The sequence below is a fragment of the Rhinatrema bivittatum genome, chromosome 3 (assembly GCF_901001135.1).
Source record: "Rhinatrema bivittatum chromosome 3, aRhiBiv1.1, whole genome shotgun sequence".
NCBI classification, from domain to species: Eukaryota; Metazoa; Chordata; class Amphibia; order Gymnophiona; family Rhinatrematidae; genus Rhinatrema; species Rhinatrema bivittatum.
The window spans coordinates 61876099-62020277 of NC_042617.1; positions in this window are offsets into that span (position 1 = coordinate 61876099).

Genomic DNA, 144179 nt, shown 5'->3' on the forward strand with positions numbered 1-144179 from the left:
TGATCTTTTCAATTTTCTGGGCTGGTGGCTCAAGTTACATAACTGCATTGTCTTCTCTTTTTTTTCTGCTACAGTTCACTTAAATGGTAGCATGCTCAAACCTTCTGTCTCCCTTTGGGAGGGGGGTTCACTCTCCCCCACTTAAATTTCTTGTTGTCCTCAATGATACACCACTTTCTTGCATGTACTTCCCCTTTAGACCAAAGTCTCAATGTATTCCTTCATTACTTTTGGATGATAGGCAGTCACCTGTTTGTGTGCTACTGTCAGGGGCACATTCACTGGATTTCCAGGGCTATCATAAGTCAACCTTATTGTGGGTTTCACAGTCCTACCTGTCTTTCTGGGCTCTCGGGGTGACAGTGGAACCAATTCCTCAGCCTATGTAATTTCTGATTCTTTCTGGGGTGAATCTCATCTGTGGCACCTCTTTCCCTCTCTTGTTCCAGGTTGTCCATCTCTCTCTTGCCATCTGTTCCACCCTCAGTCCTATCACTACTCTTGGGGGCATTTTGGATTTCCTTCTCCTGGGTCAGGTATGGTCCTGGAATTTAGTACCGTTGTGGGGGTTAGGAGCTTGGCCTTCAGGCAGTTGGCAGGCCACATCAGAGGGCAAAAATCTATCACCACGTCTAACTGTCTTTTCCTTGGGCCTACGCTTAGTGCAGAGAAAATGTCATGCTCCGACCGCAGCGGGCTTAGCAAATAAACAGCCTTCCTATCACCAGCTAACAGGAAATCAGTCTGCAGTAAACATATCTAGTGCAAGCTTTTGCAACCCCCAGAACAGCTCATGGCCTACTTGCCTTTCACACCTAGATAGTTCAGTACAACTGCCTCATGACCAGCTAATGACCTCCCCCCTCCTTGCCTGCAGACTGACCGCTTGCACCTACTGCCCACTTGCGCCTACTTAGTAAAAGGTCAGCACAAACATTTATGGTGGAAAACATTGTAGCAGCAAAACATGTGACGTATGTATCCTATGATATGATATGAAATCATTTACAATAAAAGGAGAGGCTTCTCAGAAGCCAGAGGAGCACGCTTCACCATGAATGCTGTCTGAGGTGTCTTCATTGCTGTTGCTACATACCGTCTCATCGTTTTTCCTAACAACCTCAACGGGGGAGGCATAAGGACTATGTGCTTCAGTGATAATCCCTGCCTGCCTGAGTTCCTCCAGATGTTTTCTCACATCAGCTATGTCACCTGGGGCTATTCTCCTTGATCTTTCCTGGAATTGGGTGTCATCTGTAAGATGTATGCAATGTTCTACACCCTTTGCGCACCCCACATCCTACTCAGACCAAGAGAACACGCTAGCACGTTGTGCTAATTTTTGCTGTAATCTAATTGTTCAAGATGGGGGAATGGGGGAGTCCCCAAACTGGAAAACATTTGAGTCAATAGCTTGGGTACCCTTACCTTTAGGTTCTACTCTCTGCACAGCCTCCTCTTGGCTCACTCTGGCCACTCTGATCCCTGGGGGTAACTGGACAGGGTGGTTAGAATCATTCTTCAGCCTAACAAACACTTCTTGTGTCCATCCTCCTTCTATAATTAGTACACCATTTTGCACCAGTAACCCTGTAGGCAATCAGTCCTCTGCTGGGGTCTCAATAATCACTGTGCTGTGTACAAACTTGGCATCGACTGTCAAGTGATTATTTAACTCCTTCACACTTCCTGGGGGTATTTCAATAGTGATTTTGCTCCTTTGCGGTTTCTTCCTCACTAAATCCAACACGTCATTTCTGAGCTATTCCCCTACAAAGTACACTTGTAACAGCATTACATCTGGGGAGGGATGCCAGTCTCGGCTGCCCATGGCCTCCTGGCATGCCTGTGCCAATCAGCCAAACAGGGGCGAATTGGTACCTAATAGTAGAGATGTGAATCGTGTCCTCGATCGTCTTAACGATCGATTTCGGCTGGGAGGGGGAGGGAATCGTATTGTTGCCGTTTGGGTTTTAAAAATATTGTGAAAAATCGTTAAAATCATGAGCCAACCCCCTAAAACCCACCCCCGACCCTTTAAATTAAATCCCCCACCCTCCCGAACCCCCCCCCCAAATGCTTTAAATTACCTGGTGGTCCAGAACGGCGGCGGTCCGGAACGGCCCCCTCAATTGAATCCTTTTGTCTTCAGCTGGCGCCATTTTGCAAAATGGCCGCCGCAAAATGGCAGCGGCCATAGACAAAAACAATTCGACGCAGGAGGTCATTCCGGACCCCCGCTGGACTTTTGGCAAGTCTTGTGGGGGTCAGGAGGCCCCCCCCAAGCTGGCCAAAAGTTTCTGGGAGTCCAGCGGGGTTCAGGAAGCGATTTCTTGCCGCGAATCGTTTTCCGTACGGAAAATGGCGCCGGCAGGAGATCGACTGCAGGAGGTCGTTCAGCGGCGGACCGGAACCCCCGCTGAATGACCTCCTGCAGTCGATCTCCTGCCGGCGCCATTTTCCGTACGGAAAACGATTCGCGGCAAGAAATCGCTTCCTGAACCCCGCTGGACTCCCAGAAACTTTTGGCCAGTTTGGGGGGGCCTCCTGACCCCCACAAGACTTGCCAAAAGTCCAGCGGGGGTCCGGAACGACCTCCTGCGTCGAATCGTTTTTGTCTATGGCCGCCGCCATTTTGCGGCGGCCATTTTGCAAAATGGCGCCGGCTGAAGACAAAAGGATTCAATTGAGGGGGCCGTTCCGGACCGCCGCCGTTCTGGACCACCGCTGGATCCCCAGGTAATTTAAAGCATTTGGGGGGGGGGTTCGGGAGGGTGGGGGATTTAATTTAAAGGGTCGGGGGTGGGTTTTAGGGGGTTTTAGTGTGCCGGTTTTCCTGCCCTCCCCCTTCCCCCGATTTACGATTTTTTAACGATAAATCGGGGGAATTGGTATTGTATCGTGGCCCTAACGATTTTTGACGATTTAAAATATATCGGACAATATTTTAAATCATCAAAAAACGATTCACATCCCTACCTAATAGTATAGGGATGTGGGTTCCAAAATGGGAATCTGGACACACCAGCATTAAAGCTTCTAGCTACTGTGCTCCCTCAGTAAGATGTTGGGGAAATTCCACTGTCACCACTATGTTGCCTTCATATAGACAACTATGGTTATTTATGCCCATCAGCTCCAGTCTCTGCAATGGTTGGAGCGGGATGTGTGACAACCTGGCAATCTTAGAAGCTCCAGTATACAAGAGAGACTTGGGACCCACTATCCAATAAGGCCTGGGTGGCCACACCTTCAATTCGGATTGGGACAGTTGTTTTGGGCCTCACTAACCCTTCTGACATAGGATCTCCTGCCCAATTGGATGAGTTCTGGTGTGACTGAGCACTATCAACATATATGACCCCTGGATGCTCTCCCTCTCTGGATCCTCCATGGCTCCTCTGATTTTGGAAGATCCCCCACCCTTCTCTGTGTAGCCTGGGGGAACCTACATTCTCTCTTATAGTGTCCTGGCTTCCCCCACCTGTCACACACACACCAGAATGTTTCTTCCTGATGCCAGCACATTGTTTCTGGATTGTGCTCCTTTGCTCATGTGGATTCTGAACCATAGCAGGGGATTTTGGATGATCCTGGTTGGTCTTAAACTCTGGTACTATTCTCCCTTTCATTTTGAGGTGGGGGTCTCTCTCTGTTGGGGTGACTTAGAGAGCTCCTCATAGCCTCTCAATCTTCCTATTTCCTGATCCCCCTCATTACAAAAGCAAAGGGAGGAGGGTCCCTCCTCTTTTCTACTAACCCAATTTTCATCACAGTCACATTTAGACAGAAGTGAGGGAAACTGAGCAATAGTTTCCCTTCTCAGGAGAGAGCTCCTGCTGCCTTCAGCAATACCAATGATATTTCCTATTTCATTTCATTTCAGAATAAAAGAAACAATAGGAAAAAACAAAATTTTGTGTTGTTTTTTTCCTATCTTTATTTAAATTGAAAAAAGCAAAAAAACAAAAAACAAAAACCAAAAACCAAAACAAACACCAAACCCAGCCAAATCTTTCCCTTTTAACATAATATTACCCACACACACACACACACAAATACTCACACACACAGATGAACACCGTAGCTCACCCTCCTGACCCCACCAGGATTCACCAATAGCCCTAATGGCATAGTGGGAGCGGGGGGCCTGGGAGTGACTTCCCGCTCACAGACCTGTACCTGTCATTACTCAAAATGATATCGGCATCCCCAGTGACAAGATAAGGTCAAAGGGCAGCCGATGCCATTTTGAGTAATGGCAGCCGCCGGCCCAAGAGTGAGAGGTCGCTCCTGCCCCCCCCCCCCCCCCCCCCGTTATACCACCATAGCTATTGGTGAATCCGGGGCAGTCAGGAAGGTGGGCTAGGGTGTTCAGCTGTGTGGGGGTGAGGAGGTTAGTATTATTATAAAAGGGAAGAGTTGGGTTAGGTTTGGGTTTGTTTTTTTAATAAGGAAAACAAACAAACAAAAAAAGATCCTGGGGTGGACCTGAAATGAAAAAAAAACAAAAAACCCCATAACAAATTTATTTAGGGCTACCACCCCTAATAGTTACCAGTTGTTTTTGTTTCTCAGGTGGACAGAGCCACAGACTTCAATACACCATAAAAATGAATGGGAAACATAAAATATTTGTTTCATTTGTAGGACCCATTCATTTGTTTTTGTTTTTGTTTTTTTTTGGGGGGGGGGGGGCACACATGAAATGAATATGGGATCGTTAGTTATGTTTTACCCATTTGTTTCAAAGGAATGCACATCCCTAAAAATGAACCAATATGTAAAAGACTTGCAGATTTCTGCTGCAAATTGGAATTTGATGTAGATGCACCATTCTTAAGGGAAGAAAAAGGGTAAACTTTTTTTGTCATGAATCACAACAAAAGGAAACTAGTATATCATTCAGCTGATTTGTTTCCGTGCTGAGTTTACTCGCACTCACGTTAGCTGGAATGTGAATCTCTGTGCGAAGCTTCGTCCCTTACTGTTGCATGGATTGGTCTTAACAAAATATCCCTGTTCTCACGTTACTCAGGATCCTGGGCACAGCAGCTTGGAGCAGTACTGACTGACTCAGAGTGTAACATTTAAATATCATAAGCATTCCTTGCCTTAATAAAGTAGTTTAGATAGATGACTTAATTGAATCAAGTTGTCAAATTGAAAAAGAAATAAAGAAAGCTTTTAATTTCACTGCTCCCTGGAGAGTTAGGCCTTTCATCCCAGAAACAATAATTAGGCCTTAAAACACTCACTGTTCAGGTGAAAACTAATTTTCATTTAGTGAAAATGCTTCAGAATGGATTCTGCCTTTGTAATTAAACTTCCCAACCTAATTTGAAAATAACTTCCAGCCTCTTTCCAAAAACATCCAGAAGCAGATTGGAAGAAAATGTTTTCTTTCAGAGTGAATATGACAGCATGTGCGCCTAGATTCTATTGTAGTTTCTGTAGTGCCTTTCCAAAATATTCTACAGGTTTTTAAAGCTTTAAAGAAACATAGGGAGGGCAATTTTATGTGCAGCTGGGGGTTAAAGTCTGCATGTAACTTTTGTGCGTAGGCATAACTTTAAGTGAGAAAGGGTAGAATATTTTCAAAGACCCTATTTCCATGCATAAAACGCTGTTATGTACACTGAAATGACTTTACAATTGTCCTTCCAATATCTTTCAAAATAATGAAATTGCTGAAAAAACATTGCATAACTTGATAAGGTTCTAAACCATTGTACTTCAAATTCTAAAGCACACACAATTCTAAGAGGTGCAACCTTGAGAGCAGAAGGAATGAAAAATACAAGAGTATACTGTATTTTTCAATATCACAGTGCAATATCCATTCCAATGCATTGTCATAATGCAGTAAATGATGTAAGAGAATAAAAACAGGAATAACCGGGATGGATCAGCTGGTCTTTTTCTACTGTTAACTACCATATATGTTTTAAGCTTGTGCAGTATTAAATATTTTCCCTATATGTGCACATGGGCTATTGTAGAATAGCAATGAAAAAGCTTGTTGCCCCTGCTCAGTCTAGCTTGGTGGTGCTGAATAGAGAAGATCTTTAGTTCAGCATTGATATAGCGTAAATCTATTATTTGAACAGATTTAACTGGCACTTGGCGATCAATAATGTTCTCTTATTAAGTCCATGGTTATCTGCAGTATACGTGTCACTATACTGGTCTGTTCAGCAGAGAGGCTTTATCTTCATTTAGGGCCAAGTCTTTGCTGGCCTTTAATAAGAGGCAACTTTCTTACTGAGTTATTAAAACAATACGTTTTCAGGCAGACTGAAATCATTCACCACAAATTGTGGTTTAACTTATTCAGGTATTTAATTGAAGTTAGGCTCAAAATGATGCAAATAAAATCAGCTTACAGCAGCCTTTTGACCATTCCCCAAGAACAAATGGCATTACTTGATACATTTTGTGTCAAACTAGGAAGATTAAACATTTTAAATTCTTTCCAAAGCAAAGAATATAATTAAAAATCCTATTAAATAAAACCCTAAAAATTGGGAAGCCTGTCTGAGCAGAGAGCGGCACCGGTAGATGCAGGGCCAGAGGACACGAACCCAGAAGAGAGCCGACAACGAACTTGGCTCCGCCCTTGACGTCATCGGGCAGTCGGCTTGTGCTATTTAAAGCACAGCTTTTGAAAAAGATCTTTGGAAGCCTGTCTGAGCGGAGAGCGGCACCAGTAGGTGCAGGGCCAGAAATGCGAACCCGGAAGGGAGCAGACAACGAACTTGGCTCCGCCCCTGACATCATCGGGGAGTCGGCTTGTGCTATTCAAAGCATAGCACAACCCCTGGGTGAGATTCTGGAAGACAACTTATTATACCGCAACAATATGTGAAAGAAATTTTATGTATTTCAGAAGAATTACTTTTTTCTAATTTGTATTATATATCAAATAGGGATGTGCAGACCAAAAGTTTAAGTTCATAAGTCCATAAGTCGAAAGGGGGTCCCATTTGCGGTCAATATGGACATATGGAGAATTCCATAAGTTGAGTCTATGTCCATATGTGCAAATAAAAATTTAAACCCCTCACCCGCCTTAATCCCGCCCCCCCCCCCCCAAGACTTACCAAAACTCCCTGGTGGTCCAGCGGGGTCAGGACGCCATTCCTGAACTCCTTTGCAAGGAGCACGTGACGTCGGCGTCACGTCGGAGTGACGCGGCGTCACGTGATTCCCCTCGGGTTCGCTCCCGGCCCCCTCGTTGGGCCCAAAAGGACTTTTGGCCAGCTTGGAGGGGCCTCCTGACCCCCCCAAGCTGGCCAAAAGTGCCTTTTGGGCCCAACGAGGGGTCCGGGAGTGAACCCGAGGGGAATCACGTGACGTCGGCGTGATGCGGCGTCACGTGATTCCCCTCGGGTTCGCTCCCGGACCCCTCGTTGGGCCCAAAAGGAACTTTTGGCCAGCTTGGAGGCCCCTCCAAGCTGGCCAAAAGTTCCTTTTGGGCCCAACGAGGGGTCCGGGAGCGAACCCGAGGGGAATCACGTGACGTCGGAGTCACGTCGGAGTGACGCGGCGTCACGTGATTCCCCTCGGGTTCGCTCCGGGACCCCTCGTTGGGCTCAAAAGGAACTTTTGGGCCAAACTCCCCAAGCTGGCCAAAAGTTCCGTGAGGGTCCGGGAGCGAACCCGAGGGGAATCACGTGACGCCGCGTCACGCCAACGTCACGTGATTCCCCTCGGGTTCGCTCCGGGACCCCTCGTTGGGCCCAAAAGGCACTTTTGGCCAGCTTGGGGGGGTCAGGAGGCCCCTCCAAGCTGGCCAAAAGTGCCGTTTGGGTCCAACGAGGGGTCCGGGAGCGGAACCGCGATGGACCACGTGACGTCGGAGTGACGCGGACGTCACGTGATTCCCCACGCGTCTGCTCCCGGACCCTCACGGAACTTTTGGCCAGCTTGGGGAGTTTTGGTAAGTCTTGGGGCGGGGGGGATTAAGGAGGGTGAGGGGTTTAAATTTTTATTTAGATCAACAATCGCGATTTCCAACGTATTCAACATAGCTATGTTGAATAAGTTGGAAATCCGATCGTTTACGCCTCATCATTTTTTTAAGTTAAAAAAAAAAAAAAAGTTGCGTTTTCCATTTAAGTTCAAAACGAATGCACACCCCTAATATCAAATGTAAAGAAAAATGTAGCTAAAAATGAGGGGGATATGGATATTTTAGAACCTGAAAGCACCAATTTAACATCTTTTTTGGAGGCCTCAGTAGATAACATTCAGATGAGATCCACTTTAATAGTGGTATTTACCTCAGAATATCAGAAAAATGTGGTTTTGCAAAAGTATTTTAAGAATAAGAGCTTTAGCTTCTGTGGACAACCAGTGCAGATATTCCCTGATGTATCCAGGAGTACACAACTCAGGAGAAAACAGTGTTTATTGTTGAGGAGAGAGTTCTGGCCCTAGGGGCCACTTTCTTCCTCAAATTTCCCTGTAAATGTTTAATTTCTTTTCAGAAGAATAAGTTTGTTTTCACAGATCCAGGGCATTTGGAAATTTTTCTTCAGGATAAAGGTGGTTAGAGTAGTTGCAGGATCCTTGATGGATAGTTTTTGGCAGTAATAAAATGTTAGGGGTGTGCATTCGTTTTCGCCGTATTGGCGATCCGCAACGTATATTGCACTATTCATAGTATTCGTGGGGAAGCGAAACGTATCGCGATTCCCCCCGAATACACGAATCTTCCCCGAATTATACGGCCACCTAAATAAAAATTTAAACAAACGCCCCACCCTCCTGAAACCCCCCCAAGACTTACCAAAACTCCCTGGTGGTCCAGCGGGGCATCCAGAAGCCATCCCCTGCACTCATACCCTCGGTGTCGGTTTCATCATGGCGCCGATAGCCTTTGTCACAGGGGCTACCGGTGCCATTGGTCAGCCCCTGTCACATGGCCATTGGCGCCATCTTGTGCTCCTACCATGTGACAGGGGCTGACCAATGGCACCGGTAGCCCCTGTGACATAGTATGGGCAAAGGCTATCGGCGCCATTTTGAGTACTGACATCGGACGGCCGGAGTGCAGGAGGTCACTCCGGGACCCTCGTTGGACCCTCAGGAACTTTTGGCCAGCTTGGGGAGGCCTCCCGACCCCCACAAGACTTGCCAAAAGTCCAGCGGGGGTCCGAGAGCGACCTCCTCAGGCCCAGGTGTCATGTCCAGGCCTTCTAGACTGGGCCTTGCATAAGGCCTAGGTTGCAGTTGCAGTGACTTACTGCAGCCTAGGCCTATGCAAGGCTGAGGCTTCTGCCTAGGCCTAGGTGTCATTGTGGATCCTCCCTGGTCTGGGTAAGTACGGGGCCTGGAGTTTCCGGGCCCCAGCATTTTTCCGGGTGGGAGGAATGGGTGGAGGGCATGGGAGGCCTCGGGAAGGCCCTGTTTCTTTGTTTTTTTTTCCATTTTGGGGATTTCTTTTTTTTTTAATATTTATTTCGTTTTTCTAAAACTAATGAAATAAACATTACACGAAGTGAAATTCATGGAGGGAAACATTTCCAAAAATGAAACAAAAAACAAAACAAAATTTTTACTACTTCCCACCCCTAGAGCGCACACATGCATGCATTCGGTCTATTTTATAATGTGCGTGTACCTGCACACAGGATATAAAATTGCAGCACATCTTGTCATGTGCTCATGTATATGGGCACTCGCATGCCCTTTTCAAAATTGCCATCTGAACATGCATTCTAAAACATCACTTAAAAGGCCATGGACTAATTGTTGTTTATATGTCCACTAAAATGGATTCTCTTTAGTATGTTCAAAAAAAGCATGCATGCTAACTCAAGCTCACTTTGCAGTAAGTGGTGAGAGCATTGCTTCCCATTGGAAGAAGATTTGGATTGGCAGCAATAGTAAGTAAAATGAGAGGACTCTAATTTTTATTGGTGAAAGAATCTGGAACAATGTTTTTGTACTCTTAAGACAATATTTTTGTACTCTAAAACGAGATTTTTATATCCAGTCATATTTGTGTTGTTTCCAGACTTGGATTTCCACCCTGAGGCAGCCTATTGGCGAAACAATTGGCCAACAACAGCGGCTTTTGCTGAGATTCTCTGGTCTTTTAGAAAGAACGGTCATTACAAGATAAGTTCTTTGTTTCTCATTTAGAAAAATATAAAAAAATACAAAAAAATGTGGACTTATTAAAAGATCTCTTCATATCCATATATTAAAAATGGCTGGTTGGAGGTTTTTGACCAATGATTAGAAGAATACTGACATTTTTAAGTCGGCTGACATAGTATGCCAGATCTCTGAGGTCTTTTCCTCCACCACATTAGACAAGCAAGAATCCAAGATATTCTCTTCAATATAGTTATTTTAGTGAAAGATTTTCTTGAATCTGGATTGCTATCTTTCACAAACCCATTATGGACTTTTTTTGAGTGAACCCAAAAGGTATAACATGCACACAGTACAAAGCAAATTCCCCATGCTATCCTAAAGTGAAAGTCTATTAGCACAGAGGATTTCTTATCACCCCAAAGTACTACCTATAACAAATTTCCCTTCCTCAACTTCTTGAGACCCAACAGACCCCCCTCCCCATAATCATCTTCAACACTTCCACGCACCATCAGACCACCTCCCCATCACCATCAGAAACCTTCTTTCCTACTGCCCCCTGATCCCCATGCATCTTCAGACCCCCCTCCCCATCACCATCAGAAACCTTCTTTCCTACTGCCCCCTGACCCCCAAGCACCATCAGACCCCCTCCCCCATCACCATCAGAAACCTCATTTCCTACTGCCCCCTGATCCCCATGCATCATCAGACCCCTCCCCCATCACCATCAGAAACCTCATTTCCTACTGCCCCCTGACCCCCAAGCACCATCAGACCCTCTCCCCCATCACCATCAGAAACCTCATTTCCTACTGCCCCCTGATCCCCATGCATCATCAGACCCCCTCCCCCATTACCATCAGAAACCTTTTTCCTACTGACCCCAGATCCACAAGCACCATCAGACCCCTTCCCCCATCACCACCAGAAACCTCGTTTCCTACTGCCCCCTGACCCCCAAGCACCATCAGACCCCTTCCCCCATCACCATCAGAAACCTTGTTTCCTACTGCTCCCTGATCCCCAAGCACCATCAGACCAGAAATTAGCAGAGATTGATCTGATGGTGCTTGATGATGGGGAATCTGATGATGCTCAGGTCATTGGGAGTGGGGGCAGCTTATCACTGGTGGAATTCAGGAGGTATAGAAATCATTTGTGTTACCTGTTCCTTTCACTTTTGGCCAGTCAGCATAGGGGTTTGTGAGACATAAAGGTGAATTTTAAAAGCCCGGTGTGTGCCAAAACTGGGAGATATGCACAGACGTCAGGCCGGTATGCACCAAGTGGATTTCAAAGGCCGCCTGGATACCTGCGCACTTGCCACTAAGCACACAAATGAGAAGTTCAAATAAAGGGGTGGGGTGTGGGCATGGTCTGGGCAGGACATGGGCATTCCTGGATTTTAACTTGAAATTAGCGCATAAATACTCAAGCGCATAGGAACGCACTGGGGTCCCCTGCCATGTAACTTTACTTCTGCTATGGATGACGTGCAAGTTATAAAATAAAGATAAATAGAGAGATTGGCAGGGTTTTAAGTGTGAGGACTAACAGGGGAGAAGGGAGGCTAATAAACTGGGGGGGGGGGGGGGGGGTTGGAAATCCTATTCCTTACCTGGGCAAACTGGGAATGAACTGGAAAAACTGGTAATGAAAGCGTGCGTGTCTTTTAAACTGCCTATATTGGTAAAAGCTCTATGAGTACTTTTTACCCTAGTGTTTGCATCTATAATAAAAAAAATCTATGTGAATAGTTTTGCTTTCATGATTGCCCCTGGAAATAGTATCTATAGAGATTTCTACCTGCTTTTTTTGTGGGTACATTTTCTCACCAAAATTACATAAGTTTCCTCTCCTGAGTAAATCCCCCCACACAATGCTGGTGGCCAATTTTCAAAGAGCCCATTGTCACAGGTAAAAAGCAGTTTTACACATAGAAATGTCTTTACCATGCATAGAAACCTTTAGTACATTGGTCCCTAAACTTACCTGGTGCACTGTGTATGATAATGTCACTTTTCATATAGCTGCAGGAGCCAGGAGAGATCTGCAATTTCAGGAAAATCTGATTTTTTTTTTCGCTCAGATCTGCTGGAGAAATTTGTTGGAATTTTTCTATGATTCTGGGAAAAATTCCATTCATTTCTGCCAAAATGTGACACATTTCAAGGGAACAGAAAAAAATCAGAAGTGATCTGCATCAAGTTTTTATAAAGACCTGGAGTGCACTTCTGAATATTTAATACAAAGGGCCTACGCACTGAATCTTGTGCTAAATATGTTTAACATGCACCCATTAAACATTTTAGAATGCATACTGAAACACCTTGTAATAGGTGCTGAACTAAATTTTGTTGTGCATGCACCCAAAAGTAACCATGGTAGTGCATACACACTATTATTATGCATGCTAACACAAAAAATGTATAGTATCTATATGCATTCAGCATGAGTGCAACATAGCATTACAGTGCTGCATAAAATATCATGATGTGCTAAATAGAGTATGTTCAGTTTCCTTTTTTCACGGCACCACCTCTTTGTTAAAAATGTTTAAAATAAAGAGAAGCAGGCGAGCAATTGGACTCCAGGAGAGGAGGTTGAAGGACAGATGAACATTTGATCAGATAAACAGATGTATGTATGACTTGTCTTGTGTCTTATATTCTTTTTACGGATGTGTATTCATTTGAAATAAATGGGTGAAAAGTGACAAATGAGTCAATTTTAGGTTTGGTTTGTTGTTTCTAAAATGAATGGATGTAATCTCTGAAAATGCCTGAAATTTTTCATTTGCTTTCAGATTAATTATAGTCTTTTAGTTTTTGAAAAAACAGGCATCAAATAGATAAGTCAAGAAACTCTATGTCCTGATCATCATCACATGTCTGAAATGTCCATTTTGGGGTAGATTTTCAGAGCCCTGCTCGCCTAAATCCGCCCAAAACCGGGCGGATTTAGGCGAGCAGGGCCCTGCGCGCCGGGAAGCCTATTTTACATAGGCCTCCCGGCGCGCGCAGAGCCCCGGGACTCGCGTAAGTCCCGGGGTTCTCGGAGGGGGGCGTGTCGGGGGCGTGTCGGGGGGCGGGCCCGGTCGTCGCGGCGTTCCGGGGGCGTGTCGGCGGCGTTTTGGGGGCGGGTACGGGGCGTGGCTACGGCCCGGGGGCGTGGCCGCGCCCTCCGTACCCGCCCCCAGGTCGCGGCCCGGCGCGCAGCAGGCCCGCTGGCGCGCGGGGATTTACGTCTCCCTCCGGGAGGCGTAAATCCCCCGACAAAGGTAAGGGGGGGGTGTAGACAGGGCCGGGCGGGTGGGTTAGGTAGGGGAAGGGAGGGGAAGGTGAGGGGAGGGCAAAGGAAAGTTCCCTCTAAGGCCGCTCCGATTTCGGAGCGGCCTTGGAGGGAACGGGGGGAGGCAGCGCGGCTCGGCGCGCGCAGGCTATACAAAATCGATAGCCTTGCGCGCGCCGATCCAGGATTTTAGCCGATACGCGCGACTACGCGCGTATCTACTAAAATCCAGCGTACTTTTGTTTGCGCCTGGAGCGCAAACAAAAGTAGGCTGTTCGCGCTTGTCTGAAAATCTACCCCTTTATATTTCTTTGTCTTTTTTATATCTCAAAAAGTGAAATCAGCTTTTACAAAATATAAACTTAATAGTCCCAATGTCCGATAAGGAAAACAGCATCAACAATCCACAAATCAAAATGTACTTGTCCTCTGCACAAACTTTTCATCTCAATCAAAATAGATTCAGTATAAAATCCCAACATTGATGTATTAATTTGTTGCTGGGCATTGGTGTTTCGAATGGAGTTCTGTCAGGGGACATGCACATTTTAAAATAGCTGCACATATTCAGCAGCATGACCATGCCATTGAATATATTCTGCTAGTTAGATGGATAAAGTTATCTGGCTAACTATCCAAGCTGCATAGTGGCTGTGTGGGAACGAGCAGTGATTCCCACAGGCCTGGAACCTCTCTTAAAACAGGTTCTTTATTCACAACTTCACACATGCACAATGGTAGACTGTCATCTCCTCAGACAGGATACTCTCTTTATTTACAATATTTTGATTCGTTTCAGCTCAGGGTTTGGACAGTATTGCATACTGGAGTTGCCTTCCTCCTGGAGACCTAGGCCTAGTCTGGTTATCCCCACCTGTATTCCAGCTCTTATTCCTCAGTCTCTGGTCAAGCCCTCTGAGCCTCACCTGTCCGCAGGATCCTGACTATAGAGCATACTTTCCTTAAGTCATTTAAGGTGGACCAGGTGTCTAGACTGGTCCTGAACAGGTAAATAGGGGAACACTAGGACACTACCTCACATAACCCTCCCCTCAGCTTTGACCCATTGGGCCAAGTGTCCCTACTCTTTCCTGGATCCCAACCAGGAAAGTCCAAGACCTCCCAGTCCTCTTCTCTTAGCGTTACCCTTGACTGTGTCATGACCACCACCCAGTGTGCCATTTGTGCAGTGTACATCTACAGTCCTTTAATTAAGTCCTTTGCTGGCTCCAGGTTTGAATTCCACCCTGATGGAGCTATATTGACTGACTGGGGAACTACCAGTGCTGGTTCCTCTCTAACCAGCTATGCCCCCTTCCTGGCATCTGGTATCTCCGATGTAGAGCACTTTTGTGGCTCCTCAGTATCCTCTGTTGCTGGAGTCTCCACAGTGCCATCCCCTGGGCTCTCTGTGGACTCTTCTTCCAGGTTCTCTGCAGTGCCTCCCTCTGGGCTCTCCATAGTTTCCATCTCTGTACACTTTGGCCATTTGCCCACGCCGGTCTCTGGCTACTCCACAGCCCCACTCGCTGGGGACTCCGCAGCACCACCCTCTGGGATTGCCATGGCATCTCTCACTTTCATTTCTGTGACCTCTCAGGGCTTCTCATAGGAGGAATTTCTGGACTCCTGGTAGTGTTTGGATACCCTACAGAGTCTTCATCCGGATCTCCTCTAGCACCAACTTCCAACTCCTTCATACTATCTCCTTCTGGGCTGTCTGTGTCACTCTCACTAGGGCTCTCTGTGACCCCTCTCTCAAAGTTCTTCACAGCCCCCTTCTCTGTGCTTCTCATAGGAGCAGTCTGTTGACTCCTGGTAGTGTTTGGGTACCCTACAGCATCTTCATTGCAAACCATCTGTAGTGCCAATCTCAGACTATTGCCACGACTCAGTCTTCTCACCAGACACTTCTGCCACCCACTCATCCAATTCCTCCATGAGCTATTGGTACTCCTTGTCCAGCACATGCTTCTCTGTAGTGCCCCCCCTCCTGGACACTCTGTGTCGCTACTTCTTGACAAGGCCAAGAAGTTCCACTTCACATAGAAATTGATGACGTTCCAGCGTGCTTCCTGATTCTGTTTTTGCTTCGCCCAGGCCCACTGACTCCTTGCCAGGCGTTCTTGTAATCTATCTCCCTCCTGGAGATTCTGTATCAGGGCCTACCAGCTTCCTTCATGTATGCTCTCCCAGCAGAACTTCTCACTTTAGCCAGTTCAACCCTAAAACTTCCTGGCTGTCCCTGTAACCAGGCCCACACAGTTTCCTCTCTACCTGAAACTTTAAACTTTGGATTTTTTTTTTCTCAGTGCAGCTTCTGCCACACGCTTTCACAAACCACCATGTATTTCTGCACTCCCTGTGCTCTGTACTTAGTTTTAGATCCACTCAGGCCTCCTGAGTTCAGTACAGTGTTTAGAACTATAGGTCGCCTGGTCCTGCTCTGGTAAATAGGGGAACACTAGTGGTGCTGCCTAACAGATGAAAATGGACCCCATTGAAAAAAAAAAAAGAAAAACCTTCACCTCTCTGGAAGCCTTGGGACATTACAGTCTTGTTACTGCTGCCGCCCAACCTGTTTTTATCACTTCTGGTTCATCACTTTGTTGTGTTATTGTACCACTGTTGCTGCCTGGCCTGCTCTTCCTGTCCTGCCCTTCTCTTGGTTATACTGGGGTGTTCTGGCCCCAAAAACAAAAAATTGAAAAAAAAAAAAAAAGAAAATCCTTCTTATCTCATCCCCTCTCCTGGATTTGTGCCTTGCTGTGTGGTTCTGGCACTGCTACCACCTGGCATGGTCCTGCCCCTCTCACAATGCCTTGGGAAGTTCATGTCACTGTTGTTGGTGCCCTTTTCCTCCCTCTTAGTGCCTTGAGACGTTCATGTCACTTTGGTTCCCCTCACCCTCTTTTGGTCCTTGGGATGGTCTTGCCACTGCTGGCTCTGCTTTTCCTCCCTAACAGTGCCTTTGGGTGTTTATGACACTGTTTCTGGTTCAGCTGTGCTCCTCTCACAGTGCTTTGGAGTGTTCTTACCACTGTTTTTGATGCTTTTCCCCTCTCATGGAGCCTTGGGATGGTCATACAGCTGTTGGTTCTGCTTTGACTCTGCCATGGTGCCTTGGGCTATTCATGCCATGCTTGCTGTCACTTTGTCCAAATCTTGGTGTTTTGGAGTGTACTTGAATAGAAAACCCCAATGTTAGAGCTCAAAATAGGATATACTATTGAATATACAGTACCTTTAAAATTAGCGGATACATTTATCCGGTTAACTTTGATTTCCAGACTGTGTCTGAATATGGACCTTTTTATATTATTTCTTGTGCACCCACTAAAGCCTAACTAGCCCCTGACATTCCTTCATTTACATGTACATACATGCTAATTGTATTGTGCAAATGCTAATGCCTTTTGAGACCAACTTAGCATACATTCTAGAGCAGGGGTGGGCAGTTCCGGTCCTCGAGGGCCACAAACCAGTCTGGTTTTCAGGATATCCCTAATGAATATGCATGAGAGAGATTTGCATGCACTCTGCCTCTGTTGTATGCAAATCTATGTCATGCATATTCATTAGGATATCCTAAAACCTCGACAGGTTTGTGGCCCTCGAGGACTGGAATTGCCCACCCCTGTTCTAGAGCCTTAGAGGTCAATATTCAAAGCCATTTGGATGAATACTGAGCCACTTATCCAGCTAGATTTTAGTAAGATGAGTTATTATCCAGTGATGGAAGTGCCAGTGCCAATGTTCTGGTCTGCCCACACTCATCCTCCATGGGCCCCCATCCCCCTGACACAAAAGACCTCTGCTGGGAGCAAGGTAAGCACTTATCCAATCCTGGCACTTCCACCGCGGCTTCAGTCAGAAGCAGTGCTGGAAGCGCAAACAGCAGGTGGCTGAAGTTTGGTGCAAGAGTGTGTTGGAGATCTAGGACAGGAAAGTCAGCCCTGGGACTTCGCTGTAGCCCTTGCATCAGGGACCCTCTGCCAGAGAGGGGGGTGGGGGTGTTTAATTTCCTGATTTGTTTCAAATGAAAACACATTTCTAATGGGCAGAAGTGATACCCAATGCTCAGCACAGATTTCTGAGAACTGTATAAACGCAACTGTGCCTGTGTAACAGTGTGTAAATAACTTTGCCCATAAATAAAATTCAGACCAGCATTGAAACCATATAGTTGGAGTTATCTGCCATTATTTCAGCTCTTGACTAAGAATAGTGTTTCCACAGGGAGGATTTGCTCATCCTTTATTTTGAGTGCTTTCACCTGCAGTCCTAGGCACCGGCTGATTAACCACACCTTAAAAGAATCCAGAGACAGTTCAGAAAGTTCCCCCGATCATGCATAACCATCTGATAGTCAAATACTAAGTACTCATATATCATGTGTTGGAAAATAGACTGGGTTTGTGTGGGCTAAAAAGGAGTCCTGTAGAATATCCTACTGAAATTTGACCTGTCAGCATTTTGAATTATAATGTCAAGTTTGAATAGTGAACTTTCATAATATTCAGGGCCAATACAAGCCTATTTGGTGCCCTAGGCAAACCTTTGCTCATTCATCCCGCCCTCCCCCAGCTTACCTGTTGGTGGCATCTCCATCACAGCGCTCTCTCCTACCCTATGGCGGTGGCTCCAGAGCAGTGCTCCCTTCTTTGGCAGCATTGGCTCTGGTCCAGCAGCAACCCTCTGGACCTCACACTGATGGGATTTGCTGTCCTCTATATCTTGGTACTCTAGGCAATCACCTCGTTTGCCTAGTGAAAGCACTCACCCTGATAATATTAGTTCTAAATGTTTGGTGGGTACATGGTTAGATCTTCATGCAATGATTGTCAGAGACTAGAAGGAAAACAATTAAATGTTAGAGCTAAATATGAAACAATGGATTTTCTCCTACATCAAGGTCATTTTCACAAAATACAGATCTGTATTATGGATCCTAATTAGAATTTCATGCTGTAGTTTTAAAGAAGATTAAATTATTCTCAAGAAATGAAAATTAAGAAATTGCCAAAGAAGATAAATATTTAAGAGATTCATTATCTATAGCCTTTGAAAGAAGCATGACATTATCTAACTAGATTAAATTATCAATGTTTTTCTACTGCAAATAGAGGTCTTCTGCTTCTGAAATAAAATCAATTTATATGTAACACAATGTTTTCCGCCTACAGATAATTGAATCTCTTTTCATAAAAATCCATTAAAAGACATGCTCAATAGACTTTATATTTTCCACTGAAAAGATCTATTAATTATTTTCTGTTCAGAATATTTAAATTTCCATATTGGTTGTTGCATGGTTCTTTAAGTTAGGAGAGGTAATTTGAATAACAAAACTAAGCCATCACAGTTTAATGTGTGTTTTAGTTCCTTCTTTAAAAAAATTTGAGAATCTGCCAAAATGACTTATTTCTTACAGCTTTTTACATTGCATTGTTTGCTGAAAAGCATGAGCTCATTGTTTTATTTATTTGAAAGAGATCATAAGGGAAAAATAAATAATATGAGTATCTTACTGTATTCTCCAGTGTCTTCTATGAAATCCAAGCAAAATGAATGACAAGTACTATGGATCTCATGCACTAAGGAATCAATTTTCAAAGTGTTTAGGTACTTAACTGGATGTTAGGAGCCTAAATTGTCTCTTTTGAAAACTGGTTAGGGCTGAGCACTTAAATTTAGATTCTTAGGGCCTGATTTTCAAAAGTATTTATATGCTTAAAAATGGATTTTACATGTGTAAATGCACTTTATTGTAGCTTTTGAAAATTGCTACAATATATGCCATTGAATTGTTCATAGGATATGAACACCATCAAACCACTTCAGATGGTCCAGAACGCGACAGCCAGAATTCTCACTAACACCAAAAAATGGGATCACATCACCCCTATCCTCCAAAATCTTCACTGGCTGCCTATAAAATTTAGGATACAATTTAAATCCCTCATGATGATTCACAAGGCTCTTCACAACATCTCCCCCCTCAACCTATCCTTCCAACTACAGCAACATATCTCCAATAGACCAATCAGAAGTGCATACCAGAACATGCTTCACACCCAGCCAACAAAAACCTCATTGAGGAAACGAGCTCTGTCTACTGCAGGTCCCCATCTTTGGAACCTGCTCCCACCGGACCTCCGCCAAGAACCATGCCTTCCGACATTCAAAAAGAAGCTAAAGACTTGGCTATTCACTCAAGCTTTTCCTGAGAGTTAACATCTGGTGAAGCGACAGACGATATACCTACCTCTGTACATATGTTCCTGATTTATGGTTCCCAGTTACATTTAATTGAGTTTATGAAAGTTCTCTTTAATAGTTTTCCTGTATACTTGTGTTAATGTATTCTGCCTTGAGGTGACTGTTTTAATGTATTTCCGCCCTGGAGGCGTCTGTTCAGTTCCTTGTAAACCAGTGCGATATGTATTCTTTACAGGAACATCGGTATATAAAAATTAAAAATAAATAAATAAATAAATAAATATGAACTTTGGGGCGGATTTTAAAAGGGTTACGTGCGTAATATACGTGTGTAACCCTTTGAAACCCGCTCTTGCGCTGGCCATCCAGTGCTCCCTCCATGTGACAGGGGCCAGCCAATGGCATGGATACCCTGTCACATGGTAAGGGCAAAGGGGCATTGGCGCCATTTTGATTAGTGGCAGCCGACGGTCCGGGAGCGGGAGATCGCTCCTGGGACCCCCACTGGACCACCAGGTACCTGTAAAATGTTTTTGGGGGGTTCAGGCGGGTGGGGGAAGCTAAGGGATTAGTTTTAAAGGGTCAGGATGGGTTTAGGGGTTATTTTTGTGTGCCATTTTTCCCGCCCTCCCCCAAAACAATGAGAACCCCCACGAACAATTTAGTGGGGTTTTCCTATCGGTTTCGGGGAGCCCCCAATTTCTGACGATTTTGAAAATATTATACGATATTTTCAATTGTCAGAAGCATGATTCACATCCCTACTATTATTCTCTACCAAAAGGGTAGGTCTGTCGTCATCCTTGGCGACTTGAAGCACTGGGTCCCCTAAATGTTACTCTACATCTGATGGGGGGGGGGTGTTCCGACGAGTAGCTGATTTGAGATTCTGTTCTTCGCAGCTTAGGAACTCCTTGGTGCTTAGGTGATTAGGACATGGTTCAAATAGGGTAGAATTTCCATTCTCTAAGACACTCGTGGCGTATGTCTGAACGCTTGGTCCCCTTGTTTGCTTCAAGCCGACCTTGCCGACTATCACCCATCCCAAGGCGAGTCGGTAAGCGTTGGCCCATCACGCATCTCCCATACCTTGGTCAGTGCTGGTGCGTCTCTGGCCAATAGCAGCAGGATTTCTGCTTCCGGATCTAGTGGTGGGAGCTGATGCATTATGGACTTTAGATGAGAATGGTACCGAGTAGCTTCTGGTGTGGGAATCTCATCTCTGTTGTCAGGCATCTGGTTGCACTCGATGAGCGTGGGCAAGTTTAACTTGTTGCTGCCATCTATCGCTTCTATCACATATCTGCCTGCTCTCCTACCTGTCACACAGGTGACCCCTGAGCAGATTTTGAGGTTGTATGGAGAGTAGGGGTGACGGATGCCAAACAAGTCGAAGAATTCCGGCCTTGCCAGGGATCTGTTGCTCTGCTTATCTATGATGACATACATTTTGATTACCTTCTCAGGTGACTCTTTGGGATACACTCTGGCCAAGCATATTTTTGTGCAGGATTTCCCGTTGCTGTTTCTCCCATACACTTGTGTATATTTGGGGATCACTTCAGGTTCTGGCATTTGCTCGTCCTTCTCTTCCCCGCCATAGTTTAGACTGGGGTGTAAGGTTCCCGAAGGGTGAAATCTTGCTTCATCAGGGTGTAGGGAGCTGTCGTATTGGTCACTCCCACACTCTGAACACTTAATGGCTCTTTCACAGTCCTTAGCCATGTGGTTAAATGAAAAACAGCACCAGTAGCAAATTCTGTACTTTTTCAACAGTTCTTTGCGCTCTTTCAAAGGTTTCCCTTTGAATCCTTGGCACTTTCTGAGTGGGTGAGGTTTTTTGTGTATTAGGCACTGCCGGTCTGGGTCCTCTGCCCTATCTGTATCAGGAAGTTGATCTGATGTAGATGTCGCAGGTGACACTTCTGTTTTGTGTACGGAAATGGGCTTCCTGCTGCCGCTGTGCTTCTTGGTTGGCCTTTCGCCCACTTGGTGGCTGATTCTGCGTATCTCATGTGTGCTGAATGAGAAGCTGGGATCGTTCCTGCACCTTGTTAAGTCTTGTATGAACTTTGCGAAGACATGGAAAGGTGGATACTCTTTGTTGTCCTCTTTGTACTGTGCACCATGAGATGCCCATTTATCCTGTATATCACTTGGCAGTTTATTTGTAATGGCGTTCATGCCTCATGATGTGTCCAAAAGGTTGAGACCCAGATAAATTAGTTTAGCCTTCACTGTCTCCACCTCTTGGAGGAGATCTCCCAGTTCTTGTAACTTTCGGTTATCCTTTCTGGATATTTCTGGAAAGTTTTCCATTTCCTCAAACCATGCATTCTCTATGGCAACTGGGTCCCCATAATATCGCTCAAGTCTCTCCCACACCTCTTTTAGTGCTGTAGGAGGATCATCTAGGTGGATGTCTTTTAATCTTATCATGTGTTCAGCCGATTCACGTCCCAACCATTTCGTCATCAAATTCATCTCTTCCTTCGGGGTCAGTCTCAGATCCTTCACAGCATCTTGGAAGTCAGATTTCCATGCCCTGTAACTCTTAGGGCGGTCGTTGAACACTTAGAGCCCTGCGGTTATGAATTATCAGCGGGGCATGTAACTTGCTAAGTCTTCTCTTTCTGAAGACTCATCCTGAAAGGTAGCAGGCCTTGCTGGGCGGATGTCCTGTTGTTGACTATGCATATCACTCCTGTTGTTCATTGGCTCGGGTTGTGGTTGGTCAACTGTCTCCTGTTTAGGCTCAGGGTGTAGCTGAGGTCCTTCCTGAATGTGGCTACCCAGTTTTTTCTCATTCCCGATGCCCACGGAATGTTGGGATTGGTTGCATGGAAGTTTCTGCCTTGGGGCGTGTGCTTGGGCATGGTGCACGAGTTAACTGTCATGTGTCTGTGTGGTTTAGAGCCGATGTATCACTACCATAGTGTTCAGTTTTCGTGGCATTTTGCGGTTCAGGTCTGATTCCTTTGTTCAAGGCAGCTGTCTGTGAGGGGAGGCGTGCTCCCTCCTGGTGCTGGGGTTGCCCTGGGGAAGGTGGCGTTTTGATGCCGGCGTGAGTTGGAGGCTGAGCCATGACATAGTTCTGTGTCTGCTGGGCTGTGTCCTGCTGGGCCATGAAGCTGAGTGGGTCCCCCTCATCGCCGTGGTTCTGGGCCACATCAAATACCTTAATTTGGGCTTCAAGGATCGCTGCTTCTCTTTTCTGCTGCAAGAAGTCCAGGGTGATCTCTCATTCAGCCTTTTGGCGTGCTTCGGCGGCAGCTGTAATGGCAGCAGCTGCCTTCTGCTGTTCCTCTATTCGGAGCTCTTCTCTTTTAAGGGATGCTTCTTCTTCATCGTACTGTATGCGTGCTATAGCTGCTTGGGACTCTGCTCTCTTTTGGAGAATGATAGAGCTGAGTTGAGAGTGGCTCGAATGCCTTGACCCACGTGACTTTGTGGACCTCGATGTACACTTGGAGGTGCGAGAGTGCTGAGAGCAGGTCTCGCTTGTTGGGTCACCTGGTTCTGCACTGTCAATGGCTTCAGTTACCATTCTCTGGCACATTTGGTCTAAACTCAGCTGGCGGCCTTTTTCTTCAAGGCTTTCTGCAGTGTTAGTTTGTAGAGATGTGAATCAGAACCGGAATCGGTTCGGATTCCGGTTCAGATTCACATGTGTTTTTTTTTTTCATTGGGCCCGATCGCGGTTTTGTTTATCGGCTGCGCCCGAGCCGATAAACAAAAAACCCAGCCCGACCCTTTAAAACTAATACCTTAGCTTCCCCCACCCTCCCGACCCCCCCAAAAACCTTTTACAGGTACCTGGTGGTCCAGTGGGGGTCCCTGTAGCGATCTCCCGCTCCAGGGCCATTGGCTGCCACTTATCAAAATGGCCCCGATGGCCCTTTGCCCTTACCATGTAACAGGGTATCCATGCCATTGGCTGGATCCTGTCACATGGTAGGAGCACTGGATGGCCCATGCCATCTTGTGCTCCTGCCATGTGACAGGGGCTGACCAATGGCACCGGTTGCCCCTGTGACATAGTAAGGGCAAAGTCTATCGGCGCCATTTTGATTACTGGCAGCCAATGGCCCGATTGCAGGAGATCACTCCCGGACCCCTGCTGGACCACCAGGGGCTTTTGGCAAGTCCTGGGGGACCCTCCTGACCCCCACAACTTGCCAAAAGTCCAGCTTTTACTTCCAAACCACTGGCGAGCTACAACTGCAACCTCCTGTATGATACAGCATTTTTACTTGCTGTTACCTAATTAGCTTTTTTACTGTGCTGGCTCAATAAGAAATACAAGAATTTCCCTCCTCCAGACAGCTAACTTTTCTTCTTAATCAGTCTTCAGGACAAAGATCTTTTAAGTTTGAAATTATTTATTGTACAGATAATTTTCCATTACTTACAATTATTCGCATTCCAAACGCATATGCCTCTGGCAGAGATCTTTGTAGCTGGAGATAGGCAGGAGAAAGGAGATGGAGTTTCTTGGGATTCAGGATGAGAAGACAAGGGGTTCTGAAGCTGATTTATCTTTAGAATTAAAGTGATAAGACGAAATGTAAAAAAGCTAATTGTATTTCAGAGGTTTCAGGCAAGTCTGGCTTTAAAGCCACCTGTCTTAGACTGACTAACAGTCTTGGAGAGTGATTACAGGAAACATCCCCACAAGCTGGGGCTAGAGGGTGAGATCCAATGGTAGTGAGCCTAGGATCCATGTGACACGGGGGGAACATGAAGGGCAGTTCCTTGAGCCAATATGGCACTTAAGAAGACTCAAGTTAGATTGAGAGGGCATACAGGCTCTTCTCAGACTGAGAAGGCAAAGGGGGAGGGAACTTCTCTTAAGGGCAAGGTTCTCCTTAAAGGCAAAGCTCACAGGCTTTATCATGGGTTACAAATAAGGACCGCACTAGACACAGTTAAACTGCAGTGTATGAACAGATGCCAAAATGTACCCACTGCTGGGGACAGAACACTCCTATACTTTAGAATAAAGACCACCAATCGTTTTAGTGGCCACCTTCTGGCCTGACTTCAGCCAGTTTATATCCTTTTGAAGATATGGTCTCCAGAACTGAACATAGTATTCCAAATGAAGGAAATCATAGCTGTGAGCTGAGACCCTTGTGATAGAAAGCTGGCTGGTGAGCTAGTGAATGCAGAGTAATGGTGAGTATTGGGCCTCTATTAACTTGAACATTCTGTTTAACATCAGGTTTGCTATAGCCACCATGGTGTTTGGCTGGATTAATGGCCAATTTTATTTCTTTTATATTACTAGCATTTGGGAGATAGAGGTAGATGATTAGAACTTGATAAAGACAGCTGCTGTTGAAAAGAGCACATATCTGCACATCTATATGACAGCCTTTCTCTGTTGGAAGGATTCCTATCTGTGAAAGGACCTTGTCTTCACAGGGAGCAGTATCTCCAAATGGGTTTCTTTTGTGCAAACTGATAAAGTTTGTGAATATGTGGAGCCTTGGCCCAAGGTATGAGTTGTTACCACCTGTAGGGAGGAGCCCCACAGGCACACACCGTCTGGAGGCGAGGTCAGGCACAGCAGGGAACTCTGGGTAAGACTGTGGGGAGGTCCCAAGAAGTCAGGAGGAATACCCCAGTAGACAAGCAGGCTGAAGATAATACCTGGACTGAGACCCCCCGAGGGGGAAGGCGCCAGGCAAGCTGCAGACCGGGAAGGCTTGAGACTGGCATGCAGGATGTATACCGGAGAGACACCCCCGAAGAGCGGAGCTACGGAGAGAGGGAGGTGAAGCTATAGTGATGTAGGCCAACCCGCAGAGCAGGGAAGCCCGAGTCAGGTCTCCGATGATGACGTATGTTGAAACCCGAGGAGTGGGGCACACAGACAGTCTCTGTATGATAGAGAAGCACAGCCCTGAGGAGCGGGGACGTGCTGGAAGTCTTAGTAGCGTGTAAGCACGACCCTGAGGAGCGGGGAGGCGTGGACAGTTGTAGAGTTACATGAGAGCACTGCCCCGAGGAGCGGGATGGTGCTGAGAATCTCTTGTACAGGAGGAGTGGGGAAGCACTGACAGTCCAACACAGCACATAGGCACAACCCTGAGGAGCGGGGAAGCACAAGAATAAACTCCCGAGTGGTAAAGGTGCTCCAGGGGGTAGGCCCGAGGAGCGGGGAGTCTTGCAGAGTAGGACTTCAGGAAGTACAGAGCCAGCCGAGGACTGGGGGAGGCCAGGAGACAAGGTCCCCAAAGAGAGCGCCCACTGGCCCCCGAGGAGCAGGTGCCAGACAGAGTCCAAAGTCCAACGGAGTCCAATAGCGTAGCCACAGGAACACGGAGCAGGAGCTAGTAGAGATGTACGGAACTTGTTGCCAAGTTGGCTAGCTGAGGGCGAAGGTGGAGCTTAAGTACCTTGATCCGATGACATCATCAAACAGGGATGCCCCCGAGGTTCCCACTGAAGAGGGTTCAAAGGAAGGCCCGGAGGTGACGTGGGTGGCGGTGGCGTCTCTGACGCCACGAGGAGCCATGGAGAATGTGGCGGTAGAGATTGGCCCATGCCGTGAGCAGAACGGTGCAGGATGTAAGTAAGCAAGGTGGCAGCCATCTGCGACTGATGGGCATAACACATACCTTGACAGAAATGAATCTCATTTATAAGGCAGGGTATATTGGGAATGATCTCAGTCTCTCAATTTTAATTCCAATGCCCTTTTTAATATTTGCATTGTGTCTCCTCATTGTATGATGGGAGTCATGTTGTTGCAACCAAGATATTACCCTCTAAAAGGTAGCTTCACACACATCTCTGGCACTTAGAGGAGGTAAGACCTACGTGGTAACATATAGTTTTGAAGTTTTATGGGCATTATAGCAAGGACATTCAGGGGAGCTTTGACTTGACACTCTAATATTCAAGAGCAAAACTGAGGCTGCTTACAGGATAGGAGAGAGGAAGATGCAGGTTATTGGAATGAGTAGGATGCAGTGCTATATGCAGGTCAATGGATATGTGTGTGTATACAAAAGCTGTCCTTAAAGGGGCTTGACTCTGGGATGACATGGCACCTAGCAGGCAAAAGAATAATCTACATGCACAAATGTAAAATGTTTAAAAAAAAATGATCAAAATAAATAGCTTTAAACAGCGGCACCCACCCATAGCCATGAGAAACTGGACCTCTGGGCTAGGATCAAGAGTTCCTGTCACACACACCGTCTCACTGAATATGCCATCTTGAACTCTCAGTAGTGGGCAATTTTCAAACAACCAAACTTTAGTGCTTTAATTCTGTAGAAATTCTTCTAAACCTGCACATGTTGCATCCTCTGAAGAGAAGGTCTAACACTGTGCAAGTTAATCTGTGCGTGTATTGGGCCATTTACCTGACCATTTTCAAAATGTTGGCTAAAATCTGCAGTTACATGGAGACTTTTGCCATAACTGCACTGTTATAGAATTACCTTGGAGGCAAGTTTATACTGTAACAGGCTGCATACATTTTCAGGCTGTTAGGCTTCCAATTTATAACAGTTTTCAAAATAAATGTGCATGTAAGCTTGCTTCAGGAAATTATCCTTGCAAAACTGCATGCACACAATCACACCTGCTCTGGGGAGCATGGCTTTTGCCAAGAGAACTTAGGCACAGATATTTGGATTTTAAAAAATGTGCTCCTAAGTCCCAACCCCACCTAGGCCCAAGCCCTGGAACACCTCTCCCTGTGCACATAAATGTATGTACATTCAGTTTGTATGTGTGTCATTTTACATGCGGTATTGGTCACAGAATTTTCTAAAAGGACATTTCTGTGCGTAAACACTAATTTACCTGCAGAAGTTCCTTTGAAAATTACCTTCTATTTGTATATCACAGAATCAGAAATTTGAAGCGTTTCAGAATATTGAGTTTTCTAACTTCCTAGGGAAACCGTGTTTCGCAAATGGAGTGTAACCAGTATATTATGGCTGACCCTGGTCTAACACAGTCACACAAATATTATGCTCTGGTAATTAAGACTATTTAACTAGACCTTTGGTGGGGGAAACAATGTTATCGTCTTATCAGTTTATTCAAGTATATGCATGTGTCCAAGATGTTTGCTTTTATTTTGAGGTAGAGAGTGCTATCACCACTATCAGAGTATATGACAGTTCTAGCATTTCAACACTGCCTCTCAGTCAGTCTCAGTTTTGCATATTCATTCCCAGAATCAATAATAATGAGTCTCTGTGTGGAACTAAAGAGTTGCCAGCAGTGTCTGGCCGAGCTAGCTCTGAGGGTTCAGGAAGCTCTGGGAAGATTTAATATAATGCCAAACTGCCGGTATCTTGGACTGCTTTAGTACCGAATCAGTAAGTAGATTCCACTTACGGAATGATTTACCTGACCCAGAGCTGTAAACAAGCATTTTACACTAAGGGCAGACAAGTGTACTTATGGCCCTCCCAGACTTCCCTTCCAGCCTCACTCCTTCCTCCCTCCTCTCCCATCTAGTCATTTTTTTTCCTATTTCCCCTCTTCCCCACATCTTAGATATGACACATTTTTTGGCTTTTTGACCATTACCAGCCCCCATCATTTTTCTGCCCCTCTCCATTCAACCCTTATTATGGCCCTGCTCTGACAACTTATAGTCATGCTAATATGGTATGCAAGTGATCAACCCCATATTCCAGAATGGTGGCCAAGCAGTGATAGGCCTCTGAGTCAACAAATTGGTTTCAAAGGTGAATTCAAGTTCCGGATGCGTGAAATTGGGTAACATCTGACTAGACTTATACTGGCGGCCATAACAAGTACAAAGCTCTAGCAGGTCTATTGGTGCTGGAAAAAATGGGATTCTCTGATGGTCGTGATACCTTTTATTGGACCAATGCAGAAGGCAATTTTCAAAACCACTTACCTGGGCAAAGAGTGATTTTGCCCAACTAAACCAGCTGTCAGAAAACTGCCCTCATTCAATTTGATGAAAAGCACATGCAGGGCTCCACAGCACCTGCACTTTTAACCAGACTGAGGAGTTTTGTTTCCTGGGGCCTGTTTTCACTGGGATCAAAACATAAAACTTGCATATTTTGAAATGAACATGTGTTATTTTCCGTAGGTGCAAAACTCTAAAGGTACTTTGTACCCATGGAAATTTTCAAAGGGAAAGAACATGCAGAGGTTCCCTTTGAAAATTAGTGTAGTTCCCCCTTGAGGCAACTGATGTAATGAAGACTGTCTCTGCTATGGTAGATATATTTCTCCCTTCCTCTCCACTGCCCACCCTTATTTCTCCCTTCCTCTCCACTGCCCACCCTTCCTCTCCTCTGCCCCCTCTTCTGGCCCTCTATCCCCTCACTTCGCCCTTCTCCTACCTTTCTCCCCCCCTCACCTCATACACTTTTTCTCCCCCCCTCACCTCATACCTTTTTCTCCCCCCCTCACCTCGTTCCCTTCCCTCTGCTCGCCACTTCCCCCTCTCCTCCTAGCACCCCTAATCTGCTTATCTCTTAGGGGTAGATTTTAAAAGAAGCGCGATCAGCCTACTTTTGCTTGCGCATCAGACTCAAGCAAAAGTACGCTGGATTTTAGTAGATACGCGCGGAGCCGCGCGTATCCACTAAAATCCTGGATCGGCGAGCGCAAGGCTATCGATTTTGTATAGCCTGCGCGCGCCGAGCCGCGCTGCCTCCCCCCGTTCCCCCCGTTCCCTCCAAGGCCGCTCCGAAATCGGAGCGGCCTCGGAGGAAACTTTCCTTTGCCCTCCCCTCACCTTACCCTCCCTTCCCCTACCTAACCCACCCACCCGGCCCTGTCTACACCCCCCCCTTACCTTTGTCGGGGGATTTACGCCTCCCGGAGGGAGACGTAAATCCCCGCGTGCCAGCGGGCCTGCTGCGCGCCGGGCCGCGACCTGGGGGCGGGTACGGAGGGCGCGGCCACGCCCCCGGGCCGTAGCCACGCCCCGTACCCGCCCCCAAAACGCTGCCGACACGCCCCCGAAACGCCGCGACGACCGGGCCCGCCCCCCGACACGCCCCCGACTCGCCCCCCTCCGAAAACCCCGGGACGTACGCGAGTCCCGGGGTCTGCGCGCGCCGGTAGGCCTATGTAAAATAGGCTTACCGGCGCGCAGGGCCCTGCTCGCCTAAATCCGCCCGGTTTTGGGCGGATTTAGGCGAGCAGGGCTCTGAAAATCTACCCCTTAGTGTCTTCCTTTTGTACATATGTATATATTTACAAACCTCGTTGATTATTTAATGCAAATTTTCCTCTTGTTATTCACACCCTCATTTATTCATTTGTTAACTTGTTTTATTTGTTCAATGTAAAGCGCCATGCCTGGCGTTTGTTTGTGTTACACTGTAAACCGATGTGATATCCTGGATGAATGTCGGTATATAAAAAAAATTTTTTTTTAAATAAATTAAATTAAATAAATACAGTGTTCTGAGTGGTGATGTGGTGGGCTGGTGGTACTGGAGTCAAGATTGCAACCCAGAAGAGTTCTGCATTTTGCCCTTTTCCTAATCAGGTAATGTTGTGTGTTTGGGAAGCCCCACCCAGTCAGTGATGCTCCCAGAGGTTGGGAGAGGAAGCAGGGAGTATAAAATATTTGGATAGCTTTCGCTGGTGAATAACAAGATTTATTGTGTAAAATAAAAGAACATGAGGTTAAACAGAAAGAACAATAAAAATAATTTACCAATAACAATTCCGTCAATACTAATCAGACATGTTTCTAGGTATTGTACAGGTTATATATGAAATCTCAAGATCTTCATGTCTCACAAACAAGAACAGTACAATAAACTCTCTCAGAGAAGTATCTAATATCTATATTATTCAACAAATAACCATCCCTTACAGTTCACTGCAGTATTTGCAATAGGGATGTGCATTTGTTTTCAATGAAATAGAGAATGGCAATGAAACTGTCTATTTCATCATGTTTTGGGAGCGCCCCAAAACGAAAAAAAAAAATTGACAAAATTTCGTATTTTGTGTTAGTGCTCATTAATGGGACTTAGTGCACCCTACATCCTGTTAGTGTGCACTAACTATAGTTTCCTATTTACTGGCTTAGTGAGCACTAACGGGACTTTGGTGTGCACTAACTAGATGTTAATGAGCATTACCTCCATTAGTGCGCACTACCTAGTTTGCTAATTTCAGAGTTAGTACGCCCCAGTTAGCGCACACTAACTCTGAAATTAGGGAAACCCGCAATAAATACCTCCTGAACCATTATAAAAATGAAATTTGACAGATAACGACCCGAAACGAAAATGACATAAAAAAAAATCAGTGCACATCCCTAATTTGCAAGAGTAGTGAAGTATCAAAATATTTTTGTATTTTTCTTCTCAGTTGCCTCCAGACAAAATTAGTATTATCGAGCTTCACCTGTTAAAAAGAAAGTACTCCATGAAATTAGCAAGAAACGGTAAATAATTTGTTCTCTGTCTGGTTTACTTATGTCCTTTGTTTTTCCTTCACCCGCTTATCTGTTATAGACAGAAGTGTGGCCCTTTCCTTCTGGTGACTTGGGGACGCTGCTGGCTAACATTTGAAGCTGATGCTGCTGGAACTCCATTGATGATTTTTTTTTTCTCCATTGCCTCTCGCTTCCTCCAGTGTTTAGTAGCATTGGAGCACACTGTCCTCAGCCCATGTTCCTCTCCTGAAGAAAGAAAATTCTCCCCTACGCTTTGAATAAAATAACAGAGTTTAACTGGCTACACTACCAGTGTAATCTTTTGCAAATTCTAATATCTTGCTCAGTGTGTGTCTTAACCATGGAATTGAACTTGCTTGTTTCTTAGAGAGAAAATAAAAACATAATTGCAGCAAGCCCTATTTACTCGCAGAGGGATCAGCAAACTGGATCAGTGAGGATCTTGGAAAAAACCAATCACAGTCTCTTATTCCTTCAAATCCAGCTCCAATATAATGGACACTACTACGGGGTTTTTAGAGCCAGAGTTGCAGACAGTCAGAAACTCCTCTCTTTCTCTCATTTCTTTTCTTTATTTTATTTTTGTTTGCAGCACTGCTTAAACACTGAATATAGCCTTAAATTCAGAGAACTGGGTAGCAAGGTTTCAGTTCATGCAGTGACCCTGAGGAGAAATGTTACATCTCTTCACTTTATCTGGACTTAATACACAGTCTGGTACCCCCTCACTCATTCACTTGATCCTGGGAATACAGATCAGCAAACTGCTTAAACTCTTTCCGGCAGAGAAATGTCAGACTGACTCTCTCTTCAAACTTTATAGCTTAGAGATAGTCACATTTATTTACATTTTGCTCTTGCTTGGCTATGCTGGGTCTAAAGATCTGCATTTCCAGCAGTTCTTAAACTTTTAACTAGAGATGTGAATCGTGTCCTCGATCGTCTTAACGATCGATTTCGGCTGGGAGGGGGAGGGAATCGTATTGTTGCCGTTTGGGTGTGTAAACTATCGTGAAAAATCGTTAAAATCGTGAGCCGGCACACTAAACCCCCCTAAAACCCACCCCGACCCTTTAAATTAAATCCCCCACCCTCCCGAACCCCCCCCCCCAAATGCTTTAAATTACCTGGGGATCCAGCGGTGGTCCAGAACGGCGGCGGTCCGGAACGGTCCCCTCAATAGAATCGTGTTGTCTTCAGCCGGCGCCATTTTTCAAAATGGCAGCCACAAAATGGCGGCGGCCATAGACAAAAACGATTCGACGGAGGAGGTCGTTCCGGACCCCCGCTGGACTTTTGGCAAGTCTTGTGGGGGTCAGGAGGCCCCCCCAAGCTGGCCAAAAGTTTCCTGGGAGTCCAGCGGGGTTCCGGGAGCGATTTCTTGCCGCGAATCGTTTTCGTACGGAAAATGGCGCCGGCAGGAGATCGACTGCAGGAGGTCGTTCAGCGGGGGTTCCGGACCGCCGCTGAACGACCTCCTGCACTTGATCTCCTGCCGGCGCCATTTTCCGTACGAAAACGATTCGCGGCAAGAAATCGCTCCCGGAACCCCGCTGGACTCCCAGGAAACTTTTGGCCAGCTTGGGGGGGCCTCCTGACCCCCACAAGACTTGCCAAAAGTCCAGCGGGGGTCCGGAACGACCTCCTCCGTCGAATCGTTTTTGTCTATGGCCGCCGCCATTTTGCGGCGGCCATTTTGAAAAATGGCGCCGGCTGAAGACAACACGATTCTATTGAGGGGGCCGTTCCAGACCGCCGCCGTTCTGGACCACTGCCGGATCCCCAGGTAATTTAAAGCATTGGGGGGGGGGGGGTCGGGAGGGGGGGGGATTTAATTTAAAGGGTCGGGGGTGGGTTTTAGGGGGTTTTAGTGTGCCGGTTTTCCTGCCCTCCCCCTTCCCCCGATTTACGATTTTTTAACGATAAATCGGGGGAATTGGTATTGTATCGTGGCCCTAACAATTTTTTGACGATTTAAAATATATCGGACGATATTTTAAATCGTCAAAAAACGATTCACATCCCTACTTTTAACTATCACTCTTCAATGCTTTAACCTTAGGGGTAGATTTTAAAAGGTGTGTACGTGTGTCCATGTGCACGTGGTACCCAGCGGATTATATAACATGCCCACTCTGCGCGCCAAAGTACTTTACATGTGCCAGCCGGTGCGCAGTTCCCCGGGACTGCAGCTAATGACCGCTATCCCAGCTCGCCTTCGTTCCCCACCACCCATACCACGCCCCCCCCCGCCTTCCCTTAGGGCCTGGCACTTGTGCGTGTATTGGTGTCTATGCACATGGCCGGGCCCTTTAGAAAATGCGCGCGGCGCACACAAGGCCCAACCGTGCCCGTAAACATCGAAATTTACGCGCGCCGGGCTTTTAAAATCCGGGCTTTGATTTTCACTTTACCTTGTTCCAAATTTTTAAACATTCTCCTAATCCTCTCACCAAATACATATCAGTGTCCTATAATGATTCCTCTGTGGTTGTAAACTCTACCTGACAAACAACAATAGCCTCAGCTTAACTGAGTCCACAAGGATCTCTCTGTTCAGGATCCCACCTCCCCATACACTTTGTTTTCCAGAGAAATCAATAGACCTCTGACATCATAACAAAAAGTTCCAGAATTAAAACTGTTCATTCTCTCAAATGTTATGACTGTCAAGCTTCCCCATAACATGGCACAGGTGTCAGTCACTTCTATTATATTCACATTGCTCTTTAAAATTATAGTGCTGCCTGGAAATCCCTGGGCTGGTCACTTTACTTCCTTATGGGTTTCTCACCTCCAGAATACCACGAGAAAAGCCCATGCTGCTTGGAAAAGCTGTGACAGAACACAGTGCTTTATAGAGCAAACCAGGGTTGAATCCTTGTCGAATCTGAAGTGAAGTTTCCGTGACTTTCTGCACACCAAAACCATATATAATCACCCTGGCATAGGTTATGCAACATAGGCAGGGCAACCCCATTACCACTCCTGCCTGAAACAAGTAATTTAAAATACTTTTCCAGGAGCTACTCCACTGCAAGGTTTCCATGTCTCCCCCAACAGTCTTCAAGCAGCTTCCTAAGCATTGCTGGGCCATCCCAGAATCCCAGGCATGCCCTAATTCATCCCTGGGAGTTATGGTCAGAAGAGATTTCAACCCAGCAAATGCTGTTCTTAAATGCAAGCAGCCTCATGCTGCTCTGGGATCTTATCTGATCACTCTTCCTACTGACTGCTAATTACTGAAATGCTGGATGCCTGTCTTGCACTGACACCACTCACAAAGCATCAGAGCATAAGAAGTTGCCATACTGGGTCAGACCGTCCCAGGTCAGCATCAAGTTCAACATCCTGTTTCCAACAGTGCCCAATCCCAGTTATAATAAGTACCTGGCAAGTACCCAAACATTAAACAGATCCTGTGTTCCTAATGCCAGTAATAGCGATGGTTTTTCTCTACATCAGCTTGATTTATAACAGTATATGGACTTCTCCTCCAGGAACATATCCACAACTTTTTTAAACCCAGCTACACTAACTGCCCTAACCACATCCTTCCGCAAGGAATTCCAGATCTTAATTGTGCGTTGATTGAAAAAGAATTTTCTTTGAGGTGTTTTTTCAATGTGCTACTTGTTAACTTCATGGAGTGCCCCCTAGTCCTTCTATTATCTGAAAGAGTAAATACCCAATTCACATTTACCCATTCTAGTCCTCTCATGATTTTATAGACCTCTATCATATCCCCCTCAGCTGTCTCTTCTCCAAGCTGAACAGCCCTATTCTCTTCAATCTTTTCTTACAGGGGAGCCATTCCATCTCCTTTATCATTTTTTCTCTTTCTTTTTGTAGACCTAACCACATTAGGTGCTAAGGTCTATACTCAGGGATATTGCAACTAGGTGGGCAGTTTGACAATTGTCCTCCTAAGAATCCAAAGATGACATTGTACTAGAGCTTCCAAAAGCATACTCATCCCTTCTTCAGAAGTGACGGCCTGTAACTAAGAAATGCAATGCTTTTGATGTCATTATTATACAGTGTATAATGAAAGCTCTCCCTGAGAAATCTAAAGTAATTATAGCACATTTTGTAAGCTAGCTGTAGGCTATTTGAATTTTAGATTACTCATTGAAGAGAGATAGCTGCAGAGCTAAACTCCAGTATTTCCAGAAATTGTTAGCCACTTAGAAAGGAGTAGTAGATAAGTGAAAAACCTGAGAGGAGCTCTGAGCTTTCTATTCGTGCTGATTTAATTATTCATGAAAGATTTCCTCCGCCAGGGCAAAGACAATGGAATTTACCTTCTTGTGTATAAAATAAATCCAGGACTTTTCTCTAATATCTCAAGCTTTCACAGGTCATTGCTCAGTGAAGCTGGCAGGAGAAAGCACCACTCAAATGACACTATAATCAATGAAACATAAGCCACTAAATTTATCCAGCTTCCCATCAGTTGCATTTTATATGGATATAAATTTCTTCATACACCAAAAATAAAAAAAATAGAGGTAACTACTTTCATCAGAGTTTGATGACAAAAATTTTTGTATTTTAAGGCAGACTATATTACTTCTGCAATAACAAGAAAACAAAGCTTGCAGAGGCATAACTGTGTACAAAAGGCTAGGACAGTAATGCCATGCCAAACTTTGTGCAGTTTTCAGTAAGACCCAAGACCTCTCTGTAGGGATGAGCTCCAAACTTTGATGCATATTCTCCTACCTAATTTGATATCTTGTTCACTTTGAGAAATCTTTCACCTATTCATGAAACTTCTGTTTTCTCTCAATCGTGAAATGCAATCTTTAAAATAATATCTTCATCTAAACTTGTCAGAGCCCAGTCCAGTGACCCTCAGCTTTTACCCCCACTCTATTGGTTTCTTTTTAGCACTGAGATAAGCAGTGTATTTAGTTCTGCTAGCAGAATAAGAGATGGAAGTGATAAAGCAGTGAAAAACAACCAATGTCTTCCAAACATTTTTCATGTAGGATCCATTTTGCAGACCTCATAACTCATAGGATTTCCAATAAAATCACTTTAAAATTATTCTGAAATTACACAGCTTTGGAGTTTAAGGATGTGCATTTCAAGCAAATTTCAAAAACACAATGGGGGTAATTTTCAAAGGAGTTACGCATGTAAATGTGACATACTATCGTAGCAATTTTCAAAAGCTATTTACTCGAGTAAAGTGCACTTACTTGAGTAAATCCTATGGACAATTCAATGGCATATATTGTAGCAATTTTGAAAAGCCCACTTACTTGAGTAAAGTGTATTTACTCGAGCAAAAACCAGTTTTGCTCGAGTAAATGCTTTTGAAAATCTGGCCCAATGAGTAAGAACTATTTGTTTCATTCGGGGGGCCCCGAACCAAATCAGGGGTGCCCCAAATTAAATGACCCATATTTGTTGTATTTGTTTGAAATGAATGCATTGGGCTTAGGCCTAGGCTAGAATTGGCATAGATCTCTGCCAATGCCCGAGCTTCAGCCAAGACGAAAACAACTACATTTTTTCTTACATGATTCATTGGGTATCCAATGAACAGGCCCAATTCTGAGACCTTTCCCGGAGACCATGTTTTGACACCGGGGCCTATCCTGGAGGCCAGGTCCAGATACCTGAGCCTCAATTTAAGGTCTGGCCCAGGCTCAGAGCCTTGGCCTCGCAGCTCCTTGGGTGATGTTCTCTTCCTCTTCTTTCTTCTGATGCTGTGAGCTAGGATTACGCCAGAGTTAACTCCAGCGCATTCATCCCAGGGGACGGCGCTAGTTTGATGTAAGGTAATTGTACGGTAAAGCCATACATCAAAATTATGCTGTCCATGGGGAAGAATGTGCTGTAGTTAATTAACTCCCACACAACTCCAGTGCAAGGCATCAGAAGAAATATGAAAGAAGAAGAAGAGGAAGAGCTCATTACACGAGGAGATGCAAGGCCTGGGCTCCATGTCTGCATTGACTTGGTCTCCAGGCCAGGCCCTGGAAAGCCCGAGTCAGGGCTGAGGCTCCAGTGTCAAGATCCAGCTTTTAGATTGGGTTCCAGCTTTCAGGCTTGGATCTGGATCGAGGCCCAAGCAATGTCTGAGAGACAGACATTTTTGCACACATTATGAGGGATAGAAACATGATGGCAGAAAAAGGCCATGTGGCCCATCCAGTTTGCCCATCTTTCCAATTAATTTAGCATTATAATTCCTTAGAGATCCCCTATTTTTAGCCCATGTTTTATTGAATTCAGATACTGATTTTCTGTCTCCACCACATCCACAGGGAGGCTGTTCCAAACATCCATCACCTTCCCTGTAAAGAAATATTTCCTAAGATTACTCCTGAGTATACCCCTATAAAGACAGAGACTGAGTTTGTGCCACCACTAGCAAGCTGATGCTAACTCTGTTTCACAAGTTGGCTCTGTGCTTGCTAAGCATTAAAGTGATCTCAGTCTGTGATCTAGGTTGAGTGTGTGTGACAGACACACTCATTCAGTACTAGAGTGATACCAGGAGCTGGTACATTATCAATAAATTCTATTGTGGTATCAAAAACCCCAGTAGGCACTTCAAATTCCATCATGCACTGTGAGGACAGGGCAGAGGAGTGAATGACAGGGATAAAGGATTAGGTGTTGCTGGAGAGCCATCCCAGCCTGTCAGACATACAAGCAGCACTAAAAGTAGTGATAAGAAAGGTAGTCCTGCCCCTAAACTTAAAAGAGACTTTTTATCTACAGAAAGCCAGAAGTGGAAGCCAGATCAAGCTAGAAGAAATTGAATGTGGGAGAGAAAGTGCCACTACCACATGTTACTCTCTTTTCTTATATTGAATTAGCGATAAAAGGTGGGAGAGCCATTGGAGGTTGGCGTTAGTGGGCCAAAGGAAGGACATGGGTAGCAGAAGTGCAATACCCAAATTTTTTGTCTTGAATTCTCTGAATCAGACGCGACTGAAGATTTAGTTGCTGAAAAAAATTTGGAAGGGTTAGTCAGTACCATCTTAGCCTTCAGTGATGTGATGAAGGCAAGAGATGATATTGACAGTACTGAGAGCAAACCCCAGGAAGAGCAAGCAGTGAAAATAAAGAAGTGAGCAATGCCTCTGGCCTTTTTGATTTCAGTCCACCCGCAACTTCAGTGCCAGCATCAGCCCCCAAGGATGCAGAGATCATACAAGACATCTAATTTGCAATCACTTTAAAGTGAGGGAGAATCTTTCCTAAGTGTACTCCCTGCAGTAAGGACTTCAGTCAAGGGAAGGATCTGGGCCATCTGAAAAACATTGGTATGAAGCATCACAGTCCAGTCACTCAAAGCAAAAGCTATAGGATAGGGGTTGAAAAGGGGAAGATTTTTCCCTAAGCAGATTGCTAGGCCCCTTCCAACAGTTAGGTGACAAGCCATTAGCCCCCTGCCATACATCTGCAGCTGCAGCCCACCATAGAAAAATTGGAGTGATGTTCTGTATCACTTTTCTAGAGGAAGAGGAAGGCAGCATTGACAGTAGCAATGAGGTGCATCAGGGAGATGATTGCCCTAGATGAACAGCCCCTGAAAATAATGGAGAACCTAGTCTTTAAGCATTTGATGGACCTGCTAGCCCCCAATTACAAAGTACCATCCAGGACTACATTTAGTAGGCATTTTATTCTCAATCTATACAATCAGTGCCAAAGTCACTTGCAAGCACAGCTCAATAAGGATGAGGGGAGTAATGTGTATTTCACCAGTAACATGTGGACCGGTGCAAACAACACACACTCTTAGCTCTCCCTGATGGGACACTGATGGGAGCTGGCCAAGGCAGGGGGAGGCAGCAGCTCTAGCAGGGACCAAGGATGCAGATGGGTTGTACTGCACATAAAAGTGATGAATAGCCCTCACATCTCATGCAATATACTTTCAGCCATAAGAAAGATGCTGGAGGTTTGGTAGCTAGACTGGAGAAGCAGGAGTCTGCATGCAGGTTTCTTTGTGACAAACAGTAGGAAAAATATGATAAGGGAAATAGATAATGGGGGCTATCGGAGAATTCATTGCTTTATGCAATTACTGCACTTTGCAGTCAGGGATGCTCTGGAGGTGTAGGAAAATAATGGGGCACTTCCATTGAAGCATGAAGTTTGGGTGGGGGAGCTTCTCCATGAGAAGTAAAAAGAATTTGGGATACATAATAAGCATTTTATTCAAGATGTTGACACTTGTTGGAATTTCATCTATATGAGACTGCAAAGGTTATTAAAGTAACAAACACTCTTTCACAACCTGTCTGGAAACAGAGATAGGTAAGGATTGCTCTCTGAGCATCATGACTGGGTAATGATGAAGCATCTGATACAATTTCTTCAAGGATGCCATGGAGGATCTGAGTTCCAGAAACACCACCCTGGTGGAGTCATCCCCATAGTAAGTATTCTGGAGGAAAAGTTAGAAGGTTTCCATGAGCAAGAAGGAATGCATGCAGAGTTGTTGCATTTTGTGGACTCCTTGTAGCAGCTAGTGCAAGTGAGACGGAAACCTCTAACAGAAAACAAAACTTAAATCACTGACACAATTTGCGATCCACAAGTGAAAGGGAGGCTCATCCTGTGGTCCTAGCATCTCACATACATGTAGGAGATACTGGCAGCTAGGGGGCATAAACAGAAATGCCAGAGGCAGAGGCAAAGAAGGGATGTGGCACAAGAAAGAGTGGTCACCCCAGAAAGTAGTGCAGGCATAAGCAGCATCCTGTGAGCTAGTGCTTCTTCCTCCACCTCAATACATGAAAGCCATGTTGCAGCCACAGGTCATAGTTAAAGCATCTGACAAAAGAGAACCTTGGCCCAGCAAAGGAGATCCCAGCAGAAATTTCTGTGGCACGTTATCTAACAGAGCTCAGTGAGAACATGTACAAAGATGTGATGGCATATTGGGCACACAAGCCCATTGTCTGGCCAGACCTGAGTAAGGTGGCTCAGTGTTATCTTTCCTGCCTTCCAACCAGTGAGCATGTCTTCTCAATGGCAGAAGACATTGTGAACTGTCATCATTCAAAGCTGGCTCCAAAGTTGATGGAAAATCTTGACTTTTTGAAAATCAATCTTCCTTTGCTAGGCTTTCCAGAATTTCCATGTGAGTAGCAAGATGACTGAAAGCACTTTGAAGGTCTTGCTGCCACTCTGCCTAGCTGCCATGTTTCAGATGTACTACTTTGGGAATCTTTCTGACATTTTGCCTAGCCTCCATGCCTCAGATCTACCACCTGGGGGGGGGGGGGGGGGGGCTTTCTGATACTATGCCTAACTGCCATGCCCAAGATTAAACCACCTTTGGAGTCTTTCTGCCTAGCCCCCTTGGGGCTGTTGCTGAAACTCTGCTTAGCTGTCATGCCCCAGATCTATCACTTTGGGAGAATGTCTGACAACCTGCCTAGCTGTCATGTCCAGATGTACGACCTTGGGGGTCTTTCTGATACTCTGCTTAGCTGCCATGCTCCAGATGTACAATCTTGGGGGTTTTGATGCTTCCATGTTGTTTGTTGCTTGGATCTAAGTCTACTTATCTTACCTTACTTATTTGTTATACTGGGGTGTTTTGTCCCCAAAATAAAAATGTGAAAAAGGAAAAAATGCAAGTGTTTCCTCCCATTCCATCTTACTGTTTTGTTGTACCCCATTATAATCCTGGCCTAGTTAACCCATCCTGCTTCTTTCTTGGTTATACTGGGGTAATTTGTCCCTCAAGATTACAATGTGCAAAAAGAAAAAAATTCTTTTCTCACCCTTCCTCTTTCTATCTAAGCTTGCCACTATTGCTGCCTAACTTTCTCCTGGCTCTCTTCTGGTGTCTTGATAAAAACCTGATACTTTGGGTACCATTTTTCTGCTTTGCAATACTTTTGGGGATATTCATGCCATTGTTGGTGCTGCCTTTACTGACTTTGCTTGTTCATATAACTATTGTTCGTTCCATTTGCCCCTGCTATGTTTATTTGGGGGTTTTGATGCCTTTGTACTATTAGTGATACCCCACTCTCTACACCTTGGGGGGTTTGATGTCTTTCTGCTAGCAACACCTCACACTCTATACCTTGGGAGTTTTGATGCTTTTGTTCTATTTGCAATTCCCAATATTCTAAGCCTTGGGAGATTGGATATCTTTGTGCTATTTGCAATTTGCCACATTGTACATCTTGGGGGTTTTGATTCTTTTGTACTGTTCACAATTCCCCACATTCTATGCCTTGGAGGGGTTGATGCCCTTTTGCTGTTTGTGATTCCTTATACTCTACATCTTGGGGGCTTTGATGCCATTCTTCCTCCTGCCTCAGCCCTTGTGATACATCTTGGGGCCTTGTTGTTCTTGCTGCCTTGCTATTCTCCTGCTATTTCTGAGTTTATTTGCCAGTGCCCCTGCTTCTCCTAGTACTGCAAGCCACTCTTGCTACTTTAGGATATTTCTTCCTTCTCTGCTTTAGTTGTCTTTGCAAGACTTTCCAAATTCCCTTTCCCTACAGTACTTGCTGGCTCTTGCTTTCTCCCTGGCAATCCAATGCTTTGCACACTTACTGCACCACTCATGGAAGCATGGTCCTTTCATGCCACTCCTTGTTCTGCTTTGCCCCTCTAGGTGCCATAGGCTTTTGATGCCATTCTTTCTCCTGTCTCAGCCCTTGTGGTATATGTTGGGGCCTTGCCATTACTGTTCTTGCTGTGTTGATTTGCTCCTATCATTTCTAATTGTATTCACCAGTGCTACGCCAAGCCACTCTTGGTACCTTATCTCTGCTCTGGCTGTCTTTGATGTTCTTTCCAAATCGTCTTCATTCACTGTACTTGCTGACTTTTGGTCTTGCCTGGCAATCTGATGCTTTTTTTTTTATTGCTTTTACAATAAGACCAAAAAAATAATTATTGTACAGACAAGAAAATGAGTGATTAAGTAACATCAAAAAATGTTGAAAAGAGGAAATAATCAAACCTTAGCCCACAATGGGGGAGGATTCCATAGAATAGAGGGATAAAATTTATACAAAATAGAAAAAAAAGCCCAGGCATCTATCTCAGTGAAATTATGATATTTAGCTATCTGGATACAATGGTAACTAGGAGAGGATGAAACCAATGGGAGAATAATGGTCTGTCTCTGGATTTTAAAATTTGACAATTGTAGGGAATATTTAATCCTATGCAACTTTACCACACACCTTCAGGGGAAATTTAGCCAAAACAACACCCCAAGGTGCAGCACCCCAGGTCTCAACACAGAAACCAATTTTGCAATATTCAGATATATATTAATATATTAACCAAGAAATTAAAAAAAGAATTTAGTCTATTGTGGATAAAGTCACCAAATCCTGATCTGAGTCAACCATCAATGTAGCAGCTAAGGTTGAAGCAGTTATTCCTTCAGAAGTGGAGCTCTCTAGAAAATCTGTTATATTGAGGACATCTAAGGAAGTTTGTAGATCAGAATAGAATGAAGAGTCTTTTTGACTAAAGTCAAATAATAAGCTTTAGCAATAGGTGGTAAAATACTCTCAGGAATTTTCAAAACATCAATAAAATATCTTCTCAACATCTCTGTTTGCGACACAGATTTTTGTCTAGGAAAATTTATCATTCTGATATTTTTAGACCTAACCAGTAACCACATTTTCCTTAATTCAATTTTATATTGCAGAGCCATATGTCCCTTCAATAAAGTCCCAATATTGTTTTGCAAAGAAGAGATCTTGGGCTGGAAATCCTGAAACTGTACCAAAAGATTAGCTAAATCCTTTAGTGATTGCTGAGAGATGACATATTGACCTAGTTGGGAGGAAAGATCAGCAATTGCTTCCCAAATAGATTCCAGAGTTATAGTAGCAGGTTTAGACAGAATAAATTCTTCTATACCTTTAAAGGGTACCTGAGGTGTTGACAAATTCATGTCTAAAATGAGAAGAATAGAGGAAACACCATCTTGCCCCACTCCTCCTCCTTCTACGCCTACAACTCCCTCTGCCATGGGCGATAACAGAGATACTGAAACACCAGACTTAGATCTTTTCATGCCTTCTAGCCACGAATCCACCACAGCACAGTCAGCAGCATGTATCCTGGCAACAGACAGAGGCTGATTGGAGAGAGGACGGCTATCCAGTGATAATGTAATGCTAGCATCTGGGGAGTGCAGGGCTGTACCTACATGCACCACTCTGCCCAAAGTCATCTCTCCGGTAGAGCTGTATCTCCCCTGCCGATGACAAACTTGTTGATAGGGCCAATAACAGTAGATGAGAAAACCTCAGAGAAAGTTTGTGCTTTCCCCTTCCATATGCCCATCCATGTAGATGAAGGAAAATAAAATAATGAGGAAAAAATGTTATAAATAGAACCGGCCTCAGCGTGGGAATCAGTGGCAGTGGCCATCTTGAAACTATCCATTGCTTTAGAAAGGCCTTATCCAGTTATCTTTAAAAGTTTCATGCCCTCTTTGACTTTGTCTTCAAACTCCTTTCCCATACGGTTCTTACAACTATTAATTTAATTTGGTATTTAGCTTTCAATTAATTATACCACAGCAAAATGCAGAGGCAACAGAAGTGTGGCACCTAAAACTAGGAGTGCTCTTCCGTTATTATTGCTTCATAGGTAATATAGGCAGTATTTGCAAAAAAATGATTTAGAAGAAGAATCCTGTCCTGGATTCCCTGAATCACAGCATATTAAACAGTTAGTGGATGAGGAACATTTGGTGCCCTTAGTCAGTAGTATCTCAGTCTCCAAGGAGGAGTTGGAGGAGGCAGATCATAATGACAAGACTAAGAATCATATTATACACAGAAAAGGGGAAGACCAACCCCAAGCCTGAACAGCCAGCTGCTTCACTTAATGATGCCATATGGAAATAAGGGATTTACTCTGGCTTCTTCCTGCCTATGGCTTTGTACCAATTTTGTGGGTGCCCGTTTCTCCTCATTTGGAGCCTGGAGTGTTCTTGCCACTTTGGGTAGCTGCTGTCACCTCTCAAGTTGCTTTGAAATCTTCATGTCACTCTTCATGTTGCTTGTACCCTCTATCACTGATTTTGGGGTTTTCCTACCTTTTTGTGTGCTTTATTCCCCCTTCATGATGCCTTGAGCTATTCATGCCACATTTGATGCCACATTGCCCCTCTTGTGCAGCCTTGGGTAGTTCATGCCACGGTTGTTGGTGCCCTTTGCCACAGTTTTGGAGCCTTGCAGATGTGAGGATCCTGCCTGAAGTATGGCCCTCCTGCCTGCAGGTGGCTCTCAGTGGGACATGCTTTGACTGCAGAGGTATTGCCTTGAAGGCTCTCCATGACTTAGCATTGTCACATCTTTTTAAGCCTGCCTCATCCATTACCTCCTGCCTCATCTTGGAGTTTCCTTGGTCCTCATTCTGGCCCCATATTGTTCCTGCCTTGGATTTTGGCCTTCTCTGTTAAGAGGCCTTCTTGTCCTGTGTTTTCCTGTTATTAGTTATTGTCTTGTTTGTTTCTGTTTGTTTGGCCCTTTGTGGGGCCATCTGGTTTCTTTTGTTTGTTTGTCCAGTGTCTCCTTGTCTTGACTTGATTGTCTGTCTCTTGTGGGCACCTTGTGCTATGTGTATATTCCTGCAGTTAGCCCTGCTCTTGTGAGTGCTCTTAAGTCCCAGCTCTTAGACCATTCAAGTTCTGTCAACCACCAGAACCCAAGGACTTAACCTGACGGGGATGGCCGGTACGAGAAAAGAAAGAGGTGAAGACTCTTTCATGTTCTGTCCTTGCTTCAGCCTATTCTAACCCAGTCTGCCAGCCACTCCTGTCCTGGGGGTTACCTTTAACCAGTCAGTGTGGACCCCACAGGACTGTTCCGGTAATCTTTGCTGCTGCTTTGCTCTTCTGATGGTGACTTGGAGAACTTTTGCCCCTGCAGATATCATTTTACCCCATTGTGGGTCTTTGGGCTCTTCATGCCATTTTTGGTTCCATGTTGACATAGTCTTAAAGCGTTGGCATGTCTTCATCCTTCTTATGATGTCTACCTACCAGTTTCATTAGAAATGATTATAAAATCCAAATTTGAGAACCCAAAATAAGATGCATTGCTTCATCCATTCACAATAATGGGAAACAAATGAACAAATATAACAAACAATTATTTTTTATTTGAAACAAACTAAACAAATGACTGCATCCTATGACATGAGTAAATGAACCAGAATAAAGTGTTTTGCCTCTTCACATGCCTATAATATCAAATATACTTACTGCAGAGAGAATGAAGGTAAAGAAATATGATATTATTTATAAATTGATAGGCCTATTCAAAAATAAAACACCCAAATTGGAAATGTATTGTGGAAACTGTTACACGTGTGTTCTGTTATGTGTGTTCTGTTTGTTCTGTTTCTGTACTCTTAGACCTAGGCGTGGTTGACACAACCTGCAGAGAGGAGCCCTACAAGTCCCCACTATCAGTAGGCAGACCCAGATGAAGCAGAGGCCCAGCTAGAGCTTTGCCTTTACCAGCCCATGTTTCCCTAGGATTGAGCCTTTGGATGCTGGGGCCAGCAGGTCTTAGGTGGGGGCCTTTGCTGATGGTGGAGAGATCCATTGAGGTAGTTGAGTCAGAGTGAGCATAGGTGAGGCATATCCAGTGGCAGACAGAGGTCAGTGGCAGGCAGCAAACAAGAGTGTCCAGGAGTCAGGTAGTAGTCAGTGGCAGGTATCCATCTGAGGGGAAAGCAGGGACGGATAGGCTGGGCAAAAAAGCTAGGAGAAGAACAAGCGGGCAGCAAGGGAGGTGTGGAAGAATGGAAGAACTGAAGACAAGGTCACTGGAACTGAAAAACTGAAGATAAGGACGGTGGAACTGAAGAATTGAAGACAAGGAACACTGAAACTGAAGACTGGATGCTGGAGCAACACACACTACTACTAGAGCAGGGAGACCTGTTGCAGAGGCAAGGACGTGAAGGTCTGGAGGCCTTTTATAGGCTTGGCTGTGTGAGGTCATCAAGTCGAGCCTTGGGCAGGAGTGGTGATACAAGGGGCCCAGGGAAGGCCTGGCTTGTCTAAGCTTAGCCCATCCAGATAAGTTCAGGTCCCACAGCTTTCTTGGAGGATGGGGAGGTTTGGAGAGCTATAGGGAGATTTGTTTGTTTTGGGGGATTTACTATATTACTATGTCATTTTAGTATGCACTTAAAAACTTTTCAGCACTAGCTATTAGAAAAATTTAGTAAAGTACATACATTGTAATAAAATTGAGTAACATGTTTATAAGCATATAACGCATGCAAATATGAAAAAAATAAAACAAACACGCTCTCTCCCTCTATTTACCCATGGAAATAGCATCTTATTGAGCGACATTGCGGAAGGGATAAAAGGTAAAGTTTGTCTATTTGTGGATGATACTAAGATATACAACAGAGTGGACATGCCGGAAGGAGTAGAGAGAATGAGACGTGATTTAAGGAAGCTGGAAGAGTGGTCGAAGATATTGTAGCTGGGATTCAATGCCAAGAAATGCAGAGTCATGCATCTGGGGTGTGATAATCTGAAAGAACTATATGCGTTGGGGGGTGAAGGGCTGATGTGCACGAGCAGGAGAGAGTCCTTGGGGTGATAGTGTCTAACGACCTGAAGTCGACAAAGCAGTGTGACACGGTGATAGCCAAAGCCAGAAGAATGCTGGGCTGCATAGAGAGAGGAATATCTAGTAAGAAAAGGGAAGTGATAATCCCCTTGTACAGGTCCTTGGTGAGGCCTCACCTGGAGTACTGTGTTCAGTTCTGGAGACCGTATCTCTAAGGAGACAGAGATAGGATGGAGGCGGTCCAGAGAAGGGCGACCAAAATGGTGGGTGGTCTCCATCGAATGACTTATGAGGAGAGTTTGAAGAACCTGAAGGAGAACTCTGGAGGAGAGGAGGAACAGGGGTGATATGATACAGACTTTCAGATACCTTTAAGGTTTTAATGATCCATGGTTGTCAACAAACCTTTTCCATTGTAAACAATTTAGTAGAACTAGGGGTCACAATTTGAAACTCTAGAGTGGAAGACTTAGAACCAATATCAGGAAATATTTCTTCACTGAGAGGGTGGTGGATTCCTGGAATGCCCTTCCGGAGGAAGTGGTGAAGACTAAAACTGTGAAGGATTTCAAAGGGGCATGGGATAAACACTGTGGATCCCTAAAAGGCTAGAGTATGGGAATAAATAAAAAAAAGCTTAACTGGCACGGAGCGGCAGTTATTACCCTTAAGAGAAACATGGGGGTAACCTGCACGGAGCGGCAGTTACTACCTTGGGAAGCTTGCTGGGCAGACTAGATGGACCATTTTGGTCTTTTTCTGCCGTCATTACTATGTTGCTATGTTACTATGAAAATTGTCTTCTAAATTTGGACATTTTAGATTTTGCAGATATGCTAAGAAAACCAAAATAAGTATTCTCAGTGCGAGATAAGGTGCATCCAATTAGGAGTTTCCTGACTTTTGGCAGTATTTTTGTGATTTATTTAATAATGGTTAGCTGTGGAGAATATCAAGTAGGATGCACTAAAAGGATGTTGAAAGAAAGAATAAGTAAACACATTATGGATGTTGGTAGATTCTTTTCAGTTACTATCCCTTCCAATGACTTTCATGGGGAACCTGGATGATGATCAGTTTGTAGGAATGGAAAGAGTTTAAAAAAATCCTGGGGGCATGGAGGTGAAAGAGTAAGGACCTGATTCATTAAGACTTTTCTCCCATTCAGAGACAATGATTTTGCAGTATCATTTTAGTGACATGATGCTTGAGATATGTTTTACTTTTGCATTTTTCTGTTTTAATGTATTTTTTGTTTGTCTTTTTTCTTTTTTCCTGCTGCCCATTTTCATGGTTTTAATGGAATTGCAGCATATCAAGTAAAACAAATAAATACATAAATAATAATGATAATAATGGGAAAAGACCCTTATAAATTGGCTCCAACAGATTGATTTTTTAAAGGTTTGTATCAGATTTGCTCCGGTGTAAAAACTGCACCACATTTATTAGAAAATAGGTCCCATTATTTTCAGTGGAAAACAAACACTGGCACAACATTTTAATAAATGAGCTGCTAAGACTGTTTAGTACAGAGGGATTCTTTTTGCGTTCAAACAGTGAATACACAATCACCTTTGGGTTTCCGTGAGGGATGAGATTTTAATCCTTTAATTTGAGTCTCAGTTGATAAATTTTGTAATTATGAGCCTGCTTTCATTCTTTGAATACTGCAGGTTAATTCAATTTAAATATGGCTGTAAAGGCACTAAAAATTAAGTAGTATTTCAGAATTTGTTTATTTAGACTGGTGTTATTTCCAGCTTATTGAATAAGGTCTTCATGTTAACTATGATCAAGATCCACTGAATTGATAGTTAATTATTATTTCTAGTCCAATGGGGATTGTTCATTTTTAATATGGAATACGGGGTTTTAGTAGCTATATTAGTCCCAGAGAAGTCTTCACTGACTGAAGACATTTAGAGTGTGTGGCTTTCGGTATAATCATCACAAATATTAACATATACAGTATGCACATAATTAGCATGTATGTATATATATTTTATAATACACAAGGGTATACACAAACTTGCAGTATCATGTATGAATTTTAACAGGGAAACCAAGGGGCAGCCTAAGGTGTTCTGAGGCGAGGTTCTGAAGTACATGTCCAAGTTGCTATTTTGTAGGAGGTATACATTCATTTATTGCCAAACTTCTCTGCATTCTTCTACATCAGCTAATTGGCTTGCACAATTGAAATTGGACTTGTCTTTGAGTATTGGCTGGGAGGTCTCGGGTTCTGGGTGAAGTGCTAGAGGATCTAGATGAACTGGTGAAGGTCTGGGTGAACTGGTGGAGGTATCAGCGAACTGCTGATTCCAAGTATGAGTGCAACTAAGTATTTTTTAAACAGTGTATGCACATACTTTAAAATACACCTGCCTCTGCGTTTAATTCTGGGTTAGCATGGTTGCTACATGTGAATTGTTACAATTGTGTCACATATAAATTATATGCATGTATTTGTTTTAAATGTGTGGACAAAATATATGTGTTCCAGCATTACAAATATATGCTTCTACCAAAACATACATGTGCATTGAAAGGTTATTGTTTGGCTATGAGTGAGGTGACACTAGAATTTGAATTTTTTATTTTTTGCTTGGTGAGTGTTGGAGATCTGCTCCCCAGAGGGGAGGAGTTAGCAATCTGATGAAGATCTGCTCCTTCAGAGGGGAGGAGTTGGCAATCTGTTATAATTCTGCTGCTCAGAGTTAGCAATCTGTATCGAGCTCCTCCTGTAGAGGGAGGAGTTAGCAATCTGTTATGGATCTCCTCCTGGAGAGGGAGGAGTTAACAATCTGTTATCAATCTCTGCTACTAAGAGTGGCAATCTGCTATAAGTCCGCCAGAGGGTTAGCAATCTGTTATGGATCACCCTGCCAAGGGGAAGAGCTAACAATTGTAATACTCCATAGGCGGAGTTAATGATCTGTGGTGGACTGGCTTCCCACAGAGTGGCAGTTGTATAATACCACTCTAGTAGTGTAAGGGATGACATTGAGATGAATTGTGAATCCCTGGGCCGATGGCAGATGACAGCGCCCTCAGGAGGATATCCTGAGAGGGACCACTGGCTAGGCTGGAGTATGGAGACAAACACAGATAGTTCTTTATTAGACAGGAAGTAGAACCATCAGAGGTGGCAGTAGTGAGCTGATGTGCCCAGCAGGGCTGAAGTCCCTCAGATACTAGAATTGCGATCTCTGGGTTGCTGAGCTGTAGAGAGAGACTATAGGTAGTGAGTAGACAGGGTATGCTGGATACATAACCAGTAGTAGATGATACACTCACAATTGTAGATATCTGTAATGGCTTCCATGCAACAGAGTCTTCACTATATTCAGGAACAGGAGCCGTAGGCGAGTGCTGGTTCCTATATGCAGTCTGAAATGAGAACTCACAGTATCTGTGTATGAGATGGCTTGTAGAATAGAAGAGAGTCCTGGGAGGGTTTTAGGAACATAGGCCCTCGTGGAGTGAGTACCGGTTCCTATCTGCAATCTATATTAGTAATGCACCAGATAAAGGTATACAATAGCTTCTAATATAGAAGAGAGTTGAGAAGAGATTTAGGAACATGGGCCCTCTTGGAGCGAGTACCGGTTCCTATCTGCAATCTACAATAATGACTCACAATCTCCGTACCTGCGATAACGTCTTAGACAGAAGGGAGTCTTCGTAGATTAGGAACATAGGCCCTCGTGGAGCGAGTACCGGTTCCTATCTGTAATAGAACTCACTGTATTCACGTCTGCGATTGCTTCCAGGTAGTAAGGAGTCTTCTGAGCATTCAGGGACGTAGGCCCTTGTGGAGCGAGTACCGGATCCCATCTTAGTAATCTGAAATCAAGAAGAGAGAGAGCGGGGCCCCCGAGGAGCGGGTACCCCTGGGTAAGGTGGTAGAGGCAGAGCAGCGGAGAAAGAATTCCCCTTGTTAACTCGATTCAAAGTAGCAAGCAAAGACCTTTTAAGGTGGAAGTGGATGACATCACTACGGGGGGACGCCCCCGAGGTTCGCGCCCTTGCTGGTACAAACTCTGGAGCGCACGCCCTTACATCATCAGGAACATGGCGGATCCAAAGCGTCAGGCCAGCCCGGGGATTCCAGGAAGTACGGCGAGGAGAAGCCGTGGCAGCATCTGTCCGTCAGACCCGAAGGGAGTCACCACAAAGGAAGAGAGGGTGGAGCGAGGGCAAGAACAGGCACGAACACAACAGTGAGTTTATGAGGACCTGTCTCTTGGAAAGTATATCCCTTTTGAGTACCTTAGCAGGAGTGGTGGGGGATATCTCATCCTATCCCATCCCTCACCTGTTGTGTTCGACAGTCCGCGGGCTAACCCTATGAACCGCCATCCTTACCTCTCAGACGAGGCCTTGGTCGTGGCAAAGCACTTTTGCGGTGGGATGTTGCCCCTCTCCTTGAAAGGCCCCACTCCCCTTCATGGCAACATACTGGCGGCTTGCCTCACGGCTGGAATACGCTGACTTCCTGCTGCCATGCTTCCCCTTAGGCTTACGTGTGGACGACGCTGTGGAATTTAAAGATCCCATGGCGGGAAAAGCCCTGCGGTGTGGATTGATGACCTCAGGCACTTAGACCTATAAAAGGTCTTTTCAGATCCTCACTTCCTTACCTCAGCAATAGGTCTCCCTACTCTTACAGTAGTGTGCGTTGTTCCAGTGTCCTGTCTCCTGTTCCAGCGCTCCTGTGTTCAGTTCTTCAGTTCCAACTAGGGATGTGAATCGTTTTTGAACGATTAAAATTATCGTCAGATAATTTTAAAATCGTCCTAAATCATTAGAGTGCACGATACAATACAAATGCCCCCGATTTATCGTCAGGGGCATTTGTATTGTATCGTTAAATAGGGCACGGGAATTATTTGGGGGAGGGTGGGAAAACCGGCACACCAAAACAACCCCTAAACCCACCCCGACCCTTTTAAACCAATTCCTTACCCTCCCCCACCCTCCCGAACCCCCCCAAAATGTTAAATTACCTGGTGGTCCAGTGGGGGGGAGGGGGGTCCCGGCGCGATCTCCCGCTCTCGGGCCATCGGCACCATTTTGGCTGCCACTAATTAAAATGGTGCCGATGGCCCAATTAAAAAAAAATCCACCCGACCCTTTAAATCGACCCCCCTTAGCCTCCCCCACCCTCCCGACCCTTTTTTTTTTAGGGAGGCCCGCGCCACTAAAAAAAAAACCCCACCCGACCCTTTAAATCGACCCCGCCCTCCCGACCCCCCCAAAACCTTTTAAAATTTACCTGGTGGTCCAGGGGGGCCTCGGGGGGCCTCGGGAAGAGATCCAGGGGGGCCTCGGGGAGAGGAGAGATCCAGGGGGGCCTCGGGGAGAGGAGAGATCCAGGGGGGCCTCGGGAAGAGATTTCCTGTAACCAGGCATCAGCTGTTCTAAATAAAAATGGCGCCGATGCCCCTTTGCCCTTACCATGTGACAGGGTATCCGTGCCATTGGCACTGGATGGCCGGCGCCATCTTTACTCATCAGCCCCTATTATAGAGTATAGTATAATAGGGGCTAATGAGTAAAGATGGCCGGCGCCATCTTTAAAGATGGCGCCGGCCATCCAGTGCTCCTACCATGTGACAGGGGTGGCACGGATACCCTGTCACATGGTAAGGGCAAAGAGGCATCGGCGCCATTTTTTTTTTTAGAACAGGTGATGCCTGGGAATGGGAAATCTCTCCCCGAGGCCCCTCTGGATCTCTCCTCTCCCTGAGGCCCCCCTGGATCTCTCCCCGAGGTCCCCCGAGGCCCCCCTGGACCACCAGGTAAATTTTAAAAGGTTTTGGGGGGGTTGGGAGGGTGGGGTCGATTTAAAGGGTCGGGTGGGGTTTTTTTTAGCAGCGCGGGCCTCCCTTAAAAAAAAATTTGCGATGTGAATTGGAATCGGAAATGATTCCAATTCACATATCTTAACGATCAGATTCCCCCCCCCCCCCAGCCAAATCTGATCTGATTGAAAAGCACCGGTCCAAGTACAGATCCCTGAGGCACTCCACTGTTTACCCTTTTCCACATGCATTATAGTAGGCCTAATACTATAGGGGTTCTAAGTGGTTTTTTTTCCAGGGTTTTCTGTTTGGCACCACAGCAGTGAATGTAAATATAATATGTGTTATTGCATGTGCTATTTTTGCCTCAGTATACTCTACTTTGAATGTTCTTTTTCATGTAAAATCTCTTATTATAAATGCATACTGTTTAATTGTATGTGGGGAGGGCAGAGCTGGGAAGGAGCCAAAAGGCTGTAAGGTTTACCCAGGGCACTTCATACCTATGGAATGGCCCTGTCTATCTCAGATTAGGCTTTAAGAATAAAGTTCTGTACTTGGACCGGTGCTTTTCAATATATATATAAATGATCTGGAAAGGAATACGATGAGTGACGTTATCAAATTTGCGGATGATACAAAATTATTCAGAGTAGTTAAATCACAAGTGGATTGTGATACATTACAGGAGGATCTTGCAAGACTGGAAGATTGGGCATTCAAATGGCAGATGAAATTTAATGTGGACAAGTGCAAGGTGTTGCATATAGGGAAAAATAACCCTTGCTGTAGTTACACAATGTTAGGTTCCATATTAGAAGCTACCACCCAGGAAAAAGATCTAGGCATCATAGTGGATAATACTTTAAAATCGTCAGCTCAGTGTGCTGCAGCAGTCAAAAAAGCAAACAAAATGTTAGGAATTATTAGGAAGGGAATGGTTAATAAAACAGAAAATGTCATAATGCCTCTATATCGCTCCATGGTGAGACCGCACCTGGAATACTGTGTACAATTCTGGTCGCCGCATCTCAAAAAAGATATAGTTGCGATGGAGAAGGTACAGAGAAGGGCAACCAAAACGATAAAGGGGATGGAACAGCTCCCCTATGAGGAAAGGCTGAAGAGATTAGGGCTGTTCAGCTTGGAGAAGAGACGGCTGAGGGGGGATATGATAGAGGTCTTTAAGATCATTAGAGGTTTTGAACGAATAGATGTGAATCAGTTATTTACACTTTCAAATAATAGAAGGGGCATTTCATGAAGTTAGCAAGTAGCACATTTAAGACTAATCGGAGAAAATTCTTTTCAACACACAATAACGCTCTGGAATTTGTTGCCAGAGGATGTGGTTAGTGCTGTTAGTATAGTTGGGTTCAAAAAAGGTTTGGATAAGTTCTTGGAGGAGACGTCCATTAATGGCTATTAATCAAATTTACTTAGGGAACAGCCACTGCTATTAATTGCATCAGTGGCATGGGCTCTTCTTAGTGTTTGGGTAATTTCCAGGTTCTTGTGGCCTGGTTTCGCCTCTGTTGGATACAGGATGCTGGGCTTGATGGACCCTTGGTCTGACCCAGCATGGCAATTTCTTTTGTTCTTATGTGGGTTTGGCCCTCAGAAAGCCATGAGTAAATGGAATTACAATAAGGATTTTATATCAAAACAGTACTACCCACCAGCACTTAAAAAGTAACAACCCTACCTATCAAAAGGCAGCACTGCAAATATTATACCAGGTCCTAAAACACAATATACCTCCTATTAGGAAAACAGAATAAGCCTGGCTGCTATAGATTCCTACATAGAAACTTCACACTAACAGAATACCTCACTGTGAACACAGACACAGACTCTTACCAATATTGAATACAGAGACCATAAATTTTAAACAGAAATATCCAGATAAAACTGAACTAGCAATCATAACAAACCAGACTCTATGGGGTAGATTTTAAGAGGCGCGCGAACAGCCTACTTTTGCTTGCGCATCAGACTCAAGCAAAAGTACGCTGGATTTTAGTAGATACGCGCGGAGCCGCGCGTATCCACTAAAATCCTGGATCGGCGCGCGCAAGGCTATCGATTTTGTATAGCCTGCGCGCGCCGAGCCGCGCTGCCTCCCCCCGTTCCCTCCAAGGCCGCTCCGAAATCGGAGCGGCCTCGGAGAGAACTTTCCTTTGCCCTCCCCTCACCTTACCCTCCCTTCCCCTACCTAACCCACCCACCCGGCCCTGTCTACACCCCCCCTTACCGTTGTCGGGGGATTTACGCCTCCCGGAGGGAGACGTAAATCCCCGCGCGCCAGCGGGCCTGCTGCGCGCCGGGCCGCGACCTGGGGGCGGGTACGGAGGGCGCGGTCACGCCCCCGGGCCGTAGCCACGCCCCGTACCCGCCCCCAAAATGCGGCCGACACGCCCCCGAAACGCCGCGTCGACCGGGCCCGCCCCCCGACACGCCCCCGACACGCCCCCCTCCGAAAACCCCGGGACGTACGCGAGTCCCGGGGTCTGCGCGCGCCGGTAGGCCTATGTAAAATAGGCTTACCGGCGCGCAGGGCCCTGCTCGCCTAAATCCGCCCGGTTTTGGGCGGATTTAGGCGAGCAGGGCGCTGAAAATCCGCCCCTATATGCAGTACAACAATGAAAAAATAGAAATATCACATTCTTCATAAAACATTAAACAATATAAGTAAGAAACATAAATTGATAATAAAATCATACTCATAATAAGAATAAACATTTAAAAACAGCTGACAAAATAAATATTCACATAAATTATTTTAAAAATTTTCCATAAACCAATAAAATATTTCAAAGTAGCAAGTACATCAAATAACACTCAATTTAAACTAATAAGATTAAAAAAAAATCCCATATTCCCCACACCTGGGAACTTTTGATTTCCAGGTGCCCTGAGACTGTTGTGGATTAGCTAGAGAAGTAGAGAGGGGTGGTTCTAGTGCATAAACTATTTCCTCTCTCTCTCATATATGTACACACACACATATGCTCACTCACGTACTCACCCACACTCACACCCTCACACATGCTTACTCTCACAAACGCACACTTTCTCTCTGTCACCCCTCACTCACATATACTCAATCACATACACATATACATGCACACAAACATGCACACATACACACATCCTCTTTTTCTCCCACATGCTCTCTCTCTCACTCATATGTGCTGTCTTTCTCACTTACACATGCTCTTTCACTCACATTTCTTCTTGAAGCACAAATAGCAGCAGCAGCAGCCTCCTCCTTCAGCCCCCACAGCTGATGGGACTCCTTTCTTTGGGCCACAGGGGCTGACACCATTTCTGCTCCTGTTAGACTCACTGCTTTGCCTCTTGCTCCTTTCTTCAAACAAGTGGCTGACGCTGCTCCGCCTCCTCATTTCGGCTGTGCATCCGACACTGCTCCACCTCTTGCTCCTGTCAGCCATCGCAGCCAACGCTGTTCTTTCTTTTGCTTCTTCTGGTGCAGGCCAATGCTGTAGCCTGCTCCTTCCAGTAGTAGCACCACCACCTTCTTCCTGCCCACGTGGACCCACATGACCCCACTTCCTCTTCTGGGCACACATGGATGGGAAGAAGGTAAAGCCATCACTGAGTTGCCCCTGGAACTATGGCACGCTAGGCAGCTGCCTAGTCTACCTGGTGCTTCCACTGGCCATGGAGATAAAGGACATATTTTCTGAATTCCTAAACAGTGGTACCATTGGAAGGAATAAGGTAAATATACAGGTATGTGATAAAGACTTTGTATAACCAAGGTGCTATAGAGACTTATTCCGGAAGTCTAACTTGTGGCGCAGAATCCATTTCCTGAGTCCCTGACTCATGACCCTGTGAGAAAGAACAGAGTGCCTTGGGACTGCCACAGAGAGACTTAGCAACGCAACCCACGGATTGTGACAACTGTAATGAGCGTCATTAAGAAGAGGAACTAAAAATCCTTTAAATGCAGATGTCCTATTAGTAGTGAAAGAATACCATAATAATTTCTTTTTTTTTTTCTGAAAGCAAATTGAATTATTTTTGTTTGCGTTTTGTTTGCTGGCACAACAAATTGAAAGGGTTATTTGACTCATATCTTCACACCCTGTCTTCCTTTGGAAAGTCAGTTTGATTTCCCTTAAGAGTGTCGCATTTCAAAAAGCTACAAAATAAATGACAAACATGTAACGAGTTACTCTTCCCCTCTAACTAGGTAATTTACAACTCTGAAAAATAATTGCTATATGTAGATGTGCATGAAATATTGTGAGAAATGAATTTAGAAGCTGCTCCAGAACAGTAAACATAGACCAGACAGAACATTCATTAAAGTGACACTTCCAGAATACAGAAGCTGATAGTCACTGTTACTTCCAGGCTCACATTCCACTGTTTCCAATTATTGCATGTTCATTATTTGTTTAGCATCAATGTTAGCTATTTTTGCAGGAATAATTGGACATATGTAACAAATATGCACACTTCAAACTATGCATATCATTTTTCTAACATTTACAGTATGACTTGCAGCAGTTGGAGTATACAGGTGCTTCCTTTTCCCTTATGGCTTGCATGGTTAACTACTATTCTCTAGTGCAGCGGTTCTCAACCGGTGTGTTGTGACACACCAGTGTGTCGCCAAGCACCGGCAGGTGTGTCGCGCACGTCCTGGTTTCCCGCTGCTCTTCTCTTCCTCTCCTCACCCCAGTGAGACACACACAGTTCTTCAACGAACACTGCTGCCGTCAGGAAAGGCAGCAGGGTTAGCGAAGCCGGCACAGCAACATGGCCTTTTCTTTTTCCCGCCTCTGTGGCCCGGAAGAGGAAGTGATGTTTACCAGGCATGCGGGAAGAAAAAAGGGCCATGCTGCTGCTGCAGAAATCATGTTCCAAGGCTCCGTAGACTCCCCATGGCCCCGCAGAGGTAAGAAAGCAGCACTCAGCTGTTTGCCTGTGCTGCGATCATCGCGGTGCAAAGCAGTCAGCTAAGAATGTGGCCGCAGGGATTACCTGCCACGTGGCTGTTTGAGAAATATGTTGATTAGCTGCCCCAGGTCTGCAGCGTTTAACATTTTTTTTTTATATGGCCCTTGTTCCAGACCTACAGGTCCCGCTGATGTCATCACTGACATCAGCAAGATTGTGGCCTAAATCGTAAGGCCCCCCAATGCCTTCTGCAGTTTCCCTCTCTCCTTCTTGCAGTGTACTAGGCTCAGAGACTCACGACTGCGGCCAAGTTCTTTGTGGGAGGGCTGGCAACTGTAGTGGCTCGACACGCAGCTGTCTACTCCAGCCCTTCCCTTCGGGAACACTTCCTGCCTCTCCTCAGGCTATGGGGAACCTAAACTGGCTCCTGCAGTTCAAAACGCAGCCTCGTCGTACCATGGGGAGTCTGTCATTGGCTTCCCGGGGCTCTGCACATCCACAGCCTACAGCCTCTGTTCTCAGCCCTTCCTCCCTGCAGCCTCTGCATTGTGGGAGCTTCCCCTGGCTCCTGCAGCTAGAATCGTGGCCTTTCTGCTCTTGGCCACTCACCCATGTGACCAACAAAGGCCCACAGAGAGACCGTCACTGACTCCCGCAGCCCTTGCACATAACAGCTACTTGACAGATTTCCCAAACTGCCGCATGGCAGGAAATCCTCGCGGCCACATTCTCAGCTGACTTCTCTGTGCTTTGTCGATCGCAACACAGGCAAACAGCTGAGTGCTGCCTTCTTACTGCTACGGGGCCGGGGGTCAGTCACTCCTGCTGCAGTTCCTAGTCTGTCACGACTGCTTTAATAGCAGAATACCAGCTGTCTTGTGCTATAGCTGCCTTGTGTGCTAGGGGTAGGGGTGAGTGAGTCAGACAGAGAGAGTGAGCCAAAATGTGTGTAAGTGTGTGAGAGAATGTGTGTGATTGAGACTGTGTGTGTAAGAGAGAGAAAAAATGTGTGAAAGCAAGAGAGTGGTCAGGAGTGTGACTGATGTGTGTGTGTGAGAGAAAGATTGGTCAGGGAGATGACTGGTGTGTGTGTGTGTGAGACAGAAAGATGACTGGTGTATGAGTGACAGAAAGTGTGTGTGTGTGTGTGTGTGTGTGTGTGTGTATGTGTGTATGTGTGTGTGAGAGACAGACTAGTCATGGACCCTAAGGAAGAGGAGCATCAGAACAGAGCTTCAGCAGCCATTGCTGCTTCTGGTGTGTGCTAAGGCCTACAGGGAAAGGAGTAGGAGAGTTGCCGGAGAGGGTAAGTAAAGATGGCTTTTTAAGTTTATCTTTCTTGATTGACTGCCATTTTAATTATTGGGTATTATATAATGTGTCTGCTGTTTGAAATATTTTATTGGTGTTTAGAGAATTTTTAATAATTTTGTAAGTTTTTAATGATTTATTTATTTAAATACTTTTGATATACCGATACTCAAGACTGGTGTCTTATCGTACCGGTTTACATTGAAACAAGGGGTAACCAATAAACTATGAAAATGAAATGATCTGATGTTATTCTATTTATCAGCTGTTTTGAAACATTTATTATATTTATTATTCTAGTTTTAGAATTATTATTTTATATTACTTGAGAAATGTATAAATAGAAATGTGGAGACAAAAACTGAATTGGAAACAGCAAGAAGCCAGATTGAGTGTATGCCCACCCCAAACTTTGGCCCTGGCTCTACTGCTTGGCTTCCTTTTCTTCTTTTTCCACCATGGAATGAGCTCCAAGGCAACCCTGCTGCATGGTAATCTTTTCTTCTTGGGCAACATGGGTTGGGGTCCATGGTAGTCCTGCTGCATGGCCTGATTTTCTTGGGTCACTGGCCTCCTTTAATTCTTGGGCCACTGTGGGATGTGGTTCACAGCTGCTCTGCTGTACTGTGGCCTCCTTTTTCTTCTAGGGATGCCAAGAGATGCGGTTCATAACAACCCTGCTGCAGAGTCTCTTCTTTGGCCACCAGGTTGTACTTGGGCAGTCATGAGCCCAAACAGAGTGGGCTACAACCTATCCAGGCTCACCCGAGACTACGCCACTGGCCCCATGGGCCTTATTGGGAGGGGAGACAGCAGTGGTAGCACTATGACTACATTGGAAGGGGGTGCTGGTGCCCCTTACTATATATCACCCTGTGTGACTGCACAGGTCATACACCCCAAAAGCCAGCCAAAGTTGCACAATATATATACTGACATCTTGTTGGTAGTAGTCTGTGATGTTTGTGATTTCTGGAGAGTGACTCCATGTTTCTGAAAAAAGATCATGCGAGTCATGCATATTGTGATGAACAGGGCCCCTGAGCCATGTTTTTTAAACAATGTGTTATTTTTTTTAATTCATTGAAGTTGATGGACCTTCTGCCAGAAATGTGTTAAAAATTAGAAGTCCTGAATTTGGTTGCATCAAGCCTTCTGTACTGGCAGAAAAAGCTTGATGAATCAAACTCCTTCTGACTAAAAAATAAATTTACATGATTGACATTCAAACAGAAAAGGGGACATTTTCAAAATGGTACAAGCAGCTGTAAAATCCATTAGTACTTCTACCCATGGATGTTGCACCAGTTCTCAAAGGGAAAAGTATTAGGGTTGTGCATTTGTTTATAATGAATTAATTTCATTTTTAAAACAAAATGAAATACAAATGAAAAACAATCGTATTCATTTTCTGTTATGACCGTCGGTCGCAGATGGCTGCAACCGATCCAACTCACGACATGTGTAGATCTGCTCTCCTCTGCGGGTCAGCTCACGGCCGGGGCTAGCTGCCACCGCCGCACATTTCCAATTGTACAAGGCTCCTCATGGCAGCCAGGATGCCGCCACCACCCACACCCACTCTGTGCCTTCCTAGGCGCTCGTGCGCGTGTCACCAGGCCTTTCTTTAAAGGCCCAATGGCAGGAACCTCGGGGCGTCCCCGACTGATGACATCATGAGGTTGGGATTCTTAAGGACCTCCTTCACCCCTTGCTAACTGACTTGGCAATGAGTTTCTTCACTGGTGTTTGCTCCTGTCTCCTTGGACCATGGTTCCTGCATTGGATCTGCCTTTGGCTCTGGACTCTAGCCTGGGTACCCGCTCCTCGGGGGCCTGCTCACGCTCCAGTTGGGGACTCCGTCTCCAGGCTTCCCCGCTCCTCGGGTTAGCCCTGCACTTTCAGAGTTCCTGCCTGCCGGCTTCCCTGCATCTCAGTGTTGCCTCTCAGACCATCTTCCTGCCTAGGAGTCAGCACACCGCGCTCCCCTGCTCCTCGGGGCAGTGCCTGCATTCTACTAGAGACTGTGCTCCATGCTTCCCCATCCTCGGAGTAGTGCCTACGTTCTACTTAAGACTACTCTCCGTGCTTCCCTGCTCCTCAGGGAAGTGCCAACATTCTTCAAAGAGACTGTGTTACAGGCTTTCCCGCTCCTTGGGGTGGTCCCTTGATTCTCTATCTGCGATACCTTGTGTGCAGCCCCGCTCCTCAGGACGGCTTACGTCACTGCTTCGGAGATTCGACTCGGGCTTCCCCGCTCCTCAGGTTTGCCTACGTCATCACACTAGAACCCCGTTCGCTACTCTGTCCCACCCCTCAGGACAGTCTCTACAGCATTTCACCTACAGTGCCTGCCTCGCGCTCAGCGCTCCTCTGTCAGGGGCTCTTGCTCTGGCACTCACATATCCTGCCCAGCCTGAATACTGTGGGTTCCCTCTGAACTGTGTCTCCACCCCGCTCTCGGGGCTCCTCACAGTATCCTCTCTACTAGCTCCTGGGATCACGTGGCTGTGTCGCAGGACATTCCATCTCTCTGCTAGTACTCACTGATCTCCTGCTACAACTAGCCGTGCCTCCCGAAGGTGAAGACCTGTGGGGCTCCTCCCCACAGGTGGTATCAACCTTCACCTTGGGCCAAGGGTCCATGAAACCCACGAATCCTAACATTTTCATTCATTTCATTTTAAAATGTTTCCACCAGCAAAAAAAAACCCAAACCCCTGCCAATTCCTCTTAGCTCTATTCACTGCACAGAAGCAATCCCCGGTGACTCCTACTCCACTGGTGGTATGCTTAAAAATGGAGGGGCAAGGCCAGTGCAATTTGTATGGAAGACATTGAAAAGACCCTGGCCTCAGTTTGGCTTGTTGGTGCCATTTGTAAGTGCACCACTTGGAGTTCAGAAGTGGTCGGAGATCATGTGAGCCCCATGAAGAAAAGAAAATATAGTAAGAGAGTTCATGGGGAAGGAGTTCGGGAGGGTATTTTTTTTTTCACAGGTCTGCCATTTTTTGTTTGGTTTTACTTTTCCTTTTAGATTTTTGTTTATTTTGGGTTTTTTGTTTGTTTTGGGATATTCTCATTTTAAATACATGAAAAGACAAACAAACAAAATTAAAAAAAGTAATTCTGTGTCCACCCCTAAAAAGTTCGAGTGTACTTTCCCTTTGAAAATTGTCCAAGGAAAAGTGTGCCCTCTTTTTCTGTGGTTACTTTTTCCTGACATAACGCATGTAGTTCTGAGCATGCGCAAACAACCAGTTTAGTTTTACACATAAACAGGGTAGGCAATTTTCAAACGTCACTTGCTAAACTATTTGAAATTTGCCCACCCTGTATGTGAGCAAAAGTAACCTACTTTTACCTGCATTTTTGTGAAGGCATTCCTGGGAGAGGCAACAATTGCATCATGGAAACTTGATGCAGAAAAAGACCATATAGCCCATCTAGTCTGCTTATCCACCAAATTTATTTAGCCCTTACAATTCTCATCACTCCCTCAGAGATCACCGGAGGTCAATATTCAAATTAAACATTTAAATTAATAACATGGGGGCCGATATACTGCCATGGAGCGGCTAGTTAAGTTACCTGGATATAGCTATCCAGATAACTTTAGGACAGCCCTATGGCACAACCAGAGTTAGCTGCATTGGTTAAGTGGCTAATTCCGAATATTGGAGTTAGCTGCATATCTTATGTGGCTAACTCTGCCCACCCTGAAACATCTCCCACATACCCTGAATTATACGGCTAAATTCTAGCCACATACCTCATTATGCGGCTAGAATTTAGCTGCATATGGCTTCCAATATTACCACATTGCCATTTAGGAGAATAATTTTTTAGCTATCTGTCCATGAATATTGAACTCATGGAGTTAGATGGAGTTAGCTAGATAACTAGTGAGTTAGTGGATAACTTGCCATTTAGATGGATAACTTGTGAATTATTGTGACAATGGTGGACCTCCATGCAGCGGTTCACTGCCCTCTGGCACAGTGGGATGCCACTGGCCTGACTGGCCATGCCGCCAGCATGCGCAGCTGGACACCACTGGCCTCTGAGCGCTGCTCCTTTCCATTGGCGTATGCATGTGCCTCTTGCTGCTACTTAAAAGGATCGTGGTGGGAATTCCCCCATGGCCCCTGTTGATGATGTCAGCACCCAGTCCCTATAAAAACGCAGCACTCCAAACACAAATTGCCTCATCATCATGTCCAACATCTTCCTGTGGTCCGTGTTTTTCCCAGCATCCATCGTTCATTCTTGTTTTGTCTTCATTCTTCATTCCAGCCTTGTCTTCAGAACAGATGTGAATTGGAACTAGAATCAGTTCGGATTCCGGTTCCGATTCACATGTGGGTTTTTTTTTCATCGGGCCCGATCGCGGTTTTGTTTATCGGCTGCGCCCGAGCCGATAAACAAAAAACCCACCCCAACCCTTTAAAACTAATACCTTAGCTTCCCCCACCCTCCCGACCCCCCCCCCCCAAAAAAAAAACTTTTTACAGATACCTGGTGGTCCAGTGGGGATCCCTGGAGCGATCTCCCACTCCCGGGCCATCGGCTGCCACTAATCAAAATGGCGCCAATGGCCCTTTGCCCTTACCATGTGACAGGATATCCGTGCCATTGGCCGGACCCTGTCACATGGTAGGAGCACTGGATGGCCGACGCCATCTTGTGCTCCTACCATGTGACAGGGGCTGACCAATGGCACCGGTAGCCCCTGTGACATAGTAAGGGCAAAGGCTATCGGCGCCATTTTGATTACTGGCAGCCGATGGCACGAGTGCAGGAGATCGCTCTCGGGCCCCCGCTGGACCACCAGGGGCTTTTGGCAAGTCTTGGGGGACCCTCCTGACCCCCACAAGACTTGCCAATAGTCCAGCGGTATATAAAACTTTTAAATAAGTAAATAAATAAGTAAATAAATAAATAAATAAATGTGTGGAGATTTTAAGGTTTCCCTCTAATTTGCACCACAAAATATAGAAAAATCTATTCCAGCACAATGTTACCACATTTATTTTCAAAGTAATATTTCATGGGGGAAAACCTCACTTTGAGCAGACTCTCAGTGGGTGTTCCCCAAAATCCAGTATATATAGTCAGATTTATTTACTGTTTGTTTCTACAAAGTCATGGTTCAGAAAAACATTTCAGACTGATTAATCACAATTTCAGTTCTGCATTTTACTTCAACAACATACAGTATGATTTGCATGTCTTAGATCATGATCAGTTGACAGGTCAGCATGACCTAGGTCCTAATTGCAATTAACTACAAGCACAGCACATTTTTATTATAAGAAAGGATCACAGGTTATTATATCTATTTTTTACCAATTATAAATATTTTTATTTGTCCATTGAGCCTAAAAGTTTAATGATATACAACCTTGTGCAAATTTGTTTACTTATCTTTCATTCTTATTATAATCTAAAGTAGTTTTCACAGCAAGCGTAGCAAGCATTAATAAAGAATATTATAAGCTAAATTGGATTATATTGAACAGAGATCTACATTAAAGTTTTTGACTAGCGGTGTATATTCAGTGGAGCAGCACCACTGAATATGTCCGGCTATCTTAAAGTTAGCCGGTTATGTATAACCGCCAGCCCCCAGAACGTCAGGGTGGAAGGGAGGCTGGTAAACTAGGGAGGTTTGGAAGTCCAATCCCTTAATTGGGCAAAATGGGAATGAACTGGGAAAACTGGCAATGCGTTGGTGTGCATGCCCTTTAAAATTTCCCCACTTAGGAGTTAGTAGGGGTGTGCATTCGTTCCCTACAAATTGGGAATCCGCAAAGTATAGGGCCATATTCATTGTATTTGTGGGGAGTCGAAACGTATCGCGATTCCCCATGAATACAACGAATCTTTGCCAAATTATTCAGCCACCTAAAGAAACCAATTTAAACAACCCCCCACCCTCCTGACCCCCCCCCCCCCCCCAAGACTTACCAAAACTCCATGGTGATCCAGCGGGGGGTCCGGGAGCCATCCCCTGCACTCACACCCTCGGCTGCTGGTTTCAAAATGGCGCCGATAACCTTTGACCTACTATGTCACAGGGGCAAGCGGTGCCATTGGTCAGCCCCTGTCACATGGCCATCGGCACCATCTTGTGCTCCTACCATGTGACAGGGGCTGACCAATGGCACCTGTAGCCCCTGTGACATAGTAGGTCAAAGGCTATCGGCACCATTTTGAAACTGGCAGCCGACGGCCAGAGTGCAGGAGGGCGCTCCTGGACCCCCGCTGGACTTTTGGCAAGTCTTGTGGGGGTCAGGAGGGTCCCCCAAGACTTGCCAAAAGTCCCTGGTGGTCTAGCGGGGGTCCGGGAGCGATCTCCTGCACTCGAGCCGTCGGCTGCCAGTAATCAAAATGGCACCGATAGCCTTTGCCCTTACTATGTCACAGGGGCTACCGGTGCCATTGGTCAGCCCCTGTCACATGGTTAGAGCACAAGATGGTGGCGATGGCCATGTGACAGGGGCTGACCAATGGCACCGGTAGCCCCTGTGACATAGTAGGTCAAAGGCTATCGGCGCCATTTTGAAACCGGCAGCCGAGGATGTGAGCTCCTGGACCCCCTGCTGGACCACCAGGGAGATGGCTCCTGGACTCCCTGCTGGACCACCAGGGAGTTTTGGTAAGTCTTGAGGGGGTCAGGAGGGTGGGGGGTTGTAGTTAATTTAATTTTAGCAGAGAAACGAATAGGAATTGACATATAAACGTATCGGGGGCCCCCTTGCCGAATGCAACGTATCTGTCCCCCGACGAATATGAATCCCGAATGCAACATATGGCGTCCCTCTGCACATCCCTGGGAGGTAGAAGTGGTATTTGCATGCACCGACATGCATCCACTTAAAATTGAGCACATATGTGTGCAGTCAAGCTATTTTATAACATGCACACATATACGTGTGTATGTTATAAAATGGCTGTGTCCCTGCAGCAGGCCAACGAACACGCACACGGGTGCACCCGTGTACCACTTTGAAAATTACCATCTTATAATTATGTGTGAAATAATTGTAATATGTGTGAAATAATTGTAATGTGTGTGCTAAAATACCCACCGCTTCGGGTATTTTAACTGACGCGGCGGGTAATTTAGAACATATGCACATACTCTGCTTATGAAAATTCTTACTTGTGCATGTACTTTTAAATGCCAGTTTACCAACACCTCCACCAGTTCACCCAGATCCTCCACCCAAAAACTGCAGATAAAAGTCAAGTGCAATTTCAATTCCACATATCAATTAGCGTTTGTAAAAGCATATGTACAAGTTCAATATTATATGCGTGTATACCACTTACAAAATACTAACTTGTGCATGAACTTCTTAATTCTGCCTCAGAATGCTCCTCCCCTTTTATCCCCTTTTAACATTTTCATGCAATAATGATAATACATGCAAACTTCTGACTTTTGCAAAATACTATTTGTAGCAATTTTCAAAACCCATTTACCCACATTAAGTGCATTTAACATGAGTAAAACCTATTACCTATTGACAGTTCAATTACAGATATTGTAGCAATTTCCAGATATAGGAGAGGTTTATTGGGGCAGAAGGGCCCCATAGGAAAGTCTGAGTTAGGAGAGGAAGCTACTAAGGGGATCAAGCACTGCTGCAAGCAGGAAAGAATACAAAAGATCAGCAGAGAGCCACTGCAGGAGCAGAAAAGAAGGAAGGTAAATTTAGAGAGCTAGAGGAAACCAGAGAAGTTAAAGAACTCCATAGGAGTTAGATGAAGGAACCATCAAGGAGACCAGGATAGGATAACCCATGGTTGGAACAAATGGAGTTAATAGGATAGGGTGGAAGTAAGAATAAGTGATAAGGTAACATCAAAAAGGGCCGATAGATGGGCTGGAGGACACTATAAAATGAAAAGGCAATTTGGGCAGAATTGTGAAGATAGAAGAGCCTGGGATGGGCTCTTTGATGGAAGAAGTCAGCAAAGGATACTAAAAAGCGTGGTAGGTAACCCACAGAAAGATGAAGATAGCGAGGGAAAAATAGCTTGAAGAACCTTCACGGTGAAAAATGCTAATTACAGTCAGGGCGTAGAAGTGTGCATGGAAAGAAATTCATTTTGTTTCCTTTTGTACAAATTTAGTTTTCATTTTGTTTGGTGTCTGCTTTGGTTCTGTTAATTAGAAATGAAATCAAAACCAAAACAAAAAGAAAAAAAAAAAAAGCAGAGAAAAAAGCAGAAAAAAAAAAGGAAAGGAGGGGCTTTCCCGCCACCACCATTGAAAATTGAACCCCACCCCTGGGTCTTCCCTATCCCCCTCCCTCCCCAAAGTCCTCTTACCCCATCCGTGGCATCACTCCTGTCCCACTGGGCCCTGGTTTCTAAATGGGTATCTTGTAGGTTTTCTCTCTTTCATCTTCACTTCCCCGCCTACGGTGCCAGCATTTAAAGACCTGGAAGCCGGGAAGTGCAAGAGACAATCGGAAATTGGAGGTGCATTTCAAGGCTTGTTCTTTATTATCTCCAGCAAATGCCGTCATGTTAGTAGTAGTCTTGCTGTAACATTGAGTTATTGTAGCCGTCCTCCTTTTGGGTCTTCACTGTTGTCTTAATAAATCTGAGGAAGCAAACAAAATCATTTGAAAATGAGCAAACTGGGTGCTGCTGCTTAAGATGTGGCATCCCATGCTAAACCTTTTGTTTTCGCAGCAGCAGAGAAAATGAATCTGCTAAGCCAGTCTGGCTGTGCTGAATTGCTTTTTGAGGCTGTACAATGTGTTTATATGTTATGGAAGGGAAAATAAATGCAGAAAAAAATAGTTTACACAATACTATTTCTATTGTTCTAGTCTCTCTTTCATTATAGCTCTGACCCCAGCGGGGGTCTAATCAGTGAACCTTTGCTTTGTGCACTCTTCCATGATTACATCTAGTTGAGATCAGGAATGGAGGATCGTGGGGCACAGGAACACTTTTTATAAGTTATTTAGATGTTTTAAATTGCTTTTTTTTTCTCCATAGGTTGTACATCAGTACTTAGTATCACTATCTGCCTGGCAAAAGCAGTTTAGTATGTTGCATTTTTCAGGCTTGTTGCGCCCGTCGGTCGCAGACGGCTGCGACAGCTCTGCCTTACCTCTTTTTCTCCCCTTTCCCTCTTTCTGGGCAAGATGGCTGTCTCCGGTGCCGAGTGCTGCGGGCCTTGGCGTTCTCAGACCAGCATAGGTGATCCCATCCGCCATGCTCCTAAGGCACAAGCGCGCACAGCTCTGACGCTCAAATACACATCATGGCGGGAAACTCGGGGGCGGCCCTACCGCACGACGTAGGTACCTCCGGGTATAATTAGCCTCCGCTTCCACTACCAAACTGAGTTAGCAAAGACTTCGCTTCGCTACTCTGCCTGCTCTAAGCTGCTAGCTTAGACGCCGCCTTTTGCTAAGGGCTTCGCTCCAGCAGAAGTTCTAGACACCCGCTCCTCTGGGGTCTCTCGCTTACAACTCCCTTCGGGGTCCTCACTAACCTAGACAACCGCTCCTCGGGGGGTCTTTTCTCTTATTCATTTTCCAGGATATTGGACCTTTGGGTACTCACTCCTCGAGGGCCTATTCTCTTCCTATGCTGCACCACGGGCCTTCAGCCCCAACATTCTACCATCAGGAAGACGCCTTCACTCTGTGAGTACCTCTACGAACCAGCGCTCCAACTCCACCCACCAGCTGCGGCGTTACCCGCACTGCGGGCTCCTGCCTATCGTGAACTTCTGGGTGAGACGATACTTCTAAGCCTGTTGAGTGTATTGGCAGCTCATGGATCAGTACCTTACCTTCCTGCTTCACCATCTATTTACAGCAGTACAATAAAGACTTTATCCATTCTGTGTCTGCTAACTGTGTCAGCCTATCGCAGTGGTTTCCCCAAGGGGCTCCTCCCCGTGGGCGGAGGCATCTCCATTGCAACCAAGAGTCCACAATGCCTCAAAAACAACAAGGCTGTGCTGAGCTAATGCGTTAGTTTTACATTCCCTTAATCTGGAGGAAAACATGGTTCTAGAAATCACAGGGCAGCAGCAACATCTTTGTTAGAAATTGTATTCTTTAGTTATTGGTACAGTCAAGATGGAGGGAATAAAATGAACAGACACTTCCCAGATGCTAATAGTGGCAAATGGGATATAAGAGAGGCACAGACATTTGCATGTTATCAAGAACAACAAAAATATTTAGACTGGATATACAGGGAGGATAACTTTCAAATAACTATGTGCAGCCCCATATATGCACTTGTATGACCATTTATAATCTATGAATATATTTTATAATCTGTGTGTATTATAAATGGGCGTATTATGAAATATGTGTATTTTTATTTTGGAACATACACACATATGTATGCTTACATATGAATACATGCAAAGCATTGGGCATGAGTATTTATGTTATAAAATTGCACATTTATGGACGAGTGGGCATAAGAACATAAGAACATAAGAAATTGCCATGCTGGGTCAGACCAAGGGTCCATCAAGCCCAGCATCCTGTTTCCAACAGAGGCCAAAACCAGGCCACAAGAACCTGGCAATTACCCAAACACTAAGAAGATCCCATGCTACTGATGCAATTAATAGCAGTGGCTATTCCCTAAGTAAAATTGATTAATAGCCATTAATGGACTTCTCCTCCAAGAACTTATCCAAACCTTTTTTGAACCCAGCTACACTAACTGCACTAACCACATCCTCTGGCAACAAATTCCAGAGCCCATTAGGGTGCATAGCACTGGATGACGAGGGAGTTATAATTGGCATCACAGAGACCTGGTAGAATGAGGACAACCACTGCAACACTGTGATTCCAGGGTGCAATATATATCGAAATGAAAGGATAGATTAAATTGATGGAGGGGGTGGCATTATATATAAGAGAGGGCATTGAGTCAAACAGGATGAAAGTTCTGCAAGAAACAAAATGTAGGGTTAAATATTTATGGATAGAAATTAATTAAAGGTGAAAAGGGGAATAAAACAGCAGTGGGGGTGTATTACTGTCCACCTGGACAGAATGAACAAACAGACATTGAAATGCTACAAGAATTTAGGAAAGCTAACAAAATCAGCAGCACAGTAATAATGGATGATTTCAATTACCCCAGTATTGACAGGGTAAATGTTAAATCAGGATATTCTAGAGAAGTAAAGTTCCTGGATGAAATAAATGACTGCTTCATGGAGCAGCTTGTACAAGAGGGGAAACTATTTTAGACCTAGTCCTTAGTGGACCACAGGATCAGGTGCGAGAGGTAACACTGTTGGGGGCCACTTGGCAATAGTGATGACAAAATAATTAAATTTGACTTCATAACTGTAGGGAGAACACTAAAGAAATCTACTGCGATAACATTTAACTTTCAAAAATATAACCATGATAAAATGAGGTAAATGGTTAGGAAAAAAACTGAAAGGAGCAGCTACAAAGGTAGGGATAGTAACTTTTAAACCGGTGAGCAGGCGAACGTGTATATGCGTGCATGTAATAAAATATGCTGAGCACATGATCATTTGCATGCAATTTTAAGTGAACACGTTCCTATGCACGCAAATGCTGCTTCTACCTTGTAAGTGGAGGAATTATAATAATGCCAATGCCATTACCAGTTTTCCCAGTTCATTCCCAGTTAGCCCATATAAGAGAGAGGATTTCCAAACCCACCTAGTTTAATAGCCTCTCTTCTCTTTTAGCCCCAACTTTTAAAATCATGTTGATCTACCTAGAATGTTTTGTTTTAGAACGTACACATCATTGACAGCAAAAGCAAGGTGCACAGCAAGATACCCAGGTGCATGCCAGTGCATGTATTTATGTTTTCATTTCAGTAGAAAAACTAGGAACACCCATGCCCTGCCCAGACCATGCCCATGCACTGCTTCTTTTTTGGAACTTTTCATTTGTGTGTCTAGCGGCATGTACATGCATACTCGGGCAGCTTTTAAAATCTGCTTGGCATACGCCGGCCCAACTTGTGTGCATATCTCCTGGTTTTGGCATACATTGGGCTTTTAAAATTCACTTTTATGAGTTTACATCAGACGTTGTATAAAAAAAAATCTTGGAAGCTCAGGCCGGATGTATTCCACACCTTAAAAAAGGTGGAAGGAAGGCTAAGCAACTACAGGTATGGCTAAAAGATGAGGTAAGAGAGGCTATAATAGCTGAAAAGATATCTTTCAAGAAATGGAAAAGGGATCTGAATGAGGAAAAGAGGAAACAACATAAGCACTGGCAAGTTAGAAGCAAAGCATTGATAAGGAAGGCAAAGAGAGCATTTAAAAAAGCTTGCAGTGAAAGCAAAAACTCATAGTAAAAAATTGTTCAGATACATTTTAAGTAGAAAGCTTGTAAGTAGTCAGTTGGACTATTAGACAATCAAGGGGTAAAAGGGGCACGTACATATTACAAATCCATAGCAGAGAGACTAAATGAATTCTTTGATTCAGTCTTCACTAAGGAAGATGTAAGAGAGATACCCATGCCAGAAATGATATTCAAAGGTGATGATTCAGCAGAACTGAATCAAATCTCAGTATATCTGGAGAATGTAATAGAGCAAATTGACAAACTAAAGTGTAGCAAATCACCTAGACCAGATGGTATATAGCCCAGAGTGCTGAAAGAACTGAAAAATGAAATTGCAGACCTGCAATTAGTAATTTGCTAACTATCATTAAAATGATCTATGGTATCTGACACTGGAGGTTTGTCAATGTAATGCCAATTATTAAAAAGGGATCCAGGGGTGATCCACTAAGCTACTGACCAGTGAGTCTGACATCTGTCCCAATCAAAATGGTAAAAACTATCATAACAAACAAAATTGCTGAACATAAGGATAGGCATAGTTTAATGGAACAAAGTAAACATGGATTTAGCCAAGGGAGGCCTTGTCTTACAAACTGCTATATTTTTTTAGGGCGGAAATAAAAATGTGGATTTAGGTTAGTGTTATGACTGTCGGCCGCAGCCACCTGCAGCAGGCTCAACTCACATCATGTCATGCTTGGTTATCTACCCGCGGTACTCTCGCGGCGGTGGCCAGCCACTGCCGCCGCATTCCTTCTGTCTCCCTGCACTTCACATAGTGGCTGGGTCACCGCCGACCAGCGTTCTGATCCTGGGCCTCTCTAGGTTTCCGCGCACACCATCTGTCCACCCTTTAAAGGACCAATGGCGGGAACTCCAGGCTCGTCCCCAGCTGATGACATCACTGGCCCGGAGTACTTAAGTTTCACCTCCAGCCACCACTAACCGACTTGGCAATGAGTTCCTTGGTTCCTTCTAGGTGCCAGTTCCTATTCCACGGACCAGTTGTTCCTGCTTTCAGATCTCTGCACTTCTCCTTCCAGGTTCCTGCCCCTGCACTTCCTGCTCTGCAGGTCCTGGCTCAGCGCTGTTTCACCTGGACTTTCTCTCAGCACTTCCCACTCCTCGGGGTCAGGTTCAGTGCCTCTTCACCCAGACTTTCTCTCAGTGCTTCCCATTCTGTGGGTCCTGGCTCAGCGCTGCTTTACCTGGACTTCCTCTCAGCGCTTCCCGCTCCTCAGGGCCAGACTCAGTGCCATCTTAATTGTGAGTCCCTTCCACAGTGCCCTCTGCTCCTTGGGACCCCCAGGGCACTTCTCCTTGTGGATTTCTACAGTGCCTGTTTTCTTCAAGATTGGACTCAGCGCAGTACTCCATCAGGCTGTGTCTCAGTGCCCCATTCCTTGTGGCAGCGCGCGCATGTTATAAAATCAGGTGTACATTTGTGTGCACCGGGTAGCGTGCACAAATGTACCCCATGCGCGCTTCTTTAAAAATCTACCCCTTAGTGTATCTAGATTTCCAGAAAGCATTTGACAGAGTCCCTCATGAGAGACTTGGAAATTAAAAAGTCAAGGGATAGGGAGCAGTGTCCTACTGAAGATTAAGAACTGGTTAAAAGATAGGAAACAGAGAGTAGGGCTAAATGATACATTTTCCCAGTGGAGATGAATAGTGGAGGGTTCCAAGGATACGTTCTGGGATCACTTCTTTTCAATATATTTATAAATGACCTGGAAATGGAAATGGAAATGAGTGAGGTAATCAAATTTGCCAATGACAATAAATTATTCAAAGTTGTTAAATCGCATGAGGTTTGTGAGAAATTGCAAGAAGACAAAACTGGAAGACTGGGCATGCAAATGGCAAATGAAATTGAATGTGGACAAGTGCAAAGTGATGAAATAAGGAAGAGTAACTCCAATTATAGCTACACAATGCAAGGTTCTACATTAGGAGTCATCATTTAGGAAAAGTATCTAGGTGTCATCATTGATAATACTTTGAAAGATACAGCATTATTAGAAAAGATACAAAGAAGGGCAATCAAAATGATAAAGGGGATGGAATGAATCCCCTATGAGGAAAGGCTAAACAGATTAGGACTATTCAGCTTGCAGAAGAAATGGCTAAGAGGAGATATGATAGAGGTCTATAAAATAATGAGTGGATGAGTAAATGTTAATTGTTTGTTTACACTTTCAAAAGTGCATAGGCTAGGGGACGCACAATGATGTTACTATGTGATACGCTTAAAACTAATAAGAAAAAATATTTTTTTTACTGAACTCATAATTAAACTCTAGAATTTACTGCCAGAGGATGTGGTGAAAGCTTAGTGTAGCTGAGTTTTAAAAAGTTGTGGACAAGTAATCTATTTCTAAGCTCTATCATCAACTTACAATAATTTCCCATATTTGTGGAACCGTTCCATAGCAGAATGAAAACACATCATTTTGATAATCTTACAATTACACACATGGCAACCAAGAGGGGAAGACCAATGAAGGTTTTGCGATGCAAATTCTCTCTCTTATCTGATCAAACCCAAATGATAATACTGAAGAGTTAATGACACTGCAGAAAACTGAAGTAACAACTATAGTTCTGTAGACTACTACCCAGAAATCTTAAATCACATGAAGCCTCCTCAAAATCCAATAATTTATTGGATAATGAGAGGTTATAAGTGTAAATCAGTAACTTAGGAGCATTTATTAATTTAATTTTCTCCCTTTGCTAGCTAAGGTTTAATTTTTAGTTGCTGTTGAGGCATGAAAGAGGAAATGCTTCACAATAGTAAGAAGGAGGGAAACAGGGAAAAAAAGTCTTTGTGAAAGACACAAAGGCTTTTCCTCCTTACTGATTAACATATTCTCTTCTCCTACTGATCTGAATTTGCACAGGAGGGGAGGAGGAGGAGGAGAGAGAGGTTGTGGGAAACCAAGCGGTGTTTCCCATGCTGGAGGCTCTTTTGGTTTGTTCACATGAACAGTAGGGGTGTGCATCCGTTTTCCACGTATTTGTGATTCGCAACGTATTTTGACCTATCTGTTAAATACGTGGGGAGGCGAAACGCATCGCGACTCCCCACGTATTTAACGGATTTCTGTTTTATTCGGCCACCTAAATAAAAATTTAAACAAACCCTCCTGAACCCCCCCAAGACTTACCAAAACTCCCTGGTGGTCCAGCGGGGGGTCCGGGAACTATCCCCTGCACTCACACCCTTGGTGCTGGTTTCATCATGGCACCGATAGCCTTTGTCACAGGGGCTACCGGTGCCATTGGTCAGCCCCTGTCACATGGCCATCTGCGCCATCTTGTGCTCCTACCATGTGACAGGGGCTGACCAATGGCACCGGTAGCCCCTGTGACATAGTATGGGCAAAAGTTATTGGCGCCATTTTGAGTCCTGGCATCAGACGGCCGGCATGCAGGAGGTCGCTCTGGGACCCCCGTTGGACCCACAGGGACTTTTGGCCAGCTTGGGGGGGCCTCCTGACCCCCACAAGACTTGCCAAAAGTCCAGCGGGGGTCCAGGAGCGACCTCCTACACGCCGGCCGGCCGATGCCAATACTCAAAATGGCACCGATCGCCTTTGCCCTCACTATGTCACAGGTACTGATGGTCGGCCCCTGTGACATAGTGAGGGCAAAGGTGATCGGCGCCATTTTGAACACTGGCAGCAGATCGCCTTTGCCCTCACTATGTCACAAGGGCGGACCGTCAGTACCTGTGACATAGTGAGGGCAAAGGCAATCGGCGCCATTTTGAGTCCTGGAATCAGACGGACAGCGTGCAGGAGGTCGCTCCTGGACCCCCGCTGGACTTTTGGCAAGTCTTATGGGGGTCAGGAGGCCCTCCCAAGCTGGCCAAAAGTCCCTGGGGGTCCAACGGGGGTCCCGGAGCGACCTCCTGCACGCTGGCCGGCCGATGCCAGGACTCAAAATGGCGCTGATAGCCTTTGCCCATACTATGTCACAGGGGCTACGGGTGCCATTGGTCAGCCCCTGTCACATGGTAGGAGCACAAGATGGCACCGGTGACCATGTGACAGGGGCTGACCAATGGCACCGGTAGCCCCTGTGACACAGGCTATCGGCGCCATGATGAAACCGGCAAACGAGGGTGTGAGAGTGCAGGGGATGGCTTCTGGACTCCCCGCTGGACCACCAGGGAGTTTTGGTAAGTCTTGGGGGGATCAGGAGGGTGGGGGGTTGTAGTTAATTTTAATTTTAGCTGGGACACGAATATAACTCGTCGTATTAACGCATCGGGGCGCTATACGGCCGAATGCAACGCATTTGCTCCCCGACGAATCTGAATCACAAATGCAATGTATGCCATCCCTCTGCACATCCCTAATGAACAGTACTTTAACAATAAAATGACTGCCTTCCTTTTCAGTGCACTTCCCACTCCCTATGGGTCAGCATAGATTTATAGGAACTGCCTGTCTTGGAGACGCAGGGGCCTCCTGAACCCAGTTGGGCTTACACGCTTATGCTTTCCAGCTGGTCCCACCCTCTGGACTCCCCTTCCCCTCAGGGTTCCGCCCAAAGAACTCTCTCCATCGGTGAGATTTAAGGTGGACCAGTCATCTAGCCTAGTCCTGAACATACAACAATGGGGAAAATGTGGTCACTCTGCTACAGAGATCTTGAACTTTTGTAATTTCAAATAACTTGCTGGAGAAGTCAGTGACCTTACTGTCTAGAAGCCAGTGCTGCATCATTTGCTGACAATCAGTGCCACCCTGATGACAGTGTATCATCAGGGGATGAGATATAATTAACTCATCTCTGGCAGCCTATCAATATTGAAATTCAAACTGATGAACTAAGGACTAACAATATGGCTTGCATCATTTAGTTAAGTGATACATTACCTATTCATCCCTGTTAGCCAGTAACAGGCAAAAAGGTGAGCTTCATGGAGCAATTGGTTCAGGAACCAATGAGAGAGGGAGCTACTTTAGATTTAATTCTTGGTGGAATGCAGGATTTGGTGAGAGAGGTAACGGTGGTGGGGCCACTTGGCAATAGTGATCATAACATGATCAAATTTGAACTAATGACTGGAAGGGGGACAATATGTAAATCTGTAGCTCTAACAATACATTTTCAAAAGGAAACGATAAAATGAGGAAAATAGAAAAAAACTGAATGATGCAGCTGCAAAGGTTAAAGTGTACAATAGGCATGGACATTGTTTTAAAATACAATATTAGAAATGCAGACCAGATGTATTCCATGCATTAAGAGAGATGGAAGGAAGGCAAAACGATTACCGGCATAGTTAAAATTTAAGGTGAAAAGAGGCTATTTTAGCCAAGATAATAATACTTGATTAAGCAGGATCACAAGAGGTCCCTTTTATTCTATATGGTGGCATAATGTGGGGGCCAACAACTCCAAATTGCCAAATATTAAATGTTCTTGCTATCTTGTAGAAATGTAAATAGTTGCATGGTCTGAGAACTTTCACAGGTCTGTGAAAGGAAGGGATCCATCTCTGACTAGATCTCCACCTTCCTTTACTGCATCTTCTGAAACAGTCCAAAGGGGAGGAAATCATCCTAGAGTGATTTCTCTGAGGGCATAAGACCTTGCGTATCATCTGGAGCAGGTTATTGGCTCTTAAGAGGAGAAATGATACATTTTTGCAGGCTGAAGAGCAACAAGCTGAACTGCTATTTTTATTTATTTATTTATTTATTTATTTATTTATGCGATTTTTGTATATCATTGCACAGTAATTCCATCGCCACAGTTCACACAGAATAAAACATTAAATTGGTACAAAATATTACAATTAAATTAAAAGTATTAAAATACTAAAATTAATATTACAAACAATTATAAAATCTTAAAATTATTTCTAACATCTTAACATAGAAGTAAACTAACATATTATACTAAAAATATGGAACTCAGGCTGCTTCTTTGCTATCACTCTCGTATGCCTTACGAAACAACCCTGTTTTTAATTCCTTCCTGAACTTGTTTATCTCTTGCTGAAGCCTCAATTCTGTTGGTTAGGTCGGCCATCATAGTTGGTGATTTGATTATTTGGAATGTAGACAGCTGGGTGGCTGGTGGGCGTGAGGATCACCTGGTAACATGCCTACCTGGTGCAAAGGTGGCAGACCTCACGCGTCACCTAGATAGGATTTTAGACAGTGCTGGGGAGGAACCGGCTGTCGTGGTACATGTGGGCACTAACGACGTAGGAAAATGTGGGAGGGAGGTTCTGGAAGCCAAATTTAGCCTCTGAGGTAGGCAACTTAAATCCAGAACCTCCAGGGTAGCATTTTCTGAAATGCTCCCTGTTCCACGTGCAGGTCACCAGAGGCAGGCAGAGCTCCGGAGTCTCAATGTGTGGATGAGACAATGGTGCAAGGAAGAGGGATTCAGTTTTGTTAGGAACTGGGGAACCTTTTGGGGAAGGGGGAGTCTCTTCCGAAGGGATAGGCTCCACCTTAACCAGGATGGAACCAGACTGCTGGCGCTAACCTTTAAAAAGGAGATAGAGCAGCTTTTAAACTAGAACAAAGGGGAAAGCCAACAGTCACTCAGCAGTGCATGGTTCGGAGACAGATATTTTCAAAGGATACTAATGATGCATTAGAATTAGGGCATCCCGACAGTGAGGTTCCAATAATAAGAAAAGTAGTCTAAGTGCCTGTAACTAAAAACTCACCTGAGCTAAAAAATTCTAACTTATCCCTATCAATTAAAAAGCAGAATGAAAATACAAACAAAAAACAAACTTTGACATGTTTGTATGCTAATGCCAGAAGTCTAAGAAGTAAGATGGGAGAATTAGAATGTAAGCAGTGAATGATGACACAGACTTAATTGGCATCTCAGAGACATGATGGAAGGAGGACAACCAATGGGACAGTGCTATACCAGGGTAAAAATTATATCGCAATGTCAGAGAGGAGCACCCGGGAGGCGGTGTGGTGCTTTATGTCCGGGATGGCATAGAGTCCAAAAGGATAAACATCCTGTATGAGACTAAATGCACAATTAAATCTTTATGGGTAGAAATCCCTTGTGTGTCGGGGAAGACTATAGTGATAGCAGTATACTACCGTCCACCTGGTCAAGATGGTGAGACTGACAGTGAAATGCTAAGAGAAATTAGGGAAGCTAACCAAATTGGTAGTGCGATAATAATGGGAGACTTCAATTACCCCAATATAGACTGGGTAAATGTATCATCGGGACAAGCTAGAGAGATAAACTTCCTGGATAGAATAAATGATAGCTTTATGGAGCAATTGGTTCAGGAACCGATGAGAGAGGAAGCAATTTTAGATCTAATTCTCAGTGGAGAACAGGATTTGGTGAGAGAGGTAACAGTGGTGGGGCCGCTTGGCAATAGTGATCATAATATGATCAAATTTGATTTAATGACTGGAAGGGGGACAGTAAGCAAATCCACGACTCTTGTGCTAAACTTTCAAAAGGGAAACTTTGATAAAATGAGAAAAATAGTTATAAAAAAACTGAAAGGAGCAGCTACAAATGTAAAAAGTGTGCAAGAGGTGTGGCCATTGTTAAAAAATACCATCCTAGAAGCACAATCCAGATGTATTCCACACATTAAGAAAGGTGGAAAGAAGGCAAAACGATTACCGGCATGGTTAAAAGGGGAGGTGAAAGAAGCTATTTTAGCCAAAAGATCGTCATTCAAAAATTGGAAGAAGGATCCAACAGAAGAAAATAGGATAATGCATAAACATTGGCAAGTTAAATGTAAGACATTGATAAGACAGGCTAAGAGAGAATTTGAAAAGAAGTTGGGCGTAGAGGCAAAAACTCACAGTAAAAACTTTTTAAAATATATCCGAAGCAGAAATCCTGTGAGGGAGTCAGTTGGACCGTTAGATGATCGAGGGGTTAAAGGGGCACTTAGAGAAGATAAAGCCATCGTGGAAAGATTAAATGATTTCTTTTCTTCGGTGTTTACTGAAGAGGATGTTGGGGAGGTACCCGTACTGGAGAAGGTTTTCATGGGTAATGATTCAGATGGACTGAACCAATCACGGTGAACCTAGAAGATGTGGTAGACCTGATTGACAAACTTAAGAGTAGTAAATCACCTGGACCAGATGGTATACACCCCAGAGTTCTGAAGGAACTAAAAAATGAAATTTCAGACCTATTAGTAAAAATTTGTAACCTGTCATTAAAATCATCCATTGTACCTGAAGACTGGAGGATAGCTAATGTAACCCACATGTTTAAAAAGGTCTCCAGATCACGTAGTGTACTGAGGGTGGAGGATGTGATTCCTCCCCTCTCGGCGGCCGATCCCTGAAATCGACCGCCATCTGCATCACAAAGAACGGTTAAGTGCTCTCTTTTTGACGGAGGCATTGCCCTCTTTACTCTGGCACCCACCGCCCGGTTATGCCGACTTGATCAGTTAAACTCGTAAAGGAAAAGGGGAAAGACGCGTTGCTGCCACTGCCGGAGCCTAAGATGGTCGCCGCGACTGGGCCCACCGACCAGCTATCCGCGCCGGTGATTGCCGAAATTAAATCGGCAGTTATTGAAGCGCTGGGACCTGAGCTCAAATCTATATCCACAGCGGTAGCTGATATTTCGTCAAATCTTAACAAATCGAAAGCCTCTGTACTGAATTGGAAAGCCGCGTTTCGGATACGCAAGATGGCCTCCACACGATGCAAAAGGAGATGGCGGCTCTACGGGCCGAGCTGGATAAACATTCTGCGAAAATTGAGGACTTAGAAAATCGCTCAAGAAGATCTAACTTGCGGTTTGTCGGCCTACCCGAATCCCTGGATGATCGAGCCCTCCCGTCTATCCTGGAAAACTGGCTGGTTAAAGAGCTTTCGCTGACTTCGGCGCAGGGCACGCTGAGAATTGAGCGTGCACACCGGCTGGGAATTAGGCGGGCCGACGCAGAGAAACCCAGGGTGGTGGTGGCAAAGATTCTCAATTTTGCTCATAAGCAAGAAATCCTGGCTGCTGCGCGCAAAGGCCGCACGCTCCAATTTGAAAATCAAAAGGTCCTTATCTTCCAAGACTTTTCGGTGGCGGTGGCGGCGCAGAGACGGGCTATGGCGCCTGTTTGTACCCAACTGCTGGCGCAGGGGATACGGGCTTCTTTGATTTTTCCAGCTCGCCTGCGGGTGACAACCGAGGCTGGGGTGAAGTGGTTTACCTCGCCTCAGGAGGCCCGGTCCCTCTTGCGCGTGGCGGGAACAGGGGACGCGACTGGGGCTGCAGCCTCGCCTAGCCGATAACTTGCGTTGTTGCGTATAATTCAATTTTTCTGATGAAGTTAAGATAGCCCTCCTCATTTTGCTCGGGACCTGGTTGACCTGGTGGTTTGAAGGCTGCCTATTTTTGTGTCTGTTTTCAGCTTTGACTAGGAAAATTCTTTGTTTTCTTCTTCTCCCGGGCCTTACAACTTTGAGGGGGTCTTGACAATTTTTGCAAAGGTTCAGATACGCTGACGGAATGGCTGGTCAGACTGAGTCGTCCTCGACGCGTTCCTCATAAACCCCAGGAAGTTTGCTAACTTTTCCTTTTTGAAGAGAGGCAAGAATTGGAGCCATACACGCAGCTTAAACGGGGAGACCGTGATTTTTCATAATTTGCCTCTCGGTGACTATACTCCAGGATTTGAATGGGGGGATTTTTTTCATTTGGTGTTGGACTTACTTTACTGAACGTCCCGATGGTTTTTTGATTTGTTTTTTCATCTGGATTTTCCCTTTTTTTCTTTTTCCTTTTTTCACTCCACTGTTTCTTTAATCTAGTTATGCTTCTACTATGTGACTTTCTACGGACTGAGACACTATCTGGGTTTATAATTGTTTATATCCCTTATAATTGTTATTGATTATGATTGTTCATATGATGTTCACAGTCCGAATGCAGTACTTCTCTAGTTTGTGCAGAGCTGGGTGACTGTTTATCAACGGGGGCCTTTCTATCTTTTGTATTGTGTTATTTGATCTTACAGTTGCTGTTCACCTTTATAACTGTTCTGAGATTCAATGTGGGGATATTTGATACAGATGGGGGGGGGGGGGGGGGTGGGTTTGCTAACATGGTAGTGATCTCTCAATTGGGGCAGGGAGAAGCCCTCGCCAGGGGAGCTGCGAGGTGGGGGTGTGGGGGGGGGGGGGGTTCTCCGGGGGTTTGGGGATAGGTAGGCAGCTACTTGGGGTCTATCTGATTGTGTACTCTCAAATCTGTTTCCTTTTGCACATTCTCACTCAGTCTGTGGTTGATCTTGGTGGGGGTACCGGCTGGGAGAACCCTTGCCATAGGATAGCATTGGCAAATCATATGGGGACACTTCTCATGAAGTCTCAGCAGTAATTCTACGTCTTTGATTACTTAGAATGTCTGTGGGATAAATTCCCCTATTAAAAGAACAAAAATTAAAGCTCTTCTTAAATGAAAGAAAGCCAGTATAGCGTTTCTCCAAGAAACCCATTTGACAGACAGTGAACACGAGAAGTTAAGTAGAGTATGGGGAGGGACAGTATACTATGCCTCGGGGACTACGAAATCAGCGGGGGTGGTTACATGGATTAGCCCCCAGGTTCCTCTTCAGGTTCAGTCCACTATTAGGGATCCAATGGGTAGATATATTATACTGATAGCTGAGCTACACCAAACAAAGGTAGTCTTATGCAATCTTTATACTCCTAATAATTATAATTTAAACTTCTATCAGGAACCACATCGCTTGCTTCTACCATATGTGGACGATTGTATAATACTTGGTGGGGACTTTAATACTATTAGGGATGATCAGTTGGATAGGTCCTCGCCCTCGGGGGCGAGAGGGAACTTTGGTAGAGGTCCTTCCTATCTGGAGCAAAATTTGCAGTTGGTGGAGGTCTGGCTTCTCCTGCACCCGGGGGAAAAAGATTTCACACACATCTCTCAGGCGCATGGCACTCTTTCTCGCATAGATTACTTTTTAATTAGCACACACTAGAGATGTGTATCGTGTGATCGATCGTCTTAACAATCGATTTCGGCTGGGGGGGGGGAGGGAATCGGATCGTCGCGGTTTTGTGTTTTTAAATATCGTGTAAATCGTAAATCGAGGGAGGGCAGGAAAACCGGCACACTAAAACAACCCTAAAACCCACCCCGACCCTTTAAAATAAATCCCCCACCCTCCCGAACCCCCCCAAAATGTCTTAAATTACCTGGGGTCCAGTGGGGGGGGTCCCGTTGTGATCTTTCACTCTCGGGCGTCGGACGCGTTGATAGAAAATGGCGCCGGCGCTACCTTTGCCCTGTCATATGACAGTATTCACTAAACAATAACCAACCTCGTTTCCTTGAATATATAATTCTTCAACCTCCACAACAAATTAGGAAACCTTCAGATCTCGTGGTTTTTGTGCGGTTGCCTTCTGTGGTCCAGTCCTTTATTTTGGCTGGCCACTTAGATGGCTTCCGTGTTTTATTCTTAAGTTTTATTAATAAACCATTAATTTTTTAATCATTTTCTTCATTTTTACTGCTCAGTTTCTATGTGAGAATTTGTGCATTAATTCCCCGATGTGCGGTGCGATCCCTCTTTATTTGTTCTTTTACAAATGCACTTATCTTTAAGTTGTCCAATTACCGCCGCTGTTATTATGGGACCGCCTCCGCTTGCCCGACACTGGCCATGTTTCGGCAGTGATCTGCCTGCTTCAGGGGCCACGGGAAGGGATTTCTAATCACGGAACCTCCGTCAAGAATGCACTGGCGTCCTTACTGAAATTAAAATCACCTATTACCTTTACACCCAATTTTAAAACCAGTTACCTAACTTCTATTGTTTACATTTAAAATTATACTACTATCGAGCTTTTGGTACTTACTATTTTTCAATTTCACTTGTCAATAGACATATGGCGCCGGCCATATTGCCGTACAGCAAAATGGCACCGGCCATACGGCAACACGATTCGAGTGCAGGAGGTTGTTCCCGGACCCCTGCTGGACTTTTGGCAAGTCTTGTGGGGGTCAGGAGGCCCCCCCAAGTTGGCCAAAAGTCCCTGGGGGTCCAGCGGGGGTCCGGGAGCGATCTCCTGCACTCGAATCGTGTTGCCGTACGGCCAGCACCATTTTGCTGTACGGCAACATGATTCGAGTGCAGGAGGTCGTTCCCGGACCCCCGCTGGACTTTTGGCAAGTCTTGTGGGGGTCAGGAGGCCCCTCCAAGCTGGCCAAAAGTCCCTGGGGGTCCAGCGGGGGTCCGGGAGCAATCTCCTACGCTCGTGACGTCGGGGAACAGGAACCAAAATGGTGCCGGCGCTACCTTTGCCCTGTCATATGACTTCCAATTACGGATTTCGTCCTCGGCGGCTTGTCTCCGCTGCGGGCATGCCAGGGGTACTTTATCCCATGCTTTTTGGGAATGTCCTGCTATTTATAAATTTTGGATCAAAGTGACTCATTATTTGGAGTCTCTGATGGAGGTCGTCATTCCAATATCCCCGTTATGGCTTCTGTTTGGTTGCATTTCTCCTCTGCGAATTAGAGGGCTGGGAAGCCGCTTACTTATCGATAAGGCTTGCTTGGTGGGTAAAAAAAATGATTCTATTGCACTGGAGGGAGATGTTACCCCCTTCTTACTGGTCATGGAGAAATGGCTTTCATCGCATGATGCTTCTCGATGCGGCGACGATGCGACAAACTCCGAACCACAAGAAACGTTTTCTGGCCATCTGGGATGTCTATCTACAAGCATTACCACAGACTGTGCGAAGCTCGATTCTTAATGAATGATTCAGGCAGCCCTTAGGCTGAGTGGAGACATTTCTTTGAGAATGACTTATTATTATTATTTTCCTATGTGTTGGGTTGAAGATTGATTTGGACTTGGCAATGACCTCAAGGGCTGCTGGAGAGGGGGGGGGATGGGTAGGGAGGGTGGATTTGGGGAAGCATATTGATGTAGGGGACAGTTATGGTTTGTCTTAATTGGTATAGTTGGCGGGAGAGAGTTGAAGTGTTACGCCTCTCTCTTGCGGTTTCTATGTTGGCAAAATAATAAAAACCGTTTTCAAATAAAAAGGTCTCCAGGGGCGATCCGGGAAACTACAGACCAGTTAGCCTGACTTCAGTGCCAGGAAAAATAGTGGAAAGTATTCTAAACATCAAAATAACAGAACATATAGAAAGACATGGTTTAATGGAACAAAGTCAGCATGGCTTTACCCAAGGCAAGTCTTGCCTCACAAATCTGCTTCACTTTTTTGAAGGAGTTAATAAACATGTGGATAAAGGTGAACCTGTAGATGTAGTGTAGAGATGTGAATTGGAACCGGAATCAGTTCGGATTCCGGTTCCGATAAACATGTGTGTTTTTTTCAATCGGGCCCGATCGCGGTTTTGTTTATTGGCTGTGCCCAAGCCGATAAACAAAAACCCACCCCGACCCTTTAAAGGTAACCCCTTAACTTCCCCCACCCTCCCGACCCCCCAAAAAACTTTTTACAGGTACCTGGTGGTCCAGTGGGGGTCCCGGGAGCGATCTCCCGCGATGGGCCGTCCTCCCGCTCCCGGGCCGTTGGCTGCCACTAATCAAAATGGTGCCGATGGCCCTTTGCCCTTACCATGTGACAGGGTATCCGTGCCATTGGCCATATCCTGTCACATGGTAGGAGCACTGGATGGCAGGCGCCATCTTGTGCTCCTACCATGTGACAGGGGCTGACCAATGGCACCGGTAGCCCCTGTGACATACCAAGGGCAAAGGTTATCGACGCCATTTTGAGTACTGGCAGCCGACGGTCCGAGTGCAGGAGGTCGCTCCCGGACCCCCGCTGGTCTTTTGGCAACTCTTGTGGGGGTCAGGAGGGTCCACCAAGACTTGCCAAAAGCCCTGACGATTTTGAAAATATCGACGATATTTTCAATCGAAGCCCGATTCACATCCCTAATGTAGTGTACTTGGATTTTCAGAAGGCATTTGACAAAGTTCCTCATGAGAGGCTTCTAGGAAAAATAAAAAGTCATGGGATAGGTGGCGATGTCCTTTCGTGGATTACAAACTGGCTAAAAGACAGGAAAAAAAGAATAGGATTAAATGGACAATTTTCTCAGTGGAAGGGTGTAGGCAGTGGAGTACCTCAGGGATCTGTATTGGGACCCTTACTTTTCAATAAATTTATAAATGATCTGGAAAGAAATACGACAAGTGAGGTAATCAAATTTGCAGATGATACAAAATTGTTCAGAGTAGTTAAATCACAAGCAGATTGTGATAAATTGCAGGAAGACCTTGTGAGGCTGGAAAATTGGGCATCAAAATGGCAGATGAAATTTAATGTGGACAAGTGCAAGGTGATGCATATAGGGAAAATTAACCCATGCTATAGTTACACAATGTTAGGTTCCTTATTAGGTGCTACTACCCAAGAAAGAGATCTAGGCGTCATAGTGGATAACACATTAAAATTGTCGGTTCAGTGTGCTGCGGCAGTCAAAAAAGCAAACAGAATGTTGGCAATGTTCTCTCAACCTCTCTGGTTGAGAGAACATTGCCCAAATCTCATCTTGGAGTGAGTTTCCTCACTCCGAAGGCCAGCATATCTTCACAAGAGACCACTGTTCTGTTTGTAGATGTCACGTAGCATGTCAAAGTGGCCCCTAACCCCCTACACTCTTACCTAATCCCCACCTCGAGTTACTAGGTGGGACTACTATAGGGATACAAATACCTGCCTATGGGCCATGATATTATGGCCAGGTGTTCTCTCTCTCTCTCTCTCTCTCTCTCTCTCTCTCTCTCTCTCTCCTTCCTTCCTTAAAAATGGTCTCCCAGTGGTTGAATGCAGGAAATACAACAGGTCTGGCACTTATCACAGAATCTGAAATGGTATCACAATTTGCACTAACTTAGCTCTTCGTGCAAATTGCAATAAATACTATGGGGTAGATTTTTAAAAAATGCACGTTCGCGTACTTTTGTTGGCGCACCAGTCGCAAACAAAAGTACGCTGGATTTTATAAGATACGCGCGTAGCTGCGCGTATCTTATAAAATCCTGGATCGGCGCGCGCAAGGCTGCCGATTTTGGGCAGCCGGTGCGCGCCGAGCCGCACAGCCTGCCTCCGTTCCCTCCGAGGCCGCTCTGAAATCGGAGCGGCCTCGGAGGGAACTCTCTTTCACCCTCCCCTCACCTTCCCCTCCCTTCCTCTACCTAACCCACCCCCCCGGCCCTATCTAAACCCCCCCTACCTTTGTCCACGGATTTACGCCTCCCGGAGGGAGAAGTAAATCCACACGCGCCGAGACGCAACCCGCCCCCGGGCCCGCCCCCAAAACGCAGCGTCGATCGGCCCCGCCCCGACAAAAAACCCCGGGACTTACGCGAGTCCCAGGGCTCTGCGCGCGCCGGCAGGCCTAATTATTGTTTATTGTAAACCGCGGTGATGTATCTTTTTACGTACTGCGGTATATAAAAATCCCTAAATAAATAAATAAATAAATAAATAAATAAATATGGAAAATAGGTGCGTCGGCGCGCAAGGCCCTGCTCGCGTAAATCCGGGCGGATTTACTTACCGCATTTTGATAAATCCAGGCCATAGTTTGTAAAATTGTTCTGAAATTGTCCATCTCAGTAATTACTCAAGGAAATCAGCGGGCTCAAAATGTAGCTTTCATGGCACATGTGAGCTGTAAGAGGTGACTGCTGTAGCCATGCAGAAGATGTGTGATCAATATTTGTTTGGCATGAGAAAAATATTTGAGAGGCATTTTCCTGACATGTGGCAAATGCAGGGGCAACATCTGGCCTGCAGGCAATGGCAAGACACAGTCTTTCTTTATTGGACTGTGCAATAAAAGCATGAGCAGAATCTGTAGTACTGGAGTTGTGCTCTGGGTCACCTGTCCCAGGTTCATGTGATGTGGCTGTACGAGGAAGGGGACAGACCCCTTTGTCCTTGATGAAGATTCTTATGAACTGAAACATTGGTTTCAGTAGTATATGTAAACCATTAATGTTTCAAAACAAAAACCAAAAGCCACCAAGGAAAAGAAAAAAGAAAAATATCACTTGACTGTGCTCATGAAAATTTTTTTATAAAAATGTTTTATAGTGTAAAATTGACTGTATCGGCAAGCCTGGCGACAGACACCCTTGAATCTTTCAACAGGGGTTGTCCGGACTTCTCATCATTTACAGTCAACCTTTGTCACATTGATTTTTACTGTGTTTTTTTTAAGTGTTTTTCAATAGTATTAATATGTCCAGAGCAATTATTTCCTGTATCCAAAGGACAAGAACAAGAACAATAAATCAACTCGACAACCGGCCGATGTTTCGCTACTGCTTCATCAGGAGCGTGGTATTTACTTAAAGTATCTCCCGTCGGTATTTATTTCACCGGGAGCATGCTAACATCCTTCTTGCCCAAATAATTCTTCAAAAAGTTGGAATTAACATGGAATTCAAAAGCAGTTTACTTCTCATAGAATTCAAAAGCAGTTTGCTTCTCATACACCCGCCAGTTTTAGGCGGTATCTTCTCTCTTTATAATTGCCCAGAAGTATCCTGTAATAAACAATTATATATATGTTTCTTACTTCTTTAAAAATATATATTTAGTGTTACTTATCTTAAACTTGATGAGCACTGCCAAACCTTCATTGTGGACGTATACCGTCTCGACTTACTTCCGGAATTGCAGGAAACAGCAACCAGATTGACGTATGGTAAGCACTTAAGTAGAAGAATTAAACCAATCAAAAACAGGCAATGGCAGTCAATCAAAAAACAAAAAAGGCAGCGTCAATGACGTCATTAATTGATCAGCTGTAGATCGCAACTCAAAGGAAAACATTCAGTTCTTGTTCCCCATTCAACCCCTTAGGTTGTAATGTGTCGAGGAAGTTAATCCATTTCTGCTCAGCTTGCATTAATTTCTTATTGAGATCCCCTCCACGCCAATGTGGTAATATTTGCTGTATCACACAAACCCTTAGATCTTCAAATGTATGTTCTTTTGTTAGACAATGAGGGACTAAAGGAGCACTTATACGTTTCATATTTATACTGGATCGATGTTCAATCATTCTCACTCTCAATTGTCTCATGGTTTTACCCATGTATAACATTTGGCATGGGCAGATGATAACATAAATGACACCCATAGATGTGCAAGTGGTGTTCTGTCGCAACATAATGGTTAATGGGGGATTTTGTAATGTTAATTGCGTATTATCCATCATGATGTTACATACGGATCATTTACCACAAGGTTGATGTCTTCCTTGGCCATTGTTAAATTGTAGTGGTGATGAATCTGAATGTACCAGTTTATCCCTCAAACTGGGTCCTTTGGTGTAAGTAAATCTCGGACGATCGCAAACTTCACTATAATTTTGGAGAATGTGCCAGTTTTGAACAATTGTCTCTTTTACCATCGATGCCATCGGGGTAAAGGGGATCACACATGTCAGAATGTTTTCATTATTGTGGTCTTGTTGTGGTGGCAAAAAAAGCCATTCTCTATTTACATTTTTCGCTCTCTGAAAAGCACGTCTAATACAAGGTGATGGATATCCCCTTTCTGAAAAGCGTCCACTTAGATCCTTCGCTTGTAAACGATAATCTGTCTGAGTCGAACACAATCTCCGTATCCTCAAAAACTGGCTAGTTGGTAAATTTTCTTTTAGCCCACGAGGATGTGAACTGGAGAAGTGTAAAAAGGTGTTACTACTTACAGGTTTGCGATATACTGATGTCTGAAAACCATCTTGAATTTTGCGAATTGAAATATCCAAAAAATTAATGGTTTCAAAATCAAACACAGCCGAAAAATGTAAACATGGGTTACAATTGTTCAACCATCGAGTAAATTCAAGAAATTGAACATGTGTGCCCTGCCATAGAATGAATATATCGTCAATATATCGTTTCCAAGTCACGATGTGTGTAGAAAATGGTTGAGAAGCAGTAATCCATTTTTGTTCAAAGACCCCCATGTATAGATTTGCAAGATCGGGGGCCATAGAGGCCCCCATTGCTGTTCCACAAATTTGCTGATAATAACTCTTTTCGTACGCAAAAAATTTTTTTGTTAAAGCAATCTTCAAGATGGATGTTAAAAAGTCAGAAGGTATACGTTGAGGTCGAGGTCTGCTCTCAAAATATGATTGAGCGATCATTATCATCTCTTGTTGTGGAATCACTGTGTAAAGGGATTCCACATCCAATGTGGCCAAAGCTAAATTTCTTGTATCACAATGTATATCCTCCAAAAAACTAATCATTTGCTGTGAGTCTCTGATGTATGAAGGTAAAGCTGGTACACACGGTGCTAAAAAATGGTCCACAAACCTAGAAAGTGGTTCAAGGAGGGATCCTCTGCTTGAAACAATCGGCCTCCCTGGTGGATCTACTAATCTTTTATGTATCTTAGGTAATAAATACAATACAGGTACAACCGGATGTTTCTTCATCAAAAACCGTGCTTCTTTGGTAGTCAAAAAACCTTTTTTCTCTCCTTCTTCAACAAGTTGTTGAATTTCATCAGATATTTCTTTCGTAGGATCTTTTTGTAAAGGAAGATAAGCCTTTTGATCTTGTAATTGGCGCTGAACTTCTTTTGTATATTGCACTCTGTCCATCACCACTATTTTACCGCATTTATCGGCGGGTTTAATAATTAATTCAGGATTATCTCTTAATGCCTGAAGAGCCTGAAATTGTATGGCAGATAAATTGCAATATTTGCGTTGTTCAGTAAATCTTGTACGTATTTGATGTAAAATGGTCTGATGGAAAGTAAAAATCACCGGGTCTGGAGGACCAGGTGGTATCCAAGTAGATGGATTTGCCAATATAGAAATGTCTGTATTGAATGGTTGATCCACAAAAAAATGTCTAATATATAACTTGCGAATAAATTTAAAGAGAGCTATTTCTAAATCAAAAAGATTTGCTTTGGGAGTGGGAATAAAAGTTAATCCTTTATTAAGTACATCAAGTTGGATAGTGGATAATGTAACTTTAGAGAGATTCAACACTAATCCTTCTGATTTGTTTGTGAGCGCGTCTGTCGTGTATTGCCCTGAATATCTTCTGTTCATTGCTGCCTCTGCCCCGCCTGTTGTATGGTAGCCGATATGGGCGACCTCGTACGCCTAAAAAACGTGAATCTTCTTGTTCTGAACCTTGTCGATTTTTAGATTGTGCCTCTTCTCCAGATGAATCATTGCGTTTAAAACGTGATTTCTGTCTAGATGAAAATTCACTTCCAGACGACTCATCTCCACTTGAATCAAAGGTGACTCTACGATTCTCTTTTTTCTCTTCTATCATCCAAGGATAGACGTAGCCCTTCGTGTAATCTTTTTCATCTCTGTTGAATTTGTCAATTTTAAATTGTTTGATTTCAAATCGCATCTTTTCTACGAATCTTTTATAGTATTGTATTTCTCCTCAAAAAATGTATTTTCCATTGACCCTGCTAATTCTTATTTTGTATCATTGATTTCTTGTTGTATCAATATATCAGTTTTTGGGCCATTTTTATGATGAGAATCATCAGGTCAAGACTACATTTGTTTAATATTGCATTCCAATCTGCTACAAAATCCTCATCTTCATTGTATAAGTGAGGTGCCTTAATCATCCTTAACCCTCTCGGTATTCGTTGACATCTACAATATTCTAACAATGTGTCTGCATGAAGTGTGGTATGTACAGATCGTCTCATGAGTTGTTCTAAGGAATCCCATTTGTCTTCATTAATTCTCGATGGTATTTCATTAAATGTTGATGGTCGGACTAACAAAGCCTGGAGATCCGCTTCAGAAAAACTTAGTGTTTTCAGTGGTTCTGCTCCCGCCATAGCTCACAATATTGACAAAGTATTCAAAAAAAGAGCTGATTATTTTCCATTCAATTAAACCAAAAACCACCAAGGAAAAGAAAAAAGAAAAATATCACTTGACTGTGCTCATGAAAAAATTTTTATAAAAATTTTTTATAGTGTAAAATTGACTGTATCGGCAAGCCTGGCGACAGACACCCTTGAATCTTTCAACAGGGGTTGTCCGGACTTCTCATCATTTACAGTCAACCTTTGTCACATTGATTTTTACTGTGTTTTTTTTAAGTGTTTTTCAATAGTATTAATATGTCCAGAGCAATTATTTCCTGTATCCAAAGGACAAGAACAAGAACAATAAATCAACTCGACACCCAGCCGATGTTTCGCTACTGCTTCATCAGGAGCGTGGTATTTACTTAAAGTATCTCCCGTCGGTATTTATTTCACCGGGAGCATGCTAACATCCTTCTTGCCCAAATAATTCTTCAAAAAGTTGGAATTAACATGGAATTCAAAAGCAGTTTACTTCTCATAGAATTCAAAAGCAGTTTGCTTCTCATACACCCGCCAGTTTTAGGCGGTATCTTCTCTCTTTATAATTGCCCAGAAGTATCCTGTAATAAACAATTATATATATGTTTCTTACTTCTTTAAAAATATATATTTAGTGTTACTTATCTTAAACTTGATGAGCACTGCCAAACCTTCATTGTGGACGTATACCGTCTCGACTTACTTCCGGAATTGCAGGAAACAGCAACCAGATTGACGTATGGTAAGCACTTAAGTAGAAGAATTAAACCAATCAAAAACAGGCAATGGCAGTCAATCAAAAAACAAAAAAGGCAGCGTCAATGACGTCATTAATTGATCAGCTGTAGATCACAACTCAAAGGAAAACATTCAGTTCTTGTTCCCCATTCAACCCTTTAGGTTGTAATGTGTCGAGGAAGTTAATCCATTTCTGCTCAGCTTGCATTAATTTCTTATTGAGATCCCCTCCACGCCAATGTGGTAATATTTGCTGTATCACACAAACCCTTAGATCTTCAAATGTAAGTCCATTAATGTTTGCCTGTTTTCCAGATCATGTCTATTTTCCCCTTGCCCATAAGCGAATCGCTTTCTCTTTCTCACCAACCCACTTCATTCAAGTGACCTCCTGAGTACCTATTCTTCTTTCATTCTTTTTCTACTTAGTGCATGGGGTTTGTTTCTCTCTTTATTCTGTGCCCTCCTGAGATTATTTTATTCTGCTTCTTTTGAAAGCACCTATTCATCAGCAGATTGAAGCCATATGCGCATTGAAGAGCAATATATTTTTGGATGCTGAAGTGTTTTTTCTGATGTCGAAATGCTAAGGGCTTTTGTCCTATGTGAACAGCATCTTTCTTGATTGCCACGTCTGTTTCACATGAGATATTTTGTCTTAAATAGCTGTGTTCCACGATACATTGCAAGCATCATGTTAAAATTTTGCACGTGCATTTATTTATTAATAAAACTTATATTCCACAATCTCAGCACAGCTATCCAATGCAGATCACATGATAACACATTCAGAACAGAATGTAAAACAAATATGACATATAAAACTTAACATGACAACATTAAAAGCAAATACTAAAAACATGGATGTGAAATGGATAATCTGTGTTTTTCAGATTATTGAGTTTGCAGTGAAGAAAGTGATTCATGCAACACTTTGATGTTATACCGTGCTACAGGAAAGAAGAAAGTTGCTAATGTAAAGCTGTCACTCCTGGGACATAGCAGAAAAGGCCAGGTCGCACATTGAGAATTAAAGCTACAATGTACATAAAGGTATAAATAAAGCTGCAAATGTCTTATAGTTCTCATTGACTATAAATGGGAGCTGCACAATTGTGGCCTGGGACTGTATAAAGACATTACAGCATTTAGTGGAAATATATATATATATTTCGATTTGAATGCTCTGGAAAATAAATAAAAAAAAACAATCATGAATGTGTGGGGGTGAACAGATAGTTAGGAGGAGGTTTGTGGGTGGAGTTCAGTGCATTAATGGAGCATCTAATGTTGGTTGTTGCATGTGCTGGTCGCAGCAGGCCCGCGGCCAGGCCCTCTTACCCTCTTCTGCCTACTCCAGTGTCTGGTAGGGATGTGCAGAGCAAAATTTTATGTTCATATTTTTTATGTCCGAAAGGGGGTCCCACTTGCGGCCAATATGGACATAAAAAAAATCCAATGAGTTGGGTATATGTACATATGTGCAAAAAAAAAAATTAAACCCCCTCACCCTCCTTAATCCCCCCCCCAGACTTACCACAACTCCCTGGTGATCGAGCGAGGAGTGAGGACGTCATTTCTGCAATCCTTGGCGAGAAGCATGTGACGTCGGTGGCACGTCGAGTGACGCCTGACCCCCCCAAGCTGGCCAAAAGTTCTTTTTGGGCCGAACGAGCCGTCCGGCGCGAACGAGCCGGGAATCACGTGGCGCCGCGTCACTCAGACGCGACGTCACGTGATTCCCGGCAAGTTCGCGCCGGACGGCTCGTTCGGCCCAAAAAGAACTTTTGGCCAGCTTGGGGGGGCCTCCTGACCCCCTCAAGCTGGCCAAAAGTTCTTTTTGGGCCGAACGAGCCGTCCGGCGCGAACTTGCCGGGAATCACGTGACGTCGGCGTCACGTGATTCCCGGCTTGTTCGTGCCGAACGAGACGTCCGGCGCGAACTTGCCGGGAATCACGTGACGTCGCGTCTGAGTGACGCGGCGCCACGTGATTCCCGGCTCGTTCGCGCCGGATGGCTCGTTCGGCCCAAAAAGAACTTTTGGCCAGCTTGGGGGGGTCAGGAGGCCCCCCCAAGCTGGCCAAAAGTTCTTTTTGGGCCGAACGAGCCGTCCGGCGCGAACGAGCCGGGAATCACGTGACGCCGGCGTCACTCGACGTGCCGCCGACGTCACATGCTTCTCGCCAAGGATTGCAGAAATGGCGTCCTCACTCCTCGCTCCATCACCAGGGAGTTGTGGTAAGTCGGGGGGGGGGGGGGGGTTAAGGAGGGTGAGGGGGTTTATATTTTTATTTTGGCTCAACAATCGCGATTTCCCACATATCGAACATATCTATGTTCGATATGTGGGAAATCCGATCGTTTATGTCGAATCAATTTTTTAAGTAAAAAAAAAATATGAGTTGCGTTTTACTAATGCGGTCAATCCGAATGCACACCCCTAGTGTCTGGCTCCACTTCCCTCATGGCTGTGGGCCACCGTCTTCGTCCTCGGGCCATCCCCGGCGCTCCTGTCTCCATGGCTGTCTCCTGTGCTCTGCGGTGGTCCCTCTCTGCATGGTCCACGGAGAGATGCCGCCGTCCCATGTCGCACACATCTCTGTTCTTTATAAAGGGACTGTGGCGGGAATCCAACCCGCGGTCCCGGATGATAACGTCACTCAGCTTCGGTATATAAGGCCAGGCTCAGCTCCTCTTTGTCATCTTTTCAACAGGTCTCCATGCTGGTTGTCTGACTTCTCTGTGGGAGTGGGGCAGGGTATTCAGGGTGCTGCACCGTTGGGGAAATTAGGTGTCTTATAGTCACATGTTTTTCTCTACCAGAGCCCACTGTAAGCCATTTATTCTTGGGTTTCTGAATTCTAATTCTCTGTGGGAGTAGGGAGAGAGATTCTGGATGTTGTAAGGAAAGGCAAGACATCAAGACAAGAGACGTGGCACAAAGGCAGACAAGACAAGGAGCTCCACGAAGAACACAAGACCTTACAAGGCTCTGGCAGGCAGGAGCCTCCAGAGGGAAGTCACCTCGATGCAAGGCAAAGTCAGACTGAAGTTGAAGTCCTTTTATAGGGCTGCAGACCGGCGACTCCCCGGGAGGAGTTAGGCAGGCCCACGCCTAGCTGGCCCTATAACTACAGAGAAGTGCTGCGGGCCGGCCCCTAGGGAAGGGCGTGGCTCAAACCAGGAAGTCCATTGAAGCACAAGCAGCCTCAGGCAGACCCCACGGACATCGAGGCCTCCCAGGCCCTGGAGCAAATCCTGGACAGTTCGCAGGTGAGGCCCTGGCTTGGAGCGGCCTCCAGGAAGAGGTAAGAAGCCTCCCGTAGCCCAGCTACAGGAGGGTTCATAACAGTATGACTGTGAGTGAATGGATGAGTTAGATAGTATTTATTGTTTAGATAGGTATCTTAATGATTTGGTCTCAATAAAAATGCTTGCACAAATTCTGGATGTTGTAAGGAAAGGGCCAATCTTTGAAACCTAAACAATTCCTCTTTGCGGTTGTTGCTATTTGAGTGATGGCAGTTAATGATGCTAAGATATGGCAGACTTGGTACACTTGCTGAGTGCTGTGGTTTTTATTTTTTTGTTTGTTTTTTTTTGCAAATTTTCTATTATTTCACCATGTGCCCAATAGTAGAGGGAGTTTGTATTGCTGTAACAGAGATGACACCAGAACGTAAATATTTTTATTCTTTCTAGATGTTTATATCACATATCCTGGTCTCTGATTGCATGTCTTGGTGTTTGAGGATCTTCTCTCTCTCTATATATATATATATATACATACAACAGAATAGCCACTTGGTTCTGACATGTCTATTAGCAATGCAGTTACGTGTTTTTGGTTGTTTTTTTTCATTGACCACTATGTCTGGTCTTCTAGCATCAAGCTTCTTATCAGCTGGACTGGGAATGCCTGATGTGATCAAAGCTTCTTTATTTTCTGCAGTTCTGTCACAATCATAATCCTAGTTTTAATATGGTGCAGTGAAATTATAGTGCAGGGGTAGCCAACTCTGGTCCTCAAGAGCCACACACAGATCTGGTTTTCAGGAGATCCACAATAAATAACCATGACATAGATTTGCATGCACTGCCTTCACTGAATGCAAATCTCTGTCATGCATATTCATTGTGGATATTCTGAAAACCAGACCTGTTTGTGACTCTTGAGGACCAGAGTTGGCCACCCTGTTATAATGTTTACACAGTTTTCAGTGGCTGAGCTGTGCTATCTTATTACTATTGGTGGGAGCTGTGGTGAGGTAGAGGTGGGAGGCATGGGTGCAGAGGTTGGTTAGTTAGTTTGGTTCCCACCCTCTCCCAGATGATATTGTGATGCACTGAATCACTGAATAGGATCAGTTGCTTAAGCAGCCAGAAGAAGATTGGACAGTGAACCTGCAGTAGAGAAGTTGTTTTTTTTTTTCAACTCAAAAACAATATAAAAGAGTTGATCTATTCTAAACTGATTCACCCATCCCTCAAATACACAGTCAGCTATTAAACTCAACAGTGTTTCCTGTGTTATTCCATGGCAGCCTATAATTAATGATGTTTACTTTAAAGTTTCAGAATTCTGAAGTGAGGCTATTTTTTGCATTCAAAAAACGCACAAGGTAGCATTAATAAAAACTCCTTTCCATTAAATCAGTATCATGAAGTGTTTCTATGGAAACTTCACCTTCAATAGCAAGACGTTTTCAAATTGCAATTAGATTATGAGTCACTTAACATTTTGATTAAATCTTCTGCAATTAAAAAACTTTCTGACTTAGGGCCAGATATACAAAGGGGTATTTTTTTCTCCGTTTTGTGTCTATGGAGGAAAAGCATAGTGCATCTGTCCCTGTGTTTTAAAAGCGATCAGCTGCAAAAATCTAATTTTCTTTCACTTTTTCTTCATTTTTACAAATGCCTGTGGTACATGGGCCTAAGTAAATACCGTAGCAGAATCCATTGATCTGTATGGTATGCACCTTTAATTCTTTAATGAGAAGATTAAATAGAAGAATAACGAAACAACTATAATGCTGGCATGGGAACCCGATCTCTGCTTCTGTAGAAGGGAAGAAAAGGTACAGTGAACAAGAGAGAGAGAGTGAGATGGGGGGAGGGAATAGCAAAACCAATAAAGATCCTTGCTCCTTTTACTCACATAAAATGAATCCCTGGACTGAACAGTAATTATGAAAAACAGTTTCCATATACCAATGTGCAAATTCTCATTTCCAAGAGCTATTACCGTTCTTTGATTAAGAACATTACGCAGACAATAATTGAAATTAATATTATTTTGTGGGGCTAGGAATGTTCCATGGATATAAAAGCTTTATTACAATACTAGATATACCCAAGGTCCTATTTTTCATTAATATTTTGCATAATCTCAGAGAACATGGCTGTAGAATAAGATCCTCAGAGACAAGCAGAGATAATTAAAGTTACTTTGTTTGTTGATGTTAATGAACTTATCAAATAATTTGAGTGAGTAAATCATGGGACAGTATTTATCTTGAGATTATCTTGAATCCATCTTAAGCTTCTGTGCGGCTCAGTTACAGGCCGATACAGTACAGTGCGCTCCGACGGAGCGCATTGTTACCCGCCATTGGACGCGCGTTTTCCCTTACCCCTTATTCAGTAAGGGGCGGAAAATGCGCATCCAACCCGCCGAACCTAATAGCGCCCTCAACATGCAAATACATGTTGAGTGCCCTATTAGGTATTCGCGTGCGATTCAGTAAGTAAAATGTGCAGCCAAGCCGCACATTTTACTTTCAGAAATTAGTGCCTACCCAAAGGTAGGCACTAATTTCTTTGGGCACCCTCTGACTTAATATCATGGCGATATTAAGTCGGAGATCCCGAAGGGTAAAAAAAGTAAAAGAAAAAAAATTTTTGACGTTGGCCGGAGGCTGTCGGGTCGAAAACCGGACGCTCAATTTTGCCAGCGTCCAGTTTCCGAGCCCGTAGCTGTCAGCGGGCTCGAGAACCGATGCCGGCAAAATTGAGTGTCGGCTGTCAAACCCGCTGACAGCCGCTGCTCCGAGCCAAAAGGAGGTGCTAGGGACGTGCTAGTGTCCCTAGCACCTCCTTTTGCCCATTTCTACCGCCTGGCCTAATTTAAATACTCCCGCGGACTTTACTGAATTGGACCGTTAGTTAGCTGGATAAAGTAACCCATCTTGCCAACTTAAGACCTAATTTTAGAAAGCATTTACTCGAGTAAAACTGAGATTTACTTGAGTAAACAGCTTTTGAAAATTGCTACACTTGTTACATTTACACGCATAACCCATTTGAAAATTACCCCCTTAGCCTGTATATTCAGAGGCCAATTCAGAGCGCCGCTGAATAATCCAAGTTCTCCTAAAGTTAGCTGGATAAGTCTATCTGGCTTATTTTAGGACAGGTCTAGCGATGACCAGACTTTCTGCCTGATCCTTGGGGATGGTAACTTTTAAACAGCCGCGCGGGCGCACATGTACGCAAGGATGTTGCCTCGCACCAATGGATGTGGCCATTTTATAACATACGTGCGTATATGCATGCATGGTATAAAATAGCTGTATGTGTGTACATGTGCACACAATTTTATATAGACAGGCGCATCGGCATGCAAATGCTTCCTCTACCCCGTCAGTAGAGGGAATTTTAGAAGATAACGCACTCTGATGCAATTACCAGTTTCCTCAGTTCATTCCTAGTTCGCCCAGGTAAAGGATAGGACTTTCTAACCCCCCTAGTTAAATAGCCTTTCTTTTACCCTGTTAACCTCGATCCTTAAAACCCCACTGACTAGTCTAGTTTTTATTGTTTTATACGTATGCGCTATCCATAGCAGAAGTAAAGTTACATGGTAGGCGACCCCCGGTGTGTGCTTGTGTGCATAAATACTTACGTGCTGGCTTCATTCCAAAACCCAGGAATGCCCAAGCCCTGCCCAGACAACACCCGCACCCCACCTCTTGTTTTGAAAAAGTTTTGTGCGCATACTAGGAGATATGTACTCATGCGCCGGCCCTGTTTTTGCGTGTATTTCCTTTAAGGCTTTTCTCCCATTCTGTGACTAAGGGGAACTACCTTGATGAATCAGGACCTTAGCCGGATAAGTTATCTTTCTAACCCTGAATATTGTAGTTAGCCAGATACGCCCTCAACCTTAACCGGCTATTTATTCAGCTAAGTGGCAGCCATTGATCCTGGGCACATATTCAGCTGCCGCCACTGAGCCAGATAAAGCGAAACCTATCCTGCTAAGTGGTGCTGAATATGGAACTCATACTGACTTAAGCAGTAAAGCTTAGAGGTAGATTTTAAAGCCCAGGGTGCAATTAGGGGATGTGCACACAAGATAGCGCTTGCTGACCGAATTTTAAAAGCCACCAAGATACATGTTTATCTCCTGCAGGGTGCACATCTCACTGAATATCAGAAAGGGGCATGGTTTGGCATTATGTGGCGTGAGCAAGAGATGTGCACGTAAATGCTTATGTGCCCTTGTGCGCGCCCACGTCCACTGCCATGTAAGTTTACTTCTGCTAGGGAGAAGGTGGAAGTTTTAAAAAATTAATACCGGCCATTTCTGCTGGGTTTAAAGGGTCTGGAGTAACTGGGGGAGTGCAGACTATCAGACCAAGGGTAATAGGAGGACCTACCTCTTAATTGAGCAAAATGGTGGACAAACTGGTGAAACTGGCAATGGCGTGGATGCATGCCTATTATAAAATACCTTGACTTTCCTGGTAGAATCGGTATTTGTTCGCTTAGGTGTGCGCCCATTTAAAATTGGGTGCACAGATGTGCACACTCAGGCTATTTTATAACATGCATATGTGCGTGCACATTATAAAATTACCATGTATCTGAGCATGCGCTGACGTACACATGCCAAAGTGCATCCGTGCGCCGGTTTGAAAGTTAACATCCCTGTGTGCATACGCATATATGCCAAAGTCCTAGCACACATGCTAAACTGGTTTGAAAAGATGTTAGTGTGTACATGCAAAAAAAAATGTTGTTTTATTTGGTTTTTCATTTTGTTTCCTTTTTATTCATATTTTCATGTTGTTTTTTACATTTTGTTTTTCATTTCCTATTTTGCTTTAGTGCTTGCAAAAAATGTAAGAAATAGTGTGCTAACCTTTTAGCTCACACCCTATTTCCAAGGCTCGGCTACCTGGATACCTTGCGGGTTCATCATGGAGGCAATGTGTCTGCTGGAGCAGAAGCAGTTATTGGAAGTGTGAAGAGGGGGGGAGAGAGAGAGAGAGTAAAGAAGAAAAGATGAGGCAGACCCCAGGCCTGAAAGAGGAAAGAAACAGCAGAGGGCAGTAAGGAAGCAGCCATGGCCATGCATATTTTGGCCCTCATTCATCCTACAGCTTCTTCCCACCAAAACTTGGATGTCCTTCACTAGCGTTTCGACCGCTAGTGCATAGCCTTCTGATACAGACATTCCTGCATGATGTAAATAGAGTGAATGCAGTGGAACAAGTGTAAGTCAAATTGGTGAATGGAGCTTAGGTTAGAGTTCATCATCTAAAGTCTTCTTGTTGGCATATGGTAATCTCATTGCTGTCACTGATGAGGTTAGTCTGTTCAAAGACCACTGTAGGCATTATGAAGTTTAAGCCTGAAGAGTGGCCACACCTTCTTTCAGATCAGCAGTTCTTTTGGACTGAATGCCGAGTTGTTTTCTTAGAGCTTTGAGGCACTCACACAAGTCTTCATCTGATATGGCCCCAGAATTACAGGATGCTCATAAAGGGAGAATGGTGGAATGACAGTGCCCTCCCTGAGTTGGCAGGATTCTCCCAGGCTTCAATGGACTGGATCTGAGGGGGCTGCAAACTTTTCTGATTGGGTGCAATCTGAGAGTATGTGTCATTCATTCATTCACAATTTATCTGGTATATCATCCAGGATGTGGCATTGGCCATCTCCTTCCTCCTTCAATTATGGGTTTGCTCTGTGGTAGCTTTGGAGTCCACCAGCAAGGTCTTATTGGGCAAATTTTAAAAGCCCTATGCACGTAAATCCAGCTGGATTTTAGTACCTACGCGCGGGAATAGATTTGTGTGCACAAGGCTGTAATGTTTGTCTAGGGTACCTAATACACTTCCTTATTCATGGGTTCTGGGGGGCGGGGGGGGGGGGCCTTGTCAGTTTTTAAAAATATAGATTGCTGGACAGAGCTGGGCTTTATTTGATGGGCCTGGGACAGGCACGGAATGAATCAGGAGGAGGGGCAGCACAGTAATTTTTCGCACAGGGCAGCAAAAAAATTAGCACAGCGCTGTCTAGAGGCGTAGCAAGGAGAGAAAGAAGGAATCCTGGGTTGATCATTTCTCCCACCAAGGAATCCCTCTGTGATAGTTGGGAAACATGATGCTCCAGAGCTGATGCAAATTTGTGCTAATCGACAGCCACACTATGACCTCACCCTCCCTGCCTATGGTGTTGAGGCTTGGGACACCTTTTGGCTCAGTATCCCTATTGCGAATGGGAAGTTATCCCAAGAGCCAAACTGTTTTTCTAAGGAGAAAGTCTCCGAGCAACTAGGAGCTTGCAGGAACGAGCACACCCTCAAAATAACGGGGTATGAGAGAGAGTGGAACGGATCGCTTGTACTGCACATTCTCAGGTGGCACAGGCCAGGCAAAAAGATCACCTCAAGAAGACTGAATTAATACAACAAACTTTTAAGAAATGGGGGAGGTAGTAATGCCTCTGATCTCACTGTTGGACAATTTAGACACTGCGGTTCTCCCCACCATATCCAATTTGGATGATACAGTCCAATATATTCAAAAAGACCTGTGGGTGGTGACCAAGGGGCTTCAAGAGGAGACTACAGCAGAGGCAGGGGTAACCTCCACAGATAATCTCAAGAGCCCAGTGTTTGTAGACCGCTGGCAAAGGGCAAGCCATGCCGGAGGGAAGACACCAGTAGCAAAGAAGTGGACTCCAAGTATGGAGTCACTAAGAGACTCTTCTGATCAATACCTCAGTGAAGAGGAATTGAGGTACACTGAGACGGCGTCAGAAGCGTTATCAGAATCCGTGCTGCCACATGTCAACAGTGCTATACGGACAATAGGACCACCTTCACATCCCTCCAGGGTGATGAATGCTGAAGAGTTACTTATAAAATGGACAAAAAAACCACTCCTGATTTTGATTTTCCTTTCAACTAAAGGTTTTCAAATAATGCGTGCCTCTTAGAGTAGGAAGGTTGGCGGGGAGGCGGAAGTAGCAAGCAGACATGGTAAAGGAGTAGAGGCACCATGGGAACCCTGGAGGTCTCATTTTGGAGAGGGAAATAATGTTAGGACAGTTGGGGTTTTGAATCGCTGGCCCTGGTGGTGGTGGACTGGAGCTCTGAAGAGAGGGCGATTCTACCCGTGCAGAACTGGGGAAGCAGTGCTCTAATACTTTCCCCAGTGCTGTGGGCTAGGCAACACCCAGCCAGAACGCATTGGCTATAAGTGAACCCACACTGTTCACCCAGCTGTTCTTAAGCACTAGTAAGCAGAGACTTCTCTGCTGACACAATGTCTCCTAACTGTTTCATTTGCTGGGTCTGAACAAACTTGTGCTGACAGGTAGTGAGCTGGATAGGGTCTCTTCCCTCAGATTACCCAGAAAGGGAGACTGCATCTTTCAATTACTTTTGGTTGTTTCCTCTGCAAATTGTAAGCATGGGAGCACATGTTTATTTTTTATCTTTGTTTCTGCTTGCATTAAAATATCAATTAAAAGTACAGGTATTGCATTGTCAAATCGACCCTGACAGCATCAGAGTTCAAGTCACCATTTTATAGGTGATTCACTACTCATGCAAAGCAGTATTGCATTGCATGGGGTTGTGAATCCCAAAATATCATCTTGGTCTTTCATTTTCATAATACTGTTACGCAGGAGGTGGACCCTTGGGCCGAGGTGGGGTTGGTGCTACCCATAGGGCAGGCCCAACGGGTCCCCACCGTCGGCAGGCGGAGCTGGCTGACTGACGGAGGCCAGTTGGAGCTTCGCCAATACCAGCCCTCGTTCCCCGCAGGTTGAGCCCTTGGGTACTGGGGCTGGCTGGACTTAGGTGAGCCTTCGTCCAAGGTTTTTTGAGGGATGACGAGGAGGTCAGCCAGGGGCCAGTAGCGGCAGTAGAAGTAGGTGCGTCGTAGAGCAGGCTGAAGTCAGAGCAGGTGGCAGGCAAGGAAGAGTGGTAAGACAAGCGTAGGTCAAAACCAGAAGTAAGCTAGAGAATGGTCAGGCAAGGCAAAGGTCAAACCAGGAGACAGACAGGATTGTAGTCAGATGGAGCAGAGGTCAAAGCCAGGAGACAATCAGTTGTGTAGTCAGTTGAAGCAGTGGTCAAAGCCAGGAGACAATCCGTAGCGTGGTCAGACAAAGCTGTGGTCAAAGCCAGGAGACAGTCAGTAGTAACAAACAAGGTAGACATGGAACACAGGAGCAGGAATGGGGACCAGGATCAGGAACAGGAACAGGAACACAGACAAACCAGGAACCAGGAACAAGGAGGAAACGCAGGAATAAGCAACTAAGCCCACGACTAGCGTGGAGACCTGTTGCCAAGGCAAGGAAATACTGGCTGGGCCCGGCCTTATAAACCCAGTGTGGTCACCGAAAAAGGGCCAGCAGCCTTAGCGTGTCGCGGGCCCTTTAAACAATTTAGAGACGCGCGTGCACACGCCTGGGGAGCCAGACATGCAGAGAGGGCGGAGGCGGCGTCTCCCAGCCACATGGTACCAGCTATGTGGTCAGGGTGTGGTTATACCTTGAAGCAAGTGGAATGCTCTAATGATGTAGTACCAGATGGCCAGTGTTAGCAAGTCCTGTGATTGTTTCCAGCAGGCGCTTGCTGATGTCAAGTCAGGCACCCCAGCATATCTTTGTGATGCATGGAGTGCAATGCTGCTGATGTCAGCGATAAGTGAGCCACAATTGTCCATGGCTGAATGTGCTGATGTCAGTGGGAGTGGGTAGAGCTGGCACAAGGTTTAAATTGGATCTGGCCCCAGCCTACCCTCTCTTGCATCCACCAGCTTCCAAGACTCCATGATCATGTCCCCTCTCTTCCCATCCTTATGCATTGGCAATTACATGATCACCAGAAAACCAGAATCTGTTACAAGATATACTATATACGTTACCTGAACTTATTTGTTGTTTGTTATTCCTGTCACACTGGGGCACTTGAGCTTATTTCTAGAAGAAGGTAAGTAAGGAAGGGGGGCAAATAAGGTTAGCTCAACTGAGTGAATGAAGAGAAGAGGAAGCAATTAGGGTCTGGCAATTAAGGCTATGAAGACACTTGGAGGATTGAATTCCACAGATGATGGATGGGGCTGGTAGACCTGCTTTGTGTTTCGGTCTGTCCAGTGTAGCCACCCCTTGAAGGTTTTCAGCATATAGAAGGCATAGCTAACAAGAAGTGGGCCTTTGAAGACTAACAAGCAACTGTCATGTAGATCCAAGGGAACTTCCCAAATGGGAGGAGGGGGGGTGGGTATCAAAGAGTTTAGGCTATTGTTAAGCTGAAGCATCCATTTTAGATTCCATTGATTGGTATTTAATAAAGGGCTGTGCTCAATATAATCCAAAATGTTGGTTTCAGTGTTATTGTTATTGTTGTTGTGTAATCACTGCATCAGTAGAGCATGGCCCAGGCTGAATCATTCACAGTTGCCCCAGTTATAATACTTTAGAACACTGGTAAAATGCCTACCTCATTGCAAAATCCACTACAAAAAAAATTGCATTCTCAAATACATCCATAATTGAAAGAATATTTTACAGAGGACTGTGAAACAATTGCAGACATTTGTATACTGGAAAAACATCACAGCTGAACACAAAGAGGAAGTAGTATGGATATTAAGAAACAGCTGCAAGGTTTTAGAAACTGGACATGTAAATGTTTTTAATCTGTTCCACAAATCTTAATCTTAATGCAATTTGGGTCCAAGTCATTAATGGGCACACTAAATAAATATTGGTATGCATGCTAAAATCTCTATTAGTGTCCTAGTGATGGGGAGGACAACATTTAAAGCCATTTACCCAGGTAAATTGGCTGTTTAATAATTACTTTCAATCCAATTAAAGTATGCACAGAGTTCCAAAGCATGCATACATTTAGCTGGATAGAGGGAAGGCATTCCCAGGGGTCATATTTTGGGCAGAAAATAAGAGAAAATAATATGCATAGATTTTTTTTTCAAATGTATGCATATTATTTTCCATAAAAACTTTGCCAGTACAAAAATCAAGTGCAGAAGTCCACATGTACTTATTTATTATGGCAATTTATTGTGGCAATTTTCAGAGGGAAGGTATTGCATAGGACAGCTCTAAATGTGATTGGGGTTTCCCACATAAACTTAGCCAGTTAGTGCTAAAAGCGCTAACCAGGTAAGTCATAAGCTCACCCCTCGGAGCACCTAGAGCCACTCCTTTTATGCTGAGTTAAGTTTGTTCACCTTGTGAATTTAGGAATTTAAATTTAGCTGGTAAATGGGGGAAAATTTTTAGGAATGGAGATTGAACTAACTCGTGGATTTAGCCAGTTAAACCTTTTGAACACTCTTAGTAACCAAGCTGATATTTAACATGCAAGCTAAAACATCTGACTCAGCCCCATTGTGTTTAAGAAGAGAAAAATCTGGATTGCTAGCTGGAGACATATATCAACTAGTCCAATGCCTGTGATATGTTTCAGCCTATTTCAGCCGTTCTGGCAAATGGTGCTGATTCCTTTCCCTCGTCGTTACCTCTACCATGTTTATTTTATAAACGTTTTACACTTTATCGCGATTTTTTTTTTTTTTTTTTTACAGTTATCCCAAGTCTAAAAAGAAATGTATAAAAAAAAAAACACAAAACAATGTAAATCTCAGAATGACAGATAAAGAAAGGGTACGGAGGATACATATCTTTGGAAGTGGAGAGAATTACACTTTATCAGCTGTGACAGAGTCCTGCAAGATCATCTACTAGATAAGGGAGCCCTGACCGACTTGCCGCAAATGCGCAGTAGAGAGCAACTCTACCGCGCATGCGCGGGCAGCACGTCGGCCAGAGCGGAGCGTGCCCGAAAAAAAAAATGGCGCCTGCTCCTTAGGAGCAGGAGCGGCGGTGGCGGCAGCAGCAACGAGCAGGAGCAGCGGCGATGACGACGACAACAACAACAACAAGAAGCAGGAGCGGGAGGAGCAGCGGCGGCGACGCGCGTGAGGGAGGGAGGAGCAGTAGTAGCGGCGCGCGCGAGGGAGGGACACCCCCCTGTCTGCCAGGTGTGGATGAGCTGAAAGGGGAGGGGATTGAGAGAGGGGGAGTGAGCTGAGAGGAGGGAGGAGAGTGGGGGAGGTGGGAGGAGAGGGGAGGGAGGTGAGAGTGAGGTGGGGGGAGGGAGGTGAGAGTGGGGGAGGGAGGAGAGCGTGAGGGGAGGGGGGAGGGAGACTAGAGGGGGGACGAAGTGGGAAGGAAATGGACCGAAAAAAAAAATTTAAATGTAGCCCATTGTTACGGGCTTAACGGCTAGTTTATATATATATTGAAAAGCACTTTTGTTCTAAACTATGTTTAATGTTTAAATGTAACGCCTTACCCTTGTTTAATGTTCAATGTTTAATGTTTAATGTAACGCCTTACCAGCGACAGTTTTGTTCTATGGAAACTGACCTGATTCGATATTTTATATCGAGAATGTCGGTATATAAAAACCCTAAATAAATAAATAAATATGTAACATTTAGACATGTGACAACTCTTTGGGATCTTTACTAGATGGCCCTAGCCAAAGAACTGGGTAGAGAGTGTAGGAGTTGAATAAACCATTTGCTACAGAGCCCCTGTATGGCTGCTGTAGTGGTAGAATCCAGCTTGCTTAAAGGCAGGCTGAGTCATAGATTGGGGATGCATTTTAAGTTGGCAGTCGGAGGAGAAGGAGCTCTTTGCTTGAGTTGATTTTTCCCTCGTATTGTGTGCTAGGCCTCACAGCTGGTTTTTCTCTGAATAGGAGGGAGACAGACACCTTGCTGGTACTCAGTCTGTCTAGTGAGGGTATCTAAGGTTTTGAGTAAGAAATGTTTTGACTTGCTTTTTGGAAGATTTCCTTGTGCAATCCCTGATCCTTCACAGGTTAAAGGATTTCAGAGAATCCCTTGTCCTGGGAAGACCAGGAGTTGAGAAGATTCTACTATACTCTCTCTCACAACCCATGGATGGATCATTTACTTTCATTTTCATTTATTAAAATTTTATATCCCACTGTAAAACATGTTCTCCAGGTAGACATTCAATAAAAATGAACAAAACCAATCCAAAAATCACAACTTTCAACACACAAAATAACCACAACAAAGACATGTTAAAATCTACAATAAACCAAATAACAAACCATAATGACAATGCTGGCCAACAGAATCTTATCAAGCCAAAACATAGAAACTATGTATTACAATCTCACTTGAACTAATGTCTACCTGAATAGAGAATGATTGCTAAAATAATGTCAATTTAAACTGCTGAAGGCCATTTTCATTGCCTTCCTGAATTATAGGTAGTTAGAAACAGCCCTGATATCTGGGGGAAAGGAATTCCAAAATGCAGGAAATTGATAACTGAATGAGGTTCTCTGGTAATATCAATGTGAATAACTGATGGAGATGGAAGATGTAAAAAATCCATTTGAGAAGATCGGAGAGCATGAGCAGGAAAGTAAGGAATCAAGAGCTTAGAAAGGTACACCAGAAAGCCAGAGTGAAACATGAAATGTTAAACATATTTTGAATCTAATGCAGTAATTAGCAGGTAAACAATGTAAAAGTTATGTAAAACAGGAGAAATATGATGAAACTTTCTGAGCCCAAAAATGATTCTTGCAGTCATATTTTGAAGTTGTAACCTATTAATGTAATAATTAGGGATTCTAAGAAGAAGAGGATTATAATAAACCAGCTTAGAAATAACAAATGGATGGGTTAACTATTTTAAATCATGTGAATCTAATAATGGACGGAGATCAGTAGTAGTGAAGATTTGGTGTTTTGTTTGGGGAGAAGTTTTGTCGCTACCTTTTCTATCCAGAAATAAAGAAAGAAAGGAGTCCTTCCATCTGAGTGGAGAGTGAGATTACCATCTGAAGAGGAGAACTATGAATAATAACTTTTGGAGACCCCCACCAGAGTCTTTACATTGAGAGAAGAATTCAATTTGGAAGTTCTGAACAGTGGGATAACATCTAGACCTCCAGTAATTTTGGAAAGAATTCAACCACATCTAGGATACCTCTGCCCATCTGTGATGCTTATTTTCTATGACCTGAAAGGTGAGATATTCCTGGATCCCCAATCCTGAGGGATGCCTGCATAGATAAAAAGATGTTTGGAGAACTTAGATAACTGCCTGTATAAATAACAATTGTGTATATTGCCAAATATTTATTATTGAAGATTTGTGGCAGTAAAACTTGATTTTGGAATATCCAACCCTTGGGTTCCACCTATTTATTTGGCACTCATATTCACCATAATAACACTGGACTAGAACAACCAGAGGAGAGAAGAGAGACAACACCCTGTGCACCTTAGGGATTTGGAGGAATATCTTCACTCTCATCGGAAGAGTCCAAATCCTGGGGTGCCCCATAAGCATGTGTGACCCCTGTCTTCATGGATCAAAAACAGAAGAGGGACTACAGACAGAAATGTCTAATTAAAATTCAAAATATAAAACATTTCTACAAAGTAAATAAGCTTCTGGCCTACATTTTGATTTGGTTAATTAATACTTCACAATGCTAATACCATTTTGATTCAACTAGTCAAAATTTCTCATTTGAAATAGGTACAACTTTATTCCAAATTCCACCATTGAGCTATCGTGGAAAAATGTTTAGATTACAATGGGACAAAATGGCATGTATGTCTTAACATTCTGGAAATATCAATGTAGCATACACACTTAGATCTTGAAGACTCTCCATCTTGTTTTATAAAACATTCTAATTTAAATGACTATTTGATTTCACAGCATAATTCATAGAAGAAATACCTACAGTACCTGAATGTAATCCACTTTGAAGTGCTGTGAAAAGCGGAATATAAATAAATTAAATAAATAAAAAAAATATGCAACCTGTGCAGAACACTTTCAGGTTAAAATCAGAAGTTTCATTCATGGCGTCTACATTTTAAGCCAAAGAAAAACTGAAAGAGCACACCTGAACTATTTAGGGAAATGCCTAAAATTTTAGCCATGTTTCTGGATCATTCATTAAGCACAAGAAATATAATGCCTTTGCTTAAATGCTTTGTGACACTGGTAAACAAAGTTTTTGTTTCCATCAGGCTTTTTGGTGTTCCAAATAGATTTTTTCCTGCTGATCACAGATATTACTTTGAAATTTGTACATCACATAAGGTTTTTGAGAAATGGCCAATTTTGTGTTACAATAATTGTGAAATTTTAAAACATAATCTCACATACATATATTTTCTTGCTGGACAGTAGTTTTTATGATTTTTAAAATTCATGTCATATTTTTGACAGCCATAAGCAACGTAACATGTAACAGAGACTAACTTTTTTTAAAATACACCAAGAAACTCTGCCTGATCATGCCAGAACTTGCTTGGGCAAGCCCCAGCTCATCCACGCATAAGTGACACCAAGATAAAAGAAGGTGTTTTCATTGGCCCACAAATCTGAGCTGTGATGAAGGACAACCACTTTAATGGTCTTCTGCAAGGTACAGAATGTGTTGCATGTACAGCCTTCAAGAATGTCATTTGTAACTTTCTAGGCAACTATAAGGCAGCAGACTATGTCAAACAGGTTGAAAATCTGCTTCAGACATACAAATTGATGAAGTGCAACATGTCATTGAAGATACATTTTCTTCATTCCCCCTTGGACTTCTTCCCAGACAACTTGGCACTGTGAGTGACGAACATGGTGAAAGGTTTCATCAAGACATTGTCAAAATGGAGAAATGGTATCAAGGCAAGTGGAACCCCTCCATGCTGGGTGACTATTGTTGGACTTTCATCCGCGAAGTGTTGGACAGTGATTACAAATGAAAATCTGCAGCAAAACATTTTTAGTTTTGTTTTCTGGTGCCAACATTGCCATTATAGCTTATGCCGCTACAGACACGTAACAATGCTTAATGTATATGGCACTTTTCTGGAAAACAGTACGTGATACAGACATAATAAATATATATTTGTCTTCAGCTTGTTAAAATCTACTTGTTTCATCGAAGGTTGTGGAGGAAACAAAATGTTCCCGGAAATTTGTTTACCAGTGTTATAGGTAATAGGGATGTGAATCGTTTATCTGACGAAAATATCGGACGATATTTTCAATCTCGTCAGATATCGGGGGGGGGGGGGGGGGGGGGGGGTCGTCCCCGATAGCGATAGAAAACCCTATGATTAATTTTGTGGGTTCTCTTATCGTTATGGAGGGGGGTGGGAAGAAAGGGCACTTACAAAAACACAGCCCAACCCTTTAAAATTAGTTCTTTAGTATCCCCCCACCCTCCGGACCCCTCCAACCCCTCCCCAAAATTTTTAAGTACCTGGTGGTCAAGTGGGGGTCCCGGGACCATTCTCCCACTCTCCGGCCGTCAGCTGCCAGTAAAGAAAATGGCGCCGATGGCCCTTTGCCCTTAGTATGTGACAGGGTATCCGTGCCATTGACCGGCCCCTGTCACATGGTAGAAGTAAAGGATGGCCGGCATCATCTTTAAAAATGGCGCGGGCTATCCAGTGCTCCTACCATGTGACAGGGGCCGGCCAATGGCACGGATACCCTATCACATGCTAAGGGCAAAGGGCCATCGGCGCCATTTTGTTTACTGGCAGCTGACGGCCGGAGAGTGGGAGAATGGTCCCGGGACCCCCACTTGACCACCAGGTACTTAAAAATTTTGGGGAGGGGTTGGAGGGGTCCGGAGGGTGGGGGGATACTAAAGAACTAATTTTAAAGGGTTGGGCTATGTTTTTGGGTTATTGGCTTGGCGCAGCCAATAAAAAAAACAAACAATTGGACCGTGGGAAAAATAATTTCCCGATAGTCCACGAATCCGAAACCGGAACCGATTCCGGTTCCGATTCCAGTTCCGATTCACATCTCTAATAGGTAACAACTTTTGGAACTGATAGCATTATAATTTATTATTATTGAGGTCCATATTCAGCACCACTGCCACTTAGCTCGAAGGCTGAATTTGTGCCTGGGATCAGCAGTCACCACTTAGCCAGATAACTATTTAGCCCTAGCCGGCTAAGTAGTAGTCGAGGTGAGGGAGTAACTGAGGGAAGCTAAATTAACCAGATAAGTTAACCAGCTATTTCCAATATTCAGAGTTCGCTAGATAAATGATCTGGCTGAATCTGATCGTCCCATAGACCTGTCCTAAAGTTAGCTGGATACACTTATCCGGCTAACTTTAAGAAAACTGGGTATATTCAGCAGCATGGCCGCATTCCTGAATATGCAGGCTAAATTAGCTGGACAGGTTTATCCAGCTAACTATCCAAGCTGCACGGTGGCTGAATATGGGCCTCATTACTTCTAAACGTAAAACTGATGTGATAACACATGTTGAATGTCGGTATATAATAGCAAATAAATAAATAAAATTAAAAAATAATATGGTGGCTGGATTTCATGTGGTAGGCCTCTCTTTCAGCCTTACCTGTATGTGTCTTTTATGTCTATCTTTTTGTAACTGCCTTTCTCAGCACTAATACTTTCATCTTAATGCATTCTTATTCTTGCCATGTCTTGGTCCAAGCTGAATATTTTTACCTTATTATAGAGCTAAAATGACTAAAAAGATGATGCTGCCAGCACTAAAATGTATAATTTTAATAACAGGCTTTGACATCCCGAAACTAGAAGGCAACAAACAAATGTTATTGTTATTGTTGCAGCACTATAAACTCTTATGCATGTTAACAGCTCTTCAATAAAACATTTTGTTGGCCTCTCTTTGACTGATATTTATCAAGTGAGTCCCTCCAAGCATAGTAGAAATTAAAGCACTTACTGCCATGAGAAAGATTTATTTATGCAGACTAAAGTAATAAAACAAATGGCTTTTTCTGAGAAACCTGTTCAGTGGAAAATTCAGGGATACATTTTCAAAGGGTTAGGCGTGCATATACACGCGTACATGAAGCATCCACATGTAATTCGTTCCACATATATGCACTTTTGTGAGTAAAGGTACACATGAAAACTATGGATGTGTTAATGGCGTGCTGGGGCGTTGTTTGCACGAATGTGCATAAATCACTGCTCTAAAAATGACTTAGACACGAACGCCATCAACACTGTGCAAGTAAATTTCCCACTGCTCATTTACGCACACAGGTTACAATTTTCATGATGATTTGTGGCTTGGTGTTTGGCAGGCTGACTTCTCTGGGTAAATGGACATGGCAGCAAGCTAAGGGGTGGGAGTCATTGTATACGGAATACACTGGGCTAGACTATGAGGTAACTGGAACATACTGGGCTATATTGGGGGATGGGAGTGAATGTACTTGGAATAGATTAGGCCACACTGGGGGTTAATTGGGACACACCGGGCTATACTGGGGGTTGGGAGTCAGAAGCAGAGAATCTATTTTCAGAATCAATCTAATGGTCTTATGGATATTCATAACACAACTATTAAGGATGGGGAAAGAACAGAGGAGAAGGAAGAGGTGGAGGAGGAGGAGACACTCCTTACAGAGAGAATACAGGACCAGGGCATAGTAATTGACTCTGTCACAGGCAACAGTCCTGCACAGGTTTAGATTCAATAAGGAAATTATACTAGAACATAAGAAATCGCCATGCTGGGTCAGACCAAGGATCCATCAAGCCCAGCATCCTGTTTCCAACAGAGGCCAAAACAAGGCCACAAGAACCTGGCAATTACCCAAACACTAAGAAGATCCCATGCTACTGATCAATTAATAAAGGAAAATTGGTTCTTACCTGCTAAATTTTCGTTCCGGATCAGTCCAGACAGTGGGTTAAGCCTCTATCTGAAGTAACGGTGGTGGGGCCACTTGGCAACAGTGATCATAAGATGATCAAATTTAAACTAATAACTGGAAAGGGGACAATAGGTAAATCTGCAGCTCTAACACTAAACTGTACTGTACCTATGCCAGCAGTTAGAGCAGGACCTGCAACCTTACACCCTCAGGGACCTTGCCTCGCCTGTACACATCAAGATCACAACCACTCTGGCATTTTTGACCACCAGCATAATCTAGACACCTCTAGGGGTCTTGGCTGCAATAAGCCAGTCTGCAGCCTCCATATGTATATAGCTGTTCCTGGCTGTGCTTCTCAGGAAAACACACCACCATACATCTTTTCCTCAGAGCAGATAAGAACAAAAGACTGATTTCTACAACACTGTACACTTACCATTTGTCTTAAGGGCTTTGATTGCATTCACACTGCTATAAGGGCACCAGGAGCCAACAAGGCCAGTTACCACAACCACAAAGAGTTCCACTCCCTCAATATGCAGGTGATCTGTGATGCCAAGGGGATTCGCAGACATCATGGCCAGGTTTCCAGGTTCCAGTCATGATTCCTACATTCTCTTGCAGTTAGGAACTCATGACTGCTTTAAGCCAGGGACTGGTTTCAAGGTAGAATTGCATTTATCACTATAACCACAAAGCAACTAACCACTTCTTTTTGTCTCCCTCATATCTAGATGGATTAACAGCATTGGCCCAAGAAGCCTGCTCCAACCTTGTTCAGTGAAGTAAGCCACTGCCTACCACTAAGGAATATTTTGCACAGTTCTTCTCATGTTTTCCCCTATAGCTGATAGAGGATATCCACTCGAAACTTGACTCATGATCTCGTTAGCGAGCCTGCATACCACTACAGATGCTTGCTACTTCAAGGTGGATTACATTCAGGTACTGTAGATATTTCCCTATCCCCAGAGGGTTACAACCTCCCCTAAAAACTGTGAGCTCTTTCTAGCATGATACTATTGCCCCTGTTACATTTGTGGTTGCAAATTGGACCCAGTACAAGGTTCCTTGATTCACCTGAGAACTTAGAATAAAAATGTATTCTCTGAGGAAAGCTGAAAGGAACTGGCATAAATTGACATCCTTTGAGAACTATAGAGTTTTCCATACTTTACACCTGGAGTATAAAGCACTTATTATGGCTACTACAAGCAGTATTTTACAGCTTAATAAACAAACTCCTTGAATTGCCAGTTTGAGTTATTTTCCACTGTCAATTGACTTTTGTAGACTTCTCAAACAGAATATCTAAGGATACTATTGCTCTGCAAGGATATGCAGATTTTCTTACCAATAAGATGGCTGCTTTGGTTTTGATAGGTCCTTCTGTTTTTTTATTAATATAAATCTTCCTAATCTTAATCTTTCTATGCAGTCCATTAGAGCTCACAACTTGAGACATGAGATTAGGGATGTGAATCGTGTCCTCGATCGTCTTAACGATCGATTTCGGCTGGGAGGGGGAGGGAATCGTATTGTTGCCGTTTGGGGGGGTAAAATATCGTGAAAAATCGTGAAAATCGTTAAAAAATCGAAAAATCGAAAAATCGAAAAACCGGCACATTAAAACCCCCTAAAACCCACCCCCGACCCTTTAAATTAAATCCCCCACCCCCAAATAACTTAAATAACCTGCGGGTCCAGCGGCGGTCCGGAACGGCAGCGGTCCGGAACGGGCTCCTGCTCCTGCATCTTGTCGTCTTCGGCCGGCGCCATTTTCCAAAATGGCGCCGAAAAATGGCGGCGGCCATAGACGAAAAAGATTGGACGGCAGGAGGTCCTTCCGGACCCCCGCTGGACTTTTGGCAAGTCTCGTGGGGGTCAGGAGGCCCCCCACAAGCTGGCCAAAAGTTCCTGGAGGTCCAGCGGGGGTCAGGGAGCGATTTCCCGCCGCGAATCGTTTTCGTACGGAAAATGGCGCCGGCAGGAGATCGACTGCAGGAGGTCGTTCAGCGAGGGTTCCGGCGCCTCGCTGAACGACCTCCTGCAGTCGATCTCCTGCCGGCGCCATTTTCCGTACGAAAACGATTCGCGGCGGGAAATCGCTCCCTGACCCCCGCTGGACCTCCAGGAACTTTTGGCCAGCTTGTGGGGGGCCTCCTGACCCCCACGAGACTTGCCAAAAGTCCAGCGGGGGTCCGGAAGGACCTCCTGCCGTCCAATCTTTTTCGTCTATGGCCGCCGCCATTTTTCGGCGCCATTTTGGAAAATGGCGCCGGCCGAAGACGACAAGATGCAGGAGCAGGAGCCCGTTCCGGACCGCTGCCGTTCCGGACCGCCGCTGGACCCGCAGGTTATTTAAGTTATTTGGGGGGGGTTCGGGAGGGTGGGGGATTTAATTTAAAGGGTCGGGGGTGGGTTTTAGGGGGTTTTAGTGTGCCGGCTCACGATTCTAACGATTTATAACGATAAATCGTTAGAATCTGTATTATATTGTGTTCCATAACGGTTTAAGACGATATTAAAATTATCGGACGATAATTTTAATCGTCCTAAAACGATTCACATCCCTACATGAGATACTTTCAATATAACCTATCTTATCTTACAGCTTGAGTTATAAAATCCTTCTACTTGTTCAAGCAAACAAATCATCCTGAACCTGAGAAGCAATCAATCAAGCAGTACAAATAGATTGCCAATTGATCAAATTATTCAATAACACAAATCATCTTATATTTCCAATAAAATCTGTTTGAGTTTGCCAAGCAGGGCTTTAGGATTGAATACAGATAAGGTAATCAATCAGTTTAAATAATATCAGATTACTATAGAGTTAAAGAAGGAACTCGCATCATTTTCTCTAACAGTTCATCATTTTCTCTAACAATTCAACTTTAAAAAAATAATTTGATATGCAAAAAAATATATAATAATGATGAAATAAATAAACAGACAAAACAAACTTTGACAAAACAATAGTGAAAAAATGTTGGCAAGAAATAAAGATAGAAAACACTTTACTCAATTAACAGTTCAGGAAGATTTTTGTCTTTGAATAGTTAGAATGATTATATAATTCAACCTGCAAAATAAGATATACTATATTTATTTATTTGCTTGCTTTTTTATGTGATTATGCTTACATAACTCACAAGTTATCCATCTAAACGGAGGTCACAGAAACATCTACAGTGCACAATAAACTTTGTATTCCTATTTCTTTATATAGATTGAGAACTTGAAGATGTAGGCCCAGGAGCTGTGCCAAAGACAGTGAAAGTGGTTGCATTGGCTGCAAGCCAGATGGGATGGAGCTGGAGGTAAGCTCTTGATAGGGCTATCACTTAGATTTTCCCATGGTCTGTCTATATTAGGGGTGTGCATTCGTTTGCAACGTATTGGTAATCCACAACATATAGGGCCATAATCGTTGTATTCGTGGGGAAGCGAAACGTATCGCGATTCCCCACGAATACAACGAATCTTCATCGAATTATTCGGCCGTCTAAAGGAGCGAATTTAAACAAACCCCCCACCCTCCTGACCCCCCCCCCCCCAAGACTTACCAAAACTCCCTAGTGGTCCAGCAGGGGGTCCGGGATCCATCTACTGCACTCACGCCGTCAACTGCCGGTATTCAAAATGGCGCCAATAGTCTTTGACCTTACTATATCACAGGGGCTACCGGTGCCTTTGGTTGTCCCCTGTCACATGGTAGGAGCAATGGACATCTGGCGCCATCTTGTGCTCCTACCATATGACAGGGGCTGACCAATGGCACCGGTAGCCCCTGTGACATAGTAAGGGCAAAGGCTATTGGCGCCATTTTGATTACCAGCAGCCAACAGCCCGAGTGCAGGAGGATGCTCCCGGACCCCCACTGGACCACCAGGGACTTTTGGTAAGTCTTGGGGGGGTCAGGAGGGTGGGGGGTTGTAGTTAATAAAATTTTAGCTGGGAAACGAATAAGAATGAACGCATGAACGTATCGGGGGGCCCCCCTTGCCGAATGCAATGTATCTGCCCCCCGACAAATATGAATACCAAATGCAACATATGCGGTCCCTCTGCACATCCCTAGTCTATATCTTGTTATTATCATCATCCACACTATTGACCTACTGCTCAGCCACACTCTGCCTCTGCCTTGAGCTTAAACAAATCTTCAAGCTCATCTTTGAACTTAGAATTTCTTGAAGTCACAGGCAGCACTGTCATGAAGCATTACTTATTATTTATTTATTTATTTGTTGAGTTTTATATACTGTCATTCGGTAAAGCCATCATAACTGGATCACTCATCTACACAACTCTACCAGTCCCAAATATTGATCAAGATCCACAGGGATGAGGAAAAGATCTAACAGCCCGACTCCTATGCCACCACTGTCTTGCTTGAGATCCAACAATGTTCTCTAGCTTCTCACCTTCTCTTCTCAGTATCTCCTTCCCACTGAATCACTGAGCATACTCCAGGGAATTTTATATCCCTCTGAAGACTTTCCACAAAAAAGGTTGGGTTAAGGCAAGGGGAGGAATCCTGAATATCAAAACCCCCACTCTACTGCCCATTGCTGGAAAATATACTTGGGAGCAATTGTTAGTGATTGGCAAAGCAGAAGTTTTGTTTAGAGATAATTTATTTAGCATTTTGCCTTGGTTATATAATGTCCATTATTTATTACATACTTATGGTTTATTTTCTAGAACAGTAAAGCCCCTTTAAGTACATCAAATAGCCAAAACTCTCTGATCCATATATAGACCTGCATATCGCTTTCCATGCAGGTTTGTCCATTTATTGTTAAGCTCCTCTTAGCTATCTTTATATCAGCTTTAGATTTGGTTCAGTTGTGTTAACCTTGCACCCCTAAAATAGCTAGCAGTAATAGAGATCTCAAATCTGAGGTTAGAATCTGCCTTTTTCTACCCCATAGGGGAACCAAATATGCATGCTGTCAAACCACAAGAAGGGTTTATTGTATAAAGTAACAATTATGTATCCCCTTAACAAGAATCAAAGGATATAGAGATAAAGAGCCCACAAGAGCTGGCCCTTTCTGAACTGGTATACTTTACAACAGAAAAGAGGTATCACAGAGATATCCTGGTAGGAGCTGCATTCACTGGAAGCAAGCTGCTGGTGAAAGGTCAGCTAAGTTACCTCTATATCCCATAGGCTTCAGAAGTCACTGGAAAGGAATGTTATCTTTCCTTTACTACATAGATTGAAGGCCTACCAGCCTTAACACAGCAACAAGCCTACCTCTCTCCATGCTCACACTGGCTAACCTGGCTTATAAGGCCCTACACATTTCCATAAAGTTTCCTGGTTCCATCAGCCAAACTCTGCATGGAGTTTATCACATGTATATCTCTCCCAGAACTATCTTGAAATGCAGATCTGTCAGCAAAAAGACTACATTGCCCTGTGTTCTTATACACATCAAGGATCCTTTGCTCTCTGAGTACTCTGACACAAAGCTATCAGCGGTGAGCTATCAGGAAATTCTTGGTTTTTCTATGACCTTACCCCCTCACCTACCTCTAGCATCAGTAATCTTTAAGCACCCTCTCACAAAATGTATTCCAGCCATTCATCAGAGATTGTCTATCATCTGAAGCTAGTTCAGAACTCTTAATTTAATTGTCTTTTTCACATGACAAAGGGTTGGATAGAGTAGAAGAAGCTGCAGAGAACTATTAGAAATAATGGGCCTGAAACATTGTAAGACACAGCATACATTGAAATGGCTATGATATAGAAAGTAGGAAAACAAGGGTGATGATCCATATGGATAGAAAATTTTATTACATGACCAAAGGACTAGCCTAATTATTAATTCATCCAGGATCATGATGATTAGATATGCATCCACACATGCCATGCTTTCCTAACTTCCAATATATGCCTTGTATAGGTGAAATAGCAGCACACTTCATGGCATAAGGGACAGGCAGGTCTGGTCCAGGTTTTTTTCCTCGGATGCTAGATGTTCCTATACAAGTCCCTCATTCTCCTTACTGTTCTTGACAGGGCTAGGAGACAGCACCTGTACACTTTTCCTTTTTGTAAGGGATCAGCCACCTGAGAATTCAGATGGACCAGGTCCTAGTGGCCACCAATGACAAGGCATTGCTCTCAGGTGCTGTCTCCTAGTCCTGAAGAGGACAGTGAGGAGAATGAGGGACTTGTAAAGGAGCACTTAACATTCAAGCAGTGACAGCCCATGATAGAGGAGGAGGAGGATGCATCTGAGACCCAGGTGACTGTAATATGTTAACACACACCAGATGTCCAGCAGCTTGTAGGTGGTCTGGAAGAACCCAACTTTGCACAGAAGGACTTTGTCTTTCCTCAAGAAGAGGAGGTACATGCCATACCAGTGGAGAGGCACTTAGTAGTTCTGAATGCCAGACTGGTGGAGGAGATGGCAGGTCACAAGACTGAGAAGCAGGACATGTAGCAGGAAATACAGGGTGTTCAGAAGGAGCTAGGGGAATTTGTTATGCATTTGAAACCCCAACTGCAGTGTGAAGTATGCTCACCAGCCACAGCCCCAAACCATCTCCATACTATGCTATGGCTCCCTGGGTGTAGCCCTCACCAGCATTTGCAATACTACCAGGCTGGATGGCACTCCCCAGGCTGGAACTCTACTTGATTCCTTGGCTGTTTCATCTATGCCTCAATCAACACCCATTATGGTACCACCTATGTTAATGCCACCACCACCTCCAACACCATCACCACCACCCATGCACCCTGCAGAATCACCACTGCCACTACCAGAGAGAAATACTCTCACCTCTCCAAAGGAACAGATAGTGAGGAAAAGCCCACCACAAGTGCCAGCCCATATTCTCAGCTGAGTTCTGCAGATCTCTCCAGAAATTCCTTTGCTGGGCCACTGCCTCCAGATAATACCTTCTGAGGTTAGCATCAAATATGACAGGAGACCACTTTGGAGTAGTGCCACATTTGGACAATCAAAGGCAACAAAGCTTTCTCCACTCTGAAAAAGAGAGAGGCTAAGTAATCACTAATTTAATGTATTATTCATCACATCACATGTAATATATTATTCATCACAGTGAGCACCCTATGTAAATAAATGCACATTAATCTAAAATTACTTAATATCAGAGTGTTACTTTCCTCTCTAGCCTGCTGTTGACTCTCACAATGTATCTCCTGCAATTCCTCCTGACTCAGCTCTTCTCCTCCTCTTCCTCTAGTCCCACTAGAGGAGGTAGGCCTCTGGTTCTGGCCAAATTACAAACCATGCAGCAGACTAGAAATATCTTGCAGTCTTTCAGGGATGGAGGAGAACGCATCCCCCAGATCTGTCCAGGCAGCGGAAACATATTTTGTGTAGACTACATGTTCTCTTGATGACTGCCCTGGTATGCTAATGGGCCCTGTTTTAGTGAAGATCTATAATGGTTTTTGAGTTAGTCAGTGGGATCCTGACCTAGGATTTGAGTGGATATCCTCTATCACCTTTATGGGAGAAGTCAGAGAAGAACAGTTAGATATGTCCTTGGGTTGGGCAATGGGGTAGTCCACAGGGCTAAGTTAGAGCAGTCCTCCTGTCAGTCCACCTAGATATGAGGGGAACAATAAGAAGAGGTTAGTTGGTGGGTGGTGGTATTGATAAGTGCATTACTACCTAGAAGCTAGCCCCCAATGATGTGATCTTCCCTGATGTGAATTCCTGATTGCGACACAATGTAGGCCTTGGGATAGAAATCAGTCATGATTTGTTCTTGATGCTTTCTGCTTTGAGGGACGGATACATAGTGGTTGCTATCCAGAGAAATGAGCCAAGATATGTTCAATACATATGGAGGTGGCAGACTGGCTTATTCCAGCCATGACTCCTAGAAGTGTCCAGAAGAACCACATCTCTAATAAATAATGCAATGCATATGCAAATTCCACATTGAGAATTCAAGTGGGAGGAGTTTGGGGCAGAGTTAATGGTAATGAGGGTTGGGAGCACCCAATGCGATACAGCAAAGTCCGATTTAGTTGTTGAGAGAGTGAGAGAGAGAGAGAGAGATAGAGAGAGAGAACCTCTGTATAGAGTCAAGTTTGACATTCTATATATGAGGAGGCACTTTGAATCGGGGTGGGTTTCGGAAGGTGGGGGGGTTGGGGGGAATTCATAAACATTCTGAGGTATTCATAGTAAAATTGACATCACTAAAGATTTGTAGGCATTATAATGGCTGAAAAGTATAACTAGAGGAGAAGATTTGAACCTACAAATCTTTTGTGATGTCAATTTTATTATGAATACCTCAGAATGTTTATGAACCCCCCCAATCCCCCCACCTTCCGAAACCCATCCTGATTCAAAGTGCCCCCTCATATATAGAGTGTCAGACTTGATGCTATACAGAGGCACTCTCTCTCTCCGTGATGTATTAATCAACATGCGAAGTGAAAATTAGTGCAGGTTCGATAAATTGCCTATGCGATGTGGGAGCCAGGTAATTAGCCTAACCACACCTCTTTTTTTATCACAGGCGCTAATTCTGCTTTATTTACTGCATTTTGATAAATCTAGGTCTTAGATGGAAATATAATGGCTGAATATGGACTTCTGTATTTCTATTTGATGGATGTATGTCAGTGCACTGTTTTGGTTTGAACCTGGGGCACTGAAGTTAGGACACAATCTAAATTCTACACCAATTAAAAAGTAAATTTGTAAAAATAAATAATATTTTCCTCAAGCTCTGAGTAATGTTCCAAGCTGCACATGTAGAATATCACTATCATAATAGAGTGTTATATTAGAATATCTTAGGTCAATATTAACAATTTAAAACATATCAATGACTTCAGCACACTAAGCTGTCTCCTGCTCCCCCAAATTTAGAAACTGATACTCCATTTCTCAGTTACTTTTCGTTTGCTGTGGCCATTCTATTCACACACATAATGTTCACACACATCGCTAACTAAATGTTGTGATTTTGTAAACCAGACATATCTTTAGAGCAGTAAGAGCCAAACAAACTGGTAATGTCCTGCAGTGAGCAAAAGTACATGAGGCTGTGTCCTGCAGTGCCCTAAAGTACACTGAAATGTCTTTCTTTAATAGGATAAAAACAAACTATTGTACTGTGACTTACTGAGAATGCTGTAGAACAAAAATATCATTCATATGGCTTTTATATGATTAAAATTACAACTTCCTAATCTGAGATAATAGGAAAACTCATTTGTTACTTTTTGCACACCTTTAATCACCAAAGGTTTCCTTAGAAGTTGGATTGCTTCTTGGTTTTAGTTATCGTTTATTTTTAAAGTAGAGGTTTTTTTGAGATGACTGCATTAACCAAAGGAAAAGAGATCAGCCCGACAGAATGGCACATGTGCTATAGTGCAGAATGGATTTCATTTATCAGAAATAGTATGCTGCTGTGTGCTTTAATTGGAAAGGTAGTGTGACAGAACTAGAGGGTAATATATTCTGACTATTGCTAGTCGCAGATGTTTTAATATAAATGATTAGGTTATTCTTCTACTGAAATCAAGACAAAGGGATCATACTAATGTGAAGAAAAATAGTTCTCATTACCTAAAACAATGAATTAAACATTTCTAGAGGATTTTCTCCCCCCCAAAAAAAAGACTTACTACATATTTGCAGCACTCTGGCAAAGAAACCTTTTCCTGCTGCCTATGCACGGTTCACTGCTCGCGCTCCTGCCTACGACTGTGCTAGTTCATGCACATATGCACAGCCAAGGTTTTGGCAACATAATCAGCAGGGATGCTTATGGATACCGAAAAAAGGTGGGAGGAAGGGGGAAGATGAAGAGGAAATGAGACAGAAGAAAGGACGATTTCCTAGTAATGCTTGTGTTTCCAACTCCAGCACTATATCCTCCTCTGGCATCTGCACCACTTCCCAAGAACCAGGGAGAAAATGTAGTAGGTCCTTCAACCTTCAACAGTTCCAGGTCAGAGATCATCAGCAGCTAGAGCAGTAGGAACAGCAGAAAATTCTTCAGCCCCCCTTACCAAAAGGGCAAAAAATATTTAAAAAAATAAATTCAAGCTATACACAAAAAAAAAAAATCACATTTAATTTTGGTGAGTGGTATGGATGATGACATTTGTGTAATGTATACATAGGGCCTATGTGAATTTGCAGTTTACTTGGATTTGGTAGAGGGGTGAGATGGTTTTAGAAATATAGGTAGGGAGAGGTAAGATGGAGAGATAGACAGTATGGGGTCCATATTCAGCTGCTAAGCAGCTCAGCTAGCTAGCCGGATAAACATATGTCTAACTGGCTAACTTTAGGACAGCCCTAGGCCCAACCAGAGTTAGCCGCATAACTTATGTGGCTAACTCTGGCCGGCCCTGAAATGCCTCCCACCTGCCCCCAGACCGCCCCCAATTTATGAGGCTAAATTCTAGTTATTCATTTAAATGGCTTCTGAATATTGGCCTTCTCATGTAAATACTCAACTAAATGACTGGCTGAGAGAAAGAAACTGGCTGGACCTTTACCAAACCTTTTTTTTAGGAAAGAACACGGAACAGATACGGGCCTTGTCTCCTTGTTTAAAGATCTCAGATACCATAGTAGAAGACAGGTGGCAGTTCTACTGCTGTGCAGCATTTGAAACTATAGATCATATCATCATGCTATCAAGACTAACTGAGGCTGGAATAAGCGACAAGGACCTAGTCTGGTTCACCTCCTTTCTATCTGACAAGCCATCAATGCCTTGGGCACTGGAAGGGCTCTATACTGTCTCCAGCCCTTTTCAACATACACCTAAAAACCACTAGCACAGCTAATCTAAACTTTTGATTTTTATATAAAATTATACATCTATGCAGATGGCATCCAGCTTATATTGCCAATGTTCCTGAACCCACAAACAGCTATAAAAATGTTATGTATGTGCTCAAGAATGGACTAAAAACAACAAATTCCATCTAAATCCATTCAAAACAGAGATTATATCGATACAAAACAGGCACAGGCATGTCCCTGATCTGAAAAATCTCTTTTTGGATCCTTTGAGATTCCACTAAAAACACAGGTAAAACGCCTCAGAGTACTGCTACACTCAGAACTAACCATGTTCCACAAATTCAGACAGCAATAAAGAGTTGCCTCTTTCAGCTACACAACCTGCATAGACTTAGCCCTCTCACTGAGAAGAAGAACCTTATCACAGTGAACAGTGACATGGTAACCACATGATCAGATTGTCTTACAGATAAGGCCATCTACAAACTACAGATCATTCAGGTTCGGCTGCACCACTGAAAGTAGTTGATTGGCCAAAAGATGTTGTTTATGTTTTTCTTTTTCATTTGTCATACTATATTTTTTTCTGTTTTCAGATGTTTTAAATTTTTGTGTTTTTTGTTCTCATATGTTTTCGGCAATACTTTGCTGAAAATGAATGAGAACAAAAATTTTAATTTTGTAGTGGTCAAATTCATTTTGTTTGATAGGAAACAAAATGGGCCCTTTCGTCTCATTTTCCATTATTTTTAAACGAATGCACATCCCTAAATGATAAAAGGATGCAAGCTGTATGACCAATGACCATATCTCACCAGTCCTACACAGTACATTGAGTTCGAGTCCCCTGCACATCCAAATTCAAAACCCTGACATTGATCTTCAAGACTATGGGGGTCATTTTCAAAGGAGTTACGCATGTAAATGTGACATACTATCGTAGCAATTTTCAAAAGCTATTTACTCGAGTAAAGTGCACTTACTTGAGTAAATCCTATGGACAATTCAATGGCATATATTGTAGCAATTTTGAAAAGCCCACTTACTTGAGTAAAGTGTATTTACTCGAGCAAAAACCAGTTTTGCTCGAGTAAATGCTTTTTAAAATCTACCCCTATAAGAGGAAACAGACCAAACTACTTATTTATTTATTTATTTATTTATTTATTTATTTATTTAAAAACTTTTTTATACCGGCATTCGTAGGACACATCATGTCGGTTTACAAATAACTGAGAAAGGAAAGGAAATTACAATGAACAGGGGAGGGGTTAACTGGGTGATATACAAAGAAGAGGAGAGGAGAGTCAAACAGGCAACGTTACAAAAAGAACCAATATACAAGGTTAATTGGCATGTGCACTTGAGAGACTTGAGAGACATACTGTCCCTATATGTGCCCCGCAGACCAATGAGGTCCTCACTTGATATCAGATGAACAGACACTCAATAACAATCCTCCTCAGGAGCAATACCTGCCTTATGGAAATCTGACCCAGAAGAAATCCACCAAGTAAGTTATTCCTATTTCAGGAAGCATTCAAAAATGCAGCTTTTCTGCCAGAACTTTAATGCCTGACTCTCCACCTTAGGAAACTCACATTAAAAATCTTCAATGGGGAGCTGCTAGTGAGCTCTAATGGCAAGGGAAGCTGTGTGCCAGAGCTCTGTCTGCAACCCTGGTAAATCTCATAAAATTGGCTAAACGTACCACCCAATAGAGATATAAAATGGAGATCGGTAGTGTCTTAATCATGGCAACAAGGAGGACAAGAAATGCAGCAGAAAAACAGATCAGATAACTGATTATTACAAAGAGACAGGAGACGCTGGTGAGCAGATATTCACATGTACTGAAAAGATGGAGCCAGCTCCTTCACAAATGAGTGTGTATGACTGATTGGTGAACGAGAAAATCTTGACAGAAATACAAGTATCGAAGCAGACTTTAACGAAACTTTCAAATGCTAAAGAATTCAGTAGAAGAAGCTAATGATAAGTTTAACAAGTTAAATCCTGCTTTGAAGAATCTAGGAATAGAGAATTGAGACTTAGAAGATTGGAAGACAGGCACTGCTAATTCGCTGGCTGAGTTGCTTGAACACATGACCGTTCTACAGGACAAAGTTGTTGATTTGGAAGACAGATCAAGATGGAGCAATGTTGTGCAGATAACTGGCATCCTGGAGAGAGCAAAGGGAGGGAACTCCTTTCACTTTATGAAACAATTTTTAAAAGACGTGCTGACCCCAGGAGGTTTCCGGAGTTTGTAATAGACAAAATACACAGGACCCTGGAAATAATGAGAACAACAAGCAAACCTTTTGCTTTCTTAGTAATGTTTCACTATTTCCAGACAAAAGAATAGATTTTGAGAAGAGCAAGGGAGCTAGAACAGCTTCTTTATAAAAAAAAAAAAAAAAACAACTCCAACGTAAATAACAAAAAAACCAAACAGCTTATATAGAGGTGAAAAGGTGGGTGCATGATAAAATGATTAAATTCCATCTAGCATATCCTACAAAGCTGTGAATGTAAAAGAAAAATAGAGGAATTTCTACTCATAGGAAGATGCAAAGATTTTCTTTAATACACTGGATGAAGGAGGAGAGGAGAGAGGTTCAAAAGCACATCCTAGACTGTGTGCAGATTCTATGGCATCCAATGCAATGAGATCCCTGTACCAATCCGAGGATCTGGAGGAAAGCCAATGCCTGTGGCCTGCAATAGGTCCATTACATCATTCTGGAGAAGATAAAAATGAAATGAGAACAGAAAATCCTCAGAAAAGTGACCAGAGGAGTGACGATGATGTCAGAGTTGATGAATGAGATGGTTGAGAGTGGGAAGTGATACTTAGAGAGGCCACTCGGGATTCATAGAGAGATAGAGACAGAAGGATGATCCTTTAAATGTATTTATTTATTGTTTAATTTATATTCTGCCTTTAATCCACTTCAAAGCATATTACATTCAGTAATGACCAAAGAATGACATGCTGAGGCTCCAGATCTATGTGGATTTGTTGAGTGGCTGGGAAAAGCATGGGGGAAATACTTATATACCCCTAAAATGACAAGAGGGGGGTGGCACCTTATAGACTGTCCAATTTTTTGAGGCATGAGCTTTCGAGGACAAAAGTGGACGCTATCTACCCCCCCCCCCCCCCTTGTCTGTACCATTCCCCCTCGTCATTTTTGTTAAACCAAACTAAGAACAGTATTCTCTAATACCGACGTGCTCTTTGAATCGTGCGGTACAGGGGGACAGGGGGGATGGGGGGGCCGAAGTGGGGGGCGAGCCTGCGAAAGCTGGCAGCAATCGCACCTCTGCGGTGCGATCGCTGCCGGCTTTCACACCCAATAGCGCCATCATAAAAGGTGGCGCTATTGGGCGTGAAATTGGCAGCGAAAAGGGTTCTTACCGTTTCGCTGTCCGCGATATCTTCGTGGCATCCACCCCGGTGCCGCCCCGACTCCTCTTGTTCCGGTCTTGACGCAGCCCCCATTTAGTGATCACGTGTGAAAAGTCCCTTTCTGCGTGCGATCGCTTTGTAAAATGACCCCCTAACATGGCTATCCATCTGAATTATATACCCCTAGATACTGATTCAAGTTTTAGACTTTTGTCTAAATTCATAATTTAATGTAAAGAATACTAAACTGAGTGAAGGTGCTGCAGGGAGTTGAAAGGGGTGTAACTTTAATTTAATAATTGAACCAAGTGGTAAGTGTGTGGATCTCTAAAAGGCAGGATAATAAAAGCAGTGTAGGAAATGTCTGCTAGCTCAGGTGGGAAGAAGGGAGTTGAGGGAAGTTTGGGCTGAAGAAAGAATGGGGAAGGGTTGCAGTCATGGGAGAGGGGGAAGATGAAAAAGAAGGGATTATGGAGTAGAAGAGTCTGAAGGAGTACAAGAAATGAGGGAGCATGCATAATCATGAAGTTAATGCAAGTAAATATGGGATATGTATAAGATACATGAATGGGTCTTAAAATTATTTACGTGACATGTGAAGAGGGTTAATCACTCAATTAAGTGAAAAAAGCTGCTTCAGTGGCTGCACAAAATGAAAGTTATGGTGACCTTCCTTCAGGAGACACATTGTTTGGAAAACAGTTCGAAAATGAATCTTACTACATATTAGATTGGGGATTGTATATCCTCGTCATACGTTGGGAAAAAGAAGAGAGAATTGGCAATTCTAATAATAAAAGCAGTTCACTTTCAATGTGCGAAAAAAACTTTTGACCCTGGAGGAAGATTTGTTATTAATGGGTAAGATGAACAAAATCCAGGTTCCACTGATAAATGTTTATGTTCCTAATGTACCATCCAAAACTTTCTTTCAGAAGATATTTGAATTGTTATGTGAAGAGTTAAAATGGGTTGTGGTGTTTGATTAAAATCCAGTTTTGGTCCAATTTAATTGAAGCAAGGAGTATCTGGGAGGAATGAACAGGGGGTAAGATTTACAGTACTAGGGTTCTCAATAATAGTTTGAGAGAAGAGATATTCGTGGAGTCATGGTGTTTTAAAGAACTGCACACGGGGAGGGCGGAGTAAACGGCTCACACATATAGAGGAAATGCAACATAAATAATGTGTGGCAAACAATGTACATTGGTCATTACATGTTAGCAATAAGATTTTTAATTGCAAATATACACACATAAATGGTATATAGTTAAAGGCAAAATAATCACACATATTGTGATTATTTACAATTTAAAATCTTATTGCTAACATGTAATGACCAGTGTATATTGTTTGCCACGCATTATTTATGTTGCATTTTTAAAAACTACATTTTACTCCCCACCAATCTTCTTTGAGGACTGATATGTGGTGGATTGGGAGGGAAGAAATGTGAAGAGGTCAGAAGAGTGAGATTGAGATTGGTAGTTTGTCAAGAGATGGAGGACAAATGGAAAGACTATTTAAGACACAAAGATCAGCCTGGTGTAGACTGTCACAGGTCTCAGAGTCCGGGAAACCCATCTGGGGAACGGTACAAGACTGCAAGGCAAGATTCGGGACAAGTCAAGGGCTGGTCTTCCACCTAGCCAGCCCCTCCCCGCAGGTTGAGCCCTTGGTTCTGGGGTCCAGTAGGTCTCTGCAGCAGCCGTACATCATAGTGGTGTGGCCACACAGGCAAGGCTTGGATAAGGCAGGCTGGAGACAAGGCTTAGATGGGGCAGGCTGGAGACAAGGCTACAAGGCAGGCTGGAGACAAGATTTGGACAAGGCAGGGCTAGATACCAAGCAGGATCTGGAAAGAGGCAAGACAAAGGTGAGTCAAAGCAAGGACAAGACTCTGGTACAAGCAGGACAAGACTAACAAGGCAGGTTAGGGAAGACAAAGGAAACAGTGAGAAAAGAACACAGCCCAAAGGCAGCAAGGATTGGAACAGACAGAATAGGTCCAAAGGTCCTAAAGCAGGATGTAAAAAAGAATAGGCCAGAGGCTTTAAGACAGGGAAGAGGCAAGATAGGCCTGAGGGCCTCAATGCAAGGCAAGGCAGAAGGCCCATAGGCTACAAGGCAAAGCAAGAACAAGGATCAAGTCACGGAGCCAGAAGTGACACCATGAGAAGACAAGGAGCAACAGGCAAGGCTGGTATACATAGGGCAGGGACTTGGGCTTGGCAAGGACAATGAAGAGAAGCTTGGTAACACTAGTGATGAGGCTCACTGAAAGTCTCTGTTGGTGGGGTGGCATCATGAAGGTAGTATAAGGCTGTGTAGCAGGCAAAATCCTAAAATAGACATTAAAATGATTTGGGAAGCAGGTAAGGCAACAGTGAGAGGATGCTTAATTTCGATATGAGCATATAGAAAGAGAAGATGAGAAGAGACAGCTAGAAAAATAAATTCAGGAGAAAGAATGGGAGCATAAACAAATAAGGAAAAAATGTATTTAAAGAGGTGTGTAGGATTCAGATGAAATATAATGCCATACTAAATGAAAAAATAGTATATATTATTTAATTAAATTGTTCAAAAGCCATTTTTTGAATAAAGGGAATAAATCAGGAGGTCTACTAGCTAAACAGTTAAAGGGTAAAAGGGCAGCAAGAGCAATTCAGCAGATTAGGGTAAGGATGTGAAGGAGTATACCAGAAACTCCCTCAAACCACCTTAAAGGACCAGCCACAGAAATCTAGCCGGGTCTTCCTTAAGAATTATCCCTGCAAAGAATTCTGGGCTCAGGGAGGATCCCTTCATCTGAACATAAGTTAGCAGGGCCCAGAGAGGTTAGACAGGACCTGGGGAGCAGACAAAGAGATACCATATGCTAAGACTTGTTATATCTAAGGACTATGTATTACCTGAAACTAAGGTGAGCCACATTGTTTGTTTGTGTTGACTTTTCAGAACTATGTTTCTTGAAGCTAAGTTGAGCTGCATTGTTTGTTTTGAGTTGCCTTTTTTTCACTGTAAATAAAGACCATATAAGGAACAGACAGAATCTGCCTCCTTTCCTCTGGCTGTGTCCAAGCAGCTACCACTTGAGTTACCACATATGGTGGCAGCAGAGGGATTATCTTGCCTATGTGGGAAGTACAGACAAGAGCCCATAGCTGAGGCAAGAAAAGCAGAAAAAAAACCTACACTGTTTTTTTTCTTTGTCCTGAAGCCTCCCCATTCAACTCACCTAGCTTTTGCATCACAGGCTAAAGGGGCTATCCCCACCTGTATAATCAGGGATCAAGCAGTGAGTATTTTATTTATTTATTTAACATTTTTCTATACCGACCTTCATGGTTAAATACCATATCAGGTCGGTTTACATCGAACCGGGGTAGAAAATAACTAGGTAAAGGAAAAAAACAAAGTTACATTAAACGAGGACCGTGAACTTGGAAGCTTAGGTAGCTGGAAGAGAAAAGATTAAGTTAAGTTAAAAGGAGAAATAACAAATTCCGGACTAGAGATAGTCCAGACTAGAGTTAGTCCACATGTTAGAGTCGGTATCCATGCTGTCCAGGTAGTCAGAGGAGGGGGGGAAGTTCAATTGATCGTGAGTAGATAACGTCTAATGTGTATCCCAGGGTTCTGGGAAGGCTAGGCGGAACAGCCACGTTTTGAGTTTTTTCTTAAAAGTTAGCAGGCAAGGTTCCAGCCTGAGTTCAGCAGGGAGGTTGTTCCAGATGGCTGGGCCTGCTGTCGAAAATGCTCGGTCCCTGGATGCAATGAGTCGCGTGGCTTTGGTTGGAGGGGCTTGTAGCGTTCCTTTGGATATTTCTCTCATTGGCCTGTTAGAAGTATGGAGTTTTAACGGAATTTCAAGGTCAAGATAAAGGAGATTGTAGATGGATTTGTGTATTAATGTTAAAGATTTGTGAAGGACTCTGTGGTTGACTGGTAACCAGTGTAGATTTCGGAGGATGGGTGTAATATGATCACTCCGGTTGGTGCTTGTCAGGATTCTGGCCGCAGCATTTTGTATCATCTGAAGTGGCTTGATGGTTGAGCTGGGTAGTCCTGTGAGGAGCGCGCTGCAGTAGTCAGTAAAGGCCAGACAGGCCAGCAGGCTTTTTTTTTTTGTTTGTTTTCCTGCTTTCCTATCCCTGGAGAAGTTCAGTGTCTGGAGGCAGCTCAGTAAGCAGGGAAGCTGGAGCAGGTGGTCCAGATCCTTGCTACTGGCCAGCAGCAATTACAAAATGCTCTGCAAATGCAAATTAAACAGCAGCAGGCATTGCAAGAGCAGGTGACGGAGCAGAAGATGATTCTAATGCAGATAGCCCAAGGTGTGCAAACGTTCCTAAGCTGTCCATCTTCTGTGTCACTGACACTCTTTAAGATGAACTCTGAAGAAGGTCCAGATGGCTTCTTGATAAACTTTGAGCACACAGCATGCTGGCAGTTTGGTCAAAGAACAAGTGAGCTACATATCTGGGGAATCTACTCACCAGGGCTATCCAGATGTCTACCAAACATCTAATTCAGAAGGGAGGGCAACCCAGCTGGAGGTCAAGGCAGCCATTCTAGGAAGAGCAGGACCCACCCCAGAAATTAACTGACAGTGATTTTGGTGGGGAATTCTACAGACTGGAGAAAATCTTATTCTACAGGCTTAAAGATACTGTCGGGAAGTGGCTGCACCCAGAAGGGAAAACTGGAGCGGAGATAGCCAAGGCGGTTCTGCTGGAACAGTTCCAGGACAGCCTCAACCCTCCCATGCGACAGTGGGTTTGCTGACACCCAAGCCTTAAGGTTGAAAAGGCCCTGGAAGTGGCAAAGGTCTATCATCAGGCCCAGACCATGTCAGAAATGCCACGTTTCCAAGAGAAGCCCCTGAACTCAGTTAGAGGATGGCGGAGTCCTAAGACGCAGAAGTCTCGACTGTCAGCAGCGCAGGTCTGGCCAGAATTTTCACCTCACCCGCAACCCTCAGTTGGACTGCCATGCTTCATTTTTTTTTGGACATGCTTAATAAGGTGCATGAAGATCCTCCCCTCCCCCCCCCCCCCCAATAAATCATTTAGTTATGCTGACATCAGCCATGGGAAAAGAAATGTAATAGAGGGCTTGTAAAGAAATACTTTGTGTTTCAGAGAACAGTTGGTGAGATGATAAGATTTGTATTCATCAATATACAGTGAACAGCTGGATGTGAAACACCCCCACAGCTGGATCATTTAGAAAGAATTTTTATGCAAGAGTTCTATTGCAAAATTCATTTTTATGAGTAAGATTGTAAGAAATGGGGAATCCTGTCCAACTAACACATTATTTTCACATAAGCCTCAATTATTTAATCATCAAACCTAGCTAAACAGAAAACCGTGCGTTAATCAGCTAGAAAAGAGGATTAGCTATATTCTGTTGCCATAGCTCTTTACTTATGAAGGTTTTTCTAGAGATTCAGTCATACAGAGTTACGTTCCATATTAGGAGTCAACACCCAGGAAAGGAATCTAGTTGTTGTCATCATGAACAATATGCTGAAATCCTTAGCTAAGGGTGTGGTGACAGTCTAAAAAGTAAACAGAATGATAGGAATTATTAGGAAAGGAATGGAGAATGGAAAATATCAAAATACATCTGAATTTTAATTGCTTAATGGTGCAATTGCGGCTAGAGTATTGTGTGGAATTCTTGTCACCGCATATCGAAAAAAAATATATAGCAGATCTAGAAAAGGAACGGAAATAGGTAACAAAATGAAATGGCTTCCCTATGAGGAAAAGCTAAAGCAATTATGGCTTTTCAGCTTGAAGAAGAGATGTCTGAAAGTAAATTTGATAGAGGTCTATAAAATCATGAGTGGAGTTGAACAGGTAAATGCAAATCAGTTGTTTACTCTTTCAAAAAAATAAAAAGGCTAAAGGACATTCCATGTAGTTACTCAATAGCACATTTAAAATAAATCAGAGAAAATATTTTTTTTTCTCAACACATAATTAAGCTCTGGAATTCATTGTTGGTGGATGTAAAGGCAGTTAGCAATACCATAGCTGGGTTAAAAAAAAAGATTTGGACAAGTTCCTGGAGGGGAAAGTCCATAAACACTTATTAGATCTGAGGAAAGCCACTGCTGATCCCTCGGCAGCATAAGCAGCGTGGAATCTATCTACTATGGAGTTCGTCTAGAACCGATAAGTACTTAAAGAAGCGAGAACGCTAAAACAGGTCGAGCTGACCACCAGGGGGAGGATACATCATAGACATGAAGTATATGCTTGAATAATAAAAAAGAAATAAAAAAGAAAACAAAAAAATCTATACAAAATAAAGCATTTGAAGAATAAAATGCTATTAATGAGAGAATCACAGTGGTTACCTCACATATAGCAACTGCACATCACCACAAATCAGGGAGTTCCCTTGATGGTTGGTAGTTAATGATCTTTTTGGAAGGGAACAAATATTTGGTTGTGGTTTAGTGATCTCCAGAATCTGTGGTAGCTGCACCTTATCATTCCCCACATGTGGGTCCCACTTACCTCGTCCCTCTGGTTTGTTAGCTGTGCCGGCTATTTCCTCCAGACTCCACTGGCTCTCTGCCACATCATGCTGAACTAGAGGCAGGCTGGCAGCATTTTTTTTTTTACCTGGGGCAGCAGAGACGGAGTGGTTATTTTCCTCACCATTGGCTTCTAGTAGTAACAGTCTCCTCCATCTCTGCGTCATCCATGGGAGTGCCAGAAACAGCAGAAGCTAACTGCCATGGCTTGGGATGACCACAGGCTCAACCTGATTCTCCACTTTCTTTGCCTCATGGGCTGATGAAAAGGTCAGCTCTCCCGCTTGGCAGCCTGTCTTTTACCCAACTGCAAGCTGCAACACCGCCAGAGACATGGGAATACTGATCTTCCTCCTCACGCTGGAGCTGATCTTCCTTCTCAGGCTAAAACCAGCAGACTTTGCTGCTCTTCTTCAGTGGACATCATTAAATCCACCTCTTGGTAAATGTCCATGGGCTTCTCTTCAGCTTTGCCCTCTAGGGCATAGTGGCTATTTTTGTCCATTCATGTCCATGGGAGGCCAAAAATGTGAATTTTCACATGTGATGGACCCTTTAGTTTAGTCAGTAAGAGTACAGGTTAATGTGAGGGGGAGGATACCATTCAATGCATCCCCTCCCTTCGAGGGGTCTGGAATGGCCATCCCCCTGAGATTTTATTTAGCAGATTTTCTCAGCGAGCTCTAGAGACAGTCACCTTTAGGTTTGCAATGAGTTAGGAGTTGTATAGGAGCTTTTCCCTTTGTTATGATTTAGGCTTAGTCAGTGGAAGCAGGCTAACCAAGCCTGGGGATACTGACCAGAGATGGGAGGGTTTCTCTTCCAGTCTATACTCTAGCTGGTTGGAATATCTCTCTGGGTTGTTTTTAGACATTTGATATTTTTCATCGTAGGAGCCTTACTGGGCACCTGGGTTTTTTTGGGGTATAGGGATTGGGAAACCCAATGTCTGGGGTGCCCAAAGCTAGAGAAGACTTGCCCCAGAAATTGTGGCAACCCACTGTGAGGAGAAACTCTGGTGTTAATATAATTTTGGGGAAAAGAAAGCATTTTGTTGGAAGATCCAGGAGGAAGTTTTGGCTGTCCTTCCTTCCTATCTGAAGCAAGAGAGTTCTTGTTTTAAGGGGATCCTTCTTAGCTAGGATCCAGAGTGAAGAAAGAAAGAGACTATGTAAAACCTATAGAGATCCTGAAGATCTGCTAACCATGAGTAAAGGAAAACAAATATCACTGGGGACACCCATCCGGTGTTTCACCACCCTGAGGAGAGAAAGAGAACATTTACTCTCTGTGCATTAGACTTTTACCACTTTTATCCATTTTGGAAGGGTTTTCTACCATCCTAAACGAACCTGCCCATCTAGAAGCTCCAGTTTTCTTAATCCAAGAGAGTGGATGTTTCTCTGGCCCTTATATAAGTGAGTCTTGCAGAGACAGACAGAAGAGACTGTAAGTAATTGAGAAGAGAATTCTATGGTGCTGCAGTTTGAGATTTGAAAAATACAAATGTTTTATTTACAATTTAAAAGAAAGAAAACATTTTTTAAACTATTTACAATTTGTTAGTAAAAAGAAGATACAGGCAAGAGGCAAGCTAAGGAGGAAACTAGCAATCGAAAACCAAAACAAAACAGGGGATTAGGGAAGCCTGAGAACTCAGACTTAGGGGTCTCTTCGGTGTAGGTAGTGCCTGAGGCCTATAATCTGCACCACCTTGGTCAAGTGCTATAGTGCCTGACAATGATGGTCCACCATACCGGACAGACTACCAAGAGCTGCTTGCATTGCCCTCTGCTCCTCTGCCATCATCTGCACCACAGCATCAAAATGTCGTCGAGCAAGAGGCTCTTCGTCGGGAGCAGATGCTCCAGAAGAAGATCTTCTTTCCAACTGCTGGGCTGCAGATGATGGCTGGGGATGCAGAGGACATCAATCCCTGACCATTCTGAGTCCCAGCAACCCTAACGCCCAGGCACAAAAGGGGAGGAGGCCTTACTGGGATGGCGTTCGGCATCAGCAGGCCCGGGGTTGCCCCAGTTGGAGGTGAAGGGGCAGGAGCCACCGCTTTATCCCTTGGAGGTGAATGGAATTGGGAAGGAGAACCCTGATCCTCCCCAATGGTGGCTGCTGCTGCATCAACAGGGACTGGGGCTGGGACCTCTCCATCGCCGCCTGCTTCTTCCTCTTCCTCCGTGTCTTCCTTCTCATCTTTGAAGATAAAAGCAATTGTGTGCCATGTTATACACTCACATGCTGCAGAGTATGATGCCCAGGATGGCAGTGGCACTTAGAGGATTTCCCTTTATAGTGGAGGTGAAGGCAAAGGGAAGCATTGTTAGCAATGGGATAACCCTGCCATCAATGTTCTACCTTCCATATTGATAGATCTATGGCCATCCAGATTATGGATATGAGTGTAATGTTATTGGCTCGAGGCTACTATGTGCTACAGGGCCAGGGTTTGAAATGTGAGACAGGGTTCCCAGCGGCGGCTTGAGGTGTACATAGCAAGACATCTGGAGTTGTGAGGCTACACATTGTTCTATTGGACAAGGGCCATGTTATTTATATGGAAACACTTATTGGAGTGGTTGTTAATTCTCTGAAAGTGTTCCAGCTAGGCTAGAGGGTGTCCTCCCAAAATACTTCAGGATAGTGGATTCTCTGACAGAGAGATGTGTACAGAAGGGTTTGTGTATGCTGAGGGCTGAGACAAGGTGGCACAGAGCTGGGGGCAATGATTGTTGACCTTGAAAAGAAAGAAAGAGGACATAGATGGACCTTGTTCCCAGTTCCCAGGTGGCCTGATGAAAATCTTACCTCCAGCCCCATCCTGCTGAGCACACAGCCAGTCCATCATCCGATTCTGCTTCAGGTGCAGCTCCCAGGTTTTCTTCTTGAGGTCTTCAATCTATAGAGGAAAGGTTGACCTCCATTATGCTTACACTGTTGCTGTCAATGTGAGCGTCATACTAGTATGTTACTATATATTGTTCATAATTAAGATGTGAGTAGTTGTAGTACACTAACACCCACAATCAGTTGACCCCCCCCCCCCATGCATTGCTTAACCTTCCACATCTCACCCCCTCTAGCCCCCTAGTTGTTTCAACATTTTATTTATTTATTTATTTATTTAACATTTTTCTATACCGAACTTCATGACAGGCGTCATATCAGGCCGGTTTACATTAAACTTAGGGGTTAACTTAGCAAAAAAAACCATATAACAGGAATGCCGAAGCGCAGTTACAAATAACAGGGAAAAGAACTTGGAGGCTAGAGTAGCCAGGAAATAAAGGACAGAAAAAAACTGGAGAATGAAAAACATACATTGTTTTACCTTCTCCACCCTTCGCCCATCCCATCTAACCCCCTTAATTGCCCCATATGCATTGCTTTACTTTCTCTACCTCTCCCCCACTCCCTCCAGCCACCCTAACGGGTAGATTTTAAGACCCCTGTGCACATAAATCCCAGGGTTTACGTGCATGGTCGGAACTTACACGTACCGGGCGAATTTTCAAACAGGCTCAGCCATGCAAGTAAACCCCGATATGCAAATAAGTGCTGCTGTACTGGAGCAGGCCTGGAAAAGGGGCCGGGGTGGGCAGGACGGAGGCTGGCTGGGACAGCAGCCATTAGCTGCTGTCCTGGGGAAGCACGTGCTGGCAGCCAGCCGGTGCGCAGAACTTACTTCTGCTCCAGTACAGCAGCAAGTAACAAAATAAAAAACAAAACAAAACAGGTGAGGTAGGATAGATTTAGGGGTTGGGGAGGAGAGGAGAAGGGGAAGGAAGGTTAGGCAGGGGGTTAGGAAAGTTCCCTCCCAGTCCACTCCTTAATTGGAGCGGACCTGGAAGGAACTGGGGAAGTGCCAATTGCGTTGCTGCGTGAACTTCGCAAAAGTACATCCCTCCTTGCGTGCGCCACACGCACATGCACACGTGGATTATAAAATCCAGCATGCATGTGCACGCAGCCACCCGATTTTATAACAGGCGCACGCTGGTGCACGCCTGTTATAAAATCGGCGCGCACTTATTAAAATCTACCCCTTAGTTGCCCCCACATATATTGCCTGACCTTATCCACCCCAATTCTACTTACACCACATGGGTAGGAGGCATCTCGGTTAAATAGCGTGCACACTAGTTGCCAGGTACTCTTGTTTCAGCAAGGGTTCCTCCTCTCCCCAGGGTCAAAGTACAGGTCCCTCTCATATTCCACCAGGGACATCCAGCCAGGTGCTGGATGTCCCTGGTGGTAAAATTATGCTGCTGTGCTAAAGGTGGCATGTTTTTGATTCCACGCCTCTGCAGATCTGGAAGTCGTGCATTGCTGAAGCGGGCACGTAACCGGTTCTTGCACATGAGATCACAAACTGTGTAATGACTATGCGCAGATAGTACATGTGTAAGTTGGCATGCAGTGATGCACACATTTCCCATGATACATGCATAATTTGACATACCATTTAAAATTCAAATGCTTCTTCGCTTGCGCCCACATAAGCACATATGTGGATATGCACACACTTGTTTTAAAGTTATCTCTTTCTTCAGAAGATTATGTGACAGCTTGTTCTCTCATCCATTTTTTAATTTCTTGTAAGAATAATGAGAAGATTGTTTTTTTTTTTGCTTGGTCTACCCCCAATTCTCAAAGAACTTGTTTGCCATCTGCATACAACATACATTTTAACTGTAGCCTATTAATCAAATGTGCCAGGGGTTGCATGTAGAAAGAGAAGACAGAACCAAATCCTGGGCTCTCCATAATTCACATTCCAAGCTAAAGACAAATTGTATCCTAATTATACTCTCTGGGATTTCTAGTCTACAGAAGAGCCTACTAGGGATGTGCATTCATTTTGAACAAATGCGCAATCCGCAATGTATAGGTCCCTCTTCATTGCATTCGTGGGTCCGCGAAACGTATGGCGAACCCCCACGAATGCAACATATCATACATTTCCATTCTTTTGGTTCACTCCGCAGTGTTTTAGAAATAGAAGGCCATGTGAGAGTAGGGGTGGATCGGCCTATCGGGGGGATTGGGCTTCCCCCGGTGGGCCAGACTAGCGGATCACTTGGCCTCCTCTGCTCCGGGCCATTGAGGGTGCCGGGCCAAAGAAATGAAAAGACCAGGCCGGTGGGGCCGAAGAAAAGAAGATGGCCGCTGCCAGCCGCCGCCGCCAGAGAAATGAAGACCGGTGCAGTCAGCCGCTGACAGAGAGCAGGCTGGCAGGGCCGAAGAAAACAAGATCGGTGCAGCCCGAGACTAGGCTGAAGAAAAGAAGATGGCCGCTGCCAGCCACCGCCGGAGAAATGAAGATCGGCGCAGCTCGAGACTAGGCCGAAGAAAAGAAGATGGCCGCTGCCAGCCACCGCCGGAGAAATGAAGATCGGCACAGCTCGAGACTAGGCCGAAGAAATGAAGATGGCCGCTGCCAGCCACTGCCGGAGAAATGAAGACCGGTGCAGCCTGCCGGCGACAGAGACAAGCTGTTCAGCTGGGGTCCTTTGTGTGTATATGTATTTGAGATTGGAAGGGTGCTTCTGTGTATGTGAGAAAGAAATGGTGCTTCTGTGTGTGTGTGTGTATGTGTGGTGTGTATGTGAGAAAGGAATGGTGCTTCTGTGTGTGAGACAGGGAAGTTGCTTCATGTATGTGAGATAGGGAGGGTGCTTCTGTATGTGTGTGGTGTATATGTGAGTTGGCCTGTTCTGTTTTCCTGATAGGACGTGTATTGACATTTTAGATTATGGTGTAATATTTGTGGTATTCTTTTTCATAGGTAGGGTTGTTATTCTTTGAGAGCTGGCAGATAGTACTGTATTGATATGGGAGGACCATGCCAAAATACATCACAATAGGTATGATGCCATATGAATTCCAAGATGCAAAGTTTTCTTGTTGGCATCACAACAGTGCATGAAATTATCACAATAATGCATATATTAATTTTACCTCAGAATGTCACTTTTCATGTAAAATATGTGTTAAATGCATAATTTAAAATTGTGTATGGGTAGGTGGGGTAGGGTGCCAGGCTGTAAAGTTTGCCTAGGGTGCCTAATAGGCACCCTAGGCATCATAGTGGATAATACTTTAAAATCGTCAGCTCAGTGTGCTGCAGCAGTCAAAAAAGCAAATAGAATGTTAGGAATTATTAGGAAGGGAATGGTTAATAGAACGGAAAATGTCATAATGCCTCTGAATCGCTCCATGGTGAGACGACATCTTGAATACTGTGTACAATTCTGGTCGCCGCATCTCAAAAAAGATATAGTTGCGATGGAGAAGGTACAGAGAAGGGCAACCAAAATGATAAAGGGGATGGAACAGCTTCCCTATGAGGATAGGCCGAAGAGATTAGGGCTGTTCAGCTTGGAGAAGAGACGGCTGAGGGGGGATATGATAGAGGTCTTTAAGATAATGAGAGGTCTTGAATGAGTAGATGTGACTCGGTTATTTTCACTTTCGAATAATAGAAGGACTAGGGGGAATTCCATGAAGTTAGCAAGTAGCACATTTAAGACTAATCGGAGAAAATTCTTTTTCACTCAACGCACAATAAAGCTCTGGAATTTGTTGCCAGAGGATGTGGTTAGTGCAGTTAGTGTAGCTGGGTTCAAAAAAGGTTTGGATAAGTTCTTGGAGGAGAAGTCCATTAATGGCTATTAATCAATTTTACTTAGGGAATAGCCACTGCTATTAATTGCATCAGTAGCATGGGATCTTCTTAGTGTTTGGGTAATTGCCAGGTTCTTGTGGCCTGGTTTTGGCCTCTGTTGGAAACAGGATGCTGGGCTTGATGGACCCTTGGTCTGACCCAGCATGGCAATTTCTTAATACCCTTGCACCGGCCCTGTGCACAGCAGCATCGTTCCACCCCACCCAGGCATACTTCATCATGTTTCAGGTCCTAGCATGCGTGTTAGACTCCTTGGTCCATGTTTCAAGATGGGTCGGGTAGACAGTTCACCCCGGTTGACAGTCGCGCCGCATGCTGAGCCTCATCTTGTCTTGCCTCTTTGTCTTTTCCCTATCAACACCACAGCGACCTGACTACCTCCGCTCTGCCAGCCTGTGTTGCCCCTATCTACTTTCTGCCACTCTGCCTTCCTGCCATACACCAGATGACTCACTCAACTCCTTGTGGTGTTCTGGCCACTATCATGGTTGCTCAGTGTGTTGGGGCTAGTCTTTCTGCTTGCTATGTTCCTCCTTCATTGTGCTGTAGGATGTTGATGCCACTTGTCTTGCCACTTTGCCTGTCATGCTGCCTTCGAGGGTTCTTGCATCTGTTATCGGTGCTGTCTTTTGAGGCTGTGGTGTGCTTTTGACACTCTCGCTGCTGCTTTGCACCTCTGTTAAAGCACTCTTGCCACTCCTGGTACCCCTTTGCCTATTTAAAGTGCCTTAGGCTATTCATGTCACTTTGGTGCCACTTTGCCACAGTCTAAGTACCTTGGAGCTCTTTTCTCGTTCTGATGATTGCTCCCCAGAAGTTTCATCAGAATTGATAAGAAAACCCCAATTCTGCAGCCAAAAATAGGCTGCAAATACTTCCCCCATTGACTTTAATGGGAAAACGAATCAAACGAATTGGGTTTTCCCCATGAAACAAATGCAACAAATTTGAGTCCTAGCAAAATGAATAAGAATGGAAACAAATTTTTTCCTTCTACTCATCCCTAGAGCCTACCCAATCTGCCACTTACCCTACCAGCTGCCAATCTTTCCAAAAGCTTGTGATAGTTGACAGTGTTGCAGGCCACGGAGAGATCCAACATCACTACTAAAGAATCTTTGCCTGCATCTTCTTTCATTATTTATTTTAGTTTATTTTAAAAGATTTATATTCCACACTCATATGACATATTCAAAGCAGATTACCATATTAGATGTACATAATCTAAAAACAAAAATGCAGCAGACAAGATAACAAAACAGAACAAACAAAAACTGTGTGAATCATCTGTCATTCTGTAAGACTTCTCTAAGTCCTGAGCCAAATGAAATATTAAACTGCTTCAAAGGCCTGGGTAAGTAAGTGCGTCTTTAGTGCTTTCTTTTCTGCCTTTGAATAGACCGTTGTGCGCAGAAGTTCCAGTAATAAGTTCCATATACGCAGGCCAACCACTGAGAAAGCCCTGATCCTTGTTATTGTAGGATGGAACTTCTTAAATCATCAATCAGTGCTAAAAGTGCTGTCATACTCCCAAAATCTGAACAGAAGCCTGATTGATAGGGATGCAAAGATTTCTCCTCTTCAAGCCATTGCCCCATTTGAGGTGCCGCCGCTCTTTCAATTAACTTGGTTAAAATGGAAGACTCGAAATTGGTCTAAGATTCATTATCTGCGGTCTATATTAGGTTTCTTTAAAAACAGTCATACCAAAGCTTTTTTGATCACCAAGGCACATTGCCAGATTGTAAAGATATGTTAATAATTTTTCTAAAAAAGGGGCTCCCAAACCTTTGGGGAGTGTGGGCCTCTTTTCAACCTCCAAACATTTTGCAAACCCAAATATGTGTCCCTTTAATTTCTACATGCAGTTAAATGCCATATGGAAAACTGATTAACAGGCCGATACAGTAAGGAGCAGTAGGAAGAGCTGTGTTAGTGCCGGGCGCACCAGCGGTTGCCGCATGCACAGTCCGGCTCACCTACCGCTCGATACCATATGTAAATAGCTTGCAAATGCAAGCTGCGACTAAGAAGCGTCCATGAAGCGTTAGGCCCGCGCAACCCATTTTACTGTATAGAGCGCTATACAATATCCTGGGTGCGCTGGCCTAACACTTCACGGACACGCTGGTATCTGTCAGGTACCAGGAAGTGGACGGTTCTCCGACGCTCGGGATTGCCAGTCCTCTCTCCCCTCCTCCCGAAGCAAGCAACGAAAGCGGAAAAAATCGAAAAAGCGAAAGAAAAAAAAAAGTAGCAAGAGAGAGAGGGGAGAGAGGACGGGCAATCCTACGCTCGGGATTGCCAGTCCTCTCTCCCCTCCTCCCGAAGCAAGGCGCGAAAAGCAGCCTTGCTCCGGGAGGAGGGGAGAGAGGACTGGCAGTGTAAAGCAACGAAGTGACTTACTTTTTTTGCAGCCCCCCTCCGGAGACGGACATCGGTGAAGACGACCGCGGCTCCCCTGCCTCCAGCTGCCCGCAAAGATGGACGCATCGCACGGGCGAAAGCGGCCCCTGTGCGTGCAATTGGGCCGCTCAAGACGTGACGTCACTTGCCGTGATGCCAAACGTAGTAACAGTAATATGCACTGCAGAATAATTTGTAACGTATACAACTTAATATGAAATAAGGAAAGGTTTCTGATAGAAACTGTGCTCTCCCTCCTTCCCTCCCCTTATTGCCCCTTCATGAGTGCTACGCCAACCTCTACCAAAGGCCCTTCCCAAGTGCCTTCCTAATTCCTTCCACCATGGACGCTTCCTGAGTGCTTTCCCTCCTGCTCTTTCATCCCTGCATCTCCTTCTCTGGTTCTGTCCCTCCTGCCATCCTCCTGTGACTCCCTTCCTGAATGCTCAGCCTCCTGCACTCTCCCCTCCCCTTCGCTCCTGCCCTGCCTGCCACCAACCATAGCACCATCCCTTCTGTCTTCTCCTTCCTGTGTCCCCTTCCCTGATTCTCCCCTTCAAGGCTCCTTCTTGAATACTTTTCCTCCTCCATGCCTTCCTGCCTCCTGCCCTTCCTCCTTGGCCCCTTTCTGAGTGCTGCCAGGGTACAATATATTCAAAAGGTAAAAAACAAAGTCTGAAGGAAACGTAACAGTTCAGATCTAAAGAAGACTTCAGAAAGGACAAAATGTGATACCTAACGGGCCGATACAGTACAGTACTTATTCAGTAAGGGGTAATAGCGCGTCCAAAACATGCGTCCAACCCCCCCTTCCCCCCCCCCGAACCTAATAGCGCCCACAACATGCAAATGCATGTTGATGGCCCTATTAGGTATTCCCACGCAATACAGTAAGTAAAATGTGCAGCCAAGCCACACATTTTACTTTAAGAAATTAGCGCCTACCCAAAGGTAGGCGTTAATTTCTGCCGGCGCTGGGGAAGTGTACAGAAAAGCAGTAAAAACTGCTTTTCTGTGCTCCCTCCGACTTAATATCATGGCAATATTAAGTCAGAGGCCCCAAAAGTTAAAAAAAAGTAAAAAATAATTTTAAAAAATTTTAAAATGGGCCCGTGGCTCGCGGGCCGAAAACCGGACACTCAATTTTGCCGGCGTCCGGTTTCCGAACCCGTGGCTGTCAGCGGGCTCGAGAACCGACACCGGCAAAATTGAGCGTCGGCTGTCAAACTTGCTGACAGCCGCCGCTCCTGTCAAAAAAGAGGCACTAGGGATGCGCTAGTGTCCCTAGCACCTCTTTTTACCGCCGGCCCTAATTAAAATACTATATCGCGCACACAGGAGAGTGGCCTGTGCACGCGCTGGGAGAGCGGGTGCTCGCCCGCTCTCCCACGATTTTACTGTATCGGCCCGTAAATTAGGTAAAATGTAGATAAGCATTAAACTAAAAGTATGTAAACAACAGAGCTAAGAATATAACACAACTCAGTAAAATCATCACAGGACTAATTAGATAAGAATACAAACATCTTAGCACTCATATAAATACAGTAAACAATGTTTCAGAAGCACCATTAAGGCACC